The sequence below is a fragment of the Mucor mucedo genome, assembly GCF_025094135.1.
Source record: "Mucor mucedo strain NRRL 3635 chromosome Unknown EV154scaffold_103, whole genome shotgun sequence".
In the NCBI taxonomy this organism is placed as follows: domain Eukaryota; kingdom Fungi; phylum Mucoromycota; class Mucoromycetes; order Mucorales; family Mucoraceae; genus Mucor; species Mucor mucedo.
Window position 1 is genome coordinate 30895 of NW_026252387.1, and position 122892 is coordinate 153786.

The window sequence follows — 122892 nt, forward strand, 5'->3', positions numbered from 1 at the left end:
TTAGTACGATAAACAACATTCTTCAATGCCCCAAACTACTTCTCGTTGACGAAAAATACCGTACTGACATGGTTGCTTATCCTCTGATAAATGCTACTGGTGTGAACAATATCAGCAATGGATCGAAGAAGGGTTTATGGAATTACACTATTGCTTTGGCCTGGATTGCGGACAAAACCAAGGTGACTTATCAGTGGTTTTTCGGAACACTCAAGCCAAAGCTAATCGTGTGACCTGATGCATGAAAAAAATCTTACTTTTTATCCTTCAATCTTTGGATTATTATTTTTATTTTATGTGATCACTCTTATTTAAATTTGAAATAAATTATTTAATTTATAATTTCTTGGTTTTGGTCATAAATTAGTAAAAATGTAGATCTACGAGATTGCTGGTACCTTACCAGAAGTGATTATCACTGATAGAGCTTCAAGTGGTTCTAGTGCATTGGTTAATATCTTTCCAGAAGTCTATAATGATTTGTGTTTGGCACATTATCGCTCAAAATGTCAAAACTAATTTTTTAAGTTATTCCCCGACATGAAAGAATATGAAGCCTTAGTTAACTTATTTTGGATGTCACATGGTAGCAAAAAGCATGTTGAAACTATCGCCAATGTCAGTATCTGTCGTATTTGGATACGATTCACTTAAGCATAATTGAGCAAATCGTTTAAATAAATACACTAAGAAATTAAAACAATCTTTCGCATACTAGCAAACGCTTGTATAGTGCTATACAACTTCTCCTACTACAAGTACATACGTCTATATTCAAAATTGGATGATTGGCCTAAATATGATATACGAATGACAGTTAAATACAGAATGCTATACCACTTAGTTACGATATCATCGATCGAGTAGAGTATCTTCTCAAATCAAATCAAAAATTATAAGAAAGAGAAATTTAATATTAATAGTTCTCTCAATGAGTTACTACCCAGAGATAGAAAAGAACCGCTATTAATATAAATGTAACATTGAGAACCAGACTTTAATTAATCAGCATGAGTTACTTATTGCTTATAAAAGAAGAAGAAGAAGAAGCAGAAGACGAAGAAGAAGAAGAAGAAACATAAAAAAAAAAGAAGGTTCTTAGAGCGATCTTAAAGGAGACGCAAATCCAGTAGTATACAATGAACGAGTAAAGAATATAGTGCTTTTAGATGTAAAAATTTAAATCGTTTTTTCAATGAGCTTCTACAAGATGTTGTGAAAAGATAAATACAAAAGATAACTGACAGCAACAAAAAGAGGGAAAATTACTTGGTAACGATTATATGTAGGATCGTATCCTGTGTAACACTAAACAATGTGATGGTACATCGCCCAATTGAGGCACTTGTATGGAAAACTATCAAGAATGATTACCTTTCAGCTGCTCAGCTTAAATTTTGGATCATCAGCAGGCTCCAGCTAATACATGGTGTTAAAAATCATATTTATGCAAAGATACGCAGCATCATAAGTGGGTGCGATCAGTATATAGGCGAAACCTCATAAAAAATAGAAGACATTTACAGTGAGGTAAACATGAAAGATTAAAAAAAGGCATAAAAGACAAAAAAAAAAGACATTAAAGATCAAAAAAAGAAAATGTGGTTTTTATTACTATGAAAAAATGGAGACTCGCTAGCCTGTTTCAGCAAAGAAATTTGCCCAAGTACTGCGATAGTTGATGATAGATAAAGAAAAAAAAAAGAAAGTATTTTCAGACTGCTTAAAAGTTTTATTAAAAGTAAAAGTAGATTAAAGATTCGGAGGGTTCTATTCTAACTATCAGTTTGCATATGTATGTATGTTCAGAGAGATCGGATTATGAATTTAGATTGACGGATATGTTACACGGCACTATAATGGGCCTGGTAGTTGCATATGATGTAATGCATAAGAAATTTTTTGTGTTTTGATGTAATATTGTATGGCATGATAAAATGACATTGAATGCAGTATTGTTTTATGGTGTGATTAGTAACAACAGTAGGTGGATCACCACAAGTGCAACTGCGAGGAAGTCAGTCTCCGTGTGCACTCACCCACTTTTTATTAGTTTTGATGGCTCTCGAAAGAGCTCCCGTGTATCACCACAAAGAGGTCAAAAGACCATGTTCTGAACGTTGCAAACAGGACGATCACTAATTAGATGCATATCAACAAGCCGATTATCGACTGATCAGACTAGGGACCCATTTCGTTTACGTCATGCTCCACAACCGGCAAGTAGAATGTTACTGTCATAATTGAGATAAAAAGGGGAAATGTAAATCAGAAAGTAAAGCAAGTAAAGATATGAGACTCTAAAATCCTTTATTATAAATTGGAGAGTTTGTCATAATAATAATAAAGGTCGTTTTTATAATCAATTATTACTTCAAAATTTCTCCTGCGCAGATTAAATTCACTATTTAAGCGCAAACTAGGAAATAGTAGAATTATATTAAGAAATCAGTTACATATAAACCATAGCTTTTTGTTAGATACAAGAATCTACTTGACCTATATCCGGCATTTTCAAAGAATTATAGTTTATCCATTCCATGACAGGGACTTTGATAGGATTACTAAAATAAATTTATGAGAAACTAGAAGATTCGGCAGCTACTCGACCAATCCAGGAACGATTATGAAATCTGATCTCAATTCGCAATACGAGGGAGCTGGTACTGTCTCGTAAAAATAGGAATGTATTCGCAATATGGTACTTGTAATACGAAGGTTATATGTATTATAATATAGTGACAAGATAAAAGTAATTATATTCGTAGAATTAGGCGTCAGATACACCAGTTACATCCAATCACCAAAGAAAACTCGCGCTCTTATGCTAGGACTCATAAAATATGCTCCACAAGATAAAGGTGTTGCTGAAAATGCTTTGGTAGCTTGTTAAATAATCACAATGGGCTGCGACATATAACAAGTGGGAAAGGTAATGTCACCCAGAACAAACCGCAAAAATTCAGTATTCCCGCAAGAGCCTCGAGACCTGTCATCTTTGGGGACGACCCCAAATGGCACTTTGTAACGAAATACCCGAACGAAGTTACCAACCTGGATTCCAAGATGTGTTCGGTGACTTTATGTACACCATCAGGAATCACCCCAACGATGACCTTTATCCCGAAGAAAAATAAATTACGTAGTAACAATAAACGTGCATACTTGGCACAAGTAAGGCAAAATAGTGAACGAAAAGTCTGACATATGGAACTCAAAACAAAGACAATGAAAAATTAAGCGTATCCCGTCACCTTCACCCCTCCCTTATTCCGAAGACTGTCCCCAATATGCAAACTGTTTTTAACTAATCATCAATCGATTGTTGTTGATTATCTACTGTGTGTAACTAATGAGATTATAAATCACAATACTGTCCATATGAGACATGACGCTCCTGTATGGGTAAGATTTGTTGAATAACTAAAAATAATTTATCGTTTCATACATATTTTATTTTTAATACTGATAGACTTTTTTGGGTATCTTAATGGTCATTATCAACGATTTTGTTTTACGTTGTAATGGGAGTATGTGTTTGAGTCCGAGCTTCATGAATCCAAGTGGCTACAATTGTCACAATCGTAGAACTGGTCATCTGTATCTTCACAGTCATAGAACTGGTCCTCTGTATCGTCAAAAGGATCGCTTAAAGAATCAGATACAAGTTCGTCTTCACGGTCGTCTTCGATAATAATTGTGTTCTCACGAATCTGACGTTCTTCCTCCGTTTCGAACATATTATCAATTTCGTCCTGAACGTATGGATCCGTGGGAATATTGATGTGAACAGGGAATATCACATTAAATTTAATAATAAGATCACCCTTGTTTCCATTCGTGTCAGAGAATACTCGCATACCTTCTCCTTTATAAATTATGGTCATGCCGGGTGAGATCACTTTGCCGGGGGCTAGTTGAATGTTCAGTTGGCGGCCATCCATGTGTTTAATATAATCGCTTTTTGGATTTATTCCCATTAGAGCATCTCGTAGCTTGATGTCGATAGAAGCTACTAAATTGTCTTTCTGACGCGAGAAACAGCCCCATTTATTTCCGACAGTCACCTTGACAAACAAGTCGCCCTTTGTAACTTTGTCGGGCATGACATTACCTTGGTTCTTCAATTTGAACGTGTGGCCAGAATGGACTCCTTTTTTAATCGTATGCAAAATAATTACACCAATCGTTTTGACATCATGACAAGTCTTGCATTTCTTATTGTAAGTTTTTACACCTTTTCCATCACAGCCTTGGCACATAACAGATACTTTGTATCTGTTGTAATTCAGGGTTTCGACATATTTAGCACCATTGCAAGTCTTACAAAGCTTAGATTTTCGAACAGTACTCTCAATACTATTATTTAAAAATTATCATCATGCTAGTTTTTTTTTATATCTTTTTGCTTACCCATGGCATGTTTCGCAATTCATCTTCAGGTTGTAGCTAACCCTGATGGGTCTCACGCCGAGATATGCTTCTTTTAATGAAATTTCCGCTGTAGTATAGACGTGGTAGTCTGATCCTATGAAAAAAAATATTAGCGGAGTTTCAACATTTTATATCAATAACGTCTTACTCTTAGGTGGTGGTGGTGGAGGTGGACTTGGTGGTGTTGGTGGAGATGTTCGAGTTCGCTTCTTGCTTCGTGGGCTTGAGCTAGAAGAAGCAGTACTTGGATTGAAACTTTCGAAATCGGTCGGGCGTTTTCTTTTCAAATCATAAGCCACTTTTTTATCGTGATCAGATAAAATCTCATACGCGTTTGAGATTTCCTTGAACTACGGCAAGTTAATGTCATGAGAGGAGACAGATAAAATAAAATTTTTTTTTACCTTTTCGGTTCCATTGCGATTTTTATCAGGGTGATAATTTTTGGCCTATAAACAAGTTAGCTACGCCGTCAGTTTATTTGAATGAAAATGTACTTACCAACTTGTAATAAGCCTGTAATTAAGAAAAGAACAATTAAATGAGTTACATTCCAAAAAAAATGTTATGACCCGTGCATACCTTTCGAATTTCAGAGGAGGTTGCGTTTTCAGTAACTCCTAATGTCTTATAATGTGATTTCGTCATTATAATTCTGATTGTTGTGTGCGAATGAGTAAAAAAAAAAAGAGAATGTCGACACCTACGTCTTTTTTTTTTTAAGTACTTTTTTTAAATCACGGGGTTTTTTTTTGAAAAAATAACAGGTGACCTACGTACTTTTTTTTTCTACGTACTTTTTTTTTTCTACTTACTTTTCTTTTTTCAGTGGATTACTACTTTTAAAACTACAACTTTTCCTACTGTAGGTGATACGCTTGGCTCTGCCAAGGAATTTAAAGAGGCCTGTTTTGATGCTGCAGCCCGCAAAAGATTTCAGCGATTCATCCGGTACAGTTCACCCATTGGACATGCTAAAAGGTCCGCCTTTTTTCATCATGGCTATGTATTCAACAACAAGTACAAGGCCGTTTGTACCGAGAACTCCTGCAAATGAGTTAAAGTTACAATGACTGCGACCTGCGAAATTTTTATCACAGCAGTTTTCCCCAAGATGAATGAAGATCGTTGGATCATTGAATGCCATAACGATGGTCATAATCATGACATGTTGGAAGACGACAAAAAATTATGTCTTGTCAAGAACCGCCAGCTCCATTACGAACAGCAACGTACGATTGATGAGGTGCACGTTGCAAACGCCAAGACATCCGCTATTGTCGCGGCCGTAAACAACGTCAAGTGCACCAAGACGAGAGAGAGTGCAAAGGACATCACTAACCAACCTGCTCTGTTCGCACGTGCATTAAACAAACGTGAAAATCAACGTCACATGAATCGCTTCATTCGCAATTTCGAAGAGAAGGGGAGCAGTTTATCAAACACGTATGAAGAGATTGGAAGGTTGACTCATTTGTTATTTGCCCATGTTAGTGCGGTAAACAACATTCGTCAATGACCCGAAGTACTTCTCGTTGACGCCACATACCGTACTATCCGGTTTGGTTATCCTCTAATAAATGCCATTTGTGTCAACAATATTAGCGAAAGGATCGAAGATGGGTTTCATGAATTACTCTGTCGATTTGGCATGGGTACGGACGAAACCAAGATGACATATGATCGGTTTTTTAAGACACTCAAGACAAAGGTAATGTTTTGACATGGTATCAAAAACGATGTTAAAACCATCGCCGATGTCAATAACATCAAAAAGCATGCATTGAATCCCACATGAAACATCGAAAAGATTGTGAATTTTGTTGACGAATTGTAAAAACAACGTGCTTCTTGGGTCAAGCAGTACACCGATTAGTGTACCACATGGGAATTTATACTACGAGTCATGTTGAACAGCCCACTGTGCATTCAAAGGAAATAACTGTCAAATTGCCACAAAATTTGTCCAATGAGATATGGTACTCGCCAACCAGAATATCAAAGCTGTCATGGATAAAGGTTACTCGACGTTTTCGGCCGATCCTTTTGTAATAACCAACCCAATGTCTCGTGAATTGGTGAAAGTGGTTAGCAGATTTGCAATTGAGATGATTAGGAAGCAAATCCAAATATTCAAGAAAGAGAGCCTTGATTGCTGCTTGAGACCTTCTATGTGAGTTTTCGGTATTGTTATGAAGCTACCCTGTAGACATATTATATACAAGGAAGAATATGACCAGGTATTCAGCAGCCAGACAAACAGTAATAGATGGGACAATGTAGCTATCCGCAAGGATGTTGTCATTCCTCTCTCCTCTGTGGACGCAAGATGGATTGTCGGAAAATTGGCCTGGAGTAATAACTCGAACCCTCTTGAGAGTGTGCACCAGTTGTTGTCAGCAGGTATTATTTTATTTTTATAGACAAATTATTGAACTGTTAACAAGCTCATTTTAAACTTTAATAGAAATGTACACTAAGACGAATGCAACTGACACTAATTTGCACACGCTTCGACAGGACATAGAAGAAGTACCATTTGAGCATGTACGAAAAGAAAAACTTGATGTTATCAGCCACACGGTTGACAGCATCAATGACAAATTTCGATGTCAAGTTTTACAGCCTTTGAAAAAGAAGGAACTGGCAGTTAGTAGTCGTAAGTTGACATAATAATAATAATCTACTCAGCTTATCAGTACTTATAACTCGTTTTTTATAAAAATTGTCAAGACGGGGAAAATTCTTTCCCAAGGTGAAGCCGTTGATGCTAAATTGAAGAAGGTGAACAGACGAAAGCCATCTACTACAAAGTAGCTCAAGCAAGTGACATTCGATGATTCTACCATCATTGAAGATAGTATCAAGCTTTATTTAATCTTGCGCTGCGTTGGAATGCTTCAGTTCATGCTGAAGCACGTCGCTTCGGTGACAAAAGTTCTTGGCGAAGGAAATTGTGGTTTTCGTTCCGTTGCTGCTTATGTAGGAGGAGATGAAGTCATACGAGTTGCGCTGTCTCTTGTTGACGAACTCTTAGGTGCCTTCGAGAAGGATGAGGGTTTTTACAAGGATGTAAGAAGATGCTTATTGAATCAACTAACGAAAAATTCATCATGTTACGTTAGTTGCTTCTTTGCTGTTCCGTTTTGGAGTACCAGAACACTATTAGAATTGATATGTCTCGCTGTAATAGGGAAATGTAAGAAAGACAAATAGTTGATAATGGGCGCTACAGGTAATTATGATCGAAACACCTATATTTAAGTGCTATCATACTTATTAATGTAAGCTTTGGTTATCTTATTGCTGATGTGTACAGCCGCCCAGTTTATTGTTTTTCCAGGAAGGAGTCAATTACCATACTTCCAAAGTGCATTTTAAATGGAAATAAACCGGTCAGCTTCGTATTACACGATGATCACTACACACCTGTCGTATTTGGGTACGATTCAATTAAGAATAATTAAGCAAATGTTTTGGATAAACAAGCTATGTAATTAAAACAACCTTTGATGTCCCATACCAGAAAACTCTTGTATACTGCTATACAACTTCGCCTACTACGAGTAAAAAAAAACGTATCTAGTACGATTTTTAAGCGCTGACAAACGATTTCATAATCCGGAGATCACCAGCAGTAAGACAATCATTATCGTCATTACCAGTCAATTCAAATTCTTCATAAAATGGAGCCCATAGCTGACCAAAATCCACATTACCTGCGTAAAGAAACAGATGGAAATAATCAGTTTCAGGAATTTAAAGAGGTGCATATCGGATCCACCTACTTGTTTATTTGCTGGATATCATATTTGGTTATTCAGAACTGCAACGATAATGAGATGCGTCATACCAAGTTAATGAATCCGTCAATGACAACGGTATCATCAAACTGTGATACAATCAGGGTTGGTACACAATAAAGCAGCCAGTCCAGCCACTCAGCAGAATGATAAAGTGCCTTGACATTGTTAGGCTTCATTGCTAACCAACTTCCTTTCAAACAAGATGCTGGTATAAGTTGTCTAGATCCTAAGTTGTCTAGATCCTTCGATGCTCGTTTTGATGGCTGTGAACGATTTTTTAAACAATTGCAATGGATAATCTGTTTCCTTTCCACAGTACTTGAAATGAAGGTTGAAATTTGGAGAAAGCATGGAAAAAACATCTTTGGCAATGTTACAATACAGATGCATCTCATCATTTCGATGAAACGCAACCGACGTTAAAAGGACTAGATCAATAAAAACCCTAGGAAGATTAATGTCGTAGTCGTTATTTGCCTAATATAATCAAATGATAAATGGAGAATAATATGCGCAAACACTATCATAATTACATAGACTTTCGCTATCGTATTTTTTCAACAAACTATTTCTTGATCTCAACAACGCTTTTCGATCCTGAAAGTACATACCATGGGTCCCATCGCCAACAATCCCGTCTCTGTTTTTTTCATCGCCTCTATGCGTTTTCTTTGTCAAACAAAATCTGCAGCCATATGTTGAAGAATGACCACCAAAATTCATCAACTCGTTACATTGAACACCATCACCAGAAACATCCATAGTCCTTACTCTACTAATTGTGACTTGCTGTCTGTTTTGCTTAACCAGAATAGGCTTGGAGTGTAATTCAGAAAATTCTTTGACAATTGGTCGCAGATACGAGTTAAGATTGACCTTGACTTTGTTAAAAAACAATACCGATTTGGAAACTATTTTGTAGAATAAAACTCTATGATGATGTAAGTGTGCCTCAATTTAGCTGGAGTCGTTTTTACGTACTTCCGAAATATCATAGTTTGAAATTAAACAATGGATCATCGTCATTCTCGTCCTCGAAAACTTGTTGCGAAAGCTATCAATGTCAATCTTTAAAGCAATGTCATGCTTATTGTCAAAATGACCATCATTTACAAATTTCGCAAAGAGCTCTCCATCAAAGACATCCCTGTAAATTGTTTCTTGCGATGGCTGCAAAATTTCTGAGTTGGAGTATTCTTCAAATTGGTATGCTGGTCTTCCCTTACATCATAACAAGCTAAAAGCTCGCAAAAGTTGGCCGCGATATTTATGGTCTTTAGCTCCTTCTTGATATTTCTAGAACAATCACAAATGGGACAAGAAATAAGATCAACATCCTTTATAGCGTCATACAAGTAACATCCATTAGTAGCACAAATTTCATGCTTGTTGACAAGATTCATCGGTACCACACGTTTGATGAGTTTATTACAAGCTTTACGTCCAAGTAACTTGCTCAATTTGTCTATGGTAAAATATTTCAACACTATTGATAAATTATATTCAGTACTATGTACGTTTTTATATTAACCGATTTTTTTATCACACAACATGTTATTGAATAACTTTATCAGTTGCCTATGACCTTCGCGACAAAGATCTCTCTCGTCACAAATATTGAAAGGCGGATACTGTATTCTTGAGCTGGACTGAAGGGATTGGATGGAATAAAGACATCACGGACAGTATAAATATAATCGTCGTCTTGGCACCAAGTGGGAATATTTTCAGAAACGTCTCAAAATATGGGCCATGTAATTATCATATCTTTCATTTAATTATTTTATTGTACATACCTTCATTATTGTCACTAAACGAATTCATCTCTGGCGCATCAAATCCAGCAATATCTTTGAAATCATTCCAGTCGGTGAAAAATACATCTTCCAAAATTTTATCATGCTCTTCAAGAACCCTCTCATTGTGGTCTAACCCTTCAAAGTTGAGATAGCTCGGAGGACTTTGGTGGGGAGCATCCTTAGACATGTTATGGGTATCTGTTGGAACAGATCACGAATCAGTTTGAGCAAGACTTTCAGAGTACCTGGACAAGCATTTAAAAAGCACAGCCGTAGGAGCATTAGTTCGCACTCTTTTTATATTTTCTTTGACTAGTGTTGTTTGGGGGCGTTTGCATTGTAAATATATTGGTGCTTTAATTTTTCGGTCGATTTTCCTCATCTTTTTATATCCAAAAATAGACGCTTTGCTTCGGGCTTGTTCTATATTAGGTGGTTTGTCATTTTCAAACACGCATAACGAGCTATAACTTATAATACGTCGAGGGTGTTACGGTGCGTCGTTACCTCCTATGGAATGTTTGGTATAAAAAGAGTACTCTTCGTCATTACAAACAAGTTTACATTTGTGTAAAACGACAAGATTCATTTTTTTGTCAGTCGGAATGACCATGTCAAATATTCCCATGTAAGTTAGTAATATACCCAGTGCATTGTTTACCAGTCTTTTAAAATATCTTTATTTTATAACGCGTTATCACTGTCAATGATTATGAGTAATCCTTCACTGCAAAGTTTTCGGTAAATACGTTGCAGAATTGTGCCAAGCCTGTCAAAATTGCCTGATTTGTGATGACAGCCGGTTTCCATCTTAACCTATTTGGGACAGATTACCGAATTGGAAAGTATAAATGCATTTTAATTTTTTTTTAACTACATCTTTTTATCAACTCTTTAGAAAACTACTTAAACTATGCTTGATACCAACATCTATGACTACCAAACCTCTGCTACGCAAGGATTAGATTCTTCCTTTGATATTCTCTTTAACTCTGCCTCCCTCTCCTCTTTCGGTCACGATCCTGTTGTAGCTGAAGTGCAATCTCGTAAACATGAAGTTATGGAAATGACGAACAGCATTACAGAGTTAAAAGAAATGATTAAGAACATGGCTGGTCACTCACGGGTTGCTGGTAAGATAATTTTAAAGAAAGAAATACCTCAAGCAATGCTAATTCGGTTCCAACGTATGTCCGGTTTTACTGATCACGAAGGCAACACGGAATTAAGAAACCTACTCAGCAAATCTATACCGAGAAGAAAAAGGCTTTGTTACAGAACCCGAATCGTTTAGGCCAACGTGTTAAAGCCAAACTCTTAGGTGTCTCTGCAAAGAACCAGGTCACTGAGGCCTCGAGAACCTACTTCGAAAGCGACCACAATATATTGGAAGGTGGTCCTGTCGCAACGGATATCTGCGAACTGGAACGTCGATATAATTTGACATATACCGCGATGACAACTTTTGCTACCGCTTCTTCGTCAAAATTTGCTCACACGCAAAGACATCCGCCTTGTTCTTTACGTTGATAGGCTTCACAACCAATCCAAACCTGGAAGCTCTCAAACGTTAGTCTATTTCATGTTGATGAACATTCCCGCATCTAAAAGGTTTAGAATTTAAATTTACTTGCATATGTTATCTTAATCAAACTTACCTTTTCGTTGTTAGAGCAAAGGAGTCGATGATGATAGCACTGGCTATTTTACCTGGCCCGAAAATCCCAAGTATTGGATGAATTGATTGAAGCCAATCATCGAGAAAATCAATTCGTTGTGTGCAAGAGGATTCTTCTTGGAAAAGAACAATTAAATTGTTCACCAAAGTAAAGTATTCTTGCTCGGAATGACTGGTTATATTCCAGGAATGGCGGACTTGATGAATCGTCGTGTACACACAAGCAAATATGGTTACAGAATTTGCAAAGTGGTTGGCAGACATTCTAAAGGTTACCCTTACGGTATGTACTTCTTGGATGCAGGTGATATGAGAACAAAAGCCCGAATTAAGCAACGGCGATCCGGTAAATTATTCAAAGTGTGCACCAATATTTTTAAGATTTTAAACGCAGTATGAATTAGGGATTTGATATGGTTGGTATTGATCTTGGGATTAACTATTATTCGACCCTCACGGGTACATCTTTGTTTCTTGGTGATGATATTCATTTGATCGGTAGAGGACTTGGTACTTTGGTCTACAATCTTTACGATCCCAAGAAGATCAAAAGGTTCCGTAAATCTATTACTATAGATGCACAACTTTGGTTTGAACGTGCATGATGACACTATCATCAAAAAATCTGATGAAAAGGTAAATCAGAGCAGGGGTTACAAAAGATCAGCTTCTGAGGGAACTTGGGCTGGCAGTGTAGGTATTGTAAGAGCTATCAGTTACGAAGATTTCTCTTATACATTGTCCCGACTATTGCGCTTTCATTGGTCCAGAAAGACTAAACCAAATTTGCGTTGGTTGAATTGGTGTCGGATTTCTCGTACGGACATTGCAAAAATGAAACGGTAACATGACAATCAGAGACTAGATATTAAAGATAAGACATTAACGCAAATATTTAGATGATTTAGAAGTTAGCATACCTTTTTGAATAAAGAGATTCTTGCAAACTGTATCAATGCTCGAGTGTTCACTGCCAATAACCGCTATTTTATGCATCTGCCGTATTTGGTTGAACAAGTGGGGCGATTAAAATGCTACTCTTGCCGACCAATGGAGGGGAGAGTTCGGAATTTCACCAACTTCATCAAGTCCACGCATTGTATAGGGGCAAATACTCGAAACGGCCTTCGTCACCAGGCTAATTATAACAAGATGGCGGTTAGGTGTCTGCAGTCCATTGAATTCCAAGAATTCACGGATCCTCCAGATACCTACCGTTCGAATTCCTCCGGTGCTAAAATCTAATGTTCATTGGTACCTCAATCTTTGCTTGGATCGGATTGGGAGGATATACGCTTCGGTATCCCGAGATTGAAGGTGATCGATGCACTGTTGTCTTTTTATGATGATACTGTTGTGGATGGAATCAAATAATCGACCTCGTCATCCATTGTGATTACAAGTCGTTCATGAAACGATAAGTTCAATTATCGACATAACCTTCAAGATCTTAAAGACAATAGGTAATAATATTGTCCTTTTTCAGGTTGTCAAAAGTACTGGTCACAAGTGAGCAAAAGACATTTGACATACTTTACTGGTATTGACAGCATAAACTTTAGATCCATTTCCCTTTCGTATGTCGGTGAGGTATACTGCTACTTTAGACCCAAGCAAGAACGTAATGTCAATTTCTTGGCTATGATTTAAGTGACGAAGCAGCAGAAATTTGACGCTCACAATATTGTGACAGTTGCTCGGAATTCCAGGTGTGACAGATACAAGAAGTACACTGTCATTTCCATTACAGACTTTCATGAAGTCTTTGTTGTCGTAGGGTATTCCGATTCCGCTAGCAATTTGAAGGTTGTTGGCCGTACATTAAATATACTGACAAGATTAATCATCGCCTTGGTGGTTTTTTAGTTTATTTGTAAGTTGGGCGTATCTTTCTCTGTTTTGCGTAGACAAGTTTTATTGTAATTAAGCTCTCTTCAAAAATTCATCTCATGGAGTGATCACTATTTCATTCAATCTGTTGTCTTAATTGGCAATGTGTCATTTGGCAATGCTTGTAAAATAAAAAAAAAAAAAAAAAAAGGAAAGGAAAAAAAATAAAAGAAATTATATTCAGGTGGTCGTGTATTTTATCCACCAAGCTACGTCCTTCCGCAACATATCGCAGAATTCCACTACCGACTCCGCGCCTGTGTTAATTGTCTCTCTGGTTATAATTAGATCATTTGGCTTTCCTACGTAATAGTAAAAATATCACCCCATAATGTTGAGCGTTGCGGAGGAGCAGTTGATTGCGAGCAATGGCGATTAATAGGTGGTCATCTCTTTTTGTTTTATTTAATTGACGGAATGGGAATTTTCATGTCTTAGGTGACACTCTTTTGGCTAGTAAAATATAACAAGTCCTAATTTTAGTGGCTTAGGAAAAACTTTTTTTTAAGACAAGGGCGTGTTGTTTTCTTTTCTTTTTCTTTTCTTCCCTATACCAGTCTTAAAAAAAATGCTAGTACACCTTCTTTTCGACGAGTAAGTATAATTTTCACAATTAACATGTTCAATATATAACTGATCCTAATGTGACATTAAATAGCCTCATGTGTGAAATAACACATCTCGCCCTTGTCTTCTCGGCATTCCCTTGGTTTTTGGCCAGGTTTGGTTTTTTTTCCGCGTGGAAAAAAATTGTTTGGTCTTTTGGCTTTCTTTGGTGTCTGGTAACTGGTCTTCGACCGAACCGTCCTTCTCCCCCCGAGGCAATTGGGGAATTGTACTTTTGTACTGGTCGGGGTTTTTACCCCATCTCCTTGCGAGATCAAGTGCCTGTTTCGCCCTTGCCTGGTGTTTCTCCCTGCTCTTCTGCTGGTGCTTCTGCTTCTGCTCCTGCTTGTTCTTCCCCCGCGGTCTCGTCTCCGGTTCGTGAGGTTCCACGCCTGGAATTTTCCTTTGCGTCTCGCCCTCCCGCAATCATCAAAGGCGAAAGTAAATGTCATTTTCTGGACTGTGCTTTTCCTCGTGGCTTGCCTTGTGTTGGTGGTGGTTTGGTGCCTTCTTTTCCTCCCCTCCCAGAATACCATCCTTCCGTTCCTCTCTTTGCCTTTGTAGGCGAAGTGATTAGTCAGTCTTGGCTGGCTGAGAACGCGGCCTGTCTTGGTTCGGTGGCTTCGACCTGTCCTTCTGTTGCTGGTTGTTTGGCTGTTGCCACGTCCTCCCCTTCTGTTGTTGTTTCTCCTTCTGTGGGCCTTCCTTCTCCTTGCGAGAATTTAAACTCTGGAGGCAAAAGAAAAACTCCACCTCCCTCCCCACCATCATCGACTCGTCGTCGACTTTCCCGTTGTCCTTCTTCGGACATGGTGTCTTTGACTGTTTCTTCTGCGCCTGTGGTCACTTCTGCGCCTGTGGTCTTTTCTGTGCCTGTGGACTCTTCTGCGCCTCTGGTCTCTTCTGCGCCTGTGGTCTCTTCTGTGCCTGTGGTCTCTTCTGTGCCTGTGGTCTCTTCTGTGCCTGTGGTCTCTTCTGCGCCTGTGGTCTCTTCTGCGCCTGTGGTCTCTTCTGCGCCTCTGGTCTCTTCTGTGGTTGTGGTCTCTTCTGCTCCTGTTTTTTCTTCTGCTCCTGTTGTCTCTTCTGTGTCTTCTGTCTCTTCTGTTCCTGCGGTCGGTGTCGTTGAGGCCTCCTTCATCTCTGTCTCCCCTGCGCGATCAATCGCCATGCCTTACGTGGCCCATTATGAAAAAGCCAGGGAGAGACAGAGTTTGAGGGACCTCTTCGACGCCGCCGAAAAGGAAGGTAAGCTATTTTTATTTTAAACTTTTTAAAAACGTTCGATTAATTAACTATTGTTATTTTGTAGAAGAAGAGGAGTTAAAGAAGGAGGAAGAAAAGAAGAAGAAAAAGTCTCTTTTTCGGGGCAGAAAATAAAATGTTTTTTATAAAAGCTTAATTTACTGGGATCAGTTACTACATGTGTCTTTTGTTTGATTGGGAATTTGCTATTTATTTTAAAACGAGACTTTCAAATGAAGTCTTTCCGTGCTAAAGATTGAGATTGCTTCATTGAGCATCTTACTCATTTGTCCAACGACTAGTCGGAAAAGGAACAGTAGTGCAGTTTTAAGGGCCCTTACAAGCAACATACTTATTTTTTTGAAGTTCCCGATTCAAAAATTTATTACTTTTTTTTTGAATCGTTACTTCAGACTTCAAAAAGAAAGCTTTTTCCAAACTCCACGACGTCGCTTTTTAATGACCCTTTTTAAACGATTATAAGCTAAAGTTTACTCAAAATCGTAACCAATCTATTATTATATTTCAAGGACTCTATTTTTGAGATATAATTTTTATTTTTAGAACAAAAAAAAATGAACGTATCCCAAATTGTTAACGTAGTTGCTGAATTGCTATTAGTTTTATTTGGACTTGATGATGATACAGTGCATATAATATATAATGTACAACTTTGGCTCCGATTTTAACAAAAAAAGGAAAACTCTATCTGCCGCATGAACTAACATGTATCATGAATACGGCACTTTTCTGTTCTTTATTACACAGTTCTTCATAAAATAATAGAGTGCGATTTTTTTATTTTCACACAATATATTTTATAGATGGTAAAACAAAATTTGCCATTCATAGTGGGGAGACACGAAGATTTCCGGCAGCTTTTCAAAGCGCAAACATTCATAAAAATATATCAGATATATCCCGGTTAAATGATTTCAGCAAAATATTTTATTCTTCTGTCAAAAACAAATGGGGATCCCCTTCCGGTCGCTAATCCTATTTTTTAAAGGCGTATTAGACAGTCCCTCCTGACCATATATTTTTGTACCTATGCTTACCCTTCAGTAAAAACACATGGTTCCCAGGAGGGTAAATCAATTGGATATGTGCATGAATGTCCCACGTTTATACATTATCAATGATACAAAATAGCGTTAAGAAAAAAAAACTAAAAGAGTGCACCATCATATCTGAAAGAGCCTCGATAACTATGTAATCTAACCTTTCTCAAAATGAAATCACTTTCAGCTTCAATTTTATGACCAAACATTAGAAAACGTAATGATAGTAAAAAACACAAGTACATTTTTATCGTAATTTTTGGCTTATCATATTGCAAGATTTCATTAGATAAATCGTTGCACAACTTGAATCTTTAATGATTAATCGTTTGTTCCAAACTTACACATCTGGCTTCACGAATGCTAACGTTCATCTTTGTTTGTATTAAAAAGTGTTCTTTAATAACTCAGCATTGCTGTGACATCACGCAATTATAACATAAAGCTTTCTTGGCAAACAAGCGAGTGTCCAAGACAACCATTATTAGTCCATATATGGTAATATAAATGTTAATTTACTTTTTTTTTTTTACCCATTTCTTAGGCTACTAGACTAGTAAAGTCCGTCTAATACACCAAAAATATGAAAACCACCACTTGTGATGAGGTCACGATGACTGATATGTGTACCTCAAGCCATCCAATGGGTATCACAGCCAGACGCAAAGCGTAAAAAAGGCTCTGCCAATCAAACCACACCATCCTGATAATAACATATAATCATACTAATAGTTTCAGAAAATCAAATATCAATTAACGAAGTTCAGAATAAATAAACTATAAATTATCTTAAATCCCAATTTCTACGTTTTTCAATACTTTCCTTGTTAGTTGGAGAGTACTATATAATCAATAAGGCGCTCAGATAGTTTAATTTATTAAGCCAAGGGGTAATTGTAATCCCCTTACAACACAGCTGTGGTAAGGCGATAGTTTAGAGCACGAATTACTCTAGCGCCTCAATAGCTCTCTGTGATGGTGTTTTGAAGCTAACCTTGTGACATGATACGAATAGATTATATCCTGTGGTAGTCTAAGTTGTACTATGCACTACTCAGTTATATTGTAAAGTCGTAATTTCTTCTAAATTAATAAAGTTTAAGTCTTTTCTCATCCATAATCTCACCAAACAGTACATCATCCTAACGTGTGCGGAGTGCTGTTTTACAGTCAAGATAGTTTCCGCAAAAAACGTTTTATTAAGTCAATAGATAAATCAAATCTCGATACAACATTTAGTGGAGTAGCTGGGCTTACTTAATAGAACGAAGCAAGTCGAACGAATACTGAAAGAATCAACAACTTAAAAATATTATAGGTAATTACAACAGTGAAGTCGGCCTACCACCTGGGTCATAAATGCAAATAATATCGTATTTAAGAATCATACCACTAAGAAATATGTAGACCGTAACATGTCCGTATTAGTTATTGATAAAGAAAAAAACAAACAAATCACGGTGGCCACTGGAAGACCAATAATCGGTCCCCACCTATGTTTTCTGAAACGGGTAGAGTCAAGGATCGATTACTCTTTCTTCAAGACCTTGAGAAATTCTCCAAGAGGAACAACCGGCCTACTGGCGAGAGGAAAAAGGACACTTTTCTTTTATGTCTGGCTGGTCATGCTGAAAGATGGACGATAAATCATTTGATAAATGATAGGAAGACCTTCGAAGCCTGCTATATGATGACGGTACCTAGGATTGTATCTTGGACAAGTGCAAAAAAATTACAAGACGGAGGAATGGTATGACTTACATACCAAAGACTACGTGGAACGTACTCAATCTAATGAAGCGACACATTTGGAATTTATAGTGATAAAACGTTATCGTATGCAATGTTCTGGACCTGATTTTATTTATTGTACTGAAACGCAAACGTCAGAGATCTCATGAAAGGTTTATTACCTCAAGTTCGCCTTTTTGTGAGCAGAAGCTCTAGCATCCTTTGATTAAATAAGCTAATATGTTTTTCGATGGTCTTGATGGTTTCGGGAAGTTGCTGCTCTGTGCAGAGAGTTGTATGTACGAAGACCGTAAAGTTTTGAATGTTACATGTTATGACAAAAATCTCGTGGTCAGTACACCAGTAAATGCTTTACTCAGATTTGAGAGTAATTTAAGTTGCACAGACCATTCAAGTGGTACAGCCAATAACATCAAGTCGAATATGACGGATTTCCAACGACTAGTATTAGCCAAGTTTGAAAAGCTCAATTTTATTGAAAATGAACTAGCCGTGGTCAAGGATCGTGTTGACATGATGGAGAAGACCAACGCAACTCAAATGGGTCATTCCACCTATTCAGGTCGCACTGGTAACCATGGTACAGGTGGAAATAAAATAAGGTGTTACAATTGCGATGATGTAGGACATTTCGCTAGGAATTTTAACTTGGTGTGTAATACTTGTGAATAGGCAAACCACTTGTCCTTTAACTGTCCTAATCGTAATCATGAGAACCGTTGTGAAGGTCAAGCAAACAATTCCATTCAAGAGCAGAGCAGAAGGATTTGAAGAAAAGCCCCTAGAGGTTTAGAAGTAGAGGGACAATCTAGTAAAATAGTCCAAAAGCAAATAGTTCATCGATACACTTTATCTAACACGGAGCCAAAGTTGATGAACACAAGGTATATGCAACTGGTACTACCAAAAAGACTCCAGAAGAGTATAAAGCGATTAGGTTACAGAACTTAGAGAAAGAAAGAAAGGCCAAGGTAGAATTCAAAAAACCTTGATATCCAAGCAAAGCAGCGAGGTAAAATCCCACCGTCAATCGCGAGATGGATGTAGCGGGAGTTTCCTATCTTGTTGAACGATTAAAAAAATGTGACACATCTGGATCTCAAAACGAAGTTATTGGATACGCAAATACCCGTCGCTGTACCTTGGCTGTTATATTTCGCACATGAACTGTAAAATCAATACCTTAATCTACTAGGCGGTTAGCCCTTGACTAATAGGACGAAATCGATGGTCAAAGGTATGGCTGAGTCTATGAAGATTGACAAGGATGAGCTACCAGCGGTGAATATGATCAACTTGGATGCGTCCAGTTTGGTTCTGGATGGAACTAGTGTGTAATCAGTGCTAGCTATTGTAAAGGATCAACGGAATCGTGAGTTTCCGATCAATGGACGTGCTGTAGTATCAATAGTCCATTGGGATATGGTCAAACAATTGGAGAAGGATTATCGGTGTTACCAAAAGATAGAGTTTTGAGATTCGCAGGTAGGAAAATTGATATTCCAATGGGTGTGGTTAAGCTAAAGTTTCAATTTTCAACTGAAGTTACAATTCAGAATTCATTCTGTGTACGTCAGACCCCTATGACTCCAAGATGGACTGGCATGAATTTTATCTATGCAACCAAGGTGACAACAAATCCACATCTGAACAATTTGGTGTTTACATGTCAGGAGTGGACAGGCGGACAGTACAGACAGAAGAATACTTGCTTACAAGGACAAAGAAATAAAGGATAATTATTATTTATTATAAGCGAGAGAGATAGAAGAATAGAAAAGAGAGAGTTATCAGATAATATATCTGATGAAGGGGAAGAAAGAAGAGGACAACCTAGGCTATATTTCTAATAGAGGATTGTATAGTTATTTAGTACAAAAGTAAGCAATGACAAAGTTTAGTAAGTCAGTACTTTTTTATGACAGATTTGATGATTGATGGCTGACACGTAGATGACGAGGTGCTGAAAAAGAAATACCAAATTTAATGCATCTATGTGACACGAACATGACATGACCCCTGATAAAACTAACAAGCTGTATGATATCCCTACGCCCCTGCATGAAAAAGTTTTGACTTGGCGATAGAAAATCATAACAATGCTATGGCTGTATTTGCGACCGTCTCTGATAACAAACGTAACTTAGAGTTCAAAGACGTATCAATCGTTTACGAATGGGTTTTTGAACCCGGGAAAAGTCAGTTGCTATGATTGAAGTTATCTGAACCATCCACCAATTGGATCTAAGACAAGATCTTACAGCCTTCTGACGATATTTATAAGAAGCAAGGGTTGTATATTATGCCAAAGGTGATGGAAAGTTCTGATGAAGACAAGCCTTACCGTATGGTAGTAGCCAATATGACGGTAAATGTCGTAAACTAAGAAGAATACGGTATTGGGACAACTTTTGAATAAAAGTAAGGTACCGTTGGGAGTGCTTACATGCAACAGATTGAGGAAATCATAGATGTTATTACCGAAATGCATATTAATCATTATGACAGTTGCCAGGCCATCTATGATTCATCGATGTTGGAAGGCACGATCCTTGAACCGACGAAGGAAGAACTGGAAGCCTTTGGTATTTCAAACCTTTTGTTAGAGCTTGGAGCAAACCAAGCGAAGTCAAGCGTATATCATATCACGTACGGATCGAAGGATGATCGTAAATCAAATGTATGTGCAGTGGGTGAGGAAGATTCTCAAGTTTGGGATATCAATCCACAGTTAACATGTATCAACCGGAAAAGATAATTACGGTGTTGAAGAAACATATGTCGGTCTTTGCTACGTCTAAAGAAATAAAATCCGGGAAAGTTGAACCATATGGCAACAAAATTAAGAATGATGTTAAAGCCATAACAGTCTCTCCTAGACTGCTTCCTATTGCGGCAAATAAATGGTTAAAAGGCTATCGGAAACAACTAGCAGATTTAGACATGATAGAACCATGCACAGGTCCATGGGCAGCCGCAGTAGCGTTAGTGACTAGTAATTAGGATCAAAGAGCTCCAAGAAAGAAATTTTAGAAGGTCCGGAAAATACCTGAATTAATATCATCACCGGGTAATCAAAAACCAAAAGCGATGTGGTCAATTTCAATTAATACGGTTAACGAAAAGGTCGAATTGAGCGATGAAGATGACGTCAAGATTAGCTCTATGGAAAAGTTACAGTATGCTAAAAGTGGTGCCCCCGAATCCGGATTAAGTAGTGGTAATCCTTATTAACTGGCTGGTAAAAAAGGATCCACACCGACTATGTCTCAACTACAAACCAATCAATTTAGCAATTAAAAACGCAGGACATCCGATTCCTAACATCAATTTTCTGTCTACATTACTGGCTAACGCAGAATATTACTCCGTATTTGATTGTCTTAAAGGGTTTTCGCAACTTGAAATCAATGACGATTGCGGTGAAACACAAAATATAGAACGATATAAACTACATAAATAAAAACGGCTACAGTCAATAATAAATATACACAATTGCATAACAAAGAATACAACCAATAAAATACATAATATCATTTAAGATAAGGATATGACAGTAAAATATCCTTACACCATTTTACCATTAATCATGGACAGGGGTATAATTTCTATAATAAGGAAACAGAAAAAGAAAACTCTGTGTTACCTCAAAGAGTATCTTCAAATCCAAATATACCTCCTGTAATCATAAAAGATAGACAGCCATTTGCTCTGTGTCACGTACACCGAATATAGTTTCTCAAGCATAAGATACTGATAAGCACATTAACTTCTTATCACAATTATATTTTATTAACGTCTGAAAATTTATATAAATAGGATAATATCTAAATACATAGTTTTCCCTTTGGTTTATTGTGAACCTATAACCTGGAATAAAACGACACTGGATATTTAACTTATTCCCTGTTTTTATTTTTATTCTTTTTACTTGTCTGTGTAAACCAATCCCGTTGACCCCAATGATTGTCGTGATTATACTGGATTCTCAACAACTTTCCGTCATAATTGATGGAAATAACTTCCTATGAACCTAAAAGGTAGTCCACAAGCGTGGCAATCTTGTGTACATTCTATCATTTCGAAGAGCTATATTTGTCCGTTTCAATATACATTGATGATGAGTTAGTCTTTTCTAAATCGTTAGAAGAGCATGTGGACCATTTAGATCATCTTGTCAACGCAAAAGCAGCAAATTTGTCATTATCACTCTCTAAATGTAAGTTTGGCTACCAAGAGGTAAAACTACTAGGAAGTTTGGTGGGTAAAGACGGTTTTAAGATGGATACAGACCGGATCGCCAAATTTGTAAAATGGCCACGACCTAAGAATGTGATGGAGATTAGTCGGTTTGTAGGGATGCTACAATACTATCGAAGATTTCTGGAGATCTATCAGGATTGATATCACCAGTGAACAAGCTCAAAACGAAGAATGTTTCTTTCATTTGGGGACATAAACAGGAAATGGAATTTCAAAGTTATAAAACATTGTTACTCGTGATCAAGTATTGATCCTTCCGGACTTTACGAGACTGTTCATATGGTTCACCGATGCGTCGAACACTGGTATAGGAGGTGTCTTATAACAAGCAGGAGAAGGTAATCAGGATTTTATACGACCAGTATATAATGGTAATAATGCGTTAACTGATGCGGAGAACAGTACATGCATTTATGAAAAAGAGCTCATGGCGATTGTATGTTTTGTCTACGCTTTTAAAGTTTACCTATTGAAGGTTTATACCGATCAGAAAAGTTTACAATATCTCATCAAATTTAATGAAATGGCATCCGCAAAGCTGTCCGATGGCAAGCCTCTTTATTGCCGTATGACTTTGATATTATTTATCGTCCTGGAAAATTAAATGCCAACACTGATGCCTTATTAAGATTAAAAGCAGCATACTCGATTCGACCAGAGTTAGGTGCGATTATCGAAGATTATTATCTGCCACACAATGATATTAAACAAGCCTGTTTTTCTTGCGTCTCTTTGTTAAACGTGGCTTATGTGCTGCATAATAAAATCCAAATCCAAGCTCCTTTACTGATGTGATAATAGTTGCTCTACAGACGTTAATTTCAGTCATTTGTAACTCTAATTTCAAATCACCATACGTGACAAATGGATCGTCTCTAATGTCACGTTCCATATCTCTTTGCGCCCTTCGGTCAATCGTTTTTGGTCCACCAGGTTTTTTTTTAGGCAAAGGACTACCTGTTTATTTTATCCTTTTCATAACACTTCGCAAAGTAGACGATACTACGTCAACTGTACCGGAAATAGCGGTTGTTGTTATGCCGTGCTTATTTAGGTATAAAAAACCCCAAAATTTATCTTATTTCGGGGGATTATAGTTACCATGAGTATGATTTGTCGTGTCTGTTAAAGGCATACCTGGTTAATTAGTGATATATGAAAGAAAAAACTATTTTATTAAAAGAAGTGTTGTGAAACAAAAAAGGCCAAAAATAAGGTTTCTCTAAACTTACTTTTGTTTGACTGTACATATCATAACCAATACTGATGGACATTTTCGAGTATCTTAATGGTAATTATCAACTATTTTGGGTTACGTTGTTATGAGTGTATGAGTTTGAGACCGTGCTTCCTGAATTCTCGTGGCTACAATCTTCACAATCATAGACCTCGTCTTCTTAATCGTCAAAATCATAGAACTGATCTTCTGTATCATCATAAGGATCGTTTGCAGAATCAGATACGAGTTCATCTTTACCGTCGTCATCGATCACAATCGTTTTCTCACGGATCTCACGTTCTTCTTCCGGTTCGAACATAATATTAATTTCATTCCGAACGTATGTATCCGTGGGAATGCTGACGTGGACAGGGAAGATCACATTAAATTTAATGAAAAGATTACCCTTATTGCCATTCGTATCAGAGAATAAGGGCATTCCTTGACCTTTCTGAAAGAAGTCCATACCGGGTGTAATCACTGTTCCGGGGGCTTGTTGAAAGTTTAATTTTCGGCCATCTATATGTTTTATAAAATCTCGCTTTCGATTTATACCCATGAGAGCATCTCGTAGTTTGATGTCGATAAAGGCATGTAAATTGTCTCCCTCGCGCGAGAAACAGCCCCATTTATCTTCGACTGTCACCTTGATAAGCAAGTCCTCCTTTGTAACGTTGTCTGGCATAAAGTTGCCATACTTCTCCAATATGATTGTGTCGCCGGAACCGATGCCTTTGACAATTGGAATAAGCACACTAACAGGAGTCATTCTGGCCCCAAGACAGGTCTGGCATTTCTTTTTGTAAGTATTGACTCCTGCTCCATCACAACCAGAGCACGTAACAGATGCTTTCTTTCTGTTATCACTCAACCGGGTTTGGACATATCCAGCACCATTGCAAGTCACACAATTCTCAGAAAAGAGAACACTACTCTCAATACTATTATTTCAAAATTACTATCATGCTAGTTTTTTTATTTATTTCTTTTTGCTTACCCATGGCATGTTTGGCAGTTCACCTTGAGGTTGCAGTAAACCTTGAAGGCGCTCACGCCGAGATACGATTCTTCTAAAGAAACTTCCGCGGTAGTATGGATATGGTAGTCTGATCCTATAAAAAATTTTTAGCGGAGTTTCAACATTTTATAACAACTAAGCCTTACTCTTAGGAGGTGGTGGTGGAGGAGTATATGGTCGTGGTGGAGTTGGCGTCCTGCGTCGTCGTCTTGAGGTGTAAGGAGAAGTATTTGCGTAAAAGCTTTCGAAATCGAACTTCATTCCGCCTTTTCTTTTCAAATCGTAAGCCACTTTTTGTTCATGATCAGACAAAATCTCATACGCGTTCAAAATTATTTTGAACTAAGGCAAGTTAATGTCATGAAATGAGACAGATAAAAAAAAAACTTTTACCTTTTCGGTTCCATTGGGATTTTTATCAGGGTGATAAGTTTTGGCCTATAAACAAGTTAGCTACACAGTCGGTTTATTTGAATAAAAATGTACTTACCAATTTGTAATAAGCCTGCAATTAAGAAAATAAAAATAAATGAGTTACATTGACAAAAAAAAAAATTAAGACTCATTCATACCTTTCGAATTTTAGAGGAGGTTGCGTTTTCTGTAACTCCTAATGTCTTATAATATGATTTCGTCATTATAATTCTGATTGTTTTGTATGAATGAGTAAAAAAAAAAAGAGAATGTCGACACCTACGTCTCTTTTTTTTAAGTACTTTTTTTAAATCACGGGGGTTTTTTTTTGAAAAAATAACAGGTGACCCACGTACTTTTTTTTTTTTTTTTTTTAATCTTACTATTTTTTGTAGTAAAGTTTCTCCTTAAATAAAACTTTGAAAATGTCGGTTACTACTTTTACAGCTACATCGTTTCCTACTGTAGGTGATACCTTTGCCTTTGTCGAGGAATTATAGACGCCTGTTTGGATGCTGCAGCCAACCAAGGTTATCAGCTATTCATCCGGGACATTTCACACATTGGACAGGCTGAAAAGCCAGCCTTTTTCTATTACGGCTGTGTATTCAAGGCTGTTCGTACAGAGAACTCTCCCAAATTAGTTAAAGTTACAGTGACGGGAACATGCGACTTTTTTATCAGAGCAGTTTTGCCCAAGGAGAATGGAGATCGCTGGATCGTTGAAAGCCACAACAATGTCCACATTCATGACATGTTGGAAGACGACAAAAAATTATGTCTTGTCAACAACCGGAATCTCCATTACGAACAGAAACATTAAGATTGACGAGATGCACGTCGCAAACGCCAAGACATCCTCTATTGTCGTAACCGTAAACAACGTCAAGTTCACAAAGACGAGAGTGTTTTCAAAGGACATGACTAACCAACGTGCTTTGTTGAGACGTGGTTTAAAACAAGGTGAAAATCAACGTCACATGAATCCCTTCATTCGCAACTTGGAAGAGAAGGGGTACACTTTATTAAGCTAGTATGAGAAGAATGGAAGGTTGACCCTATTTTTATTTGCCCATGTTAGTACGATAAACAACATTCTTCAATGCCCCAAACTACTTCTCGTTGACGAAAAATACCGTACTGACATGGTTGCTTATCCTCTAATAAATGCTACTGGTGTGAACAATATCAGCAATGGATCGAAGAAGGGTTTATGGAATTACACTATTGCTTTCGCCTGGATTGCGGACAAAACCAAGGTGACTTATCAGTGGTTTTTCGGAACACTCAAGACAAAGCTAATGGTGTGACATGATGCATGAAAAAAATCTTACTTTTTATCCTTCAATCTTTGGATTATTATTTTTATTTTATGTGATCACTCTTATTTAAATTTGAAATAAATTATTTTATTTATAATTTTTTGTTTTTGGTCATAAATTAGTAAAAATGTAGATCTACGATATTGCTGGTACCTTACCAGAAGTGATTATCACTGATAAAGCTGCAAGTGGTCCTAGTGCACTGGTTAATATCTTTTCAGAAGTCTACAATGATTTGTGTTTGGCACATTATCGCTCAAAATGTCAAAACTAATTTTCTTAAGTTGTTCCCGGACATGAAAGAATATGAAGCCTTAGTTAACTTATTTTGGATGTCACATGGTAGCAAAAAGGATGCTGAAAGTAGCGCCAATGTCAGTAACTGTCGTATTTGGATACGATTCACTTAAGCATAATTGAGCAATTCGTATAAATAAATAAACAAAAAAATTAAAACAACATTTCGCATACCAGCAAACGCTTGTATAGTGCTATCCAACTTCTCATACTACGAGTACATACGTCTATATTAAAAAAGGATGATTGGCCTAAATATGATATACGAATGACAGTTAAATACGGAATGCTATACCACTTAGTTACGATATCATCGATCGAGTAGAGTATCTTCTCAAATCAAATCAAGAATTGTAAGAAAGAGAAATTTAATATTAATAGTTCTCGCAATGAGTTAGCTGACCAGAGATAGAAAAGAACCGCTATTAATATAAATGTAACATTGAGTACCATACTTCAATTAATCAGCATGAGTTACTTATTGCTTATAAAAGAAGAAGGAGAAGCCGAAGAAGAAGAAGAAGAAATATAAAAAAAAAGAAGGTTCTTAGAGCGATCTTAAAGGAGACACAAATCCAGTAGTATACAATGAACGAGTAAAGAATATAGTGCTTTTAGATGTAAAAATTTAAATCGTTTTTTCAATGACCTTCTACAAGATGTTGTGAAAAGATAAATACAAAAGATAACTGACAGCAACGAAAAGAGGAAAAATTACTTGGTAACGATTATATGTACGATCGTATCATGTGTAACACTAAACAATGTGCTGGTACATCGGCCAATTGAAGCACTTGTATGGAAAACTATTAAGAATGATTACCTTTCAGCTGCTCAGCTTAAATTCTGGATCATCGGCAGGCTCCAGCTAATACATGGTGTTAAAAATCATATTTACGCAAAGATACGCAGCATCATTGGTGGGTGCGATCAGTATATAGGCGAAACCCCATAAAAAATACAAGACATTTATAGTGAGGTAAACATGAAGGATTAAAAAAAAGGCATAAAAGGTAAAAAAAAAAAAAGACATTAAAGATTAAAAAAAGAAAATGTGGTTTTTATTACTATGAAAAAATGGAGAATCGCTAGCCTGTTTCAGCAAAGAAAACTGATCAAGTGCTGCGATAGTTGATGATAGATAAAGATAAAACAAGAAAGTACTTTGAGACTGCTTATAAGATTTATTAAAAGTAAAAGTAGATTAAAGATTCAGAGGGTTCTATTCTAACTATCAGTTTGCATATGTATGTATGTTGAGAGAGATCGGATTATGAATTTAGTTTAATGGGTAAGTTGTTGTATGCGAGCTGTAAACACACCTTAGCTAAGGTAATACGCTTGTGCTACGACAATTGAAATATTTTCACTGCTGTCATATTTATCATATGTCAGCTGGTAATTGCAGAGTTCACGTAGCACCAAATGCCTATTCAAGTACGGGTTGTTTATTATATTCTCCTTACTGCTCCTTGTGGGTTTATTGACAGCTTAGACAATATTTGGATATAATCTACCCACGATGGCAGTGTCACGCTTGTAGTTTTAGTTGTATTCATTATGTATAAAAGAAATCAATATTTTTATGTTCAATAAAATTTAGTTCCTTTTTGCAATCTGGTTAATAGATTGTCTTATTTTCTATTTTGGATGTTTCATAAGTTACACAGCACTAAAATGGGGCTTGTAGTTGCATATGATGTAATGCATAAGAAATTGTTTCGTGTTTTGATGTAATATTGTATGGGATGATGAAATGACATTGAATGCAGTATTGTTTTATGGTGTAATTAGTAACAACGGTAGGTGGATCACCACAAGTACAACTGCGAGGACGTCAGTCTCCGTGTGCACTCACCCACTTTTTATTAGTTTTGATGGCTCTCAAAAGGGCTCCGATGTATCACCACAAAGAGGTGAAAACACCATCTTCTCATCGTTGCAAACAGGACGATCACTAATGAGATGCATATCAACAAGCCGATTATCGACTGATCAGACGAGGGACCTATTTCGTTTAAGTCATGCTCCACAACCGGCAAGTAGAATGTTACTTCGAATCATTAAAGACAACTCCCGCTCTTATGCTAGGGCTCATGAAATATGCTCCTGAAGAAGAAATTGTTGTTAAAAACGCCTTCGTATCTTGTTAAATAACCACAAAGAGCTGTCACATATACCAAGTGTGAAAGGTAATGTCACCCAGAACAAACCGCAAAGATTCAGTATAAGAGCCTCGAGACCTGTCATCTTTGGGGACCACCCCAAATGGCACTTGATAACGAAATAACCGAACGAAGCGACCAATCTGGATTCCACGATGTGTCGTGTGACTTCATGTAAATCATCAGGAATAACCCCAACGATGGCCTTGGGCACTAAGGGATAACAATTAGGTAGTAACAATAAAAATCCATAGTTGTTACAAGTATGCCAAAATAGTGAACAAAACGTCTGACATATAGAACTCAAAACAAAGACAATGAAAGATTAAGCGTATCCCACTCCCTCCCCTCACTCAGGTATTCGCATGACTGTCCCCAATATATAAACTTTTTTTAATTAATTAACACAAGGATCCTTTCCAGAATCTGATACATGTTCATCTTCATTATTATCACCGTTTCGTGAACTAACATCGTTATCTTGGTCGTCGTCGTCTTCAATAACAATGGTCTTCTCTCGGATCTCACGTTCTTCCTTCGTTTCAAACATAATATCAATTTCATCGCGAACGTATGGATCCTTGGGAATGTTGATTTCATCAGGGAAGATCACGTTAAATCTAATGATAAGACAACCCTTGTTGTCATCTGTATCAGAGAATACGGGCATACCTTCTCCTTTCTGAATTATGGTCTTGCCGGGTGTGATTACTTTGCCAGGGGTTTGTGGAATGTTCAATTTGCGGCCATCCATATGTTTAATAATGTTGCCTTTTCGATTTACTCCCATAAGAGCATCTCGAAGTTTGATGTCAATGGAAGCAAGTAAGGTGTCTTTGTGGCGCGTGAAGCAGCCCCAGTGATCATCCACAGTTACCTTGATGAATAAGTCGCCCTTGGTAACGTTGTCGGGCATGACATTCCCGTAGTTCTTCATCCTAATCGTGTGACCGGATTCAATGCCTTTGGCAATTGGAATCAACAGACTTACACGAGTCTCTTTGGCCCCAAGACAGCTTTGGCACTTCTTTTTGAAAGTTTTTACACCTTTCCCATTACAACCAGAGCATGGAACGGATACTTTTTTCCTGTTATCCCTCAAGCGGGTTTCGACATATCCAGAACCATTGCAGGTCACACAAGCCTCGGAAAACAGAGCAGAATTCTCATTGCTATTATTTCAAAATTATTATCATGCTAGTTTTGTTTTTTATATCTTTTTGCTTACCCATGACATGTTTGGCAGTTTACTTTCAGGTTGTAATAAACCTTGAAGGCGCTCACGCCGAGATACGATTCTTTCAAAGAGACTTGCGCAGTTGTAAGTATGTGGTAGTCTGATCCTATAAAAAAAATTAGCGGAGTTTCAACATTTTATGTCAACAACGCCTTACGATTAGGTGGTGGTGGTGGAGGACTGGATTGTCTTGGTGGAGTTGGTGGAGCTGGTGGAGTTCGTGTTCTGGGTCCAGGTCTTGAGGTGGAAGGACGATTACTTGCAAAGAAGCCTTCAAAGTCGAAATCCGTCTCACGTTTTCTTTTCAAATCGTAAACCCTTTTTTTGTCGGGATCAGATAAAATCTCATACGCGTTTGAGATTTCCTTGAACTACGGCAAGTTAATGTCATGAGAGGAGACAGATAAAATAAAAAAAAAGTTTTACCTTTTCGGTTCCATTGGGGTTCTTATCAGGGTGATAATTTTTGGCCTATAAAAAAGTTAGCTACGCCTTCGGCTTATTTGAATGAAAATGTACTTACCAACTTGTAATAAGCCTGTAATTAAGAAAAAAACAAATAAATAAGTTATATTGTTAAAAAAAAAAGTAAGACGCGTTTATACCTTGCGAATTTCAGAGGTGCTTGCTTTTTCAGTAACTCCTAAAGTGGTATAATGTGAATTTGTCATTATAATTCTGTATGTTGAGTATGAATGAGTAAAAAAAAAAGAGAATGTCGACACGTACGTCTTTTTTTTTATTAAATACTTTTTTTAAATCACGAAATTTTTTTTTTTATAAAAATAACAGGTCACATACGTACTTTTTTTTTCGTTACGTTTTTCCTTAAATGTAACTTTTAAATTGACGATTACTACTTTTAAAACTACAACTTTTCCTACCATAGGTGATACCTTTGCCCCTGCCGAGGAGTTTAAAGACGCCTGTTTGGATGCTGCAGCCAGCCAAGGTTTTCAGCTTTTTATCTGTGACAGTTCACCCATTTGACATGCTACAAAGTCTGCCTTTTTCCGTTACGCCTGTGTAATCAGCAACAAGTACAAGGCCATTCGTATCGAGAACTCCTGGAAAAGTGTTAAAGTTACAATGACAGGATCCTGAGAATTTTTTATCGGAGCAGTTTTTGTCATGATCGTGTCACTTAGATGCATTAATTTTGGTTATTCTTTGTCAGCATCTTGTGATCTACGTGTCAGCCATCAATCATCAAATATCTCTCACAAATAAGTAATGATTTACTAAACTTTGTCATTGCTTATTTTTATGATAAATAACTATGCAATCCTCTAGTATTGATATTGCCTCACTTTCCCTATACTTTCTTCACTTTCATCAGATATATTATCTAATAACCATCTCTTTTCTTTTCCTCTTTCTTTTTTTCTATCTCTTATAATAAATATGATAGTTATCATTTATTTTTCTGTTCTTGTAAGCAAGTATTCTCCGGGCTGTCTCGTCGGGCTGTCCGCTCCTGACATAGCAAGTGTTATGGATTTTTGCCTCAGTCTTCTTGTGATGGTTCCATGACTGTACCAAATTTTTATTTGTTTAATAAATGTAAAATAAAATACTTTTATCATTTAACCGGACTGAAAATAGGTCAATAACATTGGATACCTCAGAAAAGACAAAAACGAAATTAAATTGGAAGAAAAGAAAAACGGCATTCAAAGCTAAAAAGTTTTTAAATTTATGTAAAAAATCAGATTAATGTTATTTACGTCTGGTATTGTTAGCTGCAGTTAGTGCTTCAAGTTTATTTACTGGAGCTTAGCAACGGGGAAAACCCAACCTAAGTCTACGTCAACTTGTAAGATTTATGTGGTTTCACTTAACTATTTAAAGTAACCTTACCCTTCGTCATTCATTTTGATGTTGCCCCTTCATTGTTTGTTGAATGAGCAGATTAGCAGCCCATTTCTTGGTGCTCTTGTAGATCTGATATTCATAATCCAAGATATCGCTTTCAAATCGCAAGCGATATTATGTTTTCTCTTGATGAGAGCAACTACCCCAACTGGTCGCAAATGTACCCTCCTGAATCATTGCATATCGTAAGCGGCGAGTGATGCTCCGGAACTGCAGTCTTACTTTCTTACATTTTGCTTGGCAAATCTTTGCTGGTTTTTTTTCTACAAATAGACAATCACTGCATCAATACATGCATTATACCAAAGTGCTTTGTTTGTGACCGTTGGCCTGAATCCTATCCAAACCCGTATAAAGGTAGCTTCGATACTTCAGGCACCAAAACAGTCCGGATGGGCATTGACTCTGGCCATCTCTCTTTCTTTGGCTATAAAATCAATCCATTGAGAGACAACTTCTTACACATAATTTTCGCATAATTTAAAAACTGTATAGTACCTGCAGTCGCAAAAGAGAAAAAACTGGTTACATTTACATTACTTAGTGCAGGTAAAAACTGAATAGCAAACCGTTCGTCTAATCTCAAAACCGAAGATTTGAGTTCAGCTACCTCATTGAAGACAGTCCTTACCATATCGTCGCTTGTGGATATTGACATCATGTTGCTGCGTGAATTTTTATTCATCTTAAGAAGTTTAACGTTCAAATTAAACGGACAAACAGAATACAATGATAAATTATGGATAAACTAGTAAAAATAAACAATTAGCCATTTACATTTATGCAAATGTTATAATATACTAATTTCATACATGATCTGGCACAAGCCAGCAATTTTTTATTTAAGTAATTTATAGAAACCTGCTAACTTCAACTCTTTCATAAAATTTCCCTTCTACCATGCAAAGCCAATTCAAACGTACATAGCTTTCAGTTCCTATTGCGTGCGACCAATGCATTCAAGAGTTCGACAAACCGTACTAATCTTCGTAATGATACGCTTATTCATGCTGTTCATATCGAGCACAGAGTTGCTGTTTGGAACAAAGAAATCAATATGGTCGATAATGTGGAGACAGCCACAGTGTCACCCTCGGCCAATGCCACCCAATCCAGTATGACAGTTGTGATACAATGAACATACTCGAAATCGAAAAACTAATTTTGAACCTTATTTCCGGATTTGTTTGATCCTGAGAAGCAGAGAACATTCAAGGCCTTTTGAAATTTTAGCGCTGGTGATGAAGGACACGTTTATGATGAAGCTTCTATCCAAAAGCAGATGTTTACTACGTCCCAGCTATCGCGTATCGAGTTGTATGATATCGTCACATCCTTCCAAGTCTTTTCTGAATGCCATCGTCCAATTGTGGGCCTAATGAGTACTGTTATCAGAGATCATGAAACATTTGCCGAAGTTATAGTGTTTCATATACATCCATATACATGCATACAAACAGTACTAGTTATTCCATTAAACACAGAATGTAACAGCCATATTTGTATGCCGGTCCTGTGCCTACATTTCGAAAGGAAGGAACAATCAAGGCTCATGAGTATGATAATTGCAAATATTTTTGTCAGCTCTTTGATATTACCAAATATGAAAAGGTTTGCTCTGAATGTAAAAACAGAATAGATATAGAAGGGAGGTTCCTGATTCCATGCTAATTCCATTCCAAAAAATGAACATGATGTCCATTGGTGATCAGCTGTCTAAGCTGTTAAGTCATGAGGAAACACGACAAAAGTTACGCTACCTTCATGATCGCAAGGAAAATCCAGGAATCAATTCTGATTACTTTGATGGCGACGACTACAAGGCTTTAAAAGCTGCCAACATTTTTCAGTCTCCCAACGATATTACTCTGGTACTCTTGGTCGCTGGATATGGCAATCAGAAAAAATCGAAGCAAGCAATGACAATTGTGCATGTACTCATAGTTAATTTTGACCCATCTATAAGGTATGGTTAGCTTTACGTTTTCAGAAACTATAACTGACATAAACAATGGGTATACAGACCAGTACACGTTTCAACTTGTCATTATTGCTGGTAAGTATAAGGACTTAGATTCCTTTCTCTTACTAATTGTTGATGAGATAAAAAGCCTTGGTGAACATGGGTTGATTGTCGAAAGATGGAATGGTGAGAGGGTAAAAGCTAAAGTGCATTTGGTCATGGGCACCGGGGAGATCCCTCAGGTAAGAGTTTCGCGACTTTTTTTTTTTCATGTAAAAATTTCGTGTTTTCGATTGGCTTATTTAAAAGTCCGAATATTCAAAAAAATGTGTCAATCCGGCAGGGGATGACTGAAGATGGTCAAGAAAAAGAAAAAAAGAAATTCCTTAACATTGGTCGGTTTACATATACCCGTTTCCTGGAAATTGGTGAAAAAACACTGGTGCGCATATCAATCACTAATTCCTGAAGCTGAAAGAAAAAAATATTCAAATGGCTCTAACTTTTGAAAAAACTTTAGTTTTAAAAGTTCGTGTGCATTGAGGATCGTATTTCGTAAGAGTTTATAAATAATACTGTACTTCTTTTTTCCCACCAAAACATAAAAGTGAGTAGAGATCTAATACGAGACATCATTGGATCCCAAAAAAAATCGGAGAACTTATGCGGATTTTATAAAAAATGCCGCACCTTGGTCCATAGTGGTGGAAAAAGTGATGACACCCAGAAAAAACCGCAACCATTCTGTATTCCAGCAAAAGCCCCGACACCTGTCATCTTTGGGGACCACCCCAAATGGCACTTGGTAACGAAATACCCGAACCAAGCGAGCAACATGGAGTCCAAAATGTTTTGTTTGGCTTCATGTATGTGGAAATCGGTGTAGTTTTATAAAATAAAAACAAGAAAATTATCAAACTTGCAAAAATTAAATAAGGCTTTATTAAACAAATAAAAGGAGGTCTTTATATACACATTATTTCAAACATTGATCACAGATGGGCTGATGACGGTCGTGGGTAGATTCATCCAGATAATACTCGGATGTAATGATCCCATATGGAAAGACCAAAATGAGATGTCAATAACATTAACAATAATATTCATTCTTAAACTGTGTATGTCTTGTAGCACAATATTCAGAGGAAAATGTAGTTCTTAATTCAGATAGATGTGGTATCTCAATGTGGCTGATGTAACCTTCATATGTTTTCATGTCAATGTTATTATTTAAATGTATGTCTTATACTTGTATGAAGGATGATATAAAATCAAGCCTGTACATAAAGTAAATGATCAGTATTTAATATAACAGTATAAATAAGAATTATATTTAGGATTATCAAATGGAAGATTTAAGAAGTTTAGGTAGAGTCATATCTTAAGTATATAGCCTCGATCACGACAATGTACACCCTCGAGGATCATCCCAAAAAATGACCTTTGGCGAGAAGAGAAAACAATTACATAGTAACAATAAAAATGCATAGTTGGTACAAGTAAGGCAAAATATTGCACGAAAAGTCTAACTTATGGAACTCAAAACAAAGACAATAAAAAATTAAGCGTATCCCATCCCCCCCCCCACTCACTTATTCCCAAGATTGTCCCCAATAAATAAATACTTTTTAATTAATTATTATAAAAATTCTTTGCAGAATCCGATTCGTTTTTGTCTTGACCGTCATCTCCTAAAATATGGGCCTCCTTCTGAGCGCCGTCGGTAGTATCTTCAGATACATCCCCTTCTTTTTTGTTATCTCCCTCTCGTGAACTAACATTGTCATCTTCATCATCGTCGTCATCGATAACAATTGTGTTCTCTCGAATCACACGTTCTTCTTCCGTTTCAAACATAAGATCAATTTGATCTCGAACGTATGGATCCTTCGGAATGTTGATTTCAACAGGGAAGATCACATTAAATCTAATGATAAGATTACCCTTGTTGCCATCCGTATCAGAGAATACGGGCATACCTTCATCTTTCTTAATCATGGCCAATCCGGGTGTGATCACTGTTCCGGGTGCTTGCTGAATGTTCAATAGGCGGCCATCCATATGCTTAAAAACATTTCCCTTTCGATTTACTCCCATTAGAGCATCTCGAAGTTTGATGTCCACGGAAGCAAATAAGGTATTTTTGTGACGTGTGAAACAGCCCCATTTATTATCGACAGTCACCTGAATAAACAAATTGCCCCTTGTGACGTTGTCGGGCAAGAAATTGCCATAGTTCTTCATTCGGATCATGTGGCCGGATTCGATGCCTTTTGCAATGGGAATCAGCACACTTACACGAGTCATTTTTGCGCCAAGACAGGTCTGACATTTCTTTTTGTAAGTTTTAACACCTACTCCATCACAGCTAGAGCACGTAACAGATGCTTTCTTTTTTTTGTCACTCAACCGGGTCTGGACATATCCACTACCATTGCAAGTAACACAAGCCTCAGAAAAGAGAGCAGTATCCACATTACTATTATTTTGAAATTATTATCATGCTAGTTTTTTTTTACATCTTTTTGCTTACCCATGACATTTTTGGCAGTTCACCTTCAAGTTGTAGTAAACCTTGAAATCTCTCACACCGAGATAAGCTTCTTTTAAGGAAACTACCGCAGTCGTAAGGATGTGGTAGTCGTCGCCTATAAAATTTTTTTAGCGGGGATTCAACATTTTATATCAATAACGCCTTACGATTAGGTGGTGGTGGTGGAGGACTGAATGGTCGTGGTGGAGTTGATGGAGTTGGTGGAGTTGGAGGAGCTGGTGGCGTTGGCGTTCTGCGTCCTGGTCTTGACGTAGAAGGTCGATTGCTTGCATAAAAGCTTTCGAAGTCGAAATCCGTACCGCGTTTTCTCTTCAAATCGTAAACCCTTTTTTTGTTGGGATCAGATAAAATCTCATACGCGTTTAAAATTTCCTTGAACTACGGCAAGTTAATGTCATGAAATGAGACAGATAAAAAAAAAACGTTTACCTTTTCGGTTCCATTAGGATTTTTATCCGGGTGATACGTTTTGGCCTATAAACAAGTTAGCTACGAAGTCGGCTTATTTGAATGAAAATGTACTTACCAATTTTTAATAAGCCTGTAATGAAGAAAAGAAAAATAAATGAGTTACATTGTTAAAAAAAAAATGTAAGACGCGTTTATACCTTGCGAATTTCAGAGGAAGTTGCGTTTTCAGTAACTCCTAATGTCTTATAATATGAATCTGTCATTATAATTTTTTCTCCTGTGTATGAATGAATAAAAAAAGAAAAAAGAGAATGTCTACACCTACGTCTTTTTTTTTTTAAGTACTTTTTTTAAATCACGTGATTTTTTTTTAAAAAAATAACGCGTCACCTACGTACTTTTTTTTTTTTTTTTTTTTTTTTTTAGTGACGTTTTTCCATAAATAAAACTTTTATAGTGTATATTACTACTTCTAAACTGAGGATTACTGCTTTTAAAAATACAACCTTTCCTACCGTAGATGATAACTTTGCCTATGCCGAGAAGTTTAAAGACGCCTGTTTTGATGCTGCAGCCGACAAAGGTTTTCAGCTTTTTATCTGGGACAGTTAACCCATTAGGCATGCTAAAAATTCCGCCTTTTTCCATTACGTCTGTGTACTCAGCCACAAGTACAAGGCCATTCGTATCCAGAACTCCTGAAAAAGAGTTAAAGTTACAATGAGAGGAACCTGAGAATTTTTTATCGGAGCAGTTTTTGTCATGATCGTGTCACTTAGATGCATTAATCTTGGTTATTCTTTGTCAGCCCCTTGTCATCTATGTGTCAACCATCAATCATCCAATATCTCTCATACATAAGTAATGACTTACTAAACTTTGCCATTGCTTGTTTTTATAATAAATAACTATACAATCCTCAACTATAAACATAGCCTAACTTTCCCTCTTCTTTTTTCTCCTTCATCAGATATATTATCTAATAACACTCTCTTTTCTTTTCCTCTTTCTTTTTTTTACCCCTTATAATAAATATAATAATTATCATTTATTTTTCTGTTCTTGTAAGCAAGTTTTCTCCCGTCTGTCCTGTCGGGCTGTCCGCTCCTTACATAGCAAGTGTTATGGATTTTTGCCTCAGTCTTCTTGTGATGGTGGCGTGACTGTACAAACAATTTTTATTTGTTTAAGAAATGTAAAATAAAATAGCATACCAATTAACTGAACAGGAAATAGGTCAATATCATTGCATACCTCAGAAAAGTCAAAAAGAAAAGAAAATACGAGGAAAAGAAAAAGAGAAATTAAAGCTAAAAAGTATTTATATTTGTTTAAAAAATCAGAGGAATGTTATGTACTCTGGTATTGCTAGCTGTAGTTAGTGCTTCAAATTGTATTACTGGAGCCTCTACAGCGGGGGAAACACGAACCTAATTTTATGTTAGTTTGTGAGATTTATACCATTTCAAGTAACTATTGAAAGAAACCTTACGCTTCGTCTTTCACCTTGACGTTGCCCCTTCAGTGTGTGTTGAATGAGCAGATTAGCTGCCAGTTGTGTGTTGCACTTGTAGATATGGTGCCATAATCCAACATATCGCTTTCAAGTCTCAAGGCATAGCATGTTTTCTCTTGATGAGACAGATTACCCTAACTGATGGAAACTGTACCCTCCTAAATCATTGCATATCGTAAGCGGCGAGTAATACTCCTACTGTAACCTAGCAACGCTATAGCCATATTCGAGCTAACAAAAGTTTATCCGTGCTGATGCCATTAGTGATATAAGCTTAAAAAATGTCATAGTAAGAACTACAAAGATATAACATGGAAAGTCTAATTTAGTACGTCTGAGAAATACTTCAAATTTAATTTAAAACAAGGAGAGTTAAGAAGACTCCACAGTTATTCGAACAAGAATAAATTAGTGACTATGTAATAATCGTCAACATTTTTGGTTAATCAATGATAGCTTCAAGATAGCTCTACAGATGTGAACACAGCAGACAGTAATTTAGATAAATACTCGTACATTTCATTTATTTGTAAAGGACTTCTTATAACCAGTCTCAAACTACTCCGATGGTCGTTTTGTAATTAAACTTTAGCTTGAAACACAACATCTCGGAAATAACTGTTCAAGTTCCTTAAACTTTGCGTGACCCATATCTGGGGAAGAGTTGCTGGGTTTTTTTGTCCACAGATAGACGATCAATGAATCCATACATGCGTTAGCGCAGAGTCGTTTGTTTGCTGGCGTTGGCTGAAACCCTATCCTAGCCCTTGGCAAGGTAGCTACGATACTTCAAGCACCAAAACAGTCCGGATGGGCATTGACTCGGGCCATCTCTGTTTCCTTGGCTACAAAGTCATGCCCTTGATAGACAACTTGTTACACAAAACTATCACATGATTTGAAAACAGTATAGTACCTGAAGTATCAAAGGCGAAAAAACTGGTTACATTTTTGTTACTTGGTGCAGGTGAAAACTTCATAGCAAACCGCTCGTCTAATTTCAAAACCACTGAATTCAGCTCAGTTACCTCATTGAAGACCGCCCTAAACATATCGTCGCTTGTGGATGTTGACATTATGTTGCTGCCAGCATTTTTATTCATCTTAAGAAGTTCAATGTTCAAATTAAACGGACAAATAGAATACAATGATAAACTATGGATAAACCAGTAAAAATAAACAATTGGCCATATACATTTATGCAAATGTTATAATATACTAATTTCATACATGGTCTGGCACAAGCCAGCAATTTTTTATATAAGTAATTTATAGAAACCTGCTGACTTCTACTCTTTCATAAAATTTCTCTTCTACCATGCAAAGCCAATTCAAACGTACAAAGCTTTCCGTTCCTATTGCGTGCGACCAATGCATTCAAAAGTTCGACAACCCGTATTAATCTTCGTAATGATAAGCTTATTCATGCTGTTCATATCGAGCACAGAGTTACTGTTTGGAACAAAGAAATCAATATGGTCGATAATGTGGAGACAACCACAGTGTCACCCTCGGCCAATGCCACCCAATCCAGTATGACAGTTGTGATAAAATGAACATACTCAAAATCGAAAAACTAATTTTGAACCTTATTTCCGGATTTGTTTGATCCTGAGTAGCAGAGAACATTCGAGGGCTTTTGCAATTTTAGCTCTGATGATAAAGGACACCTTTATGATGAAGTTTTTTTCCAAGAGCACGCGTCTACCACATCACAGATAATTAGTATCGAGTTGTATGATATCGTCACATCCTTCCAAGTCTTTTCTGAATGCGATCGTCATATTGTGCGTCTTATGAACACTGTTATTAGAGATCATGAAAGATTTGCCGAACGTAGAGCGTTTCTTATACATCCACATACATACATACAAACAGTACTGAATATTCCATTAAATACAGAATATCACCCCCATATTTATCATGCCGGTCCTGTGGCTACTCGTCTAAAGGAAAGAACAATCAAAGCTAATGAGTGTGATTATTGCAAAAATGTTTGTCAGCTCTTTGATATTACCACAGATGAAAACGTTTGCTTTGGATGTAAAGAAAATAGATATCAAAGCGAGGTTCCTGATTCCGTGTTAATTCCATTCCTAAAAATGAAGATGATGTCCATTGGTGATCAGATGTCCAAGCTGTCAAGTCATGAGGAAACACGACAAAAGTTACGCTACGTTCATGAATGCAATGAAAATCCAGGAATCATTTCTGATTAACTTGATGGCTAGGACTACAAGGCTTTCAAAGCTGGCCAACCTTTTCAAGTCTCCCAACGATATTGCTCTGGTACTCATGGAAGCTGGTTTTGTCAATCAGAAAAAATCGAATCTTGAAATGACCATTTTGCATGTACTTGCCCTTAATTTTGCCCCATCTATTAGGTAAGGTTAGCTTTACGTTTTCAGAAACTATAACAGACATAAACAATGGATGTACAGATCAGTACACATTTCAACTTGTCATTATTGCTGGTAAACCTAAGCACTTAGATTCCTTCCTCTTACTAATTGTTCATGAGATAAAAAGCCTTAGTGAACATGGGTTGATTGTCGAAAGATGGAATGGTGAGAGAGTAAAAGCTGAAGTGCATTTGGTCATGGCTACTGGGGACAACCCTCAGGTAAGAGCTTCGCGACTCTTTTTTTTCATGTTAAAATTTTGTTTTTTCGATTGGCTTATTTAAAAGTCCGAATATCCAAAAAAATGTGTAAATCCGGCAGGGGAGGTCTGAAGATGGTCAAGAAAAATAATAAAAGAAGTTCCTTAACATTGGTCGGTTTACATATACCTGGTTCCTGAAAATTGGTGAAAAAACACTGGTATGCATATCAATCACTAATTCCTGAAGCTGAAAGAAAAAAATATTCAAATGGCTCTAACTTTTGAAAAATTCAAAAAAAAAACTTTAGTTTTAAAAGTTCGTGTGCATTGAGGACGGAATTTCGTAAGAGTTTATAAATAAAACTGTGTCTTTTTTGGAACTTCTTTTTTCCCACCAAAACATAAAAGTGAATACAGATCCAATACGAGATATCATTGGATCCCAAAAAAAAAATCGGAGAATTTATGCAGATTTTGTAACAAATGCCATACCTTGGTCCATAGTGGTGGAAAAATTAATGTCACCCAGAACAAACCGCAAACATCCAGTATTCCAGCAAAAGCCTCGAAACCTGTCATCTACGGGGACGACCCCAAATATCACTTCGTAACGATAAACCCGAACAAAGCCACCAACCTGGAGCCCACGAGGTCTTGTGTGGATCTATGTACACCATCGTGAATCAACCCAACAATCACCTTTCGCACAAAGAGAAAAAAATTACGTAGTAACAATAAAAATTCATAGCTGGTTCAAGTAAGGCAAAATAGTGAACGAAAAGTGTCACATATGAATCTCAAAACAAAGACAATGAAAAATTAAGCGTATCCCATTCCCCCCACTCACTTATTCCCAAGACTGTCCCCAACAAATAAATAATTTTTTATTAATCGTCATAAGAATCCTTTGCAGAATCTGATACGTGATTACTTTCAACATCGTCTTCTAAATTATGGGCCTCCTTCTGTGCGCCATCGGTAGTATCTACAGACACATCCCCTTCTTCATTGTTATCTCCTTTTCGAGAACTAACATTCTCATCTTCTTCTTCATCTTCTTCAACAATAATCGTGTTCTTTCGGATTTCACGTTCTTCCTCCGTTTCAAACATCAGATCAATTTCGTCCCGAGCGTATGGATCCGTGGGAATATTTATCTGAACAGGGAAGATCACATTGAATTTAATGATAAGATGACCCTTTTTGTCATCTGTATCGCAGAATACGGGCATACCTTCATCTTTCTGGATTATGACCATGCCGGGTGTGATTACTGTTCCGGGTGCTTGCTGAATGTTCAATCGGCGGTCATCCATATGTTTGACGAAATTGCCCTTTCGATTTACTCCCATGAGAGCATCTCGTAGTTTGATGTCCACGGAAGCAAGTAAGGTATTTTTGTGACGCGTGAAACAGCCCCAATGATCATCGACAGTCACCTTAATTAACAAGTCGCCCTTTGTGACGTTGTCTGGCATGACATTCCCATAGTTCTTCATTCTGATTGTGTGGCCGGAATGGATGCCCTTTGCAATTGGAATCAGCACACTTACACGAGTTGCTTTGGCCCCAAGACAGGTCTGGCATTTCTTTTTATACGTTTTTACACCTGCTCCGTCACATCCAGAGCACGTAACAGATGCTTTCTTTCTGCTATCACTTAAGCGTGTTTGGACATATCCAGATCCATTGCAAGTCACACAAGCCTCGGAAAAGAGAGCAGTATTCTCAATACTATTATTTTAAAATTATTATCGTTTTAGTTTGTTTTTATGTCTTTTTGCTTACCCATGACATGTTTGGCAATTCACTTTCAGGTTGTAGTAAACCTTGAAGTCGCTTACGCCGAGATAAGCTTCTTTTAAGGAAACTACCGCAGTAGTAAGGATGTCGTAGTCTGCGCCTATAAAAATTTTTTTAGCGGAGTCTGAACAATCTATATCAACAACGCCTTACGATTAAGAGGTGGGGGTGGAGGACTGGATGGTCTTGGTGGAGTTGGTGGACTGGGTGGAGCTGGTGGGGTTCGCGTTCTCGGTCCTGGTCTTGAGGTAGAAGTACGATTACTTGCATAAAAGTCCTCAAAGTCGAAATTCGCTGCCCGTTTTCGCTTCAAATCATAAGCCCTTTTTTTGTCGGTATCAGATAAAATCTCATACGCGTTTAAAATTTCCTTGAACTACGGCAAGTTAATGTCATGAAGTGAGACAGATAAAAAAAAAAGTTTTACCTTTTCGGTTCCATTTGGGTTCTTATCAGGGTGATAAGTTTGGGCCTATAAACAAGTAAGCTATGCAGTCAGTTTATTTGAATAAAAATGTACTTACCAATTTGTAATAAGCCTATGATTAAGAAAAGAAAAATAAATGAGTTACATTGACAAAAAAATTGTTAAGACGCGTTCATACCTTACGAATTTCAGAGGAAGTTGCTTTTTCAGTAACTCCTAACGTCGTATAATGTGAGTCTGTCATTATAATTCTGTTCGTTGTGTATGAAAGAATAAAAAAAAGAGAATTTCGACACGAACGTCTTTTTTTTTTCTTTATGTACTTTTTTTAAATCACGGGATTTTTTTTAAAAAAAAAATAACAGGTCACATACGCACTTTTTTTTCTTTTGGTTTTGCCTTAAATATAATTATTAAAATGACGATTACTACTTTTAAAACTACAACTTTTCCTACCGTAGGTGATATCTTGGCCTCTGCCAAGGAATTTAAAGACGCATGTTTTGATGCTGCAGCCAACCAAGGTTTTCAGCTATTCATCCGGGACAGTTCACCCATTGGGCATGATTAAAAGTCATCCTTTTTTCCATTACGTCTGTGTATTCAGCATCAAGTACAAGGCCGTTCGTACCGAGAACTTTCGCAAAAGAGTTAAAGTTACAGTGACTGCAACCTGTGAATTGTTACCGTACGCTTACTGCTGAGACTCCTTTGATCCAATCAAATCCTTCTATTTTGAATTAACGGAGTTGTATTGGGCGAATCAAATTATAGGATTTGAGGTAACTAATATTAAATAAACTGATTTTATTTCTTTTGTTTCCTTTTTTGAAGTTTCAAATTGTTCCGGACACAATTTAAAAGAACATTGTGAATAATCTCAACCCCAGCTACCTATAATGTCGAAAAAACAGGAGGGGAAGGAAGTTTACCGAGATTTAAACAGAGACATGGTGGTCCATTAGGTGGAAAGACTGAAAAAAAGCCGGAAGTTGTTTACGAAGGACCAAGAAAGCAAATCAAGAACCCATCATCAGTGTTGAATTTTACAATGCAGGCGAAAGCAGTAAGACGACGTTCTTAATTTTTATAAAAGCTTTACTGTTGAGTCATTCATATCTTTTTTTTTAGTCTTCGAACACTATTCACAACAAGCACGAACACTAACAAACGAATGTTGAAGAGATTGTCGACAATAATGTTGAGACAACAGTCGATGAATCTGTACCTGAAGAGGGTTTCAGTTATTCTGTAGTAGTTGAGCTTTACAGAAATCATTCCCCTTTAGTCGACCAAGAAAAGATGGTTACCACTGAAGTTTCAACTTTTGAAAATAGTGTTGACAATGAGAACGAAGACGAAGTTTATATTGATAAATTTCTCAACATCGAATTCCAAACTGCGGATTTGTTGGATGAAGATAATAGAAATGATAATGAGTGGGGAACAGACGATGAAATCCATAAAGACGAACTAGACGAAAACGAATTCATCACTGTTGATAATGATGCAGCTTCTATTCTTGAAGAAAGCTACGTCAATAAGTATCTTGTTGAGTTACAGGAGAGATTGAAGTGGAAAAGACCAGAAGAGTATCAGAATGGGACTTTTTGGGTTCACCGAAAGAATCCATACTTTATGCTTGATGATACTAACAAAGACCCGGGATACCTCTATACATCTTGAATGCTTTTATGGTTCCCTCATCATTTAGTAAAAGATTTAACCTGTCCGACTTGTGAATCAAAAATAGGTGTGAAGGGATTCAATAAAAAGCGTAGAGCTAGGAGGATTATGGATTTAAATGAGTTCGATCTTAAATGAGAAGTTTGTTTTTATGTCATTTATAATATGTTAAATACTTTTTACCTATTTTTACCTGATGACTACAAAATACAAGTGTTTCAACAAAGATGTTAAGCACACATTTGATAAGTGTAACTCATGTTTGATCCGACAACTTCCACCTCATTTACAAGCTGAAATTCCAGCTGTTCTTAGTCATCGATCTGGCCTTTCTAAAATGCTTTGCAAACTGATGAGACCACTCTTTCAACATGGGATCGGACCTCATCGTATGTCTAAAACCTGTTGCAGCTTCAACACTACACAACCCTCTATCATGATGCCCAAAGTCCTTCCGTATTATCTATGCTCCAGTGTAGACAATATACTGAGTTTGCTCAATTTAAAGTCAAGATGAAATATACTAGTTATGTTCCTTCTGCTAATTACATTAGCTATGTATACAGCTCCTTGATAGCGAAGGTTCGTCCTTTTATGGATCAACTTATGTCGTTTGTAGACGGCACTGTTTTAAAAGGAGAACATTATTTCAAGTGTTGCGGGGATAATAACTTTGATAGTAGATGTAGCTAGATTCCTGAATTAAAATTGAAATGAACTTATAGTTGTAACAAAAGATGCAAAAATTTTAATATAAGGAGCCAATAAAAAGGGTCCTTATTGTATCTCTCGTTACGGCTTTTATGCAAAATCAATGGTGTAACACCCAAATACACTCAACTCTGATCCCAGTGACACGAGATCATTGAACACTTGGCAAAAATCAATGGGGTTTCGACGTTTTCTTGCCTCTACACTATTTTAAATGAACATGAAGAGATCCATTTACAAGTCTTGGCACAAAGCAAAAAAATGGATCATCTAGCACCCCAATTTCTCCAGATGATGGATACTTACAAAAAGCTTAATATGAAAGAGCCTGAGCTTTTTTATACAGATAATGTCACTGCAGACCAAGCATTCTTAAAACAGGTGATGCCATCCTTAACCAAAGACGTTGTACCTATTCCCAAATGTACAAATGGACAACAGCAACCACAACAAAACCCTTTTCTTTGACGTCCTATTATTACCCTGCCAGAAACTTCAAAGATCCGAGTTTTAAGATCTGAAGTAGAGATCAATGAGGGTTGTATCAAAATATTTGGAAATACTGATGAGTATAGTAATGAAAGTTTTGTTGGTTTTGATTGTGAATGGATGATGTCCACAAGTGGAGTATTCTTAATGCAGATGTGCTACCAAAATAAAATTGTTTGGTTCCGTGTACATGACTTTGATACGAATACGTTTTCTCGTGAGCTATCTAAGGTTCTTAGCTGTTCCCAGATTGTGAAATTAGGGAGAAATATTAAGGCAGACTGTACAAGAGTGAAGCGTGTTTTAAGTGTTGTGGTATCAAACCACGTAGATCTTGGGCCATTTTGCTACAACCGCGACTTAGTTAATAACTCTCGTCCCCGACTTGATGTTCTTTGTCGAAGCATTTTATCTTTGCAACTACCTAAGATGTCTATCATTCGTTGTGGTTATTGGGAAAGAGATGATTTGACATTCGATCAAATAAGCTATGCCGCATTAGATGCTTGGGTCGCTTTAAAGATTTTTGAAAAGGCTAACGAAGAACCAGCTGTAGACGAAAAGGTTACAAAAAGGTACTTTTGTTGCAGTTTATAATCAAACATTCGCAAGAGTGATTCCTTCTGCCTATGTGTGGTGATCCACCTACTGTTGTTACTAATCACACCATAAAACAATATTAAAATTAAATCTCACTTCATCACCCCATACGTTATTACATCACAACACGAACTAATTTCTTATACATTATATCATATCCAACTACAAGCACTATTTTAGTGCTGTGTAACTTATCTATCAAACTAAATTCATAATCCGATTTCTCTTAACATATATAAATATGCAAACTGATAGTTAGAATAGAACCCGCTCAATCTTTGAATCTACTTTTACTCAATAAAACTTATAAGCAGTCTCAAAGTATTTTATTGTTTTTCTTTATCTATCTCTATCCTCAACTATCACACTATGGATTCATTGAGGATAATGAAGAATCCATTGAAGCTCATCTAAAAGATACCAGGCTTGTAAAGGTGGATATTGTTCAAGTGCTTTCTATGCTTCTTGAAAGTCATCAAGAAAACGGCAATCCTGAAGCAAGAACTTTAAGTGATTCGCTTGATCCTCCTTTTGTATTAAGAATCAGCAACCACTGTTTGAGAACGGCTTCAAAAAAACAATACGACCTTAAAAGGCAGCAAGATTTGTCAAAATTATCTCCTATTCCCTCAGAGTCAGACACCATCCATCCGAATACGTCTCTTGACTCAGGGAATGTACATGTACCATCAAGAATCCTGAAAGATGTTATTCATGTGATGCAAATGATAAGTTTTTCCTTAAAACATGGGATGGCCAAAGTGTTTTCTCGTCGCTTCATAGATGCTATGTTTGTTGTTGATCTTGGTGATAAAAGATTAGTGAGCCAATATCTTGAATCAATAGGAACTGATTGGGAGAGCTATATGGTGAAAAAACCGGACTTTGTTTTGGAGCGTGTACGAAGATATATACCACCACCCGAAGAGTTGTATAAATCTGTCTCAATGCGTTTCATGCATTACGGTCCTGCAAAGTGCGTATTGAGCGGGAAGCCTTTGTTCAATGAAGACACATGGAGTGCTTCTAAGCATGTTTTGGAGGAGATAAGACTTGGTCACGTTTCAGACGTATTAAATGGTCCCGTATTATATGCAGAAAAGGGGTTCGACAAGAATGGATTGATGAAGTATAGGTGTAGCAGAGGTACTAGTTCTGTAGAAGGGCTCTGTACATATGAACATCATAAGAAAATTTGCATCATACAACGCAGGTCCTGGTTTAGCTGATATGGTTCTTGCTGACTATCATCTTTATCACAACACCGATGTAAAAGAATTTCAGAGTATACTTATATATAAGCTCAATTGACCTAATACGTATTACACTAAATTACAATTTATGAATTTTTAGGTTGGCTCAAGACATCGCTACGGAAAAGTGCATAAAGGTCATTACAGTCCCTGGTTATATCAATCAATCAATACTATTAGAATCAAGCTGGGTCATATACCTATTGACAGCTACTTTACGAATAGACTCGGTAGTATTTTTTAATATGAGCAAACACAAGAGACGTATGGTATTACATCATTACCAAATGAAGTAATGCGAGAAAACAATATATCACCAGCCATAAACCATTTAAGGAACCAAACGTTTTCAAAAGCCAAGTTGCTGGAACTCAGTCTCCTCACGGTTGTGAAGCTTGACATTGTTGGATGCTCTGTCAAACACTTTGTGTACAACGTTCTAGCAATCTGCCAAAAGACAAAGTTACCTGTCACTGCGGTACACACTGATCAAGAGGTTAAGCTACACGAAGTTTATGGAAAACCCTGAAAAGCGACGTTCCATAGGCCTCACATCTGGAAAACCAACATCAAATTTTGCATGCTTTGCTAAATTATGGTCAGGTTATTGTAAGGAAGGAAGTAATATATATTACAAAACTTCTAGACATCTTGAACCGTACTACAATGTATTAGGTGATCGACAAAAGTACTGTCATACTGTAGTATTGAATATCGATACAGTACGTCTGGTAAGGTCTGCTTTGACCTCGGAAAGTAGATCCACTGTTTCTATTCCAGCCCATGTACAAATGACAGCTAATCAAGCTATACAGAGGATGATTCAAAGTGAAACTGTGGTTTCATTACCTCCTCCACCTCCCTCCAGAGAGCAACATCAACCAATACGACTCAGAGCACTGCTTCCAGTACCTGTTATAGATCCAAGTATTTCATTTTCTTCAGTTAACGTACATCAACGAACACATAGAACATGTGCTGTTTGTACAATTGCTGGCTGCAAAAGCGCAAATGTGCATAGCCGTTGCTCAAACAAGCGTGGCGTTTGTACGCTTGTGAGCTGGAATGGGAGAAACAAAGGGCCTACCTGCCAACATCCCTCTTTTACATAATTTTAAACCTTAGCTCTCTGTATTTTTTCTCTATTAAAACTTGAAGTTTTATTGGCACTCGCTCAGTAAAAATGCCGTTTATTAATGTATTCCTGTAAAAATTTCAATGTCCTTTCGACACCGAGATTTTCAATAATTAATTTTTTTTTTTTTTTTGGAGAATTAATTTGAAATTCAAGATAGCCCCAGGCATGGTTTTAGGGCCATTATTCATAACATCACAGTTCTTTTAGTCTATTTTTAACTCTGATAAACATATACTTTTATCTCATTACTTTTTAATTGTACCAATTTTGTCAAATACCACAGATATAGGGCTAGTTAAGTTTTAGATGTAGAAAAGCGACAATTGTTATTAAATAGCAAATGTGAAATTAAGTACCAGACTTCAATCAATCAGCATAAGGTAACTATTGTTTATAAAGGAAGAAGTAGTAGAAGATGAAGAATAAAAGAAGGTTCTGAGAGTGATCTTAAAGGAGATACAAATCCAGTAGTATACAATAAACGAGTAAAGATTATAGTGCTTTTAGATGTAAAATTTAAATGTAAAAGAAAACCGACAGCAACGAAAATAGCAAACATTACTAGGTCACAATTATATGCAGGATCGTATCCTGTGTAAAACCAAACGATCTCTTGGTACATGGGCTACTTGAAGCACTTGTATGGGAAACTATTAAGGATTATTACTTTTCAGTTGCTCAGCTTAAATTGTGTGATTACCAGCAAGCTCCAGCTAATACATGGTGTCAAAAATCGTATTTACGCAAGGATACGCAACATCATAGGTGGGTACGATCAATATACAGGCAAAACCCCACACAAAATACGAGACATTTACAGTGAGGTAAAAATGAAAGGTTTAAAAAGGCATAAAAGGTAAAAAAAAAAAAAAAAAAAAAAAAAAAAAAAAAAAAAAAAAAAAAAAAAAAAAAAAAAAAAAAAAAAAAAGACATAAAAGATTAAAAAAAGGAAAATGTGTTTTTATTACTATAAAAAAATGGAGACTCGCTATCCAGTTTCAGCAAAGAAAAATGCCCAAGTGCAGCTGCGAGCAAGTCAGTCTCCGTGTGCACTCACCCACTTTTTATTAGTTTTGATTGCCCTAAAAAGTGCTTCCCTGTATCACCAAAAAGAGGTCAAAACACCATTTTCTCAACGTTGAAAACAGACCGATCACTAATGAGATGCCTATCAACTAGCCGATTATCGACTGATCAGACGAGGGACGCATTTCTTTCAACTCATGCAGCACAACCGGCAAGTAGAATGTTACTTCGGATAATTAAAGACAACTCTCGCTCTTATCCTAGGGCTCATGAAATATGCTCCTTAAGGTAAAGGTGTTGTTGAAAACGCTTTAGTAGCTTGTTAAATAACCACAAAGAGCTGCCACATACCACGTGGGAACGATGATGTTACCCAGAATAAACAACAAACATTCTGTATTCCAGCAAAAGTCTCGAAACCTGCCATCTTCGGGGGCACCCTGAATGGCACTTGGTAACGAAATACCCGAACTAAGCGAGCAGCATGGAGTCCAAAATGTTTTGTGTGGCGTCATGTATACCCTCGAGAATCACCCCAAAAAATGACCTCTGGCACGAAGAGAAAACAATTACGTAGTATCAATAAAAATGCAGAATTAGTACAAGTAAGGCAAGACAGTGAGCGAAAAGTCTGCAATAAGGAGCTCAAAAAAAAGACAATGAAACATTAATCGTATCCCATCCCCCCACACACTTATTCCCAAGATTGTCCCCAATAAATAAATAGTTTTTAATTAATTATCATAAGAATCCTTTGCAGAATTTGATACGTTTTTATCTTCATCGTCATCTCCTATAATATGGGCCTCCTTCTGAGCGCCGTCGGTAGTATCTTCAGACACGTCCCCTTCTTTCTTGTTCTCTCCCTCTCGTGAACTAACATTGTCATCTTGGTCATCGTCGTCTTCGATAACAATTGTGTTCTCTCGAATCACACGTTCTTCTTCTGTTTCAAACATAAGATCAATTCCATCTCGAACGTATGGATCCTTGGGAATGTTGATTTGGTCAGGGAAGATCACATTAAATTTAACGATAAGATCACCCTTGTTGTCACTCGTATCATTGTATACGGGCATACCTTCACCTTTCTGAATGATAGTCATACCAGGTTTGATTACTGTGCCGGTGGCTTGTTGGATCTTTAACCGGCGGCCATCCATATGCTTAATAAAATTTCCCTTTCGATTAACTCCCATTAGAGCATCTCGTAGTTTGATGTCCACGGAAGCATGTAAGGTACTTTTTTGACGCGTGAAACAGCCCCATTCATCATCGACAGTCACCTTAATAATCAAGTCGCCCTTTGTGACGTTGTCGGGCATAACATTGCCATGGTTCTTTACTTGGAACGTGTGGCCGGATTGGATGCCTTTTTTAATCGGAATCAGCACACTTACACGAGTAGCTTTTGCGCCAAGACATGTCTGACATTTTTTTTTGTAAGTTTTTACACGTACTCCATCACAGTTAGAGCACGTAACAGATGCTTTCTTTCTGTTGTCACTCAATCGGGTCTGGACATATCCATTACCATTGCAAGTAACACAAGCCTCAGAAAAGAGAGTAGTATCATCATTACTATTATTTTATAATTATTATCATGCTAGTTTTTTTTTTTTTACATCTTTTTGCTTACCCATGACATGTTTGGCAGTTCACCTTCAGGTTGTAGTAAACCTTGAAAGCACTCACGCCGATATATGCTTCTTTTAAAGAAACTACCGCTGTGGTACGGATGTGGTAGTCTGCGCCTATAAAAAAAATGTTAGCGGAGTTTCAACATTTTATATCAACAACGCCTTACGATTAGGTGGTGGTGGAGGAGGACTGAATGGTCGTGGTGGAGTTTGTGGGGCTGGTGGAGTTGGAGGAGCCGGTGGAGTTGGTGCTCTACGGCCTGGTCTTGAGGAAGAAGGTCGATTGCTTGCGTAAAAGCTTTCGAAGTCGAAATTCGTCTCGCGTTTTCTTTTCAAATCATAAACCCTTTTTTTGTCGGGATCAGATAAATTCTCATACGCGTTGGAAATTTCTTTGAACTACGGCAAGTTAATATCACGAACTGAGACAGACAAAAAAAAAAAAGTTTTACCTTTTCGGTTCCATTGGGGTTCTTATCAGGGTGATAAGTTTGGGCCTATAAATAAGTTAGCTACGCAGTCAGTTTATTTGAATGAAAATGTACTTACCAATTTGTAATAAGCCTGTAACGAAGAAAAGAAAAATAAATGAGTTACATTGACGAAAAAAAATATTAAGACGCGTTCATACCTTACGAATTTCAGTGGAGGTTGCGTTTTCAGTAACTCCTAATGTCTTATAATGTGAATCTGTCATTATAATTCTGTCTCCTGTGTATGAATGAATAAAAAAAAAAAAGACAATGTCTACACCTATGTCTTTTTTTTTTTTTTTACGTACTTTTTTAAATCACGTGATTTTTTAAAAAAAAAATAACGCGTCACCTACGTACTGTTTTTTTTTTTTTTTTTTTTTTTTTGGTAACGTTTGTCCTTAAATAAAACTTTTAAATGTAGATTACCACTTCTAAGATGTAGATTACTACTTTCAAAACTACAACTTTTCCGACCGTAGGTGATACCTTTGGCTCTTTCCAGGAATTTAAAGACGCCTGTTTGGATGTTGCAGCCGACCAAGATTTTCATCTATTCATTCGGGAAAGTTCACACATTGGACAGGCTGAAAAGTCAGCTTTTTTCTATTGCGACTGTGTATTCAGCAACATGTACAAGGCCGTTCGTACAGAGAACTCTCCCAAATTAGTTAAAGTTATAGTGACAGGAACATGCGACTTTTTTATCAGAGCAGTTTTGCCCAAGGAGAATGGAGATCGTTGGATCGTTGAAAGCCACAACGATGTCCACAATCATTACATGTTGGAAGACGACAAAAAATTATGTCTTGTCAACAACCGGAATCCCCACTACGATCTTAAACTTTACGATTAACGAGATGCACGTCGCAAACGCCAAGACATCCTCTATTGTCGTAGCCGTAAACAACTTCAAGTACACAAAGACGAGAGTGATTGCAAAGGACATGACTAACCAACGTGCTCTGTTGAGACGTGCTTTAAATGAAGTTTAAGATCAACATTCCATGAATGCCTTTATTCGCAACTTGGAAGAGAAGGGATTCACTTTATAAAGCAAGTATGAGGATAATGAAAGGTTAACCCGTTTGTTCTTGGCCCATGTTAGTGCCGTAAACAACAATCTTCAATTCCCCGAAGTACGTCTCGTTGACGTCACGTACCGTACTAACATGTTTTGGTATCCTCTGATAAATGCCATTGGTATCAACAATATCAGCAATGGATCGAAGAAGGGTTTCATGAATTACTCTATGGTTTTGGCCTGGGTTGCGGACGAAACCAAGGTGACTTATGAGTGATTTTTTAAGGCACTCAAGACAAAGGTAATGTTTTGACATGGTAGCAAAAACGATGTTGAAAGTATCGCTGATGTCAATGACATCAAAAAGCATGTATTGAATCCAACATGAAACGTCGAAAAGATTGTGAATTTTGTTGACGAATTGTACAAACAACGTGCTTCTTGGGTTAAGCAGTACACCGATAAGTGTGCCACATGGGAATTTATACGATTAGCCCTGTTGAACAGCCCACTGTGCATTGAAAGGAAATAATTGTCAAGTTGCCACAAAATTTGTCCAATGGGATATGGTACTCGCCAACCAGAATATCGAAGCTGTCATGGATAAAGGTTACTCGACGTTTTCGGCCGATCCTTTTGTTATAACCAACCCAATGTCTCGTAAATTGGTGAAGGTGGTTAGCAGATTTGCTATTGAGATGATTTGGAAGCAAATCCAAATATTCAAGAAAGAGAGCCTTGATCGCTGCTTGAGACCTTCTACGTGAGTTTTCGGTATTGTTATGAAGCTACCCTGTAGACATATTATATACAAGGAAGAATATGATCAGGTATTCAGCAGCCAGAGAAACAGTAATAGATGGGACAATGTAGTTATCCGCAAGGATACTGTCATTCCCCTCTCCTCTGTGGACGCAAGATGGATTGTCGGAAAAGTGGCCTGGAGCAATAACTCGAACCCTCTTCATAGTGTGCACCAGTTGTTGTCAGCAGGTATTATTTTATGTTTATAGACAAATTATTTAACTGTTAAGAAGCTCATTTTAAACTTTAATAGAAATGTACACTAAGACGAATGCCACTGACACTAATTTCCACACGCTTCGACAGGACATAGAAGAAGTACCATTTGAGCATGTACGAAAAGAAAAACTTGATGTTATCAGCCACATGGTTGACAGAATCAATGATAATCTCGATATCAGGTTTCACATCCTTTGAAAAAGAAGGAACTGGCAGTCAGTAGTCGTAAGTTGACATAATAATAATAATCTACTCAGCTTATCAGTACTTATAACTCGTTTTTTATAAAAATTGTCAAGACGGGGAGAATTCTTTCCAAAGGTGAAGCCGTTGATGCTAAATTGAAGAAGGTGAACATACGAAAGCCATCTACTACAACGTAGCTTAAGCAAGTGACATTCGATGATTCTACCATCATTGATGATAGTATCAAGCTTTATTTATTCTTGCGCTGCGTTGGAATGCTTCAGTTCAAGTTGAAGCACGTCACTTCGGTGACAAAAGTTCTTAGCGAAGGAAATTGTGTTTTTCGTTCCGTTGCTGCCTCTGTAGGAAGAGACGAAGTCATACGAATTGCGCTGTCTCTTGGTGAAGAACTCTCAGGTGACTTCGAGAAGGATGAGGGTTTTTACATGGATGTAAGAAGATGCTTATGGAATCAACTAACCAATAATTTATCATGTTACATTAGTTGCTTCTTTGCTGTTCCCTTTGGGAGTACCAGACACTATTAGAATCGATATGGCTCTCTGAAATAGGCAAATGCAACAAAGACAAATAGATGATAATGGGCGCCACAGGTAATTATGATTATGATAACTATATTTAAGTGCTATCATACTTATTATGGTTTTAGGTTATATCTTTGATGATGTGTACAGCGGCCCTGTTTATTTTTTGTCCAACAGGGAGTCAATCACCATACTTCCAAACTGCATTTTAAATGAAAGTATACCGGTCAGCTTCGTATTACAAGATGATCACTACACACCTGTCGTATTTGGGTACGATTCAATCAAAAATAATTAAGCAAATCGTTTAAATAAATAAACTATGTGATTAAACAAATCTTTGATGTCGCGTACCAGCAAACGCTTGTATACTGCTATACAACTTCTCCTACTTCGAGTACATACTTCTATATAAAAGATTGCATGATTGGCCTAAATACGATATACGAATGACAGTTGAATACAAAATGCTATACCAATGAGTTAGGATATCATAGATCCAGAAGAGAATCTTCTCAGATCAAATCAAGAGTTATAAGAAAGAGAAATTTAGTATTAATAGTTCTCTCAATGGATTAGCTACCCAGAGAGAGAAAAGAACAGCTATTAATATAAATAGTTCATTTACTTATATATTAATATAATTATACTGCTGAGAAAGGGTATAGTAAAAAAGTGAATGAATTAACGGACACCTATTTTCTACAACCAAATATACCAACATCGATAAGACATTATATATTCGTGATCGTATTTAATTCATTACAAAAATAAAAAATGAATGATCAACTATTATGTTTTATTGCCAATTACACTTGATAAACAAGCATGCATCTTTTACAGTAACCGTTGCATGATCTGATAAGTAAGTGTCCCGTAATACTAAAGATTTATTAGAACACTCATGCTCCTGATCCACCGATATGGGACAACGGTAACTCGAACCAATTCTAACGAATAGTAGTCATTTAACCCAAGGCGGGAAACAAAGTATAGAACTATTCCAAAACCAGAAAGGTTGACTCATCATTACAACTCAGGAGAGATGTGCAATATAAAAAGGATCAATTATTCCATAGCAGCAGAGTTCTTTTAGTCTATTTTTACCTCCGATAAACATATACTTTTATCTCATTACTTTTCAATTGTATCAATTATTGTCAAATACCACAGATATAGTGATACTACGGTTTTAGATGTAGAGGAGCGACAATTGTTATTAAATAGCAAATGTGACATTGAGTACGAGACTTCAATCAATCAGCATAATTATTTGTAAAAGAAGAAGGAAAAGAAGAAAAAGAAAGTTCTGAGAGTGATCTTTAAGGAGATACTAATCCAGTAGTATACAATGATCGAGTAAAGAATATGGTACTTTCAAATGTAAAATCTAAATGCGAAGGAAAACTGGCAGCAACGATAAGAGGGAAAATTACCTGGTAACAATTATATCCAGGATTGTATCCTGTATAACACCAAACAATCTCTTGATACATCGGCTACTTGAAGCACTTGCATGTCAAACTATTAAGGATTATTACTTTTAAGCTGCTCAGCTAGAATTGAGTGATTATCAGCAAGCTCCAGCTAATACATGGTGTCAAAAATCGTATTTACGCAAGGATACGCAACATCATAGGTGGGTACGATCAATATACAGGCAAAACCCCACACAAAATACGAGACATTTACAGTGAGTTAAAAATGAAAGGTTTAAAAAGGCATAAAAGGTAAAAAAAAAAAAAAAAAAAAAAAGACATAAAAGATAAAAAAAAAATGTGGTTTTTACAACTATAAAAAACCAAAATGGAGACTCGCTAGCCAGCTTCAACAAAGAAAACTGCCCAAGTGCAACTGCGAGCAAGTCAGTCTTCGTGTGCACTCACCCACTTTTTACTAGTTTTGATGGCTCTCAAAGAAGGTTCCCGTCTATCGCAACAAAGAGGTCAAAACACCATCTTCTTAACGTAAAAAGAGGAAGCTCACTAATGATATGCCTATCAGCAAGCCGATTATCGACTGATTCAATTAGGGACCCTTTTCTTTCCACTCATGCAGCACAACCAGCAAGTAAAATGCTACTTCGAATCACCAAAGACAACTCCCGCTCTTAAGCTAGGGCTCATGACATACGCCCCTTAAGGTAAAGATGTTGTTGAAAACGCTTTAGTAGCTTGTTAAATAACCACCAAAGTTTGCAACATATTCCAAGTGGACAAGGTGATATCACCCAGAACAAACCGCAAACATTCAGTATTCCAGCAAAGGCCTCGAAACCTGTCATCTTCGGGGACCACCCCAAATGGTACTTGGTAACGAAATAAACGAACCAAACGACCAACCTGGAGTCCCAGATGTGTTGTGTGACTTCATGTACACCATCGGGAATCACCCCAACAATGACCTTTGGCACGAAGAGAAACAAATTACGTAGTAACAATAAAAATCCAAAGTTGGTACAAGTAAGTCAAAATAGTGAACGAAAATTCTGACATATGGAACTCAAATCAAAGACAATGAAAAATTAAGCATATCCCATCACTTTCACCCACTCACTTATTCCCAAGACTGTCCCCATTATACAAACTGTTTTTAATTAGTCGTCAATCGATTGTTGTTGATTAACTACTGTTTGTAACTAATGACATTAGAAATCACAATACTCTCCATACGAGGCATAACGCTCCTGTACGGGTATGGTGTGTTGAATTACTAAAAACAATTTATCGTTTCATATATACATTTTATAATCAATACTGATGAACTTTTTTGGGTATCTCAACGGTCACTATCAACGATTTTGTGCTACGTTGTAATGATAGTATGTGTTTGAGTCCGTGCTTCTTAAATCCGAGTCGCTAAGATTGTCACAATCATAGAATTGGTCTTCTGTATCGTCACAGTCATAGAACTGGTCTTCTGTATCGTCAAAAGGATCGTTTAAAGAATCATATCCAAGTTCATCTTCACCGTCGTCTTTGCTAACAATTTTGTTCTCACGAATCTCACGTTCTTCCTCCGTTTCGAACATAATATCAATTTCTTCCAGAACGTATGGATCCGTGGGAATATTGATGTGAACAGGGAAAATCACATTAAATTTAATAATAAGATCACCCTTGTTTCCATTCGGATCAGAGAATACTGGCATACCTTCTCCTTTCTGAATGATGGTCATGCCGGGTGTGATAACTTTGCCGGGGGCTAGTTGGATATTTAACTGGCGGCCATCGATATGTTTAATGAAATCACTCTTTGGATTAATTCCCATGATAGCATCTCGAAGCTTGATGTCGATGGAAGCAACTAAGTTGTCTTTCTGGCGCGAGAAACAGCCCCATTTATTTCCGACAGTCACCTTGACAAACAAGTCGCCCTTTGTAACTTTGTCGGGCATGACATTACCATGGTTTTTCACTTGGAACGTGTGGCCAGAACGGACTCCTTTTTTAACCGTAAGCAACCCAATTATACCAATCGTTTTGACATCACGACAAGTCTTGCATTTCTTATTGTATGTTTTTACACCTTTTCCATCACAGCCTTGACACATAACAGATACTTTATTTCTGTTGTAATCCAAGGTTTCAAGATATTTAGCACCTTTGCAAGTCTTACAAAGCTTAGATTTCAGAACAGTACTCTCAATACTATTATTTTAAAATTATCATCATGCTAGTTTTTTTTATATATATCTTTTTGCTTACCCATGGCATGTTTCGCAATTCATTTTCAGGCTGTAGCAAACCTCGATGGGACTCACGCCGAGATATGCTTCTTTTAATGAAATTTCTGCAGTAGTATAGACGTGGTAGTCTGATCCTATGAAAACATTTTAGCGGAGTTTCAACATTTTATATCAACAACGCCTTACTCTTAGGAGGTGGTGGTGGAGGTGGAGTTGGTGGAGTTGGTGGAGCTGTTCGAGTTCGCTTCTTGCTTCGTGGGCTGGAGCTAGAAGAAGGAGTACTTGGATAGGAGCTTTCGAAATCGAAATCGGTCGGGCGTTTCCTTTTCAAATCATAAGCCACTTTTTGCTCGTGATCAGATAAAATCTCATACGCGTTTGAAATTTTTTTGAACTAAGGCAAGTTAATGTCATGAAATGATACAGATAAAAAAAAATGTTTTACCTTTTCGGTTCCATTGGGATTTTTATCAGGGTGATAAGTTTTGGCCTAAAAACAAGTTAGCTACGCAGTCGGTTTATTTGAATGAAAATGTACTTACCAATTTATAATAAGCCTGTTATAAAGAAAAGAAAAATAAATGAGTTACATTGATAAAAAAAATGTAAGACGCGTTCATACCTTTCGAATTTCAGAGGAGGTTGCGTTTTCTGTAACTCCTAATGTCTTATAATGTGATTTCGTCATTATAATTCTGCTTGTTTTGTATGAATGAGTAAAAAAAAAAAGAGAATGTCTATACCTACGTCCTTTTTTTTTTTTTTTTACGTACTTTTTCAAATCACGTGAATTTTTAAAAAAAATAACGCGTCACGTACTTTTTTTTTTTCAGTGGATTACTACTTTTAAAACTACAACTTTTCCTACTGTAGGTGATACGCTTGCCTCTGCCGAGGAATTTAAAGACCCCTGTTTTGATGCTGCATCGACAAGGTTTTCAGCTATTCATCCGGGACAGTTCACCCCTTGGACAAGCTAAAAAATCAGTCTTTTTCCATTACGGCTGTGTATTCAGCAACACGTACAAGGAAGTTCGTACCGAGACTCTCGCAAAAGAGTTAAAGTTGCAATGACTGCAACCTGCGAATTTTCTATCAGAGCAGTTTTCCCCAAGAAGAATGGAGATTGTTGGATCGTTGAATGCCACAACAATGTCCATAATCATGACATGTTGGAAGACAACAAAAAATTATGTCTTGTCAACAACCGCAAGCTCTATTACGATCAGCAACGTACGATTCAAGAGATGCACGTTGCAAACGCCAAAACATCCGCTATTGTCGCGATCTTAAACATCGTCAAGTGCACAAAGATAAGAGTCATTGCAAAGCAGATGACCAATCAACGTGCTCTGTTGAGACGTGCTTTAAACGAAACTGAAAATCAACATCACATGAATCCCTTCATTTGCAACTTGGAAGAGAAGGGGTACAGTTAATCAAGCAAGTATGAGGAGAATGGAAGTTTGACTCATTTGTTATTTGCCCATGTTAGTGTGGTAAGCAACATTTGTCAATGCCCCGAAGTACTTCTCCTTAACGCCATATACCTTACTAACCTGTTTGGTTATTCTCTGATAAATGCGATTGGTGTCAACAATATCAGAAATGAATCGAAGAAGGGCTTCACCAAGGGTGTAATTTTTCCCCTGATTCGTCCATTTGGACGGATTTTTAGTAAGTGCCTACCCATTTACCCAAAAAAAATGAATTGGGTAAATTTACCCATTTACTCGTTTGGACAGATTTCTAGTAAGCGTTTACCCATTTACCCAAAAAAAAAAAAAAAAAAAAAAAAAAAAAAAAAAAAAAAAGTATTAAATGCATAATTAAGGGGGTGTATAATTTAAAATTAGCTCTCCCTTTCAGCCTTCGGCCAAATAAAAAACTTTCGTTTATAGATATCAAAATTATTAAATGCGTTAATTCGTTTTGTAAACATTGGTTTACGATTTTAAAAGTTGATTATTTATTTTATTCAATAGGATGCATGTTAGATTTTTTATATCTTGATACTTGAGGACAAATTGTTATGTAGAAGGATTACTACTTAAATGAGCCAAAAAGTAAACGGTACATGGCATAACATGAAGTAATTGATTATTCTGTATAGGAAGCAACGTATAATCTAAAAACAAGGGTGATAACCAAAATTTTCTAAATGAATATTAGGTTAGTTTATGATAAGAAGACTCAAAATTGATACGTACTAATTCCTTTTCTAAAGAGAGTAGCCGCCACAACGGTAAAAGCAGGAAGCGTAAGTCTGAAAAGATAATTAGAGAAGGGAAAAGCTATAAACGAAAAACAATTACTTATAGCACTGGAGTAGTACACTGCAAGCACGGCCTTTATAAACCTGTCTATGCTGATTTAAAAGAGAGATAAGTAAGGGGAGGGATTTCAGAGATGGAATGATAAATTTACCAGAGTATAATCGCAAAATAAGTAAGCCCAGACATGTATTCAGTTACCCGGTTTCCGGAAACAAGAACTAATAAAAGTCTTTTTTTTTTAAAAAAAAAAACTGATTTATTGATGTAAAAAGATAAAAAAAATAAGAAAATTAAGGCCGGGTTTGTTGTCGCTATACCTGAATAATCCAAAAATCCAAAATAGAAAATAAGACAAAGTATTAACCAGATTGCAAAAAGGAACTAAATTTTATTGAACATAAAAATAATTATTTCTTTTATACATAATGAATACAACTAAAACTACAAGCGGGACACTGCCATCGTGGTTAGATTATATCCAAATATTGTCCAAGCTGTCAATAAACCCGCAAGGGTCCGTAAGGAGAATATAATAAACAACTCGTACTTGAATAGGCATTTGGTGTTACGTGAACTCTGAAATTACCAGCTGACATATGATAAATATGACAGCAGTGAAAATACTTCAATCGTCGTAGCACAAGCGTATTACCTTAGCTAAGGTGTATTTACAGCCCGCATACAACAATACCGCTACGTCATTGACTACAAAATAAAAAAGGTCGGGTTTGTTGTCGATGATGTCGTATTTGGGTACGATTCACTTAAGAATAAATAAGCAAATCGTTCAAATAATTAAATTATGAAATAAAAAAGAACCTTCAATGTTGCATACCAGCATACACATGTATACTGCTACACAACTTCTCCTACTTCGAGTACATATTTCTATATTAAAGATTACATGATTGGCCTAAATACGATATACGAATGACAGTTGGATACAGAAAGCTATATCGCTGAGTTACGATATCACCGATCGAGAAGAGAATCTTCTCAGATCAAATCAAGAATTATAAGAAAGAGAAACTTAATATTAATAGTTCCCTCAATGGCTTAGCTACCCATAGAGAGAATAGAACAGCTATTAGTATAAATGGTTCATTTACTTATATGTTGATATAATTATACTGCCTATAAAGAGTATAAAGAAATAGTGTATGAATTAATGGATACCTATCTTCTACAACCAAATATACAAATTTCGATAAGATATTCTATATTTGGGATCGTATTTTATGCATTAGAAAATTAAAGCATAAATGATCAATTAGAGTGCATCTGCTTTTAGGTGGTACCTAAAAAAAATTTAAGCAGAGACAAATTTTTAGATGGGTAAAACACATTTTCTTTATAATTAATATCCCATCTGAAAGGTTAGGATTGTTTTTTATGTTGATTAGAATGAGAATCTACATATATTAAATTAAAAAACATAACAGATTCTGGATTCAACATTTTTTTTTTAGGTGGGGGCGGGGAAAAGATGTCACAACCTGTACAAAAAGGTTTTAGAGCCAATAATAACCTGCCGCTAATATCATTAGCCGTGGTCGGATTTTGAAATAACCCACTGTTTGTGCTCACGATTTAAAAAACCGCGCACAGACTATATAATCGTTAGCAATGGCTTGAAATAACTTCAACCTTTTTTGTGTACTTAGTAGAACTACTTGAATTTTAAAATATACATTAAAACAAATATTCTTAAGATGCGTGACCCTTTTTAAAAATAATTTATCTATTGAAAGGTTGGAAATATTGATTTGAAGTTGTTTAGAGACAGCCTATGAAATCGCAGCCGGAGGCTTAATATCACAAACCCTGAAAAAGGATAAAAAAGTTTAAACCTTTTTTATGTACTAAGTAGAACCACTTGTAATTTTGAATATATATTATAAAGTATATTCTTAAGATGCGTGACCCTTTTTAAAATTAATTTATCAATTGAAAGGCTTGAAATATTGATCTGAAGTTGTTTTAGAGACGGCCTATGAAATCACAGCCGGAGGCTCAATATCACCAACCCTGAAAAAGGGTAAGAAAGTTTAAACATTTTTTATGTACTAAGTAGAACAACTTGTAATTTAGAATACATATTATAAACTTTATTCTTAAGATACGTGACCCTTTTTAAAATTAATATATTTATTGAAAGGCTTGAAATATTGATCTGAAGTTGCTCAAAGCCGGCCTATGAAATCCCAGCCGGAGGCTCAATATTACTTACACTGAAAAGAAGATAAAAAAGTTTAAACCTTTTTTATGTACTAAGTAGAATTATTTGTAATTTAGAATATATATTATGAACTTTATTCTTAAGATGCGTGACCCTTTTTAAAAATAATTTATCTAGTGAAAGGTTCGAAATATTGATCTGAAGTTGTTAAGAGACGGCCTATGAAATCATAGCCGGAGGCTCAATGTCATCAACCCTGAAAAAGGGTAAAAAAGTTTAAACCTTTTTTATGTAATAAGTGGAATTACTTGTAATTTAGAATATATATATTAAAGTATACTCTTAAGATGCGTGACCCTTTTTAAAAATAATTTATGTATTGAAAGGCTTGAAATATTGATCTGAAGCTGTTTAGAGCCGGCCTATGAAATCGCAGCCGGTGGCCCAATATTACTTCCACTGAAAAATTTTCTTCAAAAAAAAAAAAAAATCCCCCCCCCCACATAAAAAAAATCTGGCTATGAATAAATTTCCTTTTATATTACTTGTACTAGTCGGAGATGAATGCTCAAAAATGTCACAAAACACGTTAGGAACTACTGAAAAGCAGATGCACTCTACAACTATTATGTTCTATTTCCAGTTACACTTGACAAACAAGTATGTATCTTTTAACAGTATCCGTTACACGATCTTACAAAGAAGTGTGCCACTGCACCAAGTATTTGTCAGAATAGTCGTGTTCCCGTTTCACACATCTGGGACAACGTTACCTTTAATCAATTCTAACGAGTAGTGTTTAGATAACACAAGATGGAAGACTAAAATATAGATTTATTCCAAAACCAGAAAGGTTGACTCATCATAAATCCAGGAGATGTTGGCAATATAAAAAGGATTGATTATTTCATAGCAGCAGAGTTCTTTAGTCTATTTTTACCCTAATAAAAATATTCGTTTTATCTCATTATTTTTATACGTGCATTTTATCAAATATCACAGATGACTTGTTTTATTTCTTGTTGGTGACAACAAATAAACATTAAGGCCGGGCTTGTTATCGCTATACCGCTACATCATTGGCTACTGTGGATAGGCAGTTGTGAGGACAAGAGGGATACAAAATTGTAAATAAGCGGTCACAGAGTGTTCATGACTGAGGGGAGATATTGTTCCTTCATACTTCCATAAATGGTTTTATGAATATCTGATACTAGATGTCACCACCAGATTACATATATAAATATCCAAATTTCAATAACTAATAAAAACAATTCTTTTAACCCTGAAAAACACAACACTTAATTATCAAGCTTTTTGATACAAGTTTATTTGGTCTTTTTGTCTAAGGGAGTTTCAGTCATTTATCAGTAGTTAGTGACAAGGTATATATAAACCCCTCGCAACAATTGGTGGAGTATCTGGGCGTGCAGTTATTTGATAAGTCATTGAAACTAGAACATTAGTCACAAGTTTTTTTAGAGCTATAACAACAAGAATTAAATCTATATGTCGGAAGAAAACTCAGTCATGGTACTAGGAGAAACGAGTGCTAAGGTGGCTCCGTCCTTCACGGGTGGGGAAAGGCAAGACCCATCAAAATTTCTAGAAGAATTTAATGAAGCAGCGTCTTGGAACAATTGGGTTTCTAGGGATAGGAGAAAGGAACTATTCTTTTATTGTCTCTCTGGGTATGCCAAGGAATGGTTTCTAAACACATTCGATCGAAGTGAGGCGGCCCATAGTAATATCAAGTTTTATAATGGTATTGAAGAAAGCATGGTTGGCCTATTCACCAAGAAATTCATTACCGCGGAATGGTTTGAAAAGTACGAGGATCGCATACAAGCAACTACGGAAACACCTTGGGAGTACATGAATGCAAAAAGGGCGTTGCATCGCAAGTTGGGTCAAGAAGTCAAAGATGAACACTCTGAAAAATCTATTGTTAAGGATATCAGAAACGGTCATCTTCCTGGAGTGAGAAAGTTCTGTGAACATATGGAAATGAATCCATACAATAACATCAATCGTGCGAAGGTCAATACGTATGATGGTTTGAAAACTCTTTTACGTTGGGCGGAACAATGGAGGTGCCACGGTTACACCCAAGGTGGATAAGGTTCAGGAATTACAACAAGTAAATATGATTTTGAAACACAATGAAAACGCTGGTGCCAGATCGTATGCAGGAGTCAAGGTTTCATCAGAGGGTTACACTGAACGCCAGGATGGTCGAACGGCGTAATTGGAGCTCATCATGAAGAAGTTGGAGAAGCTGGACAAGTTAGATAAAATTGAGAATAACCTTGCTCGGACCTTAGATTGCGTTGATCTAATGGAACGTCGGGATGAAAGTAGTGTTGCTGCTGGAAAGAAGGTGGAGGAGACTGGTGATCAGGAGTTATGTTACAATTGCAAAGGTGTGGGTCATATTTCGAAAGATTGCCAAGTGTGTAGAAAATGTTAATCGCCTAAGCATACCAGCGCGTCTTGTAATATAAAGTCAGCAAACCAGGATTTTCACGAACGCTCCCCACAGTGTTAGGTGTGGTGGAGCGTAAAATTACAATTCCTAACTCAGTCCAAGCAGGTCCTTCGTCGTCACCGGTATCGGTGTTCTATTCAGGAACTTCATATCCCAAGGAAGTCATTGTGATTAATGCCAGAAGTTCGTCGTCAAGACAACAGAAGTCGTCGGAGGAGGTGAAGGCGGTTCTTTTGGAGAACTTGAGGAAGGCTCGCGAGGCTAAGGCAAGATATAGGCAAGAAGATGAACTCGCAAGGAAGAGAGGTGAGGTTCCACCTTCGGTGTTGAGAAAGGTCGCAACAGGTATGCCAATCATGATGGACTCCGAGCAACATATACAGCCCTTTGACATGAAGCAAGGTCTCTGGAATAGCATCGTATTCATTTCGTTACCACAGCTGCGTTACCACTCACCAAAGCTATATCATGAAACTTTGGGGCATCTGGGTGCTCAATCAAGTGTGGTCAAGAAAAGGTCCAATGAGTCAAGATCGTCTGATAACATGGAGGTGGATGACACCAAGGAGTGGGTGGCGTCGGTCAATCATGTAACGGTGATAGATACGACGGTGCTGGATATAGAACCAACTCTACAATCCTTGTTGTGTATGATTGGTGAAACTCCTTTGGAGTTTTTGATTGCTGGTGGTGCGATTGTATCGGTTATTGCGTTGAAAGTGGTAGACGAATTGGGGTTCAAGTCACAAGTCAGGCCTACCAACCGTACTCTGCGTTTTGGGGATGGTGAAGTTGAAGCTGCTGTGGGTTTGGTCACGCTCAAACTCATTCTTTCTGAGGAAATTGGGTGTCAGGAGCGGGGCGGCGCAAGAGCAGAACAGATCAATTATTAAGGTGAGGACAAGACAAAGAGAGATTATATATGTATTAGTATTAATATATATATAAAAGGAATGTAGGTAGAAAAAGGTTTATTCAGAGAAACAGGAAAAATAGATAAGATATTGAATACAGAAATAAGATTAAATAAATATGCTGTTATTTATATTAATTGACAGATCGGGTAAACAAGGGTTCGGGGATCAGATATACAGAGACAGATTATTAGTCATATTGAGTTTGGGACATCTTTCAGGTAGCGGGCATAGATACAGATAATTTCGGGGATAGATGTAGAGGATAACATGGGCTGATATTATTAATGTTTTGCAAGGGAGTTCAAAGGCAGAGGTACAACGGAAACGGGTGTTAAATGGGTTTTACAAGGACAAGGGATAACGGAGATACATTATTTGGAACAGAGACCTTAGACAGGATACAATAGTGATGTGTGACAGGTGACAGAGAACAGGGAACAGGTGGAACAGGTACAATGGGCTAGTTGGGTTTCAATAATGGTCTGAGACATTTTGCATGATAATATGCAACTGAAACCTAAGCGGTTCATGACACCAAGTTAATGATCAAGTAATGGTTGAGAGTCGAGATGTGGTAAACAAGGAAGCGTTGCTATTGAGTAGGTGGGTGGGGCCTTACCATATTCAAAAAGTGGTGGGTAATAATGTATACGAAATCCGAGATGAAGCCTTGGTATTTCCTACGATATACCATGCGAATCAAATCAAGATTTACAAGGCTCGTCCCAGGCTGAATGTGCCATTACCGTTTTACTCTGTGTCGTCAAGCGAAACTAAGCAAAAAGGGGTTAGTGTGAAAAGGCAGTTGTGAGGACGAGAGGGATACAAAATTGTAAATAAGCGGTCACAGAATGTTCATGACTGAGGGGAGATATTGTTTCTTAATACTGTAGCAAAAGTAGGCTTAAAGAGGATAGTTTTGCAGAAAAAAAGGTAGAAAAAAACAATAGGATCAATTAGAATTCTTGTCAGAGTTTATTGATGTTAAAGTTAACTGAAGATTTAAGAAGAGGAAAAATAAAGAGTATTTATAATAAATGGAATGGACGAGGCTGAGGATACTACTCTTAACAATATGAGTATGCTATCAATAACAATATCTATATTGGACAATTAGTGCTACGCATAGTCAATAGAGAAATAATAACAATAACATGTCTTAAGTTTGGACATTGGTGTTACGATACCGTGACACTTTAAAATAGTGACCGGCTTTAGCGAATTCCTTTTTTATGCCTGATCATGATTTAGCTATCATTTATCAGTGATGATGAGATATGAATTTATTATATGTACAATCTATATGTGTGATTTAGCACAAATACTTCCATAAATGGTTTTATGAATATCTGATACCAGGTGTCACCACCAGTTTACATATATAAATATCCATATTTCACTAACTAATAAAACAGTTCTTTTAACTCTGAAAAACACAACACTTAATTATCTAGCTTTTTGATACAATTTTATTTGGTCTTTTTGTCTAAGGGAGTTTCAATCATTTATCAGTAGCCACAAGGTATATATAAACCCCTCGTAGCAATACAAAATAAGAAAGGTCGGGTTTGTTGTCGATGACTTGTTTTATTTCTTGTTGACGACAACAAAGAAAATTAAGGGTGGGTTTGTTGTCGCTATACAGCTATGTCATTGTTTACAAAATCAAAAAGTTCCGGTTTGTTTTCGATGACTTGTTTTATTTCCTGTTGGCGAGAACAACAGAAATTAAGGCCGGGTTTGTTGCCGCTATACCGCTACATCATTCGATACTGTCGTGAGCCTCGATGTCATCAATTGAGCGATCGGCGTTAGAATAACCTCTTACTAAATTAGAGAGATCAAAGGATGACCAACACTAAATTAGTATACTTTAGTGTTAACATTAGTCAAAGAACTAATCTAGTACCATACTTAATACATATAAAAACCCACAAAATAATATAATAAAACAGTATCTTTATTCTCATCAGAAAGTCTCGTTAATAAGTTTAGCTACGAAGGAATTTAACTACAAATTCCTATTCCTATAAACTATCAACCAATCATCTGGTATCACTTTAACGACCGACTTCCCTCTTATTTTATGGTGGAGTAGCTGGTCTTTTCCTGTGCCTAAATACATCTCTAGAATCGCTATCTCGGTACTTACCTCGTACTCTCGCTATCCATGTCTACATCGTCTAAACCCGAAGAGGTGGACTCCTTCGCATCCATGTTGGCCGAACAGCGTGTTAACAACAGAACACTTGTGGCACCTTTTCAACCAGATCAAGATATCTCACACTGGATCAAGCAATTCCATCTCTCGGCTAAGTCTCTCGGTATGAATAGTACCACCTCTAGGAAGTTGCAAATGCTGAAATATTTGCCTCAAGAAGCCACTGACTGGTTATTGTGTGTAACAGATTTCTTTAGCAGCACCGATATCAAAACCAAACTTGAAAGCGTGTACGGTATCGACCCTGCAATCCAAAAACCCAATTGTCGTCAAAGATTAGAGTCACTCAAACAAGGTCTACGCCGCGTTGCTGAATATCGAATGAACTTCGAAACTATTGTTTCTGATTTTCCTGAAGGTCATACTTTGTCAGACGACACCCTTCGTAACATCTTTTTCAACAATTTGAGACCTGAGCTCCACACTGCTTTGCTCGTCATTGTCGATCCCTCTGACACCTGGAAGACTCTGGCTGCTTCTGCAGCAATTCGTGAATCGGTATTGTTATTGGGTAATGATCATTTCTTGGCTCCTCAACCACAAGCTCCTATCTTCGACAGTCCTACACCTATGGAAGCTGACTCGGTACAAAACCACGGTAACCAACGATCTTTTGGTAGGCCTGATAAACGAACGAAAAACCCTATGCGTCGTTGGGCTGCATCTGGACAACCCATTTGTGGCATTTGCGGCACCGAAGGACACCTCACCAAGAAATGTCCAAGAAAAACCGAACGGGTCAAGTCTGTGGAAAAAGTGAAGGAATCAACTCCCACTGTCGCTCCTATCCTTCCTGGAACAGTGCAATATGTTTCTTCGGTTTCTCCTGTCCAAGGTCAATATGCTGTTATTTCTATCGAACATGACCCTATTGCTACAAATGGTGCAAGTGTTCACAACATATTTGTTACTCCCGAGGCTAGTCTTATCTCTCCTGTTCTTCACAACATTACTGTACCCACTGATGCTTCTTCGACACCCAAGATCAGAGTACATTTCAAAGGTCAATCGGCTTTAGGTTTAATCGACACTGGTGCATCTGTAACAGTTATGCGTTCATCTCTGGCGAAACAACTGAATTTGGTTCCAGATACCACGAACCGAATCTATTTTACCACTGCAGGTAATCAAGTCCATACCTCTCTGGGAATGTTAAAGGTATCCGCACTCCTTGGTGAGCTTCCAGTCGTTTTGGACTGCCACGTTGCACCCGAATTAGCGCATGAGCTTATTATCGGTTACCTGGTATTAAGATCATTGAAAGCGGTTATCGATGCTGGTACGAATCAAGTGCGAATTCCAACAGGTGTCAAGACCCAACAGCCCAAGCAACCAGCTGTTAACTCGGTATGTTCCATGACAACTTCGTTACTCCTTCCAGGCTTCCATCATGCATATGTAGATATTCAAGGACCTCCAGGCAAGTTGACATTCGTGTCTACCCCACAAGACATAGCTATGGAAAAACTACTCTCCGTTGCTGCGGGTGTAGTTCAATTCAACGACAAGGGTGTAGCTACGGTGAAAATTGCTAATTTAGATACTACAGATATTTTAATTAATAAAGGTCAGCATATCGCTTCTTACGAGTATTTACCTTCGTCTCCGAAATTACATAATTTTTCACCTTATTCTCCTATTATTTCTAGTATCCAGTCTTCGAACACTCAAACGGCGAGTTGTTCACCAGATCCCACTCTGGACTTTGCATCTTCCCTTGGTGATAGTCTAACTGGTCAAGAAGCTGATACTTTGAAAAATCTGTTGGGTGAATATTCTGACTGCTTTGCTACTAAAGCATCTACGGCTACTCCTTTGGTTAAACATCATATCAATACTGGCGAACAACGGCCGTTGTCACAACCACCACATCGTGTTTCTGGTGCTGAGAACGACACCATCAATGGACTATTAGAAGAAATGCTAGAGCAAGGTATCATCCGTGAAAGCAATTCACCTTGGGCCTCTGGTGTTGTACTGGTAACTAAACATGATGGCTCTCCCCGCTTCTGCGTTGATTACAGACGAATCAATAGTGCGACCACACGCGATGTCTATCCCCTCCCTCGCATCGATGATACAGTACACAGTTTAGGTAACGCAAAAATGTTCTCTACAGTAGACCTTACTTCTAGCTATTGGCAGATTGAATTAGATGAAGAAAGTATCCCTAAGTCTGCATTTATCTGTCGTAATGGGTTGTATGAATTTGTTCGAATGCCTTTCGGGTTATGTAATGCACCTGCTACAATGCAACGCTTGATGGATCCCGTACTGGCAGGTCTGAAATTGCAACACTGTCTGGTATACCTAGATGATATTGTCGTTTTCTCTCCTGACTTCGATCAGCATGTCAAGAATCTTCGCTCTGTGCTCAATCGGCTACGCAATGCCAAATTGTCTATCAACCTCAAGAAGTGTAAGTTTGCCAACAACAATATTTCCTTCCTCGGTTATATGATCACACCAGATGGACTTCATAATGATCCCGAAAAGATCCGCGCTGTTGCTGACTTTCCTTCTCCAACCAATGTCGAAAACTTACGATCATTTCTTGGTCTAGCTGGGTACTATCGAAGTTTCATTGGGAAATTCTCAGTGATCGCTGCTCCTCTGAACAACTTACTCAAGAAAGATGTTCCATGGGAATGGCTACCACTACATCAACAAGCTTACGACCTGCATAAAGACAAACTCCTATCCGCTCTGTCTTACGCTTTCCGGATTTCTCGGCTCCGTTTAATCTGCATACCGATGGTGCTTGTACGGCTGGCATTGGTGTCATTCTATGTCAACGTGATCCTCGTAACAATAGGGCCTACGCTGTTTCTTTCGCGTCTCGTTCCCTATCACCTGCTGAAAAGAATTACGGTGTCTCGGAGGTCGAAGCTCTCGCCATTGTTTGGGGTATTAAAAAGTTTGCGCACTATCTCACGGCTACCAAATTTACTGTCATCACGGATCATCAGGCACTCCAAACGCTCCAAAACAAGAACACGGATCTTCGTGGTCGGCTAGGTCGTTGGGCTCTCAGCCTACAGCAACATGATTTCAAGATCGTATATCGTCCTGGTACAAAGAATGCTGGTCCAGACGCCCTCAGTCGCTTCCCTGTGTCCACGCCCAACGGCTCCAACGAAATCATTTGCAATTTGTCCACCAATGATTTCCTCAAAGCCCAATTGAATGATCCTTTCTGCCAAGAAATTCGGGCTGAAGATCCACTTCCAGTTCGCTACACAATTGAGTCCGGTGTCCTCTTCTTTTCCTCCCGGCCGGTACTTTTCCGGTCATTATGGCTTGAAACATTCGAACTCTTACATGCCAATCCAACTACTGGTCACCTTGGTATTGGTCGTACTCTGCAGAGATTCAGTCGTTTGTATTACTTTCCAGGTCAAAAGCAATGGGTTCAAGATAAGGTCAACTCCTGCCAAGTCTGCCAAAAAGTTAAACGGTCTAACACCACCATGGGATCCACAAGCCTTGTCCATTCTAGTCCATCCTCTCACCCATTTGATACAATTGCAATTGATTCCTTTGGTCCGTTACCGACGTCCAAGATGAGCAACAAATACATTATTGTCATCCAATGCATGTTCTCTCGATATGTCGTTATCACTGCAGTACCAGAAAACACTGACCGTCAAGTGGTAAAATGTTTAAGTAAGGTGATCGCTGAACATGGGATTTTTCGACAGATGCTCAGTGACAATGGACAACCGTACGCTGGTACCCTACTGAAGACGCTGTGTTTACATCTCTCTGTAAAACAGAAATTTTCTCCTGCTTATCACCCGCAATCTAACGGTCTTGTTGAACGCTTTATGGCTACCCTGAGGAATCTGATCGTATCATTTATGGACCTTGACTATCAGCAAGTCACTTGGGACGAACATCTTAATGAATTTCAGTTAGCATATAATTCAAGTATACACGATGCCACGAAATTCTCACCCTTCTCTCTGGTACACGGTTGTGAATCTCGAACGCTTGCTTCCCCTGACTTTGGTATCAAATCTATTCCGGCAAAAGATTATCAACAACAGGTCAAACAATTTCTGAGTCGGGCCTTAGCCTTGGTACAGCTCGAGAACAACAAGGCGCAAGCTAAGAACGCCACCGATTTCAATCAACATCGACAAGAGCCTGATCTAGCCCTTGGAGACTTGGTACTTATCGACTTCCCCGTACAATCAAGCGCAGCTGGTAAACGGTCTGGTAAACTGGTTCGATCGTTCCGTGGTCCCTTCAAGATCGTCAAGATTCTTTCCTCCGACAGGTTCGATGTACTGGAAATTGAAAACAACAAGCCTTGGTCGAATGTACATTCAAGTCGAATGAGAAAGTTCGTTTAAGAAGACAATCTCTTTACTTCTCTCTTAACCCCCCGGATGTCGTGAGCCTCGATGTCATCAATTGAGCGATCGGCGTTAGAATAACCTCTTACTAAATTAGACAGATCAAAAGATGACCAACACTAAATTAGTATACTTTAGTGTTAACATCAGTCAAAGAACTCATTTAGTACCATATTCAATACTGTGGTATTTAGCCATATTATACCGTAGTCGAATTAGGTTACACGATCACAATCCACAATAATTGACATTATTGTGACTACTAATAACCTCATATAAAAGCAGAAATTAACTATTCAACTAGACGGATCCTTCTTGTCTTTTTATTATTATAAAAAAACAATAAAGTTATCAAAAGTTTCATTTTATTTCTTGACCCATAATTATCACAAATACATATAAAAACCCGCAAAATAATATAATAAAACAGTATCTTTATTCTCATCAGAAAGTCTCGTTAATAAGTTAAGCTACGAGGGAATTTAACTACAAATTCCTATTCCTATAAACTATCAACCAATCATCTGGTATCACTTTAACGACCGACTTCCCTCTTATTTTAGTAGCCAATGACGTAGCGGTATAGCGACAACAAACCCGGCCTTAATTTTCTTTGTTGTCGCCAACAAGAAATAAAACAAGTCATCGACAACAAACCCGACCTTTTTTATTTTGTAGCGACAACGGCCACCACCTTAACTTTCATTCATATGTGAGACGACAGTTTAGGTGACATTGCTTTATTACTAGCAGTCGGTGAAGGTCTTGCTGAAGTCTTCTGGTAGGGCTGATTGTTACTGGTGTATGTATCGTTTCTCGGACATACGTTTGGGTTTCTCTACATCCGGAATACACTGAAACTAGTATTCAATTCATTGTTGTTGAGCGTTCATGACAGGATACAGAAGTATCTACCTTCCTCCTTACCCCCCCCTCCCCGATCTTAATCCAATAGAGCAATTTTGGGCAATTGTCAAAAATAAGGTCAAGCGAAGTTCATTCGAAGATACTGAAGACTTGACAACTCGAATTGCTGAAGCTTGTAACGGTGTTCCTCCTATGCACCTCCAAGAAATCGCTCAGCACTCTATAAATTGTTTTCCTATCTGCTTACGTGGTAAACCGTTATAAATACTGTTAATTTCAAAATAAACGAACTTCGAATATAAGAAACCGATTTTTGAGGAAAAAATAAGTCGCCTTTTGCATAATTGAAAAGCGCCCTTTGAGATTTAAAAAGCCGTCTTTCGAAACAATTTATTATCCGCCCTTTTTTTCAAAAACCGCCCTTTGGCGCTGGAACGACTGTATATAGGTTTCCGTTTATGTAAAAGAAAAATATGGGGTCCTAAAGCAAATACCATTCAATAGTGTTTATCTGTTTAACCAGTCTGTTCTCATCGAAATATGTAACTGCACTCCTGAGTTGTGTGGGGGAAATGTCTATTGCATTGAAGAAATAGGTTAGGATCCAGAAAATATTATGAATGATTTATTTACCTATGTTCAGCAAGTAAACAGACTTTGAAGAGCATTCTGGAAGTTCTTTCGACGCATTGCTCGGTAGTATAATCGGGTCTTTTGAATGTTGTATTTTTAAATTTGGGTTTTTATAATGTCAGAAACACCAAACAGTGCATATTCTTCAAGTTTTACATTAAAACTAAAATTATATTCGGTCATGTATACTTTAACGGAATTTTTCAGATATGTCTTGTATTTTTCGACCCAAATACAGAAAATATTGATGATGGCTGATTGATCACGATATGAATCATTGCGATTGTCAACCGTCAAGATTATCATCGATCTTTCTTTTGCGTTGTTCATACCCTCGAGAATGTCATCCATTTGAAGAAAAAATAGGGTTTTAGCAGAATTGAATGCATTGTCTAATAGCTCTCCGATACTTAAAGATTGAATTACGTGGATTTGAGCTTCATCCAGAAAGCATTGTTCCTTATCCAATATTTCTTGCAGGCTTGGAATAACGGGAACTATGAATACGCGGTGAATATCTATCGAAGAATCCCGTCCCTAAAAAATGAAATGTATCCAGTTAATGGTCTATTTCCGACGGAATTTTTATGATTAATCACTACTAATGTTTGCCACCATATCATATACTTTCTGGATTATCAACCTTACAACATCTGATGATAGCATGATATTATAACGCTTTATCATAAATGACGTAAGCGAGGATTGTGCTTCCTTCCATATAAACGGCAGCGAAAAAGTTGCTTCTTTTAATGATTGTGGGATATAGTTGCTGTCTGCTGAATCTAAAGCAAGATAACGAGCTGAAACTATTTCCAAATTTACATCAGCTACGATTATAGCTTCGCTTTCTCTAACACTTATTCTATATATGATATATTCTTTGCCATTTTTCATCCCCAACTTGGAAAACACAGTTTCATTTCTGTAGCGGTTTTTGCAAGTTTGAATATATCGAAAAGTTGCCTCTAATTCCGTAAGAAAAATCAATCTACCTTGACCATCATCTTTGTGGATGAGATTAGCTTTCATGGTGAGGGGTCGAAAAAAATTTTCTCTTGTTTCATGGCACCAGTTTCCAGGAGTAGTGAATGCGAAATATAAATCTCCGTCTGAGCAGTGTAACTTCTCCTTCCATATATCCACTTGCTGTTGTAACAAATGTATCGCCTCCTGTTCAGTAAGATTGTTATGCACATTGTAATTTTGGGTTCCTAAATAAATGTCGTGGAGCTCGCTAAAAATATTGGGTGTATAAAAATAATCTGTATGGTTTTCTCCTACTTCGTTCAGCGCTTTATCGGCTTCTTTTCCTCTAGCTATTAATCTACTATTGGTGATGTAATATATTAGAGAAGTTTTTATAGAATCTGGAACTCTATATCTAGAAAAACAAATAACCGTCAGGAGGAGCTTTTTACCATTTGTGCTTTGAACTGACCTTCGAAATTCGACCTTGAGATGATCACTGAGAGCAATTGATTCGCACCTGATGTAGAGAGAGTCCATTACTATCACAAGTCATCATTACTTCAGAAGTAAGTCCTCATTGCTTCACAAGATTAAGTAGCTTACGAAATAAAAGGCAATGTGTATGTCGAGAATAATTATAGTTTTCATCCATCTCTTTGTCTGAGCTGAATTGTATGAGAAAACAAATGAAAAGGGAGAAAAGGTAAATACAAGGTACCACAATGTAAGTGGACTATGTGGCACATAATAGAGGGTTGAAGTAACACAATCGAACCCTCTGCTTTTTGCAAAAAAGAATGCTACATTAGATTCTACAGCCTTCTTCATCAATGTCAAAGAGAAAAGTCGGAAACCCTCGTTTCCTTCTGACACAGTAAAAGAGAAATCTTAACGGGACAGGGGTCTCGGTTTTGGTTTTCGGGCGTTAATTTTAAATGCGTACATAAACTGCTGTTTGGGTCAAGAGTATGTATAAATGAAAATCAACTTACACCCTCCTGGTTTTTGCTGTTAGTTATATAAAGGACCTGATTCTGTTATTTCGATTCATTTCCGTCAATGCCTTTATTTGACTTAATTTTCCTAGCTATTATGGTGGTAATTGCTTCATTTACAGTAAAATAAGATTTTCCATTGTTTATGTTAAACACTTTTTAATTTATTTTATTTTTTTACAGCAATATTTTTGTAAGCCATTAGAACCAAATAAACAGCGAGGTGTTAATCCTGCTAATCGTTTAACATTGGTAGCTCTGGCTGATGTTTAGCATAAACACGGACCGGAGCCGGCCACTTAATTTTCCTGTGGCCGAATCAAATCTTCGATTTTGAGAAGGTTTTACAGAGTGGCACAATGTTGTCTCTCGCTTTTACAGCGTGGTATTGAGCTGATACTAGCTCCAGATTCACATTAACTTCATTTTTAAATTGTAGTGCGCGTATAATGTACTGCTTGCCCTGTTGTATTTGTATATGTTTGACATATACATCGTCTGATTGCACAAATCGAAAATTCGATTCTAACTCTATAAAAAAAATTAATTTACCTTGGCCATCATCTTTGTCAATTAAGCCTGCTTTTATGAAGAGAGGCCGAATTAACTCCTCTCTTTTTTCAAAGCCCAAGTTTCTCGGTGTAGTGAATATATAGAATAAGTCTATGCTTGAACATTGTAGCCTGTGTTCAAATTAAGTTGCTTCTCATTGTAATATTTGTACCGCCTCCTTGAGAACAATATCGTGATACGCATTATGTTTCAAAATATCATACTCTTGTCTCAAAAGATTTCATGAAGTTCGCTGAAAACGTTTCATACGTAAATAATGACTTCTTGATGTGTTTTAAATTTCTCCGGCGCATTCTCGGCTGATTCACATATTGGTTTAGCGTGTCCCATGGAAGTACGGCAAGAAATTGGAGTCGTTTTGGACATGGCGTAACTTTCGAAAATTAGAGTTGTTAGAAGAACGCTTCTTGCAATATTAAATTATTGGCTTACCTTTGGCCATCTTTAGATATAAAATGATCACCAATGGAGATTGATTGAATCTCCACTGTGTCATTATTAAAAGCTGTTTAAAGTAAGCATCGGCTTAACATAAAGGCCGATTAATAACTTACTAAAATTAATGCAAAATTTATGTCGAGAGTTATCATAATGTTTTTCCCTTTTGTCTCGAACAATACGGAAGTAAAAGATATTAGCCTGAACCTGCCCATCTAGTTTGGGTAATACATTGTGTTACTCAACTTATCACGAAATGCTCAGTGCTTTAGGACTACAAACAATGATGCGGGATACTACTATTGATACATCTTGACTCTCATTAAATGGATCAAGCAGAACCACTACACAACAAGATTAATTGGGACAGGCTGATTATTTTACACTAAGCTGCCATTTAAGATTCTAAATTGCAATTTATAAATAATTAGTTGCGTTTCGTCGTTTTGTGAATTAATCTCCCTCATCCCATACAGGCCAAAAACGAGGTTTAAATGTTACAAAAAAGAATTCTCTTTAAGGGTTTCACTGTTAGGTTACTATATTGTCGTTTGTCAATTTTGATTGAACTTTGAATCCCGTTACAGCACACATTAATTTACAGCTTCGCTTTCAGTACTCATAGAAAGAGATAAATTATGCGGCGAAATCCACTAAAAAATCAGAAATACAAACACCATGCAAACTTTTCAAAAATTGGCATAGGTAAATATTATTCCTTTTCTGTCATCGGGATCAGAAAGCTAGATGTCAGTAGCAGGGGATTGCCTGATGGATTATCTGTTAAATGATCAATTCTGGATTATTTTCAGGAACATCCGAAGCCATTTCCTATCAAGACATTGTTATTATTATAAGCTAGTTAAAGAATAAAAATTCTCATGATTTGCTTTTTACTTACTTGATACCATGAATACACCACACAAATAATAGTAGAGACACATTTACCACTCATATAAAGAAGCGAGTATTTTCAGGGTGGCCACGAGGAGGCTTTTATCCATACATCTCGCATTTAGGTTTTGTCTAGAACGGGGATAAAATCGAAAAGATAATAGAAGCTGTGGGAGGAGACTCGATGGAAAAGGACTTACTTGATCAAATTGGACCGTAGTCAAATAAGAATGCAAAGTACACTTTTCCACCCTCTACAATGTGCCCCTGTTACCCTCCTGTGAGATTAAAACTATCTAAACCGAAAAGAAAAACAGCCTTAGCCGATAATGTCAGTATCTACCTCTTTGTCAATGCCAGCTCAAGTATTTTTATCCAGTTAAGGACGATCATCACATCCAAAGCAATGACTACCCCCTCGAAAAGATAGCACTCCTCTGGTATTCCCATCAACATTGCCAGCTCAGTAGTTGAAGCGAAATCTCTGACACTACCACGATCGTCGGAGCTATCATGGATTTTAAGTACACCTCACCACCTTTTTACGAGTGGGCGGAATATCCCGTGCAGGAATTTCTTCTAAAAAAGGAAGCCTTATCAAATTTCACTTGCCAATCATCGCAGCTGTAAAGGCCTGGCTGCTACGCAACTCTAATTTTTTCAAAAACCGTAATGTACAGCGATAGCAGAGTAGCAAGGAAAGTCGCCAATTAACTTATTTTTGAACAAATTGCAGTGTATTTGCTTGATTACAACGTCGATATGTTGTGATTCCTTACTGCTTTTTAAAAAGCCTACAGAAAAGGCGTAGACAGTGTACATTGTGCATCTATACTGGTCTTTATCACACCCCGGGCGTGTATTGACCTCGTAGGGTACTTTCCCAAAAGTATGTACCTAACAATATTTTTTTTTTAAAATTAACTCATATTATTTTATTTATGCACAGGTCACCCTCTCCCTAATATAGATGTTTTCGTTTTATGACTTCATAATTATTTTTGAAAAAGGGTACATTGTAACCGATACAACGAATAAGTTTTTACTAAATAATGTTCAACAAGAGTAGACTGTTGATCTCGTTTGCAGCAATAGCCAAGTTCATACTTTTTTGGTGTTAATGAAATTTGTTCATATTTAACATACCTGTCATCAATAAACTGCTCCCGTTACACAATTTTCACTGCAGCATCTCATTACTTATTCCACACATTATCGGTGGAATAAGAAACTCTGGTTTACATTAACTTTGTGTGACACTATGTCATGTTTTTTTTGCATCTTCACCATCGTCACAGGATTAGATAAATAGCTGTGAAAAAAATTAGTCTCATTATCCATGTAATTTTAGGAAAAAGAAAATACATCACAATAACTACGAATATTAGCGATTGTAGGATATGAGATGCGGATGACTTGAGTAAGGGCCATTCCCATTTAGTTGCTGGAACGCTTTGTTATTTTTTACATTTTATATTATGTAACTCCCTCATAAAAGATTCCACACCTTCCGCATGTTGAATTGAAATTGTAGCAATCATTACCTTAATCATCAGGTAGCACGACAACCAAATGTGAAACGTACTACATATTTACCTTGTGTATCAAAGGTTGCTGAACAAGCTAGAGAAAACGTTTTGTGGGGAATCAATAAAAAAAATAGTTTTAGATATACATACTAACAATGGGTCCAAAAATGCATTTTTATTTGTATCCACTTAGTTCACACAGTGCATTGGATAAATAGGTAAACAATCTCATAATCCAAGTGGAAATAATAATTGTCAGTGTTCCCGAAAGTTGAAAGGATTGACAAACAATATATTTTGATGGGACTTGCATTAAAGGTTTAAAATGACCTTACAATACAATGAGTTGTCAACCCAACCCCTCTCATGAGGTTGTCAGTCTATTTGATGGATTTTGTAGTAAAATAAAGAGTCCCTTATCCTTATAAAAAGGAGGATATATTCAAGCTATTTCTTGCCCTCAACAACTGTTTGGTACTTTTCAGTGCAAAGTAAGTCATAAACTAATAATCCGGGGAAAGAGAAAACTAAAAATACATCCAGGCTTTCATTTTCAATCTTTTTTTTTTTTTTCATCCATAATAATCAAGTTCAATACAATGGGTAGTTGCTGCTCCGATTCTGCGTCAGTTACTTCATGTAAGTCTATAAAAAAAACGCTCACTGTTGTACAAACAAGGCAACTAAACATGAATTGTATTTAAGCTTCAGGAATTTCTCTTCCTGAGCTTACTCCTTGTAGTTAAACTCCTAACATGATACGGAGTCTATAATATCATATATTTTTGAAAATAACCAATAAAAAAAGCATTTTTGCGGTCAATATGATGAATCTTTTTTTTATATATGCAATACGGTAGCCAGTGGTCTGTTTATGACAGGAAAAAGTCTTACATCATTTTCCCATTAGTTTACCAATTTTCGTCTTGGTTAAAGGCACTGTACAATTATCGAGATATTTCATAAACCAACTACAGTACGTGGTTTTAGGAGAGCTACATAGATCATGTTTGGAAAAATCGATAATATTTATTATAGCAGAGACAATGATTGTCAGTATGGACCAGGATCACTGTAATAAAAATAGATTGTTATAGCAACATAACATTCAATACCAACAGTTGTCAGCAAACGGGATGTTAAAAATGAACCACAAATAATTCAAGATAAATACCACGTCTTCTACTCAAAAAAAAAAAACTCACTTTCCCCTCTCTCACCTTTCAGTAAGTGTGTCTTCTTTTTAAAAAAGAAAAATGATGGACTATTTTAAAACCCTTCATTTTTTCATAGCTTTTTTTTTTTTCTTTGACAATATGGGTGGTTGCTGTTCTGGTGGATCTAGTCGATCACGTAAGTTGCGAGATCCAAAGTTACGAGAAAGAATTGACTTAGATGTTTTATTTAGCTTCTATATTTACTCTTCCGGATATCAGTGGGTCTACACCAAGATGTTCTGGACCACGTCGTTAATCACTGAGTCTTTATCTCTTGAAAATTAACCAATTTTTTTTTTTTTTTTTTTTTCATTTATCATGCAAATAAAATATAGTCGTGATAAAATATTAAGGCTGTAATTGGTGCCAAATAGATATGCATAGTTATCCCCCCCCCCTTGATTGAATTGTGGGTTCATGTTTTACATATTTTCGTATTAGAATTCCTTCTATCAAATGGTACATTCAACAGATTCTTCTTTTCAAAAAGAGAGAAAGCTGATTTGTATTACATTCTATTGGCATCATAAAAAGAGCACCACAAAAACGGATAGTGTGTATAGCCTGACGCCATTGTTAAATTACGGCGGCGCGTATTAAAAAAAAAACTACGCGCTTTTTTTTTTTTTGTATTCTCTCTTTTCTTTCATACATAAAACAATCATGACAAGTGTATCGGAAGAGTTTATAGAATCAACCGAGTTTAAAAATAAACTGGAAGAGTAAAGTAATATCCTTACCGCTTAGAAAATACCTTTATCAATTAACCTAACTTTTTTTTTTATATATATATTAAATAGAATCATTCGCAATGGTGATTTAAAGTAAGCTCATAGATACCTGTCTTTTTTTTTTATATACATATAAAACAGAGCACAGCCTTGTCTAACTTCTGTTTTCTTATGAAAAAGAGAATTAACCGCCGCTGTCATTCGTAAGAAACTGGAAACTCATTTTGTAAGCTCAACGCCCCCCTTTTTTTAGACATCAACGTATAAACTAACGAAAATACGTACAAAAAAAAAAGGATCTTGAAAGTGGAGAATTAAAGGGAGCACCATGGCGAACCATGATAAATGCCATGATTGACAAAACCATCATTGACCAAACCCAAGATCCTGCACCTGTTCAAAAACGCAAAGCACAAAAAACCTTAGAAACTCCCATCAAGAAACGCAAACCCACAGCAGACCCTATCAAACATTCGCTGTCCAATCCTACTGAGGCAAAGCCTACGAAAAAGCAACGATCACCTAAATTATTTGATTCGGATTCAGAAGAAGAGGTTGCGGTTTATTCGGAGGACAAGAAACCCAGCCAAAAAAAGAGGGTCCAATTCGCAGACTTACCTAAACAAAAACAAAAAAGATCGCTCGTGTATTCCGATGAAGACAGTGATGAGGAAAAGCCAAAGAAAAAAGCGGTCAAGAAAATGAAGAATAGCTATCTCGAGGATGATTCTGAAGAAGAGAGTGAGCAAGAAGAGAAGCCCAAGAAACGTGCATCCAACAAGAAGTCTGCTAAAAAGATCATGTCATCAGATGAAGAGGAAGAGGAGCAAAAGCCCGAAAAGTCTGCTAAAAAGATGATTGTATCAGACGAGGACGAGGATAGTGAAGAGGAGCAAATGTCCAAGAAAAAAGCATCCAAGAAAGCTTCTAAAAAGATGATTACATCTGATGAAGAAGAAAGTGATGAGGATGAAAAACCCAAAAAACGTGCTCCTAAAAAGAAGTCTATTCTTAAAAAGACTACTCAATCTGACGAAGAGGAGAAGCCCAAAAAAACGGCACCCAAGAAATCTACCAAGAAGATAATTATGTCGGATGAAGATGAGGATAGTGAGGAGGAAGAACAAAAGCCCAAGAAGTCTGCTAAAAAGATTGTTAGTTCTGATAGTGAGGAAGAGGCACCTAAAAAGGCAGTCAAAAAGATTGTTGAATCAGATGAAGAAAGCGAAGAGGAAAAGGCTCCTAAAAAGACTGCTAAAAAGATTGTCGAATCGGATGAAGAGAGTGAAGAGGAACAAAAAACCAAGAGAAAGACCACTAAAAAAATGACGAAAAAGATTGATTCATCTGAAGAGGAGGATAGTGAGGAGGAAACCCCCAAGAAAAAGACTATTGCATCTGACGAGGAAAGTGAGGATGATGAAACCCCCAAGAAAAAATCCTCCAAGAAGTCCACTCGTAAAGAGAGTGATGATGAAGAGAAACCTAAACCCAAATCCGCACCTAAAAAGCCCACTCGTGTAAGATATTTTTCTCTTCTACTCATATACGCACTTACATGAAACTCACCACTTTTTTTTTTTTTTTTTTTTTTACTTGTAGCCTCAAGGATCCGCAAAAGATGAAGAATCTATTAAACGTCTTCGTCACTACTTAACAAAATGTGGTATTTCGTATTTCTCTTACCGTGTTCCCGTCTCTCAGTGTACTTCCGCTAAACAAGAAATCGCTGTGCTCAAAGACGAATTGAAAAAAGTTGGCATTGAAGGTGTACCCACCTTGGAAAAATGTGCGGCCATCAAACGAAAATTGGATTTACAACGTGAGGTGGAAGGATTGGATACCAGCTTGATTATCGAAAACGAAGGTGGTAGACCCAAGCGAGGAAGAGGAGTTCAACGTATGACTTCTAAGCCCAAGTATGATGTGGATTCTTCTAGTAGTGAAGACTCATCTTCTGATGATGACGATGATGACGATGACGATGACGAGGAAGAAGGAGAAGAGGAAGATGATGATAAAGAAGAGGAAGATGAAAAGCCCAAAAAGAAACCTGCAAAAAAGGCTAAACTTGACAGTGATGAAGAAGACGATTTTGAAGATGAGGATGGATCAGATGAGGTATATATACATACGCTGTGAAAGAAGAGGAGGATATACTAATTTGTATTATTTTCTTTTGAAAAGGATTAAGAAACATTTATATATATATATATATGTATATTTAATATATCTAGCTGCTAAAATAATTAAAATGGAAGAAAGATTTTTTTTCTGCAGGAGGAATGATATCAGTGATACGAAGTGGGTGTGCCTCTGTATTAAACACCCATTCATTGAAAGGAAACCGTGGACTTTGAGGATCGTCAAAGATCAAGTATAGATATTTGAGCGTTTCCGCGAAAAAGAAACTAAATGTGAATCATGTTAATTTCACATACAGTTTATGTTTGTAAAAAACATAATGAGATGTATACCTTTCTTCTCGGTCATCCCATGTGTTTTCTGTTACATCGACGCGATGAATACCGGTATAGCCAGACTTTGTTTTACAATAAGTATACAGTGAATTGAAAATATCCCATGCCATATCCTGATACATGGGATCTTTTGTATACACATAAAAATAATACAACGATTCAATCGTCTCTGGTCTTAGAATATATGAAGGGTGCACTGGATACACTGCAGGTCTTTTCCCTTCCAATGTTCTATACTTTCTAGAAGTATCCCATGAAAATATCTCGGGCGCTAATCCCGTTAACGTTAAATCCCAAGCACTATAACATCCTGCCATCAATCGTGTAGCCTCTTTTTCAATATATCCAAATTCGGGAAACGTGCGTGCTGCTAGTAATAAACTTCCCGGTGCAAAACAAGCTAATTCGTCCATCTGAAGATTGAGTTTACCGCCATCTAGGACTGCCAAAAATGCAGAACGTCTGTCAAAGGGAGCATCGACTAATAGATTATCTTGTAAACTAGTGATGATTTGTGACACCATTTCTTTTTTTATGGAATCATGACCTCTTGACACCACTAATTGCTTAATCAGGTACTATAAGCTTGTTGTTAATGGACGGGGTTCCATTGTTTCGTCTATTTTTGGCTTACCTCGTAGAAACTATCACCCATACCACCCCACGTAACATGATCTTTTTTTTAATTGTTAATACAAGGTGATCATTGTTTTAAATTTATTGACATACCTCCAATGGGCTCACCAGTATTGACGTTAATAAGATGAGGAAATAAACCAAACGCTCTCATACTATGCTTCTTGATAAACACATCATACACATGCTGACCCTGGGAAAAAAAAAAATTGAAAAAATTAAAATTGGTTAGTGTGCATGTCACCAGATGTCTCATTGTATATATATATATAACCAACGAACCGCATAATGATATTTCCAATTACCAGTGATCTCAGATAGTCTTGTGAATTCAAGTTGAATTGTACCTATTTCTGCTAAACAAGCCGATGCTCCTCTGATAGGCTCACCCCTTTAATTTTTTACATGCATGTTAAAAAAAAAGGGATAGCGTTATAACAACAGAAGAAAAAAAAAAAAGGGAAACTTACGTGGTAAAATTGATATATTGATAAGGAATACCTGTGGGTGTATCAAATGCCGGCATCAACTTGTCCACTAATTCCACTGCTTTTGTAACAAAGACTTTTTCCAATGATAAATCATAAGCGGATAATAACCCACCCACATAACGAATTACAGTTTCAAATAATTGCACAGGTTCATCTTCACTCACTTTATTCCAATCGATACGCGATACAAAGTCTTGAGCTTCTTTAAATTCCTTTTTTAAGCCCATGATGTACAGTGTATCCAACCCATCCACAATCGTCGCACCCCATCCGTTTCTATTATTATTAAATGTTAATCTAAACATGGATATGTAGGTTACTGGTGAATTTACCGAGTGTTTCTAGGTTGGTTAGTGACAGGCTTATTCTCATCATATCCCCAACTATAGTTCCGATATCCTTCCCAGGAGAACATAAAGGCGTCCTTGATATAATGCTGCTTTTCCTTGGGAGTGAGCACATGAGCATCAGGTAACCCTCCGTTCTCTAGTCGGATCTGCTGTCGCGTCTTGATGAATATAGGCCGTTGTTCAAAGAACGATTCAACCATAGTCAATACACATAGTGTTGAAAACCCAATGATATACTTTTTCAGTGTCATTTTTTTTTTACGGAAAGAAAAAAAAAAAGAGAGAGAAAAAGGGGGGGAAAGAAATAGAGCATTTTTATGCAAAATAAAATAAATAATTAAAACAATGGGAGGGGATGGTCACACTTTTTCTGTGTTTATAGTTCAATTGGAAAAAAAAAAAAAATTATTGTTTATACATCTTTTTTATCTTCAACAATACAATGAGTGACGAGGAAGAGGACTACATGTCCACGAAATACTTGGAAACAGCTCAAGCGTTTGAATCAACACGAAAAGAAACTTACTCAGAACGTCGCAAGAAACAATTACGAGAACAACAAGAAAAGGGTTACATTAAACCTCGTGCGCAACTCGAAAAAGAGGAACGTGAACGCGGTCTCAAGCAACACATGGACGAAAAGAATAAAGGCATGAAAATGTTGATGAAAATGGGCTTTAAAAAGGGTACAGGTTTGGGTCAACAACAATCAGGCATCATGGAACCCATCGCCATTGATTTAAAAGCAGGTCGATCAGGTATCGGCATGGACACCCAACTTTTAAAACGGGCGCGAGAAGCTGAGGAAGAGGAAGCTAGAAAAAGAGTCGAAATTGATCCGGAGGACTATCGTCTCTTGATGGCTCAAAGAGCAAAAGACGCTCAATATTCACGTTACATTGCTGCGGCTGTCTCTGTATGTGAGAAATTAGACGAAGAGAATAAGGTGGAGTCCAATATCTTGTGGACATTGAAACCTGCTACTTTATCAACAGAGGAAGAAGAAAAGGAAGGGGAAGCGGAGGAGGAGGAGGAAGAAGAAAAGAAGCCAGTGTACCCTCAAGACATGGTGGACAAATTAAAAGCCTTAAGCCTGGAACATCAATTAGAAGCCTTGGTAGAATACCTTCGAGATACCTATTTCTATTGTTTTTGGTGTCGTGCCAAGTACGATGACAAGCAAGATCTCGACACTAATTGTCCTGGTACAGAAGAAGACGATCACTAAAAATAAATCATAAAATTGTAAATACCGCAACCCCCACCCCCCATTTTTTTTTTATTATTAGCATGAAATATGCGTCATGTTTCTGCTGACATTAAAGCATTAATTTTTTTTTTTTTTTCTCATATAAAAATCCCATGCTATGTTAAGGTTTTTTTAACCCGTTTTCCTTTTATCGTAAAAAAAAATATGACACCTCCTGCAAATACGCATTATTATCGCACAAAAGGATTTATTTATGATTTGGACGGTACTTTGATTGATACGATTCCACTCGTTGAACGTCACTGGCACCAATTCGCGCTCGAACACGGTCTTGATGGCAACAAGGCAAGTTTCCATGACAACTTTTTTTTTTAAAAAAATATTACATTTATACTTAACCACCATATAAACAGATTCTGGAGACAAGTCACGGCGTACGCACCATTGAAACTATGGCGCGATGGACTCCCGATAAGGCCACAGCAGAACATGCCGACATGTTCGAAAAAAAACTAGCAGAGGAATCAGAAGGTGTCAGCATCTTACCCGGTGTCTCTGCTTTACTTCAAAAGACCCCAATTCACAAATGGGGTATCTGTACCGGAGGTAATCAATACATGGCTCGTAAACGATTAGAGCAGTGTCAAATTCATACACCCGACGCCTTTGTCTGCGGCGACATGGTACGAGAAGAAGAAAAAAAATGCATTATTATCTTGATATAAAAAAAAAACTAACATGATGATAAAATCATAGGTGAGCAAAGGAAAGCCGGATCCAGAGGGATATAGTCGTGTGGCAAAAGAGTTAGGATTGGAAGGAAAAGATGTGATTGTGTTCGAGGATGCACCTTCTGGAGTGAAATCAGCGCGTGCTGCTGGCGCTACTGTCATTGCATGTGCCACAACTCATTCTGTAGACCAATTAAAAGAGGCTGGTGCACATAGTGTTGTTCATTTCTTGACAGATGTGGATTTTACTAGCTTACCTGATGGTACCTTTGAAGTCGAAGTTAAAAACGCCCTTTAGTAAAAACACAAAATATATATTTATGTACACTTTTTTATTTTTATTCAATTAAAAATAAAAAATTGGATCTTGTTCGATTTTCTGGAATTCAAAGATACCACTGTTGCACACATACAAAAAACAAAAAATATTTATAGAAAAAGTTTTAGATAGGTGGATTCAAATATAAAGAAAAAAATGATATGGAAAGACCTTACCCTAGTTGCTCATTGGCATTGGCGATATACAGCGACTGATCTTCTGGTGTAAAAGCTAATATGATGATTTAGCATTTAAACGATGGCGTGATTTACATTACTTACAAACACCCGCGATGTCCCCAAACATATCAATCACTTGACTCGATTCATAATGCTCCGTTTCATAGATATGCACAAAATCGATAGGTTCTGATAAACATGAAAAAAAAAAAAAAGCTTAAATATTTTTTTATCTCTCCCCACATATGTACATTCAAATTTACCTGCAGCGGCTAAATAGTGGCCGTCATGCGAGTAATGTAAAGATCGAATAGCTCCTATATTGGATCCCAGAACATGCACAGATTTCGACGTATTGCGTATATCGTAGATACGTGTAGTTTTATCTTGGTTACCTGTCGCAAAGGTCCTTCCGTCCGGATGCCAACAACATGCAAATGAGTAATCGTGGTGTTCATTGATCGAAAGGATTGCTTTTTTAAAACATTTATGTGTCAGAAATTATCCATTTTAAGCTAATCTTTTGTTATTTTTTTATCCTTACATTGGCCACTATCGGCATCCACTACCAGAGTTTCTGTCGAATCCCCAACCAAACACAGCATCCTACCATCAGGTGACAACGAAGAGCACTATGTCATAGTTAATATAAATGATGTATTCTTCTTTTGTGTATATTAAAAAAAAATAGGGAGTCAAAGCTTACATTGGCAGCAAAGGGGAGGGTGAGTTTCTGCTCAATCTGAGCAGTTTCGAGATTAATACACTTGATACTTGCATCATTATTTGACACGATACCCAGAGTAGCGCCCTTCCTATCTTTGACGATATCTGTATAATTCGTGATACCCATACTTCGAGATTCATTGGTGGTATTAATAGTACAATGGTCCTGTACGACTTTCCATACACATTCACCTTTAAATCCGCCCGCGAATAAGACTCCATGTGCACAGGCCATACTTGTGATTTTTAAAGAGACACTGCCTGGTCGATTGGCTGTGGCCAAATCAATGACTTGTGAACTTTGCCGACGTTGTGGAGACCATTGACGTACGGTATCTCCCCAAACATAATAAATGTTGTTTTTATTGGCGGCCCATAATAGATTTCGTAATTGGAAGTGACCGATGCTACAAGGTTCATTGAGTTTAGAGGATTTGAAAGTGTAGTATTCTTCATTCGGTGTTACTTGTTTTGTCTCCTGTGCCTATAAATAATTTAGGATTGGTGCATGTTATAGAAAGAGGGTGTATGTGTGTGTATGTGTTGAAGTGTTTATTACTTTGATCTTGTTTTCAATGGTGAAATCATCATCTCCACTTTTACAGCTAAGGTACGTATCGTATTCTCTATTTCTGATTTTATTCAAAATAAAAGATGAACAAACAAAATAATAACAATAAAAGCTTAATTTTTAGATATAAACCTTTGGCTTCTGTATTGATCTCGGGTACTCGTCTCCTTAAACCAATCAATCCCTTGCTAAAATAAAATCATCACAAAAAAAAAAAAATAACAATCAAAATTATGCAATTTTTTTTTTTTTTGTATTTATAAGCTCCGTTTTACCATATCGATACCCCTTATACACATTTCTTCCGTAATCATACCGTCCTATATTTTAAGTAAAGAATAAAAAAGGTAAGCTTTTCTTTTTCTTCCCTCTTTTTAGACAATGAAGTCATACCGTCCTAGTGGGTTTTGCTTCGCCCGTATAGTTTCTTAAATGAGGTAAGCTTATAAAACTTTGAGATTCCGTAGAAGCTAAATAAAATAAAAATAAAAATTGAATGAGAAAGGACACGTAAAAACCCTTCAACTCTTGAACAAATGTACCATAGTCTGTTGCATTGTGGACTTGAAAGAAGTCGTCCATTGGTTCGTGTCGTAAAGATAACATTTTTTTTTTTTTTTAATATGTACAAAGAAAAAAGAAAAAAGAAAATCAGTTTCTTTTTTTTCTTTTATATACGTGAGCGTTGTTTAAATAAATTGAGTTAAAAATTGCATTAAAAAAAATATATAAATGAGCCTACACTCTAAGGAAGGACTTTTCCGTAAAGATCACTTGATCAAGTACTGCGTTAAAACGGGATTATTTTTTTACTCAACTAGTATCATTGTTAGGCTTGTTACCAAGTAAGTCAGCTTGTTAATATACAGCCGGTCGAAATATCATTAGTAATGAGTTTTTCAAGCATAGAAACAAGGTTTTTGCAGGTAAGTTTTGTAATTAGTAGCTTCTATATTGAACTGGGCTTTTATAAAAAGGAGCCTCTATTTTTTCTCCTACTACGTTAGCAGCCTTTCACATTCTATTCTTTTTTTATTTAAATCACCTTGATTACTGACCTCATTCTGGCAATGAGGCTTTTAGGGACAGACAAATTGTACTAGGCACAATTGGGGTGCGCTTAGTTATGATGTAAGATCAAATACCTTAATTGGCATCAAGACGTCAATATAGGTTATTGTCTTAAAGCCAATGCAAATTCATTACAATACACGCATTTTTATGATGTCTGCGTAGTGTATAGCTTACTTTCATCTTATCTTTTGGATATACCCTATTTAGATCAATAACGACCGCAAGAGTAAAAGAGTATCAATTGAATTGTCAAAATAAGTGCCGTTCATTGAAGATTCAATATTCCCTATTACATTAATTTCGATTGTATATACTTTTTTTTTCAATTCGTAAGGACAGTTGCATAAAAAAAAGTGTAGCATTCGTCTCTCTCTCTTTTTTACCTCTGGCCTCTAATTTACTTCCCATGAACAGACTGAAAATCTTTACTATTTTTTCGAAAAAATGGCTTTATAATGTGAGTCGAGAGTGACATGCTGAACATTATAAACTAAGAATGTCAGTAAATAATAATTTAAGTATTTAATGGGTAATTTCTTACTTTTATTCTCTTGTTGCTTAAAAACGTTTTGGTTAAAGCACATAATTTTTTATTTTTTATTGTGTTGGTGATAAAATATAATGGATAAGCAATAAGATGTATAAAAATAAAGACAAAGTCAGAAATTATATACACGCAATGTGTATATATGAAAATTATTCTGAGCTGTTAGGTTTGTAGCTGACCCATCTTGTCTTTTTTTTTTTTTTTGGGTTCGGTTTTAGGCTTTGATGAAGCAGTAGAAGTTATAAGATTGTTGCTTACAGTTGGAGAAGGCAAAATTGTGGGTTGCTGTTAGATAGCTCCGGAGTTGGAGGGAGCGGACGAAGGAAAAGAAGTAGCTTGCATTGGAAAAGCAGAAGGTAAGGTTGGAAAGGTCAGATTGGTATTACCGTTAGCATTCTGGGAAGCGTTGTTAGTAGCCATGAACAATTGCATTTGAGCATGAAGACACTGTTGCTGCAGCATAATAATTTTTATATCATTCGATAACTGTTAGGTTGAGCTCATCAGAAGCTGATTTTGCTGATTGCTTTGGCCAACGTAGTTATTAAACGAGCTTTCGATATTTTCGAGTCTGATGTCTTGTCTCTGCTGCAATCGTACGATTCGATTATTGGCATCCGTAACTCGGCTGGCTACTTCTTTATGGGTATTAACCAAGTTGGGTACAAGGCCTTCGTACTCTTCTAATTTGCCAATAGAAGGATTACTAATAGCAGCTACAATGTCTTCCCTGAAACATTTTGAATTCATTACAAGAAAACAAGGCACTTTTACTATTGACACACTTGTTTTCCTTATTCAAGTAGAAGTACACTTCTGCATCTTGTAAAGTTATTCTTCTACGTCTAATCAATAAACGCAAAAAACCTCTTTTTGCTGTATCAATACTGCTCTGGGCTTTCTGCTTTCCTTTTCCTTTTGATCTTTTTTCTTTTAAAACCATTTTCCCATCTTCTTCAACAAACTCAACAGGATTGGTCTCGTTTGTGATTTCTAAATTAAAAATATTATCATCTACTTCTTTCATCTCCTTTTCGCATGCAGCCTCCCATTCCAGATTTCCGTAACCAAAGTAGGTCTCAATCCAAGGAAAAATCTTTTTTGCAGATCGATAGGGGGACTAACGCTATTTCTTGCTAATGAAAAAGGTTTCTCCCAGAATCCTGCCATACCTCTAGCAAAAGGAGAAGGAAGTTTTCCCAAATAGTGCGTTTCTAAACGACCAAGACGATCTTTCCAACCTCCACCTCGTTTGATAAGATCAAATGGAATTCCCAAACCTTCCGCTTCCATTGATCCAGCATGTCGTCCACCATGCGTTACTCTGGTGGTATGTATATCCTCGCTTGCAAGTGCCTTTTTCGCTGTCTTCCATTGCGAGACGCCACTCAAACTTTTCTCGGGACCGGCACGTCCACGCAAAACCTTATAATTATGCCATCTTTCTTCATTCAAAAAGTTGCCATTATCCTATTTTTTTTTTTTTTACGAAAAAAAAATTAGCATTCAATGTTAATTTCTTTTTTTATATCAACATACTTGAAGTAAACTAAACATCAAAAATCTAAAAGCACCAAAAAGGGCACCGAAAGATGTTTTCGTGACGCATTGCACAAGCAAATTTTACTTCACCTTCTTTGAGAGTTTTGCCCTTGGCGGGATTAAATACCAGAGCTAAAACTTGTTGCATTCCTTTGTGCTGGTTCCTATGGAATAATGGTACAAAAACAATCTGCAAAGTTTAAATTTCTTCGATCTTGATCCCCGAAGTAGCATATGGTTGACGAGAGGAGATCGAAAACATTTCCACGCAAACCTGTATCACTACTGGAAATCCAAAGGTTTTTTTTTTTTTAAAGATTCTAATGAGTTCACCGGATTTATATGAATCACGAGTAACGCAATGTGCTGCTCTGTCTACATTTGTTTGTACTTGACCGTACACAAGTTCATGCCCATATTTTTTTTTTGATTGATTTAATGACTTCCTTAGTTTTCTTAGGAGAAGGATTAGTCAACTTCTCTGCAACTTGATTGAAATTCATGCAAGAACATCAAAGCTTTTTTGTATTGATTGACAGCTTCAATTCCCAATGGAACTTCAAAAAAAAATTTACCGCCCTTCTTATTAGAAGGAGCTTTCTCTGCCACTAAGGGAGATGTTAGTAATTGAGTACAATTAAATCAGCTCCATATTACTTTGCAATAAAGTCAATTGACTATCCGAATTCTCAGTTTGTATACCAATCTGGGTTCTAACATCGGTGTCTATGGAAACATCTTTCTTGTAAGTGCGCTAAAAAGCATTCCTTAAAGAAAGCAACAACAAAATCAGTAGGACCAACAGTGTATGGGTACTAAGGTTCAACTGGATATCTGTTTTGGTTGTTTTCACAAAATTCCTATAATTTATGAAGTACCAAAATAAGATTAGCATTTTGTTATATAAGAAAAAAAACCAAAACAAAAAAAACAAAAAAAAGATTTAATGGGCTGTAACATACTTTCCAGTGTTCCAAAGGCATTCTGTAAGTTGCTGCAGTGCTCGCTCGCACTTGCATCAGTAAAGCCTTTATAGCTAGTTCAAACTCGGTAACGTCAAAATATCTATTGCTTCGGGAAGTAATTAAATGTCCTTGAGTGACAGTAGCAGATGAAGAAATAGCAAAAAAATCCACCAGAGGAAGATCTATCAAAAGATGCAGCTACTACGCTTCTATTCAGCATGTCACTTTTTGATGGACGGCCGCCTGCGAGCTTTCTTGGGCTCTTCTTCTACAGACGTATTTATAACAGTATCCTAAATAAAATTATCTTTCATTAATCTTGTTGTATGTATAATGCATCTTATGTATATATTTTTGTACATGAATTTCACTAGCAGTTTCTTTGTTTTGTTGGTCGTATTTTTTTTTTTTTTTCTTCTTCGGGAGTTCTGACAAGAGGTCTCTTGGAATTGGTGTTTTTTAGTAGACATGGGGTTCATAATAAAAGGATTTTAGAAGAAAAGGTGTTATCAATTTTTGATGTTAATTAAACTTTACACTATTTTCATAAATTATTCGCACACCCCTAGGAAATAAAACGGAAATTTTCAGAACTTAAAACGTCTGATTTTTACACAGGTGTGATTTTCACATATATTTTTTTGACAGAGGAATCTAATGTATCGCGGGAAAACATTTAACCGGGATCTATCTGATTAGATTTTTATGAATTTTTTGCATTGTAAAACACCTCCCCGGATACATCTTTGGGTCTCCCCCCGCTGTAAATGGCAAATTTTGTTTTGCCATCTGTAAAAAAAATTTTGTGTGAAAAGAAAAAATTCGAGCTCTATTAGTTTATGAAGAATTCTCTAATAAAGAACATAATAGAGCCGGATTTTTGATACATGTTATATTCATCGAGGAGATAGCGTTTTTCATTTTTTTTTTTTTTTTTTTTTTTTTTTGGAAATCAGAGCTGTAGTCATTATAGTGACGGTATAACAACACAAGCTTGCGTTTGCTCTCTTTAATTATCATATATAACAGCTAATATAAGCACTACGACAGGATCTTAAGATGTTACATATTCCTAAAAAAAAATGAAGTCGCAAATGATTACAATACAATTTCCAAGATAAATTAAAGATAGTAACACGGTTGATAGACTTTTTTTTTTTATAAGCGCGCTTAAACTATTTATTTGATATCAATGAGAGCTTATAAACAGTATGAAATGACTCTTACAGCTCTTATAGTTTATCCGCTTACCTGAGATCCGACACGAAACCGCACTTCATTCATTAACATATCTCTACTTGATGGCCAGTATTACAAATTTCTTCAAACAAATTTTTGACATCTCTTTCAAATGATCCTTGGTGGTCATAGACTTGCTATTACCTTTTTTTTCTATGTCTAATCATACGCATCATCCTAATGGTGGTGTCCATGAATGTATTGCATGAGATGACGAATACAACGAATTCAATCGGATCTAAGTAAGTTAAAAGAAGCAGTTCATTGTACCTGGTACCAGTCATTTGTCAATTACTTTAATCCTCTAAATACCGTTATTCACTTGATATGTGATTAAACCATGAGTAATCCAAGTATCATCAGGGGACGAGGGCTGAAAACGGTTGGCAGCTTTTAAAGCCTTGTAGTCCTCGCTGTCAAAGTAATCAGAAATGGTTCCTGGATTTTCCTTGCGATCGTCACGGTAGCGTAACTTTTGTCGTATTTCCTCATGACTTAAAAGCTTAGATAGCTGATCACCAACGGGCTATTTTGGACTGGAATCAACGCACTTTTTAGGATATTAGTTTCAGGTAAAATGCCATCCGTGTTTTCATGGTTGATTTCAGTCTCATTGATTTGTTGTAGCGTTGCTTCGGGTAATTCCAAAGGTGCCGGCATCGGTGATACACATGGGTCGCCTTTTTAAAATAATTACGGTTACAAGTACTTGCATACATGATTCCATTGTCTGCGTAGGCTAGTGCGCGTTTTTTAAGTAGACTATCTGGTGTTAAAGCACTAGTAATAGTTCTTAAAGGATAAGACAGATATAGGTTATTAACAACGATGTTAATAATAAAGTAGTTATGAAAGTGAGCACCAGACTGGAAGTAGTCAACGTAAGAAATCTTATTAAATTTAAAAAGATAATCAACGATAATTTTAAGAGGGCGTAAGCAATCTGAATATACAGTAATTGCCAAGGATAAAAAGAAAAGTAATAAACAATATCTTATATACGGTTTGATAATAATGAGATTCAAGTCGAGTGTCAAAGATGAACTTTGATTGAAATGTTACATGATAAGTAAAGACTCAAGATAAACAAGAAGTATAAAAGTTGAGGGAAACACAAAGGAGTTAATTACAAATTATAAGAAAACTAGATTTTAGTCAAGATAAAACTGTTGTAATATTTATTCGAAAAAAGTGGGCATATCTATAGGAAATATCCTATCCTATGTAACACCAAGTCAATTTAGATTGGCATAGCCCCTATCACATTTACGAGTTTTTGGAATTGTGAGCTTGTCTCATCACAAACGTCAAGTAAATCCGATGCAATGGATTTTTTTATGTTTCCTTTCTACATCAGTTCTCTAGCAATTCTGTATAATTTTTGTATAGTTGCATCGTCTTTATGTTCCATAGACATCAATGATGGTTTTCGTTTACAAAAAAAATACCCCAAATAGCCAACAATGGGTGAAGTGAAGTTTGAATAAGGTCCTCTTTATTTGTATCATGAACAATAAAAAAAAATGTTTAACAAAGGAATCCTGCATTACCTCCGGATGCATAAGACTGTTCAGAAGAAAAACGCAGAACGCAAAGCCAGACACAGCAGGTAATTGTATATCCCGGCTTAAGGAGACCATCATCTCCGAGGTGAGATTCAGCAACTCGCGGACATAGGCGAGATACTCGTCGACAAAGAAATGGATAAACGCACCGTTCGATTGAAGGCGGCTTTAAATAAAAAGAAAATGTTAGATTGTATACATAGATATAATGTCAATGATAAAAAGAACTTACTGCAGCCCATCCATTAATTTGCGAACGAGTATGTCGCCCACATCCGCCGCACTTACACGAACCTCCAAACGAGACGTAAACTGCGTCTCCTGATGCTTATTCAGGCAACGTTCGTAGAAGTTCTGTTTAGAGAAGAATGAAAAAAATTTAGGCAAAGACAATACAAATAATACTACATAAACACTTACAATCCCTTGTCTCCAGTGACCAGACGCGTGGTTGATCGTATCCCGAGACTTGGAAGGGGACCAGTCCTCACCGACGGAACCGTTGAAACCTGGTCTTGCTCTGGTGAACGGGATCTTGACATCGTTGTACATTATGACCTTCCAAGCTTCATTAATGCCTGGAGCGGGATTAGTGCCGCTCATGCCACCGAAACGGCCAAGACACATGTTTTGACACTCCGAAACGGTACCATTGCCACCGAAAAGCTCACCAGCAACAGAACAGAACTCTTCTTTTAAAAAACTGATAATTGGACGGTTATCATCATCAGAGACCGCAAAAAAGTTCAACCCAATGTCAACCCTTGTTTGGACCGCAGCCAACTGATGCCAGTCAATCATATTACTGAGAATGGCAGTATGAGTGAGTCTACGAAGAGGAGCCTTAAAGCCAAACGCGGAAAGGACAAACCGGAAGTGACGGAACATCGCCAAAGATTCTTTTTCGCGGACCAAACTCTATGGCTGATGTGTTGATTGTTGTAAAAAACTTTGTTGACAGAATCAATAACAGTTGTTGATTCTGTCAACAAAGATGTTAACCATCTTTTTTTTTAAAAAAAATTCTTGATACACGTAGAATTTGAAAAGCAGTCTTAATGATTTATTTTTTGTCTGCGTGTCGGGCTGGGAGGTGCTTTGTAGATTAATTCTCAGAATAGTACTGTGCTTCCACTCTATGTGATACACCCCTCGCAAACGTTGTTTCTTCAATTGCTGGTTTATCACTCTGTGCCCAACCTCTTAAACGACGCATATTTACATCGAATCCTACTTCATCAAGTAAAACACAACTCTTCATGAAATGCAAACCCTTGTTTTGCTATTCCACAATCCAGTTTGTGCGAGCCTCCAGAGTCTTCTGACTATTTCTGTCCTTTGGATGGCGGTTGACAACTTTTACACTGAGATTTCAATTTTCTTTCATGAATTCAGCAACCTTACTCTTTTTTTATTTCCAAACCTTCAAAGCTTCTGGTTAAATTTTCGACTGCATCCTGGATAACAGCTGAGGAATTCTCATCGAAAAAAGTTGATCAAGTGCATTTTGTGGTTCTCATTTAGTTGACTTAGTGCTCTGTTTGATGTATGATTCGTTTTTTTTTTAAAGGGTATCTTCTTCTCAGGGTCTCTTTCGTACTCTCTCTTCCACTTCCTCGCAGTTTCAGGATTAACGTTGGCAAGTTCAACTGCCTCAGCGGGTTTCATCAACTTTTTCATGCAGGAAAAAGAAATATAGTAGTCGATCCTCGTTTGTGTAAATGTTATAAGTTGAGCTTCTTTCCTTCTTGATGGCTCTTCGTATCTAGATTACATTCAATATGACTCTACATATAAAGCTTATAAATGGATTATATATATTTTTTTTTCAAGAAGGCATTGGAGCAATGATAAGTATATATTTAATTATTATTAATAATGAGGGGAAGGGTTTTGTGGATTATGATTTAATTTAAATCAAGGGCATGATTAATCAGGGCCTCCTTCCATGCAAGTATACTTGGTATTTGATTTACATATGCAACTAATTTCCTTGGTGTATTTGGGATATCAACAACTACATCAACTGTCCTATACATTACACCATCATAATGAACAAGCTTCTCAAAGTAAATGTTATGTCCTATTGCATTGTAAAAAAGGAGATTTAGTGTAAGGTATTATTAAATAAGAAATATTCTTACCAAAACACCTCATACAAAACATTTTATCAGTTTTAATATCTTCCATAACTTTCACCATATTAGTGTACAACTTTTCGATATCCTTTGCGTTCTTTCGAGAAGAGGTCTTATCATTGATACCTCCAGAGAATTCCACTAGTCCAGGAGCAATCATTTTGTTACCAACTTTGAAAATGATTCCGTCGAATTTGGTTCTGTCGGTAGAAAAAAATTCTCTCTCCAACCAGCCAAGTTCTATTACATCATTGTTCGAGATGAACAACTGGTTTACAATAAATATGATTAGACAGGTTGTTGCTGTTCTCTCCAACATAACTGTATTCAAAGGACTATTCGGTGAGTTCATGAAATCCAGGCTATAAATGTATGGATTGGCAATATGTCAATATAAATAATAAGCCCACGAAAGGTTTCTTTTTGTATTACTTACAAGTGTCTGACTGTAACTTCGATAAAACCAATATCATGATTTACAATGAGATCAGAGTTATCGTGAAATCCTTGACGATAAAGTGCATTTCGTAATCCCTGTACGGACAGAGGTGTATCATTAAGACCTTTGATAAGTGTATTTGCTTGGACGGACATGGGATTTAGATCAATTTTGCTTGCTTTCATTATAGACTCAAATTGAGCAGCAGAAGTCTCCGCTTTTAACATTTCCTCAGCTATTTGTAACGATAAATCTATTATTTTCAAGTCTCCAACTCTACTCGATTTGCATTATTAGTTGTGTAAATGAATGAAAATATGAACGCTAACAAATACTTACACAGTCGATGGAAGGTTTGTTGTTTGTGTCATAACCCTTTGGGTGATACTATCCTCTGTAAATTCGTCTTCCGCAGATACTTCAATATTATTATTCTAAGTAGTTCATTAATCAATTATTTATCCATAAGCAGCTTATTATTGAACTCCCTTGGATTGAAGTATTACCATTTGCGCAAAGTGTGGAATATGCTTAATTGTTAATTCCTTTAATCGTAATACTGTTTGTTGATTTTGGGTTCTCATAGTTCTTTGCAACTTTATGTCCTCATTCTTCATCTTCCAATATTCTTCATACCGTTTACCAAACTTAGAATTAAGCTTTCGTGACTAATAAAAATAGTATTTGCATCAAGCAATACGGGATTTTTTTTCATATATACTTACGTTGTACAACGTTTTTGCAATAGAAGCAATCTTTGTCAGCTTATTACTTTGTCCAGATGACAACTTTTCAAGAAGGTCTGCATAATGGTAGTTTGTTGCGCTCTCTGAACCATCAAAAGTATCGGCGAACTTGAAATAATCAATAAAAGGTTCATCCACATTTAACTGAGAATCCAACCACTCTTTGTATTTATAGCCTTTTGGGAGACCTAAAACTCTCGTTTTCAATGGTTTTCCTTTGGGCATATTTATGTATGGATAGAAGAAAGAAAAATAAAATTTCTACGCCACCAAGAAACATGTGAAAATGCACCTCCTTAATTTAAACGCAGCTTATTCTGAGGCGAAATAAGTAAAACGGTGATAATAATTTCTTGCGTCATTATTTTTCGATCATTTTAGCTGATACTTGTAACACTATTTTATGACTTGGAGTACGACATTTGATTCATCTGGTAAATTTACTGAAAAGATTTGGAATACATGATTTTTAAAGTGTCTTTATATAGTTTTGATGTTTTTGGGAAACGGTGGTTAACGGGAATGCTATAAAGCTATACACTTTCAACACAGATAATAGTTTGAAGCAGTTTCGTCCCCTCTGCCAAGTCAATTTTTCTTTTATGTGGATTAGATTTCGCACTATCCTTTAACATATCTGAAGATTGATGTCGTCCTGCATCCTTATTCTCAACAATTTGGGTGCGGATGCAGAGCAACCACTGTCGGAAGACAACGGGAATGCTATAAAGCTATACACTTTCAACACAGATAATAGTTTGAAGCAGTTTCGTCCCCTCTGCCAAGTCAATTTTTCTTTTATGTGGATTAGATTTCGCACTATCCTTTAACATATCTGAAGATTGATGTCGTCCTGCATCCTTATTCTCAACAATTTGGGTGCGGATGCAGAGAGTGTTCCATCCCTGTAACATCATAGCTACGTAATTTAAGATAAGTAACAATTGAATGGCGACAATTTCTATTCATTTACACAATATTCCTTGTATTTTAAGTGCAAACATAGGTACATGACCACGAACAAAATCGATGATGATATTGGTTTTATAGAAGTTACAGTCAGATACTTGTAAGTAATACAAAAAGAATCCTTTTGTTGGCATATTATTTATATTGACATATTGCATTTTAGCTGATACTTGTAACACTATTTTATGACTTGGAGTACGACATTTGATTCATCTGGTAAATTTACTGAAAAAATTTGGAATACATGATTTTTAAAGTGTCTTTATATAGTTTTGATGTTTTTGGGAAACGGTGGTTAACGGGAATGCTATAAAGCTATACACTTTCAACACAGATAATAATTTGAAGCAGTTTCGTCCCCTCTGCCAAGTCAATTTTTCTTTTATGTGGATTAGATTTCGCACTATCCTTTAACATATCTGAAGTTTGATGTCGTCTGACATCCTTATTCTCAACAATTTGGGTGTGGATGCAGAGCAACCACTGTCGGAAAACAACGGGAATGCTATAAAGCTATACACTTTCAACACAGATAATAGTTTGAAGCAGTTTCGTCCCCTCTGCCAAGTCAATTTTTCTTTTATGTGGATTAGATTTCGCACTATCCTTTAACATATCTGAAGATTGATGTCGTTTTGCATCCTTATTCTCAACAATTTGGGTGCGGATGCAGAGAGTGTTCCATCCCTGTAACATCATGGCTACGTAATTTAAGATAAGTAACAATTGAATGGCGACAATTTCTATTCATTTACACAATATTCCTTGTATTTTAAGTGTAAACATAGGTACATGACCACGAACAAAATCGATGATGGTATTGGTTTTATAGAAGTTACAGTCAGATACTTGTAAGTAATACAAAAAGAATCCTTTTGTTGGCATATTATTTATATTGACATATTGCAGAGTGATCTGGACATTCTTCCTGTAGAATTCTATGAAATTATAACATTCGATCCAAAAAGACAGGAGACGAACACCCAGTTTCTGACAAATATTGCCAGAAGCATAAAAAATGGTCAGTCATGCAGCGAAGGGTCACGCTGGTAGCCACAAAGCCTTGATGCAGTCTTTGAGTGGTAATATATATAGACAGTATATGATTCATTTGTCCTTGCTAACAATTTCGATAGATGCTGGTTTCACAACTGACGGCATCCGGAACAGCAAGAACGCTGGTCAGAAGCTGAATGTTCTCTTGGTGCATTTCGGGAACGGTGCTTTGCTGTCCCGCTTCTTTTCAAGCTACACCCTTTTGTAAGAATATCTTGGCAGCAACTCGCCATGTTGATTGAGGGGATCCAGTCCAAGAGATTACTGAATGAAAAATTGAAAAATTTGACAATCTCACCCTCTCTCGCCATCAAATTGGAGACATTCAGCCTTTTACAATAAAAAAATTTATAAAAATTAAAGTTAGTACTCCTGTCGTAAACCTTCTTGACTGTACCATTATAAAAATCCACATACATTAGAATGATGCAGATTCAAGCGATATTGGGGATGTAAAGGGATATCTTATCAAACGAGAAAAAACTAAAACATTTTAACATCATGGAGTGGTAAAACTAGGACATTTGATTTCTATTGACTGATAATAACCGAGATATAAATATTTATATTCGAGCAAAGAATCGTGATATGCCCAAGTATTAGTCTGTTCTTTGGTATTAGACGAGAATGTAAAGGGAGATTAGAGACTTTAGGGGATTAATTTACACTGTACTAAAAAGTAAATTATACTGTTTGGAAATCAGATTAGTGCTTTTTTCCATCATTTTTTACACTATTAGTGTAAACGCTTTCACTAATCTGTCCTTGAAGTAAGCCAATCGCTTCTGTCAATATCCCATATTTTAAAGACCAACTTTTTAAAATTCATGTTATTGGCCTTCTACTAGTCTGTATTAGGACAGTGATAAAAGTCACTGTGAATGCTATAGTGTAACACTTAGTGAAAATCTGAGTCCCCTAAACTCTCTACTCTAAGGAAGGACTTTTCCGTAAAGATCACTTGATCAAGTACTGTGTTAAAACGGAATTATTTTTTTACTCAACTAGTATCATTGTTAGGCTTGTTACCAAGTAAGTCAGCTTGTTAATATACAGCCGGTCGAAATATCATTAGTAATGAGCTCTTCAAGCATAAAAACAAGGTTTTTACAGGTAAGTTTTGTAATGAGTAGCTTCTATATTGAACTAGGCTTTTACAAAAAGGAACCTCTATTTTTTCTCCTACTACGTTAGCAGCCTTTCATATTCTGTTCTTTTTTTATTTAAATCACCTTGATTACTGACCTCATTCTGGCAATGAGGCTTTTAGGGACAGACAAATTGCACTAGGCACAATTGGGGTGCGCTTAGTTATGATGTAAGATCAAATACCTTAATTGGCATCAAGACGTCAATATAGGTTATTGTCTTAAAGCCAATGCAAATTCATTACAATACACGCATTTTTATGATGTCTGCGTATTATATAGCTTACTTTCGGCTTATCTTTTGGATATACCCTATTTAGATCAATAACGACCGCAAGAGTAAAAGAGTAACAATTGAACTGTCAAAATAAGTGCCGTTCATTGAAGATTCAATATTCCCTATTACATTAATTTTGATTGTATATGCTTCTTTTTTCAAGTCGTAAGGACAGTTGCATAAAAAATGTGTAGCATTCGTCTCTCTCTCTTTTTTACCTCTGGCCTCTAATTTACTTCACATGAACAGACTGAAAATCTTTACTATTTTTTCGAAAAAATGTCTTTATAATGTGAGTCGAGAGTGACATGCTGACCATTATGAACTAAGAATGTCAGTAAGTAATAATTTAAGTATTTAATATGGGTAATTTCTTACTTTTATTCTCTTGTTGCTTAAAAACGTTTTGGTTAAAGCACATAATTTTTTATTTTTTATTGTGTTGGTGATAAAATATAATGGATAAGCAACACGATGTATAAAAATAAAGACAAAGTCAGAAATTATATACACGCGATGTGTATATATGAAAATTATTCTGAGCTGTTAGGTTTGTTGCTGACCCATCTTGTCTTTTTTTTTTTTTTTTGGGTTCGGTTTTAGGCTTTGATGAAGCAGTAGAAGTTATAAGATTGTTGCTTACAGTTGGAGAAGGCAAAATTGTGGGTTGCTGTTAGATAGCTCCGGAGTTGGAGGGAGCGGACGAAGGAAAAGAAGTAGCTTGCATTGGAAAAGCAGAAGGTAAGGTTGGAAAGGTCAGATTGGTATTACTGTTAGCATTCTGGGAAGCATTGTTAGTAGCCATGAACAATTGCATTTGAGCATGAAGACACTGTTGCTGCAGCATAATAATTTTTATATCATTCGATAACTGTTGGGTTGAGCTCATCAGAAGCTGATTTTGCTGATTGTTTTGGCCAACGTAGTTATTAAAAGAACTTTCGATATTTTCGAGTCTGATGTCTTGTCTCTGCTGCAATCGTACGATTCGATCATTGGCATCCGTAACTCGGCTGGCTACTTCTTTATGGGTATTAACCAAGTTGGGTACAAGGCCTTCGTACTCTTCTAATTTGCCAATAGAAGGATTACTAATAGCAGTTACAATGTCTTCCCTGAAACATTTTAAATTCATTACAAGAAAACAAGGCACTTTTACTATTGACACACTTGTTTTCCTTATTCAAGTAGAAGTACACTGTTGCATCTTGTAAAATTATTCTTCTACGTCTAATCAATAAACGCAAAAAACCTCTTTTTGCTGTATCAATACTGCTCTGTGCTTTCTGCTTTCCTTTTCCTTTTGATTTTTTTTTTCTTTTAAACCCATTTTCCTATCTTCTTCAACAAACTCAACAAAATCGGTAACGTTTGTGATTTCTAAATTAAAAATATTATCATATTCATCCTCATTTTCATCTACTTCTTTCATCTCCGTTTCGCATGCAGCCTCCCATTCCAGATTTCCGTAACCAAAGTAGCTCTCAATCCAAGGAAAAATCTTTTTTTGCAGATCGATAGGGGGACTAACGCTATTTCTTGCTAATGAAAAAGGTTTCTCCCAGAATCCTGCCATACCTCTAGCAAAAGGAGAAGGAAGTTTTCCCAAATAGTGCGTTTCTAAACGACCAAGACGATCTTTCCAACCTCCACCTCGTTTGATAAGATCAAATGGAATTCCCAAACCTTCCGCTTCCATTGATCCAGTATGTTGGCCACCATGCGTTACTCTGGCGGTATGTATATCTTCGTTTGCAAGTGCCTTTTTCGCTGTCTTCCATTGCGAGACGCCACTCAAACTTTTCTCGGGACCGGCACGTCCACGCAAAACCTTCCAATTATGCCATCTTTCTTCATTCAAAAAGTTGGCATTATCCTATTTTTTTTATAAAAAAAAAAATTAGCATTCAATGTTAATTTCTTTTTTATATCAACATACTTGAAGTAAACTAAACATCAAAAATCTAAAAGCACCAAAAAGGGCACCGAAAGATGTTTTCGTGACGCATTGCATAAGCAAATTTTACTTCACCTTCTTTGAGAGTTTTGCCCTTGTCGAGATTAAATACCAGAGCTAAAACTTGTTGCATTCCTTTGTGCTGGTTCTTAGGGAATAATGGTACAAAAACAATCTGCAAAGTTTAAATTTCTTAGATCTTGATCCCCGAAGTAGCATATAGTTGACGAGAGGAGATCGAAAACATTTCCACGCAAACCTGTATCACTACTGGAAATCCAAAGGTTTTTTTTTTTTAAAGATTCTAATGAGTTCACCGGATTTATATGAATCACGAATAACGCAATGTGCTGCTCTGTCTACATTTGTTTGTACTTGACCGTACACAAGTTCATGCTTATTTTTTTTTGATTGATTTAATGACTTCCTTAGTTTTCTTAGGAGAAGGATTAGTCAACTTCTCTGCGACTGGATTAAAATTCATGCAAGAACATCAAAGCTTTTTTGTATTGATTGACAGCTTCAATTCCCAATGGAACTTCAATAATTTTTTTAACGCCCGTCTTATTAGAAGGAGCTTTGTCTGCCACTAAGGAAGATGTTAGTAATTGAGTACAATTAAATCAGCTCCATATTACTTTGCAATAAAGTCAATTGACTATCGGAATTCTCAGTTTGTATACCAATCTGGGCTCTAACATCGGTGTCTATGGAAACATCTTTCTTGTAAGTGCGCTTAAAAACGCATTCCTTAAAGAAAGCAACAACAAAATCAGTAGGACCAACAGTGTATGGGTACTAAGGCTCAACTGGATATCTGTTTCGGTTGTTTTCACAAAATTCCTATGATTTATGAAGTACCAAAATAAGATTAGCATTTTGTTATATAAGAAAAAAAAGCAAAACAAAAAAAACCAAAAAAAGATTTAATGGGCTGTAACATACTTTCCAGTGTTCCAAAGGCATTCTGTAAGTTGCTGCAGTGCTCGCTCGCACTTTCATCAGTAAAGCCTTTATAGCTAGTTCAAACTCGGTAACGTCAAAATATCTATTGCTTCGGGAAGTAATTAAATGTCCTTGAGTGACAGTAGCAGATGAAGAAATAGCAAAAAATCCACCAGAAGAAGATCTATCAAAAAGATGCAGCTACTACGCTTCTATTCAGCATGTCACTTTTTGATGGACGCCCCCCTGCGAGCTTTCTTGAACTCTTCTTCTACAGACGTATTTATAACAGTATCCTAAATAAAATTATCTTTCATTAATCTTGTTGTATGTATAATGCATCTTATGTATATATTTTTGTACATGAATTTCACTAGCGGTTTCTTTGTTTTGTTGGTTGTATTTTTTTTTTCTTCTTCGGGAGTTCTGACAAGAGGTCTCTTGAAATTCGTGTTTTTTAGTAGACATGGGGTTCATAATAAAAGAATTTTAGAAGAAAAGGTGTTATCAATTTTTGATGTTAATTAAACTTTACACTGGTGTGATTTTAACATATATTTTTTTGACAGAGGAATCTAATGTATCGCGGGAAAACATTTAACCGGGATCTATCTGATTAGATTTTTATGAATTTTTTGCATTGTAAAACACCTCCCCGGATACATCTTTGGGTCTCCCCCCGCTGTAAATGGCAAATTTTGTTTTGCCATCTGTAAAAAAAAAATTTGTGTGAAAAGAAAAAATTCGGGCTCTATTAGTTTATGAAGAACTCTCTAATAAAGAACATAATAGAGCCGGATTTTTGTTACATGTTAAATTCATCGAGGAGATAGCGTTTTTCATTTTTTTTTTTTTTTTTTTTTTTTGGAAATCAGAGCTGTAGTCATTATAGTGACGGTATAACAACACAAGCTTGCGTTTGCTCTCTTTAACTATCATATATAACAGCTAATATAAGCACTACGACAGGATCTTAAGATGTTACATATTCCTAAAAAAAAAATGAATTCGCAGATGATTACAATGCAATTTCCAAGATAAATTAAAGATAGTAACACGGTTGATAGACTTTTTTTTTTATAAACGTGCTTAAACTATTTATTTCATATCAATGAGAGCTTATAAACAGTATGAAATGACTCTTACAGCTCTTATAGTTTATCCGCTTACCTGAGATCTGACACGAAACCGTACTTCGTTCATTAACATATCTCTACTTAATGGCCAGTATTATAAATTTCTTCAAACAAATTTTTGACATCTCTTTCAAATGATCCTTTGTGGTCATAGACTTGCTATTACCTTTTTTGTCTATTTCTAATCATACGCATCATCCTAATGGTGGTGTCCATGAATGTATTGCATGAGATGACGAATACAATGAATTCAATCGGATCTAAGTAAGTTAAAAGAAGCAGTTTATTGTACCTGGTACTAGTCATTTGTCAATTACTTTAATCCTCTATATACCGTTATTCATTTGATATGTGATTAACCCATGAGTAATCCAAGTATCATCAGGGGACGAGGATTGAAAACGGTTGGCAGCTTTTAAAGCCTTGTAATCCTCGCTGTCAAAGTAATCAGAAATGGTTCCTGGATTTTCCTTGCGATCGTCACGGTAGCGTAACTTTTGTCGTATTTCCTCATGACTTAAAAGCTTAGACAGCTGATCTCCAACGGGCTATTTTGGACTGGAATCAACGCACTTTTAAGGAAATTAGTTTCAGGTCAAATGTCATCCGTGTTGTCATGGTTGATCTCAGTCTCATTGATTTGTTGTAGCGTTGCTTCGTGTAATTCCAAAGGTGCCGGCATCGGTGATACACATGGGTCGTCTTTTTTAAAATAATTACGGTTACAAGTACTTGCATACATGATTCCATTGTCTGCGTAGGCTATTGCGCGTTTTTTAAGTAGACTATCTGGTGCTAAAGCACTAGTAATAGTTCTTAAAGGATAAGACAGATAGAGGTTATTAACAACGATGTTAATAATAAAGTAGTTATGAAAGTGAGCACCAGACTGGAAGTAGTCAACGTAAGAAATCTTATAATTTAAAGTTTAAATTTAAAAAGATAATCAACGATAATTTTAAGAGGGCGTAAGCAATCTGAATATACAATAATTGCCAAGGATAAAAAGAAAAGTAATAAACAATATCTTATATACGGTTTGATAATAATGAGATTCAAGTCGAGTGTGAAAGATGAACTTTGATTGAAATGTCACATGATAAGTAAAGACTCAAGATAAACAAGAAGTATAAAAGTTGAGGGAAACACAAAGGAGTTAATTACAAATTATAAGAAAACTAGATTTTAGTCAAGATAAAACTGTTGTAATATTTATTCGAAAAAAGTGGGCATATCTATAGGAAATATCCTATCCTATGTAACACCAAGTCAATTTAGATTGGCATAGCCCCTATCACATTTACGAGTTTTTGGAATTGTGAGCTTGTCTCATCACAAACGTCAAGTAAATCGGATGCAATGGATTTTTCTATGTTTTCTTTCTCCATCAGCTCTCTAGCAATTCTGTATAATTTTTGTATAGTTGCATCGTCTTTATGTTCCATAGACATCAATGATGGTTTTCGTTTACAAAAAAAATACCCCAAATAGCCAACAATGGGTGAAGTGAAGTTTGAATAAGGTCCTCTTTATTTGTATCATGAACAATAAAAAAAAATGTTTAACAAAGGAATCCTGCATTACCTCCGGATGCATAAGACTGTTCAGAAGAAAAACGCAGAACGCAAAGCCAGACACCGCAGGTAATTGGATATCCCGGCTCAAGGAGACCATGATCTCGGAGGTGAGATTTAGCAACTCGCGGACATAGGCGAGATACTCGTCGACAAAGAAATGGATAAACGCACCGTTCGATTGAAGGCGGCTTTAAATAAAAAGAAAATGTTAGACTGTATACATAGATATAATGTCAATGATAAAAAGAACTTACTGCAGCCCATCCATTAATTTGCTAACGAGTATGTCGCCCACATCCGCCGCACTTACACGAACCTCCAAACGAGACGTGAACTGCGTCTCCTGATGCTCATTCAGGCAACGTTCGTAGAAGTTCTGTTTAGAGAAGAATGAAAAAAATTTAGGCAAAGACAATACAAATAATACTACATAAACACTTACAATCCCTTGTCTCCAGTGACCAGACGCGTGGTTGATCGTATCCCGAGACTTGGAAGGGGACCAGTCCTCACCGACGGAACCGTTGAAACCTGGTCTTGCTCTGGTGAACGGGATCTTTATATCGTTGTACATTATGACCTTCCAAGCTTCATTAATGCCTGGAGCGGGATTAGTGCCGCTCATGCCACCGAAACGGCCAAGACACATGTTTTGACACTCGGAAACAGTACCTTCACCACCGAAAAGCTCACCAGCAACAGAACAGAATTCTTCTTTGAGGAAACTGATGATTGGACGGTTATCATCATCAGAGACCGCAAAAAAGTTCAACCCAATGTCAACCCTTGTTTGGACCGCAGCCAACTGATGCCAGTCAATCATATTACTGAGAATGGCAGTATGAGTGAGTCTACGAAGAGGAGCCTTAAAGCCAAACGCGGAAAGGACAAACCGGAAGTGACGGAACATCGCCAAAGATTCTTTTTCGTGGACCAAACTCTATGGCTGATGTGTTGATTGTTGTAAAAGACTTTGTTGACAGAATCAATAACAGTTGTTGATTCTGTCAACAAAGATGTTGACCATTTTTTTTTAATTATTTTTTGTCTGCGTGTCGGGCTGGGAGGTGCTTTGTAGATTAATTCTCAGAATAGTACTGTGCTTCCACTCTATGTGACACACCCCTCGCAAACGTTGTTTCTTCAATTGCTGGTTTATCACTCTGTGCCCAACCTCTTAAACGACGCATATTTACATCGAATCCTACTTCATCAAGTAAAACACAATTCTTAATGAAATGCAAACCCTTGTTTTGCTATTCTACAATCCAGTTTGTGCGAGCCTCAAGAGTCTTCTGACTATTTCTGTCCTTTGGATGGCGGTTGACAACTTTTACACTGAGATTTCAATTTTCTTTCATGAATTCAGCAACCTTACTCTTTTTTTATTTCCAAACCTTCAAAGCTTCTGGTTAAATTTTTGACTGCATCCTGGATAACAGCTGAGGAATTCTCATCGAAAAAAGTTGATCAAGTGCATTTTGTGGTTCTCATTTAGTTGACTTAGTGCTCTGTTTGATGTATGATTCGTTTTTTTTAAAGGGTATCTTTTTCTCAGGGTCTCTTTCGTACTCTCTCTTCCACTTCCTCGCAGTTTCAGGATTAACGTTGGCAAGTTTAACTGCCTCAGCGGGTTTCATCAACTTTTTCATGCAGGAAAAAGAAATATAGTAGTCGATCCTCGTTTGTGTAAATGTTATAAGTTGAGCTTCTTTCCTTCTTGATGGCTTCTTCCTGCATATCCGTGTCTTTTGGCTCTTCGTATCTAGATTACATTCAATATGACTCTACATATAAAGCTTATAAATGGATTATATATATTTTTTTTTCAAGAAGGCATTGGAGCAATGATAAGTATATATTTAATTATTATTAATAATGAGGGAAAGGGTTTTGTGAATTAAGATTTAATTTAAATCAAGAGCATGATTAATCAGGGCCTCCTTCCATGCAAGTATATTTGGTATTTGATTTACATAGGCAGTGAATTTCCTCGATGTAGTTGGGATTTCTACAACTACATCAACTGTCCTATACATTACACCATCATAATGGACAAGCTTCTCAAAGTGAATGTTATGTCCTATTGCATTGTAAAAAAGGAGATTTAGTGTAAGGTATTATTAAATAAGAAATATACTTACCAAAACACCTGATACAAAACATTTTATCAGTTTTAATATCTTCCATAACTTGCACCGTATCAGTGTGCAACTTTTCTATATCTTTTGCGTTCTTTCGAGAGGAGGTATTATCATTTATACCTCCAGAGAATTCCACTAGTCCCGGAGCAATCGATTTGTTACCGACTTTGAAAATGATTCCGTCGAATTTGGTTCTGTCGGTAGAAAAAAATTCTCTCTCTAACCAGCCAAGTTCTATTACATTATTGTTCGAGATGAACAGCTGGTTTACAATAAATATGATTAAATAGGTTGCTGCTGTTCTCTCCAACATAACCGTATCCAAAGGAGTATTCGGTGAATTCATAAAATCCAGGCTATAAATGTATGGATTGGCAATATGTCAATATAACTAATAAGCCCACGAAAGGTTTCTTTTTGTATTACTTACAAGTGTCTGACTGTAACTTCGATGAAACCAATATCATGATTTATTATTAGATCAGAGTTATCGTGAAATCCTTGATCATTTTTTATTCGAGTGTCCTCTAAAACTGCCCGTTTGACAACATATCTGGAATCACCATATCTCCCCATCCTCTATCACTTTGTCCACCGATATCCTGCGTGTTAGTCTTCACGCTTTTCGTGCCCTCCTGCCCAATATGCCACTTCCTCCTGATTCTAGCCTTCTCGCTCTTTCTGCTACTCTCGAATCCATTTGGTTGTGCCATTGGGCTTTTGTCTTTAACGACACTCCTTTTACTACTGCTTCCACTATCTCCGTCGCGTCCAAAAAGATTTGAAAATCTCAACACGTGAAGCACTTCTTCAATCTGGCACCCCTCATTCTCCCTCTCCCATTTTCTCTGAGGACAGCTTATACTCCCTCCATTGGTAAGACCTTCCGTTGCTCAGGCCTCCGCTAAAACAGCTTTTATTTTTTTTTCTAAATTTCAAACTTGTACATACTTTAATTATAAAAAAAAAAAAAAAAAAAAGAAAAAAAAAACAACTCTAAAATATAAAACCCAAAAACACAATTGTGACTATTTCCTTTTAATATCACTAATAAATCACAGAGACTCCGTCTCCATGTAAACAAAAAGAAATAGAATAATTTGGTCTTTTATAACACACAATGAAAAACCGGAGGATGCAAGAGGGGTTCTAATTATTCCTCTTCAAGACCTAGAAAGATCATACTTCTTTGTTAAATCATTTTCTCTTATTTTTTTTGAAAACAGGATATCGGCGTTTATTCATCTACACGCATTATTTATATCATGTCCTACTTGTAGCACGTAATTATCGGCAATTTACAGAATTCATGCTTCTCCACTGAACTCTGTTCTTTACATGAATCGCCTATAACCACTGTTTATAGCAATGTCAGGGGAATTGATATTTCTAAAGCGTTCCAATCCATACCAATTGGCAGCTCTGTGGATGTTTAACACATATATTTTTAAAAACATCATCTTTCCTTTTGGAAATCGTTGAAAAATAATTTTCCATTTAAAATTAAAAAATATATTCTTAACTTGTCCTTCACTGTACAATACTTGAGTTAGATGTTATTTTCTCTTGTATTGTATTGCCTGAGATAGTTATTACTTTTTTAAAGATGAGCTTATGTTGACTACTTATAAATCTTGTTGCCCCCTTTTCTTCATTTAAATCCGTACTAGTGCTACAGTATATAATCCTTATCATACAATTCTGAAACAATTTGTAAAGAACTCTGTTCTTTTAGTTATTTTCGAAAGCAAAGAATAGCACAGATTTTTTTTTCCTGCAAAATCTTTCCAAAGCTTGATTTGCTCCCGTAAATACTTCTTATTAGCACTACCATAAAAGTCCAACAAACTAAACAATGCTACTGCTTATACACCCAGGTTTAGGTTGTTTGATTTGGATGAGGTCGTGCCAGTTGCATAATGAACAAGATATTTTCCCAAACTCATGAACTCTTATTGTTATCTTCTTTGCACTGTTGTATCGGGATCTGATTTACCTGTTGACTTAATAAAACTTTATACTCGCAGACTTTCTTGACTATAATACAAAAATCCACGCACGTTAGGATAATGTACTATTTCGTAAAATTAGGGATGTAAAAGGACTACTGTTTTATTGAATTACGAAAAACCACGACTTTATAATATCACCGCGTAGTACATAGTACTACTCAGGCTACCACAAGATATAATCCCTTCGTATCATTTCATAAGCTTTACATCAAAACACGGTCACAGAGGGCTATTGAGGCGCTATAGTGGTTCGTACTCTGAAATATCGCCTTACCACATTACAACCCCTCTTATCCCATATTTCTATTTGGTATAATAACTTAACGGCACTGCCAATCTAGGACGTGTCTTGTATAACTTCATTTGGTTTGCATGATAAGTTAATGGCAACCGCATTTCTTCGTCTTTAACCACGTACACATTCGTCCCTACGACCTCAGCAACACGAAAGGGACCTAACCACCGTACCAGCAAAGTTACCCTATTATCGGCAGGACTTCTTTCATGTACCATTACGAGATCATTGACATAATACTTGACTATCTTAGTATTCCTGTTGTATCTTTCGATCATATTTAACTTGTACTTGTGGATATTCTGTTTGGCCTTTGGCAGGATATTTATATTAAGTTTGATAATCTCCGTTATACGTTCCCAAATGGCTTGATCATCCTCTGTGTCATTTTCATACTCATGATCCGCCTCTAACAACTCTCGGGGTTGACGACCATATACCAGTTGAAACGCCGAATATCCATGGTCTCTTTTAGTCGACGTTCGCATTACATATACGGCGGCTGACACCCACATATCCCAATCGTTGGTGTATGTCCAGGATAATTTCTTTATGATCGCTTTGAGTGTCCCGTTTGCTCTCTCGACCTTGCCTTGTCCCTGTGGATGGTAAGGCACTCCAAATCGGATTTGAATTCCATATGATCTCATCATCATGACCTTAACCTCTTCTGCTTGGAAATGTACCCCATTATCTAGATGAATCTGATTCGGTTTTCCATACTGACATACCCATTCGAACAGTGACATGCATGTAAAGGCACTACTTTGTGATGCGGTCGGCTTACATTCAACCCACCCAGTTAACTTGTCTATAATCACCAACGCAGCATTATTCCCCTGAGCCGTAAGAGGTAATGATATATAATCCATACTGATATTGGAAAACGGTTCATAACGGAAGGATTTTACATCTAGTGATAATGGGACTGGTGGATTTCGAGGACCAAAACCTTGACATAATTGACACGAGGATACGTAACGTCTAACAGTATCGTAATAGCCAGGCCAGTAATAAATCTCCTTGATCTTGTCAAAAGTTCTCGATATACCCATATGTCCAGCCAATAAATGATCATGATTCTGTTTCAGCACCGCTAGGACCTCATGAGTTTGTAACACCTTTCTTCGTGGAAATGTACTTGATTCACGCTTGAACAGAGTCCCCTGTCTTACTTCATATTGTCTAGCTTTATTCTTAATGGCTTTCCGCTTCGACTCACTTAACCCCTCTCTAAAGGTCCAGGCGATCAGATATCCACATAAATCAGCATACTCCTGTCGATCCATACCATCTTCATTCGAAAAGATATTTTCTTCTCCTAGCCCCTTCGCTTTCTTACTAATTTTTGATTCATCTTCTTCATGACCATGTTTGATACCATTGAGTGGGAGATAATAGTCTTCGATAATTTCATCTAGTTCTGGACCTATTGAGTATGCGGCTTGTAACCTGGACAGAGCATCTGCATTTGCATTTAATTTTCCCGGACGATAGATTATATCAAAATCATAAGCTAACAACGAAGCTTGCCAACGTACTACTTTCGCCGATGCTTCTTCATTGAACTTGATTAAATACTGTAAGCTTTTCTGATCCGTGTACACCACAAATTTATGACCCAACAAATATGCTTTAAAGAAATGAATAAAGTACACGATGGCTAGGAATTCTTTTTCGTAGATACTAGTACGCTTTTCTGCCTCCGTTAATGCTTTACTACCATAGTATACCGGTCGTATGAAGTCTTCATTACCCGCTTCCGCTTGTGATAACACGCCCCCAATACCCGTATTTGATGCATCCGTAAATAATATGAATGGTCTTGTAAAATCCGGATGAATTAATACTTGATCGCCCGTCAATAACTCCTTACAGCTTTGAAATGCTTCTTCTTGCTCATGTCCCCAAACAAACGGAACATTTTTCCGTTTCAGCTTATTCATAGGTGATATCAAACCTGATAGATCCCTCAGATAACGCCGATAATATTGTATCATGCCTACAAACTGACTTATTTCTGTGACAGTTCTTGGTCTTGGCCATTTTACGATTTTATCTATCTTGGCTGGATCCATTTTGAAACCTTCTCTTCCTACCAGATGTCCCAGTAATTTCACCTCTTGGTAACCGAACTTACATTTTGAAATCGATAGTGATAGATTTGCAGCTTTGGCCTTTGCTAGTATAATATCCAATTGCTTCACATGTTCATCAAACGATTTGGAAAATACTAATCCATCATCGATATATATAAGAAAGAACTTATACAATTCTTCGAAAAATATCGAGTCTACACATGATTGCCATGCTTGCGGACTAACTTTTAATCCCATCGGTAATCGTTTCCAACGATATTGACCAAACGTTGTTGCGAATCCAGTATAATCCCGGCTCTCTTCATCAATTTCGAGTTGCCAAAAACCCTTTAAACAGTCAAATACCGAATAGTACTCTGCCTTCGCCAATAACGTGAATAGGAAATTAATGTTGGGTATGGGATATCCTGTATCTCGAACTGCTAGGTTGATTGGTTTGTAATTGAGACATAATCGATATGGATCTTTTTGTCCTGCCAGCTGAGTCGGAACACCACTCGTTAATCCAGAATCAGGAACTCCATTACTTGCATACTGTAATCTTTCCATTGAACTGATATCATCAACCTCGTTCTCCTCTACTTCGTTCGTTTCATTTATATTATTGATAGATATGGACCATACTGCTTTTGGTTCTTTTCTACCAGGCGAGGAGATCAATTTCGGTACTTTCTGAATTTTCTTAAACCTCCTTCTTGGTGCTCGCTGCTCCTTGTTATTCGGTACTAATACCACTGCTGCAGCCCAAGGACCAGAACAAGGTTCAATCATGTCCAATTCGGTTAATTGTTTTAGATACCCTTTCAACCATTCATTAGCGGCAATAGGTAACATCCTTGGTGCGACTTTCACTGGTTTAACATCATGTTTAACTTTTATGGTGTATGGTTCAACTTTTAAGGATTTTATTTCTTTTAGGGAAGTAGCAAAAACCGACTTATGTTTCTTCAATACCGTGACCAATTTCTCTCTTTGACTCGGAGTCAGGCTTGGGTTGATATCCCAATTAGGCGTGTCATCTTCACCCACCGCACATACCGATGCCTTTTCCACATTATCTTTCGACCCATAAGTGATATGATATACACTTGACTTCGCCTGTTTTGCCCTGACTTCTACCAAAATATTGGAAATACCTAATGTTTCCAATTCTTCCTTCGTTGGTTCGAAGATTGGCCCTTCTAGGATGGATGGTGCATAGATTGCCTGATCACTATCATGATGGTTGATGTACATGTCTGTGATGATGTCCATGATTTCCTCAATTTGTTGCATGTACTGCACTCCTACAGGTACTGTACTTTTATTCAACAATTGTCCTAATATGGTATCCTTCTTGAGCTTTACGACATTCACCGTCATATTGGCCACCACCATACAATAAGGTTTATCTACTTCTGACCTTTCCATCACCGTTGGCATGATATACAACCCGTACTTGTTGTAAATATCACCAGAGGGTTGTAAGACCTTATCCTCTTTCCAATTGGTTGAGGGTTCAGATAACTTTACCCATAATAGCTGACTCTCCCCAGGTTCAAAAACCCATTCGTAATCTATTAATACGTCTTTCAGTTCTCGGTTTCTTTTGTTATCAGATACGGTCGCAGATACAGCCATAGCGTTGTTATCATTCTCTACTGCCAAGTCGAAACCTTCACCTGCAGGGTGAGTAGGGATTTCATATAACTTGTTGGTCTCCTCCGAGGTAAACACCAAATTGTTCAGATGGGGATTCGTCGCTACCTTAGTCGCCAAGATAAAATCCATGCCAATCAATGTTGGGGTCAACGGGTTCTGGCTTACACAGAATGAATGATGAATTGTAACTTCAGCTGAAAATTGTAACTTTAGCTTAACCACACCAACCGGGATATCAATCTCCCCACCAGCGAACCTCAACACCTTATCCGTAGGTAACACTGACGATTCCTTTCCCAATTGTTTGACCAGATCCCAATGGACTATTGATACTACAGCACCACCATCAATCAGAAATTCACAATTTCGTTGGTCTTCCACAATGGCCAATACAGATTGAAGACTAGTTCGATCCGGTACCAAACTTGTCGTGTCCAAATTGATCATATTTACCGCTGGCAGCTCATCCTTGTCAATTTCCATGGACTCGGCCATACCTTTAACCATCGATTTTGTTCTATTCGTTGAGGGTTGACCACCTAATAAGTTGAGATATTGATACCATAGTTCAGGAGCATAGTATAATAATTGAGGTAGGGCTACGTGTATTTGGGTATCCCATAATTGTTTCTTCAGATCTAGGTGCTTCACCTTTTTCTCGTCATCTAACATAATAGGAAACTCCCGCTCCAGTTTTCTCGCAATAGAGGGTGGTATCTCACCACGTTGTTTGGCTTCAACATCCAATTTCTTATACTCTGCCTTTGCCTTTCTAGCCTTTTCCAGATTTTGTAACCGAACCGCTTTCAACTCTTCTGGCGTCTTCTTCGTAGCACCAGTAGCATAGACCTTGTGTTCTTCTGTTTTGGCTCCGTGCGTGATAACATGTATTGAGGAACTATTTGCTTTAGGATTGTTTGTAATAGAAGGTCCCTCTACTCCTAAGCATGTAGGGGACCGTTCTGAAAATCCTTCGACTCTTGGAGGGAATTATTCGTTTGCCCTTCACCACCGTTCTCCTGGTTACGTTTAGGACAATTAAAAGACGAATGATTTGCACGTTCACAAGTATTACACATTGAGTTACAGTTTCTAGCGAAATGTCCTACACCATCACAATTGTAGCACCTTAACTTATTTCCACCTGTACCATGGTTACCATTATGGCTCGGATAACTAGATTGGCCTACTTGAGCAGCATTGTTCTTTTCCATCATGTCAACACGATCCTTGACCATGGCTAATTCATTCTCAATGAGATCCAGCTTCTCCAACTTGGCTAATACGAGTCGTTCAAAGTCAGTCATATTCGCCTTATTGTTATTTGCTGTACCACTTGAATGGTCTGTGCGACTATTGTTACGCTCAAATCTGCGCACAGCATTTACGGATGTACTACCCACGATGTTTTCTTCGTCCGACGTAACATTCAACACCTTACGATCTTCGTATAAGCAGCTCTCCGCCCAACGCAACAACTTCTCCAAACCATCTAACCCATCAAGTGTCTTCTTTGCCTCTTTATTAAAAGGATCTTTGAGCTTCTTCTCACAGAATATACGGACTTGAGGTAGTAAACCTTTCATGATATCTCGAACCTTTTGTTTTTCAGTACGGTCAATACAATCAGGGCCAGCACGTTGCATAAGATAACGTTTAATCTCCATGAATTCCAAAGGTGTCTCTTCATTGGTTTGGGTTCGTTCTTCGTAATGCTTGGTATACAACTCATACCACTCCTCCGTGATATAATTTTCTTTGAACTTGGACAAAATGCAATTCTCAGTACCATCATCGTAAAGTAAGGTTTCGAATGTTTTCATATCATTCATTAGATGGTTTTTCATCCACCTTTCAGCGTGACCAGTTAAACATAGAAGGAAAGTCTCTTTCTTCCTCTCGTCCGTTCGCCAATTGTTCCACTTAGATACTTTCTCAAAGTCTTCTAAGAAACGTAAGGGGTCTTGTGTTCTACCCGTACCAGAGAACATGGGTGGGGACCGAGTATTAGTCTCCCCAGTTGCCACCGTGATTTGTTTATTGGTTTCTTTATCAATGATTAAGACAGACATGTTATGGTCTATTTCTTAGCGATTTTTGTTCTTGACTACGATATTATTTGTAATTAGGACCCAGTGGTAAATAGCCTTCCCAGGATTTGTAATTACCTATAATATTTAAAACTGTTGTTCTTCAGTATTCGTTCGACTTGCTTTGTTCTATTAAGTAACGCCCAGCTACTCCACCAAATGTTGTATCGGGATCTGATTTACCTGTTGACTTAATAAAACTTTATACTCGCAGACTTTCTTGACTATAATACAAAAATCCACGCACGTTAGGATAATGTACTATTTCGTAAAATTAGGGATGTAAAAGGACTACTGTTTTATTGAATTACGAAAAACCACGACTTTATAATATCACCGCGTAGTACATAGTACTACTCAGGCTACCACAAGATATAATCCCTTCGTATCATTTCATAAGCTTTACATCAAAACACGGTCACAGAGGGCTATTGAGGCGCTATAGTGGTTCGTACTCTGAAATATCGCCTTACCACAGCACATATTTTTCTGTGTTCTTTGTCATGAAATTATTTGACATATCCAACAGGTTGTGTTACGATGCACTCGAAGCAAACGTAACACAGGCTATAGTGAGTATATTCTTATAATCGTGGTTTGATTACTTTAACTCTCGAACTGACAAACATAAAAAAAAAAGTGGAAGAGCACCATGATTGTTCTCCACATAAATTCTGTATCTCTATTTGTAAGTCGTTTTTAGTTTTAATGTGTCCAAATACTTTTTTAGAATAGCCTTTGACTCTAGGACTATTATCACTAAAAAAGTAGTCATGGATGGCTATTATAAAACTAAAAATGATTCAAGGTTAGTCAACACTGAAAAAGGTTGAAAAAAGAATTGTTAGGTAGATGTTCCGTGAGAGTACTCAATGTAGTCAATACCCGCCCAGGGAGTGTTGAAGACCAATATTCGTGCACACTGTACACCATCTGCACCTTTTCTGTAAGTATTTTTAAAAGCAGTAAGGAATCAGCACCGATCGACATTACAACCAGATAACTCCACTACAGCTTTGTTGAAAAGAAGACTAATTAGCGACTTTTCTTGCTACTGTGCTATCGTTGTACATTATGGTTTTTTTAAAAAAAAATTAGAGTTGCGTAGCAGCCCAAAGAGACCATCCCTATATGTGGAAGTGAAGGATCAAGTTTAACCTCATCCTGATATAAACCAGTCCCTGGGTATTACTTTCAGTACGGAAACCCCTCATATCAAAACATGCTCGTGGGTTGTTTGGAGGAGACTGGTTGTAGCCAAAAAAAAGAATACGGCTTTTATTAATATTGCTTCTATTACCTTTGAAAATGCCAGAACTAGTCTTGGGAAAAAATCAGGAAGAGGATAAAGATAGTAATAGTGGGGTATTTAAGGATAGGTTGATGGTAGTCAAGGATCTAAAAGATGGAGAGAATGGAAATGCTGACCGCAATAAAGTTTTAAAATGTCGTCATATATCCAACAACATGAACCTGACTATTCCAAGAAATCGTAGTAACGTGTGGAATAAAGTTGGTTTTTTATTAATATACGAAGTTTTTTTTTTTTTAATGTTTGGTTGCTTTTAATTGCCTTGAACTATATAATACACAACGCATTAATTATTTTTTTTCTCACATCTAAAAACCCTCCATTTTCATTATTGCTATTTACCTGATAATAAGGCCTTTTCGGCAAACCATTTAACATCAACATCTTTATCTTTACTCAGTTTCTTGAGAACATCTGCCACTTGCGTATCCACCAAGGATGCCGTCGTAGGATCCTGTTTTAAAATGGGTGCCAATACCTCTAATGATTTAGCCACGTTAAATCTGACATTGGGGATAGGATCATCGACCAATTGAAGCACGGTGTCGAGCACCTTATCCTTGATAATATCAGGCGTAAGCGACGTAGCCATCGTCTATTTTTTTCATTATCGCACACTTTTTGTTAAAACCTGCTATTTTTTTAAAATATATATATATATATGCAAACTTACGGTGAGAGCGAAAAGGGTGGTCATACGGTAGAGATAATTATTATTGTGTGCCATCCCCATGACTTGAGGTAAAACCGTGTCCTTGGCCCAATCATGACCAAAGATCTCGACTAATTTCTTAAGGTTGGTGGTAGCAGCGTCTCGAATGGAGAAGACGGCATCACCCAACCAGGACAGACACAAGTTAAGCAACTTGTCATCAAAAAACCCAACACCCAGTTGAGACGCTAACAACGGGATATATTCTATAATTGCCAATCTCACTCTCCATTGCTTGTCCTCTGCTAAATCCACAATAGCCGGTAAAAGCGATTGCGAAAGACGGTCCACACCAATGACTTTTTTTTGAGGGTAAGTAAGGGAAATTTTAAATGCCATACTAGAAAAGTTTTACCTTGGTTTACATTTTCAAGCTTGGAAATGATATTGAGTCGAACATCGGGGAAATCATCCTTGAGTAATTGGAGGAATAGAGGTAAAAGGTATTCAATAGTCCTGAAGGGATGGAGATGGGGTTTAATCACCAAAGATACAAAAGAAAAAAGAAGAAAAAAAGGAAACTTACAGGTCTTTGCCGAGGATGGGAGCGAATCCACTGATATTGGTAGCAACAGCAGCACGTACATGTTGATTGGTATCGATGACTAATTCCTTGATGCAAGGAAGGATCTTTTCAATGACGACAGATTGGTCCACTTTCTTTGCGAAGGTAGGTGCTTGACCGATCGATAAAATTTTGACTTCTCCTTCACTGTCCTTGATCAAACTCACAAACAAAGTAACCAATTCTTCACGTGTAATTGATTCGCCGAAAGCATCACAAAGCTTTTTTTTTAGAACAATGAATAGTTATAAGAAAACAATGAAAATATGTGTTTGATTGTATATGAGATTACCTCGTTAAAGTGGGTGGCAACCATGTATCTCACTCGCCAAGAACGATCCTGACCTAATGATTTCAAAGGAGCCAACAAGTATTGTCTTGCTTCGTCATGCGACAACATGTTTGCGATCTGCACTAAATCTTCCACCGTCAATAAACGCACGGTATCCTGATCATCATTGGTCAATCTGAGAAACAATGGCAAGATATGACTGATTAATTGTTGTTGGGTTAATTCTTTGGAGAAATCCGCCAGAGCTTTGGCAGCAGCACGTTTTACCATGGGTGTATCATCTTGGATCAGTTGAGCAAAAGATGTTCTCAGTTCTGCTTGTTGTTCCTCGCTACATTTGGCGTAACCTGCTGCATAAAGACCGCAAGCTGAAATACGGCCTGTAAACCATTCGGCGCTGGAAAGACGCTTTAATAAAGGAAGGAAGTAGTGCGTGATTTGTGAAGGGTTTAATAACTTGACAATCTTGTTCATCGACTCTACCGCCTTTTCTTATGGTGTAAGTGTCTAGTTCCTGTACATGTATACATATATATGTTCTCACCTTGTCTCTGACGAGGACTTCTTCTACGGAGGCCAAGTTTTCTA

The 122892-nt window shown here is 36.9% G+C and overlaps 28 protein-coding genes across 28 annotated transcripts; 9 read left to right on the top strand and 19 right to left on the bottom strand.

The window, feature by feature from the left end:
* Positions 1-2626: 2626 nt before the first annotated feature.
* Positions 2627-3137, top strand: EV154DRAFT_567348 (uncharacterized protein; the record flags this gene model as incomplete). The annotated part of the gene is made up of 3 exons (XM_051606010.1): positions 2627-2673; positions 2740-2881; positions 2967-3137. The coding sequence occupies 3 exons, from the start codon at positions 2627-2629 to the stop codon at positions 3135-3137; spliced, it is 360 nt and encodes a 119-aa protein (XP_051453974.1).
* Positions 3138-3551: 414 nt separating this feature from the next.
* On the bottom strand, positions 3552-5082 carry EV154DRAFT_567349 (uncharacterized protein; the record flags this gene model as incomplete). The annotated part of the gene is made up of 6 exons (XM_051606011.1): positions 3552-4359; positions 4414-4528; positions 4583-4784; positions 4839-4883; positions 4936-4950; positions 5017-5082. 6 exons carry the CDS (start codon positions 5080-5082, stop codon positions 3552-3554), a joined length of 1251 nt encoding a protein of 416 aa, XP_051453975.1.
* A 421-nt stretch (positions 5083-5503) lies between these two features.
* On the top strand, positions 5504-7603 carry EV154DRAFT_567350 (uncharacterized protein; the record flags this gene model as incomplete). Its single annotated transcript, XM_051606012.1, has 6 exons — positions 5504-5898; positions 6040-6145; positions 6660-6837; positions 6902-7083; positions 7252-7492; positions 7560-7603. 6 exons carry the CDS (start codon positions 5504-5506, stop codon positions 7601-7603), a joined length of 1146 nt encoding a protein of 381 aa, XP_051453976.1.
* A 6666-nt stretch (positions 7604-14269) lies between these two features.
* EV154DRAFT_484940 (uncharacterized protein) lies at positions 14270-16358 on the top strand (the record flags this gene model as incomplete). The annotated part of the gene is made up of 4 exons (XM_051598705.1): positions 14270-15458; positions 16020-16120; positions 16280-16282; positions 16308-16358. 4 exons carry the CDS (start codon positions 14270-14272, stop codon positions 16356-16358), a joined length of 1344 nt encoding a protein of 447 aa, XP_051453977.1.
* Positions 16359-23928: 7570 nt separating this feature from the next.
* EV154DRAFT_573699 (uncharacterized protein) lies at positions 23929-25406 on the bottom strand (the record flags this gene model as incomplete). The annotated part of the gene is made up of 6 exons (XM_051606402.1): positions 23929-24691; positions 24748-24862; positions 24915-25110; positions 25162-25206; positions 25259-25273; positions 25341-25406. The coding sequence occupies 6 exons, from the start codon at positions 25404-25406 to the stop codon at positions 23929-23931; spliced, it is 1200 nt and encodes a 399-aa protein (XP_051453978.1).
* A 3957-nt stretch (positions 25407-29363) lies between these two features.
* Positions 29364-30874, bottom strand: EV154DRAFT_567358 (uncharacterized protein; the record flags this gene model as incomplete). The annotated part of the gene is made up of 6 exons (XM_051606013.1): positions 29364-30138; positions 30195-30309; positions 30361-30574; positions 30630-30674; positions 30727-30741; positions 30809-30874. The coding sequence occupies 6 exons, from the start codon at positions 30872-30874 to the stop codon at positions 29364-29366; spliced, it is 1230 nt and encodes a 409-aa protein (XP_051453979.1).
* An 836-nt stretch (positions 30875-31710) lies between these two features.
* On the bottom strand, positions 31711-32736 carry EV154DRAFT_484943 (uncharacterized protein; the record flags this gene model as incomplete). Its single annotated transcript, XM_051598706.1, has 4 exons — positions 31711-31736; positions 31781-31882; positions 32243-32341; positions 32577-32736. The coding sequence occupies 4 exons, from the start codon at positions 32734-32736 to the stop codon at positions 31711-31713; spliced, it is 387 nt and encodes a 128-aa protein (XP_051453980.1).
* Positions 32737-35673: 2937 nt separating this feature from the next.
* EV154DRAFT_484944 (uncharacterized protein) lies at positions 35674-37269 on the bottom strand (the record flags this gene model as incomplete). The annotated part of the gene is made up of 5 exons (XM_051598707.1): positions 35674-36520; positions 36575-36689; positions 36742-36973; positions 37025-37069; positions 37204-37269. 5 exons carry the CDS (start codon positions 37267-37269, stop codon positions 35674-35676), a joined length of 1305 nt encoding a protein of 434 aa, XP_051453981.1.
* A 4744-nt stretch (positions 37270-42013) lies between these two features.
* EV154DRAFT_573700 (uncharacterized protein) lies at positions 42014-43600 on the bottom strand (the record flags this gene model as incomplete). The annotated part of the gene is made up of 6 exons (XM_051606403.1): positions 42014-42860; positions 42915-43029; positions 43083-43305; positions 43357-43401; positions 43454-43468; positions 43535-43600. The coding sequence occupies 6 exons, from the start codon at positions 43598-43600 to the stop codon at positions 42014-42016; spliced, it is 1311 nt and encodes a 436-aa protein (XP_051453982.1).
* A 174-nt stretch (positions 43601-43774) lies between these two features.
* EV154DRAFT_567364 (uncharacterized protein) lies at positions 43775-45042 on the top strand (the record flags this gene model as incomplete). Its single annotated transcript, XM_051606014.1, has 2 exons — positions 43775-43880; positions 44540-45042. 2 exons carry the CDS (start codon positions 43775-43777, stop codon positions 45040-45042), a joined length of 609 nt encoding a protein of 202 aa, XP_051453983.1.
* A 5951-nt stretch (positions 45043-50993) lies between these two features.
* Positions 50994-52596, bottom strand: EV154DRAFT_573703 (uncharacterized protein; the record flags this gene model as incomplete). The annotated part of the gene is made up of 6 exons (XM_051606404.1): positions 50994-51840; positions 51899-52013; positions 52067-52298; positions 52352-52396; positions 52449-52463; positions 52531-52596. The coding sequence occupies 6 exons, from the start codon at positions 52594-52596 to the stop codon at positions 50994-50996; spliced, it is 1320 nt and encodes a 439-aa protein (XP_051453984.1).
* A 1366-nt stretch (positions 52597-53962) lies between these two features.
* On the top strand, positions 53963-55200 carry EV154DRAFT_484947 (uncharacterized protein; the record flags this gene model as incomplete). Its single annotated transcript, XM_051598708.1, has 6 exons — positions 53963-54159; positions 54196-54389; positions 54454-54601; positions 54685-54769; positions 54803-55057; positions 55111-55200. The coding sequence occupies 6 exons, from the start codon at positions 53963-53965 to the stop codon at positions 55198-55200; spliced, it is 969 nt and encodes a 322-aa protein (XP_051453985.1).
* A 2741-nt stretch (positions 55201-57941) lies between these two features.
* On the bottom strand, positions 57942-59526 carry EV154DRAFT_484948 (uncharacterized protein; the record flags this gene model as incomplete). The annotated part of the gene is made up of 6 exons (XM_051598709.1): positions 57942-58800; positions 58858-58972; positions 59025-59232; positions 59284-59328; positions 59381-59395; positions 59461-59526. The coding sequence occupies 6 exons, from the start codon at positions 59524-59526 to the stop codon at positions 57942-57944; spliced, it is 1308 nt and encodes a 435-aa protein (XP_051453986.1).
* Positions 59527-64802: 5276 nt separating this feature from the next.
* On the top strand, positions 64803-66674 carry EV154DRAFT_567371 (uncharacterized protein; the record flags this gene model as incomplete). Its single annotated transcript, XM_051606015.1, has 4 exons — positions 64803-65333; positions 65407-65527; positions 65618-65749; positions 65836-66674. 4 exons carry the CDS (start codon positions 64803-64805, stop codon positions 66672-66674), a joined length of 1623 nt encoding a protein of 540 aa, XP_051453987.1.
* Positions 66675-74628: 7954 nt separating this feature from the next.
* Positions 74629-76580, bottom strand: EV154DRAFT_484952 (uncharacterized protein; the record flags this gene model as incomplete). Its single annotated transcript, XM_051598710.1, has 6 exons — positions 74629-74723; positions 74781-74858; positions 74909-75317; positions 75429-76099; positions 76202-76269; positions 76471-76580. The coding sequence occupies 6 exons, from the start codon at positions 76578-76580 to the stop codon at positions 74629-74631; spliced, it is 1431 nt and encodes a 476-aa protein (XP_051453988.1).
* A 1969-nt stretch (positions 76581-78549) lies between these two features.
* On the bottom strand, positions 78550-80089 carry EV154DRAFT_484954 (uncharacterized protein; the record flags this gene model as incomplete). The annotated part of the gene is made up of 6 exons (XM_051598711.1): positions 78550-78589; positions 78996-79160; positions 79261-79303; positions 79432-79549; positions 79699-79758; positions 80018-80089. 6 exons carry the CDS (start codon positions 80087-80089, stop codon positions 78550-78552), a joined length of 498 nt encoding a protein of 165 aa, XP_051453989.1.
* A 1893-nt stretch (positions 80090-81982) lies between these two features.
* EV154DRAFT_520687 (uncharacterized protein) lies at positions 81983-84346 on the top strand. Its single transcript, XM_051602835.1, has 6 exons — positions 81983-82120; positions 82199-82222; positions 82310-82355; positions 82426-83649; positions 83732-84250; positions 84317-84346. Exons 1-6 carry the CDS (start codon positions 82062-82064, stop codon positions 84320-84322), a joined length of 1878 nt encoding a protein of 625 aa, XP_051453990.1. The 5' UTR covers positions 81983-82061; the 3' UTR covers positions 84323-84346.
* A 16-nt stretch (positions 84347-84362) lies between these two features.
* Positions 84363-85399, bottom strand: EV154DRAFT_539679 (glycoside hydrolase; the record flags this gene model as incomplete). Its single annotated transcript, XM_051604363.1, has 4 exons — positions 84363-84540; positions 84607-85187; positions 85244-85284; positions 85339-85399. 4 exons carry the CDS (start codon positions 85397-85399, stop codon positions 84363-84365), a joined length of 861 nt encoding a protein of 286 aa, XP_051453991.1.
* Positions 85400-85497: 98 nt separating this feature from the next.
* EV154DRAFT_427191 (glycoside hydrolase) lies at positions 85498-86286 on the bottom strand (the record flags this gene model as incomplete). The annotated part of the gene is made up of 3 exons (XM_051596342.1): positions 85498-85636; positions 85716-86012; positions 86069-86286. 3 exons carry the CDS (start codon positions 86284-86286, stop codon positions 85498-85500), a joined length of 654 nt encoding a protein of 217 aa, XP_051453992.1.
* A 171-nt stretch (positions 86287-86457) lies between these two features.
* On the top strand, positions 86458-87460 carry EV154DRAFT_520693 (uncharacterized protein). Its single transcript, XM_051602836.1, has one exon. The coding sequence runs from the start codon at positions 86529-86531 to the stop codon at positions 87312-87314; it is 786 nt and encodes a 261-aa protein (XP_051453993.1). The 5' UTR covers positions 86458-86528; the 3' UTR covers positions 87315-87460.
* On the top strand, positions 87461-88360 carry EV154DRAFT_520694 (HAD-like domain-containing protein). The gene is made up of 3 exons (XM_051602837.1): positions 87461-87641; positions 87710-87979; positions 88053-88360. Exons 1-3 carry the CDS (start codon positions 87501-87503, stop codon positions 88323-88325), a joined length of 684 nt encoding a protein of 227 aa, XP_051453994.1. The 5' UTR covers positions 87461-87500; the 3' UTR covers positions 88326-88360.
* Positions 88361-90442, bottom strand: EV154DRAFT_520700 (uncharacterized protein). Its single transcript, XM_051602838.1, has 11 exons — positions 90365-90442; positions 90216-90292; positions 90098-90142; positions 89955-90010; positions 89811-89883; positions 89232-89735; positions 89070-89157; positions 88789-88998; positions 88628-88714; positions 88523-88577; positions 88361-88425 (listed from the first exon to the last, which is right to left on the bottom strand). Exons 1-11 carry the CDS (start codon positions 90426-90428, stop codon positions 88374-88376), a joined length of 1311 nt encoding a protein of 436 aa, XP_051453995.1. The 5' UTR covers positions 90429-90442; the 3' UTR covers positions 88361-88373.
* Positions 90443-96449: 6007 nt separating this feature from the next.
* EV154DRAFT_520702 (uncharacterized protein) lies at positions 96450-97755 on the bottom strand. The gene is made up of 3 exons (XM_051602839.1): positions 97175-97755; positions 96987-97108; positions 96450-96920 (listed from the first exon to the last, which is right to left on the bottom strand). The coding sequence occupies exons 1-3, from the start codon at positions 97640-97642 to the stop codon at positions 96623-96625; spliced, it is 888 nt and encodes a 295-aa protein (XP_051453996.1). The 5' UTR covers positions 97643-97755; the 3' UTR covers positions 96450-96622.
* A 906-nt stretch (positions 97756-98661) lies between these two features.
* Positions 98662-100302, bottom strand: EV154DRAFT_427164 (uncharacterized protein; the record flags this gene model as incomplete). The annotated part of the gene is made up of 6 exons (XM_051596341.1): positions 98662-98814; positions 98954-99063; positions 99456-99610; positions 99671-99765; positions 99817-99999; positions 100057-100302. The coding sequence occupies 6 exons, from the start codon at positions 100300-100302 to the stop codon at positions 98662-98664; spliced, it is 942 nt and encodes a 313-aa protein (XP_051453997.1).
* Positions 100303-104200: 3898 nt separating this feature from the next.
* EV154DRAFT_484963 (uncharacterized protein) lies at positions 104201-104662 on the bottom strand (the record flags this gene model as incomplete). The annotated part of the gene is made up of 1 exon (XM_051598712.1): positions 104201-104662. The coding sequence occupies one exon, from the start codon at positions 104660-104662 to the stop codon at positions 104201-104203; it is 462 nt and encodes a 153-aa protein (XP_051453998.1).
* A 3498-nt stretch (positions 104663-108160) lies between these two features.
* Positions 108161-110163, bottom strand: EV154DRAFT_554537 (uncharacterized protein; the record flags this gene model as incomplete). The annotated part of the gene is made up of 5 exons (XM_051605201.1): positions 109585-110163; positions 109397-109518; positions 109150-109355; positions 108870-109090; positions 108161-108478 (listed from the first exon to the last, which is right to left on the bottom strand). Exons 1-5 carry the CDS (start codon positions 110050-110052, stop codon positions 108161-108163), a joined length of 1335 nt encoding a protein of 444 aa, XP_051453999.1. The 5' UTR covers positions 110053-110163.
* Positions 110164-110985: 822 nt separating this feature from the next.
* EV154DRAFT_573729 (uncharacterized protein) lies at positions 110986-111632 on the bottom strand (the record flags this gene model as incomplete). Its single annotated transcript, XM_051606405.1, has 2 exons — positions 110986-111225; positions 111287-111632. 2 exons carry the CDS (start codon positions 111630-111632, stop codon positions 111050-111052), a joined length of 522 nt encoding a protein of 173 aa, XP_051454000.1. The 3' UTR covers positions 110986-111049.
* Positions 111633-120733: 9101 nt separating this feature from the next.
* EV154DRAFT_14222 (armadillo-type protein) lies at positions 120734-122892 on the bottom strand. The gene is made up of 7 exons (XM_051594067.1): positions 122849-122892; positions 122305-122790; positions 121974-122233; positions 121803-121903; positions 121409-121746; positions 121078-121330; positions 120734-121002 (listed from the first exon to the last, which is right to left on the bottom strand). The coding sequence occupies exons 2-7, from the start codon at positions 122776-122778 to the stop codon at positions 120989-120991; spliced, it is 1440 nt and encodes a 479-aa protein (XP_051454001.1). The 5' UTR covers positions 122779-122790; positions 122849-122892; the 3' UTR covers positions 120734-120988.

Coding starts and splice junctions, on each gene's coding strand:
- EV154DRAFT_520687 (XM_051602835.1), top strand. CDS start 82,062: ATGACAAGTGTATCGGAAGAGTTTATAGAATCAACCGAGTTTAAAAAT. Junction 82,223..82,309: donor ATTCGCAATGGTGATTTAAA/GTAAGCTCATAG, acceptor CTTATGAAAAAG/AGAATTAACCGCCGCTGTCA. Junction 82,356..82,425: donor AGAAACTGGAAACTCATTTT/GTAAGCTCAACG, acceptor CAAAAAAAAAAG/GATCTTGAAAGTGGAGAATT.
- EV154DRAFT_520693 (XM_051602836.1), top strand. CDS start 86,529: ATGAGTGACGAGGAAGAGGACTACATGTCCACGAAATACTTGGAAACA.
- EV154DRAFT_520694 (XM_051602837.1), top strand. CDS start 87,501: ATGACACCTCCTGCAAATACGCATTATTATCGCACAAAAGGATTTATT. Junction 87,642..87,709: donor ACGGTCTTGATGGCAACAAG/GCAAGTTTCCAT, acceptor CCATATAAACAG/ATTCTGGAGACAAGTCACGG. Junction 87,980..88,052: donor CCTTTGTCTGCGGCGACATG/GTACGAGAAGAA, acceptor ATAAAATCATAG/GTGAGCAAAGGAAAGCCGGA.
- EV154DRAFT_520700 (XM_051602838.1), bottom strand. CDS start 90,428: ATGTTATCTTTACGACACGAACCAATGGACGACTTCTTTCAAGTCCAC. Junction 90,011..90,097: donor GTATAAGGGGTATCGATATG/GTAAAACGGAGC, acceptor ATTTTATTTTAG/CAAGGGATTGATTGGTTTAA. Junction 88,578..88,627: donor TGGGGACATCGCGGGTGTTT/GTAAGTAATGTA, acceptor TCATCATATTAG/CTTTTACACCAGAAGATCAG.
- EV154DRAFT_520702 (XM_051602839.1), bottom strand. CDS start 97,642: ATGTTCCGTCACTTCCGGTTTGTCCTTTCCGCGTTTGGCTTTAAGGCT. Junction 97,109..97,174: donor GTCACTGGAGACAAGGGATT/GTAAGTGTTTAT, acceptor TTCTCTAAACAG/AACTTCTACGAACGTTGCCT. Junction 96,921..96,986: donor AAATTAATGGATGGGCTGCA/GTAAGTTCTTTT, acceptor TTTTATTTAAAG/CCGCCTTCAATCGAACGGTG.
- EV154DRAFT_14222 (XM_051594067.1), bottom strand. CDS start 122,778: ATGAACAAGATTGTCAAGTTATTAAACCCTTCACAAATCACGCACTAC. Junction 122,234..122,304: donor TTGCCACCCACTTTAACGAG/GTAATCTCATAT, acceptor CTAAAAAAAAAG/CTTTGTGATGCTTTCGGCGA. Junction 121,747..121,802: donor GCTTGAAAATGTAAACCAAG/GTAAAACTTTTC, acceptor CTCAAAAAAAAG/TCATTGGTGTGGACCGTCTT.